Source organism: Magnolia sinica, chromosome 18 (assembly GCF_029962835.1).
Source record: "Magnolia sinica isolate HGM2019 chromosome 18, MsV1, whole genome shotgun sequence".
In the NCBI taxonomy this organism is placed as follows: Eukaryota; Viridiplantae; Streptophyta; class Magnoliopsida; order Magnoliales; family Magnoliaceae; genus Magnolia; species Magnolia sinica.
Window position 1 is genome coordinate 60,775,872 of NC_080590.1, and position 144,179 is coordinate 60,920,050.

The 144,179-nt window shown below is 40.4% G+C and overlaps 2 protein-coding genes and 1 long non-coding RNA gene across 5 annotated transcripts; 1 reads left to right on the plus strand and 2 right to left on the minus strand.

The window, feature by feature from the left end:
• The first annotated feature begins 15,699 nt into the window (after window positions 1-15,699).
• LOC131232228 (protein SUPPRESSOR OF GENE SILENCING 3) lies at window positions 15,700-61,238 on the plus strand. The gene is made up of 3 exons (XM_058228424.1): window positions 15,700-16,800; window positions 41,933-42,240; window positions 60,662-61,238. Exons 1-3 carry the CDS (start codon window positions 15,815-15,817, stop codon window positions 61,015-61,017), a joined length of 1,650 nt encoding a protein of 549 aa, XP_058084407.1. The 5' UTR covers window positions 15,700-15,814; the 3' UTR covers window positions 61,018-61,238.
• A 34,426-nt stretch (window positions 61,239-95,664) lies between these two features.
• Window positions 95,665-101,886, minus strand: LOC131232459 (uncharacterized). 3 transcript variants are annotated; one of them, XR_009164854.1, is made up of 3 exons: window positions 100,471-101,886; window positions 97,009-97,393; window positions 95,665-96,600 (listed from the first exon to the last, which is right to left on the minus strand). It is a non-coding gene; the product is annotated as an uncharacterized LOC131232459 (long non-coding RNA). The 3 variants fall into 3 exon arrangements; XR_009164855.1 differs by having other exon boundaries at window positions 95,665-96,603; XR_009164856.1 differs by having other exon boundaries at window positions 100,467-101,886.
• Window positions 101,887-139,177, minus strand: LOC131232419 (uncharacterized; the record flags this gene model as incomplete). Its single annotated transcript, XM_058228640.1, has 9 exons — window positions 139,087-139,177; window positions 136,494-138,964; window positions 135,230-135,350; window positions 135,000-135,088; window positions 110,505-110,743; window positions 108,477-108,563; window positions 106,095-106,194; window positions 102,722-102,935; window positions 101,887-102,620 (listed from the first exon to the last, which is right to left on the minus strand). Coding segments are annotated over exons 2-9 (4,047 nt in total), but the record flags the coding sequence as incomplete, so codon positions are not given.
• Between the last annotated feature and the right edge of the window lie 5,002 nt (window positions 139,178-144,179).

Here is a 144,179-nt window from a genome sequence, read left to right on the forward strand (position 1 = left end):
AAGTAACTAAACTCAATTATAAAAGTTAGAAGCTTCTTGGGATTGGCAGGATACTACCGCCGATTCATCAAAGATTTTTCAAAGATCGCCCGACCGTCATCTTAGCTTACCCAAAAGGACCTCAAGTTTGCCTGGAATGAAAAGGCGGAAGCGGACTTCGAGGAATTGAAGGAAAGGATAACCTCAGCCCTAGTCATCGTTCTGCCTGAGCAAGGGGTTAAGTACACCAATTTTATCGATGCATCTCACGTGGGTCTAGGTTGTATCCTTATGTAAAAAGACAGAGTTATTTCTTATGCTTCTCGGCAATTGAGGAAACATGAAGAAAATTACCCCACTCATGATCTCGAACTAGTCGCGGTCATATTTTCCCTGAAGATATGGAGACACTATCTGTATGGGGAAGAATTTGAACTTTTTTTTTACCATAAGATCCTCAAGTCCATCTTCACCCAAAGAGATTTCAATATGAGGCAACGATGTTGGATGGAGACCTTAAAAGACTTCAAATTCGAGGTTTCCTACCATCCTTTTAAAGCCAATCTAGTGGTAGACGCCTTGAGCCGAAAGACTACTGTCGAATTTGCAGCTCCACTAATGGTAAAAGAGTGAAATATGGTACAGTTCGTGCTAGACTTTGAGCTGAAATTAAGAATAGAAGAACCATATGAAGTCATTGTACATGTTCACGCCCAACGTTTGATCGATAGTCAGATCATTGAGGCCCAAAAGGGCGATGAATTACTATTGAAAATGAGAGAACTTATAGCCATTCAAAGCGATTCTGAATGGAGAATCAGCACTGATGGAGGATTACGCTTTCAAGGCCATCTCTGTGTCCCAGATCATCCTAAGCTGAAGGAAACACTGCTAGCTGAGGCCCATAACTCCAAGCTAGCCATGCATCCTGGAAGCACCAAGATGTACCAGGACCTCAAGCGCAATTACTGGTGGGACAACATGAAGAGAGAGATAGCTAGCTTTGTATCTCGGTGCCTTACATGTCAACTGGTCAAGGCCAAACATTGTTGACCGCTAGGTCTCCTACAGCCCATGCCACTTGTTGAATGGAAATAGGACTACATTTCATGGATTTAATTTCGGGTTTACCCAGAATGAAGAAAGGGCATGATTCAGTTTGGGTGATTGTGGACCAGTTGACTAAATCGGCTCACTTCCTCCCTATTTGAACTTCATACTCCGTGGATGACTTAGCCAGATTATATATCAAAGAGATAGTTCGACTTCATGGTGTTCCTTTGAAAATTGTATCGTACCGAGACACGATTTACTTCAGTGCTCTGGACCCGAATGCAAGACACCATGGGAGTCAAGTTGAAATTCAGCACCGCTTTTCACCCTTAGACTAATGGATAGACAGAATGGGTGAATTAAATACTAGAAGGTATGTTGAGAGCATGTACATTGGATTTCTTGGACAATTGGGATGAGTGTCTCCTTTATGCTGAGTTCGCCTACAACAATAGTTTCCAAGCTAACATCGGCATAGCACCCTATGAAGCCTTATACGGGCACCTATGCTGAGCTCCACAATGCTGGGCTGAAGTTGACGAGAAAAGTTTGTTGGGACCTGAAATAGTACAGGCAACTACTAAAAGGATTGAAATTATCAGATGACTATTATTAATAGCCCAGAGCAGGCAGAAAAGTTATGTGGATACAAGGCGAAGAGATTTGAAATTCGAAGCAGGAGACCATGTATTTCTAAAGATCTCGCCAATGAAGGGAGTTCTACATTTTGGTAAGAAAGGGAAACTTACCCCACGATATATCGGCCTTTTTCAGATCTTAGATCGGATAAGACCGGCTGCATATCGTCTGGCTTTGCCTACTCCCCTCACTGGTGTGCATAATGTATTTCATGTCTCCATGCTCAAGAAGTACGTTCCGGATCCTTCACATATTATTCAGTGGGAACATGTAGAACTCAAGAAGTACGTTCCGGTTGTTTCATCATGAACGTCAGATGTCGTCACTTAAGGGAGTGTTGGTTTCATTGTGAGGAGCATGCATCATATCATAACTATGCATTTGCATTAACAATAGTATTTAGGATTCCATGCTACTTGTTATTCATTAAATGTATCCTATGCATGATAATTCGTATAACTATTGCTAATGGTACCACTGAGTTGATCACTCACTCCCACTCTAGGACGGTGTTTTAAAACACCAACCAGAACCTGATATAGATGCAGGTACCCTGGAGCAACACGCATTAGACGATGTCGGTGTCAACAACGACGAGGAGCAGGCGTACTATCAGGAGTTTGGAGGGGCATATTAGCGAGGTGGTTGTCAGCGGGACTAGGCCAGAGCCCAGATCATTTTTGGGTATGATGAGCATATGGGATTAGATCCCTGGATGACTGTTATTCGAATCTATTAAGTTGTTATGTTAGATATGAATTTATGGTGAAACTTTACTTGGTTAGTAACAGTTGGAACTTAATTATCTGATTAGCAATTAAGCATGCTTAGTCTAATTCGTCATTGCCTACTAATACCTAATTAACTATATGCATTTGTGACTCATTATTGCACACGTAGCACTCGGGACTTCGGGAGCCGAGTAGCTACTCAGTCCTCGAATTTTGGGGCGCTACAGTAACTTTAGGAACTCATTTCATTGTAGTCCTGGGTTTAGGAGTATCATTGGTTTTTCTCAGTTCGTAAGAATTGAAATATCTCTGTTTGTCAACTCTGATAACATTCGAGTTAGATTTGAGAAGCTCTTTGAGTAAGTCTAGCCCACTATTTTTCAACTAAGGGGTTATGACTTTGATTTCTAAAGCTGATGTTATTAGGCTTGATTTTAGAAGCTTGAAAAGGTTTTGAATTTTTGAAATTGTTTTAGTTATTTTTCAAATTCTTACCTTTTGAGTTCGAGGACTCTCCTTTTACAAAAATAGGAGATGCATTCTAATTTTTTAATGGAGCATTTTTAATATAGCCCATACCAAATCTATCGCCACATTTTTTGGATGCGGTTAGTAATTTTTCCAACTTAGGGTCTCAATGGGCGTATCTCCAAGTGTCCTTAGAACTCAACAGAGAAGAGACTTCAAGTTTTAACTTCTCATTTTCTATTCTGAGTTTTTCAAATTCAGAAATCTTAAAACTTAAATCAAGTTTGGTTTTTTTATAACAATCAGAAAAATGAGACTTTTCCAAAACAACATTTTCAAGTTCTTCTTTTAGTTTAAGAAATTTTTCTTTTTGAATCTTTAACTTGACAGCTATTTTGCAACTCTCCCTATATAGGGCATTATAGGCGTCTTGAATATCATCTTCATTCTCATTTTCAGGGTCACTCCTGAGATTCTCATAATCAGATAAGTTACAACTATCTGAGGAGGTGACTCTGGCTATAGTCATTAGGGCTTTCACTTCATTTGAAGTTTCTTGTTCTGATTCATCTGACTCAGAAGTGCTTTCAGAGTCAAATGATTCATCCCAAGTTGCAATCATGCCCTTTCTTTTTGATTTATCCCTTTTGGGACATTTATTCGCCAAATGCCTATATTCATGACAGTTGAAACATTAGTTGTCTTTTGCAGATTTTCAAGTTTTTTATTTACCTTTTTTTTTATCATAAGGTTTTTGAAAATCAGATCGTTTCTTATTTTTGAAAATTCTATAAAACTTTTTAGCAAGTAAAGCCATATCATCCTCAGTATCTTCTAAATCAGAATTAGCATTATTTTCTTTTATAATAGACTTGGATGACTTAAGGGATATGAACTTACCTTTAGGAGCTTTGAAACTTAACTCGTATGTTTGGAGTGAACAGACTAACTCCTCAATCTTCATTTGATCAGTGTCTCTAAATTCCTGAATGGCAGTTACTTTGGAATTAAACCTCTTAGGAAGTGATCGCAATATTTTAGCGCAAACCTTCCTTTCTGGGATTCCATCGCCTAGACCCCACATGGAATTCACTATGTCATTTAATTTCATATAGAAGTCCATAAAAGTTTCATTTTCTTTCATACGAATGTAACACCTCATATTTTCTAGTACTCGGGTGTTACCCTGTAACCTAACTTAATATAGATACAAACCTAGTCTATTTGAACATTTACCTTCATTTTTGCCACATTAAGGGAAATTCTAGTAGAATTGACCATGGATTTGAAAAATGGGTCTTGCTTCTACATCATAACGACCAAAGAGCTCAAGACGGACCCGATCTACATCTATAAGAGATTTGACTGCTCAATTAAACCTATTATAAACATCTACCTCAAATCAATAAACGTGAAAGTAAGTTTAGACGGTTTAAACACTCTTAACCATCGAATCAAGATCAGATTATCAATTTATAGATTTGATCCTCACCATTGGGTCATATGACCCTAAAATTTATTATAAACTATCACTTAAAACAGAGCCTAAAACACTTGAACCGTCGATGTTCAAATTCAGTTCTGACCATTAGAACCACTTGTAAACGTTAATAAAACTCACAAAAGTAAGTAATGTGACCCACCTTAGCCTTAGATCCACCCCATACATGCCCGAAGGTCCTAATTAGGCCAGCAGAACTTACTGGTCAATGTGGATTTCATAGATGAAACCCATGAATCCCACCTTTTGATAAATGTGCATGTGGAATGCATGCACTCGATGTGCACCGGACCAGGGAAGTTGGTCAACAAGGTCTGACCCGACCTTCTTTCGAATTTTCTCCCACCCGCAAGTAGCTGAACAAACAACGTCCATTTGGGATGATTTGTGGGCCATCTTGAAGGATCTATCAGATGATCCAAACTATCCATCTAACACGACATCGACTTCCAACCAAAACCCGAGATTTTCACAAAAAGTTGTACCATGCGTGGGCACACATCTAGACACAGAAAGCCTGTGAATGCCGAAGGATTTTTCAAAAACGGAAAACTCCATTTCTCCTTCTGTTTGTCAGATTGGTAATCTAAACAAAGTGAAGTAATTCGTTCTTAGCCCTTCAACTCATGTGATCCCAGCCATCCAAGGCTGGCTTGCTTTTAGGTTTTCCACAGCGAAGGAAGAGGAGCGTTATGGAAGGAATCTTTTTCGTTTCGCTGCTGGCACCATCTTAACCATCCGTTAGCTCCTAGAAGCTTCCAAATGCATCTCAGGCGTCCACATTAGGGTGCCTCTTAAGCTAAACAAAACCTCTCCCGAGATCTCCTTGTGGCGCAAGTCATCTCGTGAGCAATGAGAAAATCTCATGAAACCATAGGATTTCATCATAGCCCTCTAAAGTATGGATCCCACAGTGTCCAGTGGCCCTATCAGGATCATCCATGTGCAGCAGATCACAAGATCAACTATTAAACAAAGATCCACCATTGATGGGTGGATCATCTTCCTCAAACGACGGAAAGATCCAAAACTTCAGATGGCCATCTATGATGCTGGATTATGACCATGTAAGCTTGATTTGGGTATAATAATGCAAAATGGCACATTAAACAGTTAAAGATCGTAACTAATCCCTTAAGTAGTTACGCATTTGAACCCTCTAGAAGAGGATTAGTAAAGCCTATTAAAGGCGTCCTTCTAGGGCATCCATTCCAAAAAAAGAAAGAAATCAGAAAAGAGGGAAAGGAGAGTCGTTTCCATGCCGCATCAAGTCGAGTCGACTCAGTCCGAGTCACTGCTAGCTTGGGTTGAAGTCCAGTGCTTCATCTGGTCTTTCTAAAAAGAAGGAAGAAAGAGATGTAAAAGAAGAGAGGAAATGAGGGAGAGAAGAGAGAGAGAGAGAGAGAGAGAGAGAGAGAGAGGATGGTGTGGCCACTGCTGCTGTCACACCAAGCCGGGCTAGGGAGAGTTGTTGACTGAGTTGGGTGGAGTCTGGTCGAGTCCAGACATCGTCTAGTCCAGCAAGAAGAAGATAGAAGAGGAAAGAGAGAGAAAGCACTGACTGAGAAGAAGAGAAATGAGAGGGAGAGTGTGCTCTACCGTGGGCCGCAGTCGAGTCGATTGGACTCAACTCGTCGGGTCAAGCTTCGGTTTGGTAAGCATTGCTGAAACTAAGAGGAAGGAGGAAAACAATGAGAGAAAGAAGGAGAGAGAGTGTGAGGAAGAAAGGAAGAAAGAGATTAGAAAGTGAGGAAGATGGAAGAAACTGAGTTGAACTGAGTCAGTGACTTGTCGTAGACTCGAGTTCGACTTAGGGCCAAGTTAGGGTCTGATTGAGTCCAGACGTTGCTGGCTAGGTTAAGAGAGAAGAAAGATAGGAAGGAAAAGGAGATAAGAAGAAAGAGATGATCTGTTCTCTGGGTTGACTCACTGTGTCAACACACTCATCTGTTGTGGTGCAGCGAGTTGGGTCAAGTTCGATCAACTCCGATTCCAATATGATTTAGATGCGTTTCATCCTGGCTACGTTGGAAAGACTAACCTAGAGATCGAGTTTGAAGGGAGTAACTCAATTCATCGCCGAGAGTTGAATCGAGACTACGTTTCAAGTGAGTTGATTTTATAGTTTTTGGTTTAGATTTTTAATCAACATGAATTTATTTAATTGACTTTAAAGTCTATTTGTGGGATTTGATTCACCTTGTTTAGACCTATTGTGTGAAGTTCGGGTTTGGACTAAGTTTGGAGTTGTGTCGAGTCAACTCAAGTGATGAGGTGAGTTGATCTCGCAAGCCTCTTGTTAGGTCCTAATTAAAGTTTGATTTAAATTTATTGGATCTTAAAATTGTGAATTGAATGTAGGGAATTAGTTTTCCCCAAATCACCACATTGCAATTCGCCTCATTCGAGTTCAGGTTAAGACTCCATCCTAAGGTGCTTGCAATTGTCCTATCGACATTAGACCACGGCCCAAATCAAGAGGTGAGGATCACCCTTCAAGCTTTTCTACATCTTGATAATTAGTTTGCTCATTCACCTTTGTTTATTTACTTTATTAATTACTAATGTGGTTCATTACTTCTATTGATTTTGCTTCCTTGTGATGATTGATAAATTAGATTTAAATTCAATATTTAAATATGAGTAAAATCTAAATACCTCGATTTTGATTTAAAATGAATGCTCTGGATATGCATGTGATATATCATATTATACATGATTTAATTTGTCATTCATGATCACTTGATGGAATGATGGAAGGTCGTCGAATTAGTGGTCATTTGTAAAATGGATTAAATGAAATTATACGGTGGACTTACCATTTATGGATCATTTGTTGCCTAAGTGGCTTTAAGGGCAATCCTTTTTTATTACATCCTTAAGATGGATTATTTGCCCTTTGCAGCTCGTATTTGCCCTTCATGTCTTTGATTGGCTATTTGCCCTTTGCGACTTTGATAGGCTATTTGCCCTCTGCAGCTTTAATTGGCTACTTGCCTTTGCGCCTTTAAAGAATTATTATTAAATAACCCTTTGATGGTAAGTTCCACTCGTCGAACTACGATTGGCCACTAGTTGAAGAGGTTACCCTTAAAATATTATATTTAATAGTCTCATGAGCCAGGGATGGTGGAATGGGACACTATGCCTGAGCTGTCGACCTATGCTGGGTGACAAACCCCCCGTAGTGACCTTTGAGCTTTCTTAAAATGATTGTTTGAAATTGAAATAATAATGGTTGGGCTAATCATGCATTTTCATGGCATGCGGACTTTTCCGGGTGCCTAGTCCTCTTTGGGCGCACCTTTGAGTACTTTTCCTGGAGACTAGCCCACCTTGGGCATCCTCGTTACATAGTCTTTTCCAGGTGGCTACATAGTCTTTTCCAGGTGGCTAGTTCTTCTTGGGTGTACCTTTGAGTACTTTTTCGGGTGGTTAGTTCTCCTTGAGCGACCTCATTGCATAATCTTTTCGGTGGCTAGTTTTCTTTAAGCGTACCTTTGAGTACTTTTTCAGGTAGCTAGTTCTCCTTGGGTGACCTCGTTGTATAGTCTTTTCCGGGTGACTAGTTCTCCTTGGGTGTACCTTTGAGTACTTTTCCGGGTGGCTAGTTCTCCTTGGGCAATTTTTTACCAACTGGATGTGCATCCCCAGGTCTGTGAGCATATGCATACATACATGCATTTAAATAAGATTATCTTTGTGTAATTTTTGTGTAATTTATTTAATAAATACGTATCTGATGAACCTTATCTGATTTTCATGATAATCATTGTGTAATATTTGTTATACATTATCTCTGATAACTATGCTTAATTATCTTGATGATACGATAAATCTTGGGGGTTTTACCTCACAGGATAGTCATTAACGTTATCGAACCGTATTCAGTGTACAGGAGACACAGATGATGTACATACCGGTGTTCATGTGGAATAGGAGGAGCCAGATGACCTTGTGACTCTCTTTCCTGATTTCAGTCCATTTTAATTTGTATTATCATGTTTTATAATAACTTAAGACATTGGTTTGTATAAGTTTTTGGGTAATCACTTGAAATCTGGGTTATATGTATTTAAACTCCCTCTTATACTTGAATTGTTTTTATTCCGCTTAAATTGTTAACTCTGATAAATATAAAAAATGTACATGAAATTGGCTATCTTTAAAGGTTAACACTCGGGTTCTTGGAAAATAAGTAGTGTACTCGAGTTGTGGGAACCGGGGTGTTGCAATGAATTTTCTTAAACCTTGTAGCGAGGATTTGGACTTTAGATTTTTTTTACAATAGTTGTTCCTTCATGTGTCATTTCAATGATGTCCCATGCTTGTTTAGCTGTATCACATAATACAATTCTTTTGAATTCATCAGGTGATAGAGCGCAAGTAATGACATTTAAAGCCTTTGCATTTGCACTGCTCTTATTTTTCTGAGGTATGGTCTATAAATAAAAAGGTGTTTCTTTAATGGATTTAGTTCCATCACTGCCTAGAACCTTAGACACTGGTGGTTTCCATTTGGTCACCGTGGGTTGTCACACGCTTTCATCTATAGATTTTAAGAAAATTCGCATTCTGGCTTTCCAATAGGCATAATTTGAGCCGTTTTATGGCCGTTTTCTGATTGTTGTGCATGGGTCATTAAGCTGTTGCATGCTAATTGTTGTGAGACAGCAGCTAACCGTTTTTTAGCTATTGGGCTAGCCATGCAGCAGTTACTACTGGACCCTGCACTAATGGCACAGCTGTTACAGATCTGTTGTAACAGCTTTTTTTTCAGCTCTCTATATATACTGGAGGACTCTCATCCAGTGCTCTAGCTAGTCTCCCCTTCATCCAGCCATCCGCCTTAGCCGCTTAGTCACACACGTCTCGCTCCGGTTCGCTCAAGGTCATGAAGGAGGGACCCTCTACGACACGATGCGGACGTGCGAAGTACAAAGTGCGCCACTAGTTCCTCTACAGCTACACTGCCTCAATGCTCACGCCCTCGCACCAAGCCCGTGCCCGTGATCGAGACCGAGACCGAGACCGAGACCGAGCCCGTGCCCGAGCCCTAACACGAGCGCGCGCGCCTGGGTGTTCCAGTGCGTAACGCAAGGTCTATAGTCCTTGGACTAGGTGAGTAAATATTATAATACTCCACTGTTTTCATTTAAACCACAAAAAATTATTCTCTTTTTCTAATGTGGGACTATTCCCAAAACCCACAAAAAATGTGCTTTTTCAAACACTTTTATATAGTATATATTATTTTTTATTTTATTAAAATATATTTTAAAATCAATATTTTGTAACAATCTCTCACTTGATTTTTAAAAATATTTTTTCTCGATTAAACATTTCTGCCAGAATAATCAGCTTATATGCATAAAGAAAGATATCTTTCGATTTTAATTTTTCATTAGTGTAAGTATCTCAAAACTCTGTCGAAATGACTGGTAGCCGTAACATTGAACCAGATATTCCTAGATAACAGAGTCAGAGAAACCACACACATATTTACTATGTGTTTGTTTAGAGTTCCCATAATCTTGCTCAATACAATTAATGGTCATGTACTTATCCTAATTCGTGAACGATTCCGAGAGAAAACTCCTAACTCTCATGAGAGACGGTACCATCTTCACGTTCATATAGGTGAAATCCTTCCAGTATCTCCGTTACTATAAGACACTTTTCTTATATACTGGATTTTATTAAGAGTTCTAAAACTCAACCCTCTTTTGTAACGCTCAATACTTATCTATTATGGATGATGTTTTATAATTTAGTGCTGAAAACTTTCTACATATCAGTGACTTGTTCTTACCCATTAAACCTAAAATTAGAGATTTTCTGATTTTAGGTTGGGTTACCATCATTGGTGGAACTTTGGTTAAAGAGTTTCAACCCCATCCCTCTAGATATAACCTTTACTACCTCTCTTGGTAGAGATTTAGTAAAAGGCTCTGCAAGGTTATTGCTTGATTTCACATAGGAAATAACAACGATTCCATCTTGAATCAATTGTCTAACATAATCATGTCTAAGACTGATATGTCTAGACTTACCATTATAAGTGCCGCTATAGGTTCTAGCTAATGTGACTTCACTATCACAATGTAGTGACACAGCCGATATAGGCTTTACATAGAAAAGGATTCCTAATATAAGATCCCTTAGCCACTCAGCTTCTTTGCCTATTGCAGCCATAACTATAAATTCAGACTCTATAGTCGAGTGCGTTATATAAGTCTGTTTCTTGGATTCCCAAGATACAATTGCACCTCTTAGGGTAAATACCCACTCTGTAGTAGACTTGTTGTCCTCTGCACTCGATATCCAACTCGCATCGGTATATCCTTCCAATACGGCAGGAAACTCTGAATAAAATAGTTTTAACTCTTTGGTTACTTTTAAGTAACCAATGACTCTACTGATTGCATTACATGTTTCATACTGGGGTTACTAGTAAATGTACTAAGTTTACTCACAGCATATGCGATATCAGGTCTAGTGCATTGCATAACATACATAAGACTCCCTATAGCACTCGCATATTCTAATCGTGCAACTATTCTTCCAGTATTTTCTTTTAGTTTGATACTTGGATCAAATGAGGTTTTTGCTTCCTTTATATTCAGATGGTTGAACTTGTTTAGTATCTTCTCAATATAATAAGATTGACACAAAGCATTACCCCATTTTTTAACTTTGATACCTAGGATGATATGAACTTGTCCAAGATCCTTCATTCTAAATACGGAAGATAGAAACCTCTTTGTTTTAGTCACACCTTCCATTTTATTACTTATTATTAACATGTTATCAACATATAGACAAATAATAACGATATCACTACCATCAACTTTAGAATATATGCATTTGTCAACTACATTATGCATGAAACCATGAGATAGTATTTTAGAATCAAACTTCTCATGCCATTGTTTTGGTGCTTGTTTTAATCCATACAAAGATTTGACTAATTTACATACTTTGTTTTCATTTCCTGGTAGAACGAAACCTTCAGGTTGTTCCATGTATACCTCCTCATTGAGGTCACCATTCAGGAATGCGGTCTTTACATCCATTTGTGGATGTGAAGATGATATATGGAAGCTACATACTTTGTTTTCATTTCCTGGTAGAACGAAACCTTCAGGTTGATCCATGTATACCTCCTCATTAACGTCACCATTCAGGAATGTGGTCTTTACATCCATTTGGTGGATGTGAAGATGATGTATGGAAGTTAGCAGTAATAATATTCTAATAGATGTTATCCTATCTACAGGAGAGTATGTGTCAAAATAATTTATCCATTCTTTTTATCTAAAACCCTTAGCTACTAGTCGAGCTTTAAAGATTTGGATAATCCCATTAGTGTGATATTTCTTTCCAAATACTCACTTACAACCTATGGGTCTAGAACCTGGAGGTAAGTTTACTAGTTCACATGTTTGATTTGATAGTATGGATTCCATTTCATCATTTATAGCTTCTTTCCAGAAAGCTGAGTCTCTATATGATACAACCTCTTTATATGTTTTAGAATCAAATTTTATAATTATCACTATAGGTATTTTTCTTATAAAATTTTCTCTATCTCCTTCTACAATATGGAAAATGATACATTGTGAGTCTATGTAGTCATCTCCTAAACTCTTCTCTATTCTTATCCTTTAACTCCTACGAGGTTCAACAGAAGCTTCCACTATCTGTAGAGCTGTACTATCTGGTTCTCTATTAAGAGTTTGGATCTCATTATCCTTTGACTCCAAGGATAGTGAGTTCTCAAAGAACTCAACGTCTCTTGATTCTATTATTGTATTAGACTCTGTGTTTAGAAGTCTATAAGCTTTACTATTTTGTGCATACCCTATGAAGGCGCACTTAATAGCTCTTGGTCCCAATTTAGTTCTTTTTGGATCAGGGGTTCTGCAATATGCAAAACACCCCCACACTTTTAGATATATTTAGTTAGGTTTTCTTCATCTCCATGTTTCATATGGAGATATTTTATATTTTTTAGATGAAATTTTGTTTAGTATATGGCACACTGCAAGCAGTACCTCACCCCATAGACTTAGTGACAACTTTGCTCTTATCAGCATTGAGTTGATCATTTCTACTAATATTCTATTCTTCCTTTCAGTTATTCCGTTTTGTTGAGGTGTGTATGGCGCAATACATTGATGTATTAGTCCATGCTCTTCACAGAAGTTATCGAATTCATTTGAGAAGTATTCTCCTCTTCTATTGCTACGGAGAATTTTTATTTTCTTATTTAGTTAATTCTCTACTTCTGCTTTATATATTTTAAATATGTTCAATGCTTCATCTTTGCTCTTTAATAGGTATATATACATATATCTAGAGCAATCATATATAAAGGTTATGAAGTACCGTTTATCTCCACGAGTAAGAATGCCGTTTAACTCACAAATATCACTTTGCACAAGATTCAATATTTGAAACGATCTTTCAACACTTAGAAAATGTTTCTTCGTCATTTTAGATCATATGCACACTTCATATTTATCAGTTTCATTATCTGTGTATAACATTAAACCATTCTTAACCATGAACTTCAAGGTATTATATCCTATATGGGCTAATCTATCATGCCACAGTCCAACGAATTCAACTATATGAGAAGAAGTGTTACTTTCATTCATATAAAACTTAACCATCCCGTTATAAGCATATCCCTTTTCGACAAAATTTTCATTTTTAAATAAAATCAGTTTACTTGACTCATACACTACTTTTATGCCCGGTTTACCTAGAAGATTCCCATAAACTAATTTTCACCTCATGTCTGGGATGTGCGGTACATTAGTCATAGTCACTTTCTTCCCAGAGGTGAATATCAGTTTGACAGTTCCTTTGCCGACGACCTTCGATCGGACTTCATTACCCATTTGGACTTCTTGACCATCGGTCAATTCCTCATAGGTTTTGAAGGCTGATTTGTCGTAACACACATGTATTGTAGCAGAAGTATCATACCACCAACCTGAAACTTTGCCTTGGATGGTATTTACCTCAGTGATCATAGCTACAATATCGCATTCTTCTACAGCACTTGCATCTTTTTTAGATTTGTGATATCGACATACTCGATTGTAGTGCCTAGTTTTCCCACAGACATGTCATGGGCCTTTGAACTTTTCGTTCTTCTTTTGGGCATTTTTCTTGAATTTCCCTTTAATGGGTTTCAGGGAATTATCCTTTTCGGAATTCTTGTTACTAGTATTCTCTACTGCATGTACTTTGGACGAGGCATTCCCGATATTATTATTTCTATCGCGGTTATGGGATTTTTCCTCAATTCTGAGGTGTTTCTGGATTTGTTCTAGTGTGTAGTCCTCAATTTTATGCAGCAACTTCTTTCTATAGTCTTTCCACATCGATGACAATTTAGCGATTATAGCCCCGACTTGGAATGATTCAGGAAGATCAATTTTGATTGCTTTAATTTTGTTTACTATTAGCCGTAGTTCTTGAATTTGTGGTAGCAGCGGTTTGTTATCTATCATGTTGAAGTCAAAATACCTGGCGATGAGAAATTTGTTGGTACCTTCTTCTTCGGCTTTGTATTTGAACTCCAGAGCAGCCCAGATCTCCTTTGTTGATGATGTCTGTTGGTACAGATCGTACAGTCAGTTGAAGAGCGCGTTCAGAATGTGTCGTCGACACAATAGTTCGTCTTCTGCTCGTTTAGTGCGGGCAGCCACCTGTTCAGGTGTGTCTGTGTCGGATTTTTCAGGTAGCGCTTGCAAATTTGGATATAATATGTAGTAGATTTTTAGCGCCGTAAGGAGAAATTTCAGCTTATTTTGCCATCTCATAAAATTGGTTCCATCGAACCGATCAAGACGTATCAAGTCTTGATTCATCAACTTGATGGATGAAACACTGTCAGCTTACATAAAAAATAACGCTTTAAGATTGTTGGAAATTATATAGATTAATATAATTTCTGTATAATATGGAAACCGAAAAATAAAATTAGCTTGAATAAGGACAAGCTAAAGCACGTATGAAATGTTGTCCTTAAAGCGTTATTTACCCCTACTTAATTGAATTGAGTATGCTGATAGGTTACAGGCAAGCCGCTTTTAGGATACGATGAGCCTGGTGCGGGTCTGCGTTCAGCAAACACAAAGGCCCACCTATTGGAACTCTGTCACACTCAGTTTGGCAGAAATACAATAAAAGGAAAAATTCCAGAAGAAAGAGAAGAAAAATTTATGCGATTTAGACCACTGCACTGGTCAAATCTTCAGCCACTGGTTCAGTCGACCCGTTCTAGACCACATCGTTGGTCTGTTCTTCAAGCAAAAGGGTTGAACCCTTTCTGCCTTGTTGGAATTACTAGAGTATAGGAGAGGAGTGGAGGACTGTCTCAGTTTGTATGAGTTTACTAGAGTGGGTTGAGAGATGGTTTGGAAACCCATCCAGGCCCTCTTTTTATAGGCTATGGTGGCTGGGGGCTATGGTCCAGGGAATTAAATCTCATGACCATTTTCTAGTTGTTGGAGAAAACTAGCCGTTTTATGGTCGTTTTCTGACTGTTGTGCATGGGCCATTAAGCTGCTGCATACTGACTGTTGTGAGATAACAACTAGCTGTTTTCTAGCTGTTAGGCTAACCATGCAGCAGTTACTGCTTGACCCTGCATTAGCCTTTGCGACACGATGCGAACGTGCGAAGTGCAAAATGCGCCGCCACTAGCGCCTTTATAACCACACTGCCTCACATGCCCGCGCCCACGCCCTCGCACTAAGCCCGTGATCGAGCCCAAGCGTGCGTACACGCAAGGTCCATAGTCTTTGGACTAGGTGAGTAAATATTATAACACTCCACTATTTTCATTTAAACCACAAAAAATTATACTCTTTTTCCAATGTGGGACTAGTCCAAAGACCCACAAAAAAGGTGCTTTTTCAAACACTTTTATATATTATATATATATTTTTTATTTTATTAAAATATATTTTAAAATCAATATTTTGTAAAAGTATCATATTAAGTTTTTGAATATTGCTAAAGATCCTGTGCATGCTACGTATTTATGTGCAACGAAATGCGTACTTTTCTAAATGGCTCCTTGAGGATATAAATAGGGTACGACACTTAACTTTAGAGCATCCAAGCCGCCCCTAATTTCCACACCAACATGCGGAGCTCACTCAAGAATACACCACTTTCCAAGATGACGTACATAGGGCGTGCACGTGATGAAATGGCTAGGATCTCTCACATGTGTGCCATCCCACGTGGGACCAGGTCCAAGATATATGATGAATGGATCTGGGCATCGGAGTACGAGTGTTCTATTGCCCGGCTCGTTGCGACTCAAATCTTCTGCCCTAACGAGAAGTACTTTTATATAAAGCTTATATAGATCTCAGAGTCTCTCCCGTTTTCGGCCTTCAGAATAATAAACCCGATGAGAAACGATAAAATGTCGGATAAGTCCTCGTCTCACAAGAAGCAGCAGCATCAGCATCAAACACCTCCTTCTCACAGGAAATCCCGCTGGGAAGCCAACAACCCACAGCAGCCCCCCGATTCCAAACCCTCCTCTTCATCTTCTCATCCAACCGTCCATTCCTCTCCTCTCCCTCCTCCTGCGGCTGCGGGTCCCTCCTCCGATCCACCTGTCCCCATCTCGCTCCCACCACCTGGACCCACTGCTCCCTTCCCCTTACCTGATCCTGGCCCACCTCCCCCTCCGCCTCCTTCCTATGGCTTCCACATGCTTGAGCGCCGCACCATCGTTTTAGCCGACGGCAGCGTCCGTTCTTACTTTGCCCTTCCCCCCGACGACATCGTCTTCTCTCAGTCTGCCCCTCTCCGTCCGCCTCGTCCCCTTAGTCCCGATGCTCTCCGCCGTGACCGTGATGACTTTTACGCACGCGGCGGCGGCCCACCCACAGATTACTGGAATTCCTTGGGCCTTGAAGGGCGTGGCCCACCACCCCACCCCGAAACATCCCAGAAGAGAAAGTATGGAGATGAGGGCCCCAGGGATGCGAGGGACGAGTACGCCAGGCAGCGGCAGCAGCTTTTGCAGTATGGAGGCCCTAACCCTAATGGGTACCCTTCGGGCTTGGCGGATCAGGTGGGTTATGTGGCTGGAGCGAGCAGCCCACGGCGGAGGGACCCACTGGACCCTGTCAGGGGTGGGATGGACGATCTGCGGCCTTTGAAGCATATGAAGGTTAGGGGAGATGATTACGATGATCTGGCTTTCCGAGTGGGCAACAATGATGGAGCAGGCGATGCCAATACGAAGCATTTGGATGTGGACCCCAATGCTCTCAAGAGAGCGTTCCTCCGCTTCTCCAAAATGCTCAATGAGTATGCGTCACATCGGAATAATTATTTGGAGAATGGGAAGAATGGGCCTCTGCGTTGCCTTGCATGTGACAGGTTTATGTTCTTGTTTTCCTTTCAAAACTTTCCTTTTTTCGTATTTCATTTGAATCTGATGGCTGCTCTGCTCATGAGTTAGGTAAGAATATTCAGGGTTTTAGAGCGAGGTTAGGATGTTGAATAGTCTCTCTCTTGTTTAGTCTACTTGTTGGTTCTGTTGTGTTTGACATTTTGGTCTTCCTTTCCGGAGAAGATGTATATATGGAAAATTTATAGGATAATTGTAAAGTAGGACAGCCTAAGAAAGGATTTTGCAGACCTTTAGTCCCGTCATTCCATTGGGAGGGTCTATATTTTTCTTTTTACCTCAAGTGATCAGAATTCACCAAGAAATTCACAAAAATCTATAAATTTCCCAACAGCAACTTTCGGGTAAAATGCATAGCAAATTCCAAACAAACTTAAAAAGGGTCTGTTGTGTTCTGGTCCCTGTATTTGTACTGAAAGTAGACTTTTTTTTTTTTTTTTTTGGTTGGGCAATAAGATAGATTATTAAAGAGTGAAGAGAGAATACACAACAACAGCAGGATAAAAAACAGCCCAGAACAACGTACTGAAAGGCAAAAGGATACAAAGCCCACCAGAAACTGCAAAACACCCTTAAAAGCAGCCCAATAACCAGGTCATAAACACAGCCTAACAACTCCTGTCCTCAACGATCAGAATAGCTCTACCCACCCCCACTTTCTCAAGGTGATCTAACTCATTCTCTTCTCTCAGAATGTGAGCAAAGGAGGTTTTATGGTGACCACAAAGATTCACAACTTCAATAAAATCTGCAAGCTTCCAAGGTTATGACAGGCCCTTGGATATTGCATTTGTCGGTGAATTTTGGATATTTCAGTTGAACTGAGACACAATGGTGTGTATTAGCAGGTTTACTCTTCGGTTCTTGCGATTGGTATGTACTTTTGTGTATGACCAGGCCAAGTCCATTCAATTTTCTGTTAACTTCATGAGACCAATAGGGTAGTCTATTACCTTTCTATTTTACCAGGGTAAAAATGGTTATGTGACGACCCTTATGGAAAAAAAAAGACCTGTCATGTCACAATTGTAAATACAGTGGCCATTATGGCCACCGTTACCATTATTGAATACCTTGTATTTTACATATAATCTCTTTCTAGGGGTAATTGGATTACTAGTATGTTGAATTGGTTATGATAAGCTTCTTGAAGCTTGTGAGTTTAAGCCCGTGGTTCACAGTTGACAAGGTGCATTTCAACATTGAGGTCTCAAGTTTGAGCCCAACTAACCAATAGGAAAGCTACTTGAAGCTTGCTAAATCCTCTGAATATTCTGTTGGCATGTGAAATTGAAGCTTTTGAAATCTAAACAACTTTCGTGAAAACATATCTTCTCTGGACAGTCCGCGCTACAAATTGTTTCTAAAAAGAGGTAAGGCTTGGAAGCTGACATGGATACTTCAGTTGAACGTTTGGTGGGAAGATAAGACAACCCTTTTGGTGGTGCCATATGGCATGAGATTCAGCTTCCTCATCGGCCTCTCTACCAACTAGATGAAAATATATATTTAGAAAAGACAGGATTTTCTGGATTTGATCAAAAGCAAAAGGAAGTCACCAATGCCGATTGAGAAGAGATGATGGCCTTGCTAGAGATCCCAAATGTCTACTTTACCCTCATATTTGATTTCCAGACCAATTTGGCTTCCCTTTCTAATGATTATCTTATACCAGCAATGCTTAGGGATGTAGGGGAGGCAGTTGTTGGTCCTAGAAAGGTATTAGGCCCAATTTTTGAACTGCACATATTGGGCTTGTAAGGTTGGGCCCTATTAGTATTTTGCTTTTTCTTTAGCAAAGGCCCAGTTAACGGTTGGCCTTGAGCCAGGTTATAGGGTCAGCTTGAATCTGTCTTGAAAATACTATGCCTGAGCCCAAGGCCAACTACAGCTTGAAATGGGCCGAGTTTTGGCCTTGAGCCTGACTCGGTTAAATGTTTACCAGGCCTGAGTCGAACCTGTTTCGCAATTTTCACACATCGTGGTGGAAATGATCTCATGTTCTACAATGGGTTGTAGTTGGTCTGGGGCACCAACTAGTTGTTGTGGGGTCCACAACCCCATGTGGTGTGTATTAGGCGTGCAGCTTAGGCTGGGTCAATTCGAACCCATTTGACCCAACTTGATCATTGGTTTGTGTTGGATTGAGGTTGGGTTAGGCTTGGCCTAAAAATTACTCAACCCGACCCTCAACCTGACCTAGGTTGGGTTGGAAGCCTTGGGTAACCCGACCCAACCTAAACCCAAATGCACTGCATATTTAACTATTTATGGTCAATATATGATATGAACATAAAATCATGGCCTAGTTAGAAAATAGGTTTCATGCAAGTTTGACCTGCTGATCAATGGATCACTGTTATTTTAGGTCCATACTCCATAGCATGTTCACATTGTGCATTATTTGATGAATGACATGGACCTTTGACATGTTTGCTGTCCGTCAGGATCTCTCACACTTATTCCACCACCTCACATTAAGGGCTCTTCATAGGATATTCACAAGTCCCAACTTACATGTCATGACTCTATTAGAAATGTTGGAATTGCCTACAACATGTTTTATGTAGTACTCATGACATCTAAGCTCCTTGGGTGCACCATGTCGTATATGTGATGTCCACTTAACCCTTTTTTTTTCTTTCTAAAGTTTATTTGTTTATGAGTGGTGATTGCATCATTTTATTTTGCTAATGTTATTTCAGTTGTTACCTATGTTTCTTCAATGATGTCATTAGATGGTTAGATGTTTCATTTTATTTATTACTTTACTAGTTGCAGGTGTTTACCCAACCTAACCCGAATTTTGATAGGGTTGACTCATCAATTCCTTAGGTTGGGTTGGGTAGCTTGGGCTGGGCCTTGTGCAGACTCCTTTTGAGGTTAGGTTGACCCTCAACCCAACCCGACCTGCCCAACTTCAAACCTAGTGTGTATGACATCTAACTTGCCAAATAATTTCAATCCACCTGATCTGCACACAACATGAAAATCAGGTTGGTTGAACTATCAGGTGGGTGAAACCATTAAAAAAAACAGTATACAAACCCCCAACACCTCCAAAATAAGATATAGGGCCTACGTGGTATGTGTATGGCATCCAATCCATCCAAAAGTGTTGCCCCACCATGATGATGGGATGCTAAAAAAAAAGCCAATCCAACTGTCCGGTCGGCTGTGGGCCCTAACACTTAAATTATTTTTATTGTAGGATTTTTGGGTGTTTTTACATGGTTTTGGTGTGGTCCAGTTGGTATTTAAACTACCGTGAAATTTGGGGTATACTTAACTGGTTGGATGTCGTGTACCACGGTGGGCCCACACCAACTAGAGACCATGGCTGTCTCGAGGCCATGGGAGTATTTCTTATATATGTGTGTGCGTGTATGTGTGAGTGCGCGCGCGTGTGTGGTACACAATTTAGGCTATTATTACTATCATGGCCTTGGTCTAGCCCGAACTGTCTCTATAGAGCAATGAGCTTGACTTAGGCCCAATCCCTTTACTCTTTATGCTTTGAACTTTTAGACATGAATAGACTTGACCCAATCCGACAGGCTTGGGGGTCTTGGCCCACATCGACAAGTGATGGGCTATGCCCAAAGACTTGATTGGCTAGTTTGACCCATTAGAGCATCTATTGAAATTATGTTGGAAAGATGTAGAGCAATTGACAACCTCTGATTACATAGCAAGGTGGCTTTCTGAGGGGCTTCTTTTTCCCGATTGGTTGAAATTTCTTGGATGCTTCCAAATTTAGTTGGCAATCACATTAAGGGTTGTCGGAGAGGTCCTTTGATATGATTTGAGAGGATCTATCCTTTGGGCAATGATTCCCTATGTCAATTTTTGGGCATTTGGAAGGACAAAGTATTGGGATTCCTTTGTCGTGTCGGGGAGAATTAAGATCTTGATTATGAATTGGAGTTCTTTAAGGCCTATTTGGATCAATGTAATCTATAAAGTAGTTTTGGAAAAGAAAACGTCACTCTGTGGAAATATGTGAAAATATAAATCTGTGAAAAAGAATCCAAGTAAACTTGTTTGTTTTTTAGCACACATGATTTCCATGGAAACATGAAAAGGCCAATTGTCAAAAAGTGATATTTGTCTCTAAAAAAGTGGAAATTTCCATTTCCTAGTTTCCCCCCTTTTTTTGAGGAATGGAAATTGCTCATTTTTTGAGGAAAACTGTGTAAGTGGAAATCGATTTTTAGAGATGATTTTGTTTTCGCAAAGTGGAAAATGTCGCATATGAGGAAAATGATTTCATTTCCATGGTAGAAAAAGGATTTCACCAATCCAAACATCCCTACGAGCTTTCACGTGTAACTGGAAAGCTTGTGGATTTGGATGGGAACCGGATATTGGTTATTCACCAATCCAAACATCCCTTCGAGCTACCCTTTGGGCCATTGGAAAGAGAGGAACAATCACTGCTTCTAGAACTTCTATCTATTGGGGGGTCGCCTCCATCAAAGGAGAGGTTGTGAGTGGTCATCCTGTCTCCTGATCTTTGATCCTTGCATTCTTATTCCCTCTTTGGGTTGTAGCATGCTTGGTTTGTTTTCTTTTGCCTCCGGCTTGTATTTTGTTTTCTCTTTTGGGTTGTAGCAGGCCCTGCCTATTCTCTTTTTGCCCATGGTGTTCTTCAAATAAATTTTGTTAATCTTCAAAAAAAGAAGAGAAAAAAAAAAAAAAAGAGCAATGTGAAGGGATTGTCCCCATTTGTGGCTTTTGGTTGGTTGGTGGGAAGAACAAAATTCTCACATTAGACAACTTGAGAAAAAGGCAAATGATCCTTCCCTAATGGCTGCATTTTATGTTTGTACAACGAGGAAACGTTAGATCACTTATACATGCTTTGTATGTTTATGCGAATAATGTGGGAAAAATTCTTTTGAGTTGTTGGAAATACAGTGAGTATGCCCCAAAAGGTCGGGGGGCTTTTTCCCATGTGGCATTTTGCTGGTCAGGAAGGAAGAAAAGGATAACACATGGCGTCTTGTTATCATGGCTGTCTATAGTTTCCTTGGTTAGAACACAAACAACAGGACGTTTATGTGAATAATATGGGATTTTTATTATTATTATTATTATTATTTTGTTTTTTATTTTTTTGAGTTGTTCAGTGAGTATGCCCCAAAAGGTCAGGGGGCTTTTTCCTATGTGGCATTTGGCTGGTTAGGAAGGAAGAAAAGGATAACATGGTGTCTTTTTCTCATAGCCGTTTATTGTTTACTTGGTTAGAACACAAAACAGGATGTTTAATGATAAAGCTGCTTCTCTGATTCAAGTTTTCCTCAAGGCCAAGTGGTTGGTTGCAGAGTGGGTTAGGGCTTCTAATGTATTCAAAGGTTATGTGGATGAAAATTTTCAGGTTGGCTGGGGGATTTCCTCTTCGTCATATTAATTGGTTGATTTCTCATCATCCTTTTTGTTTCTCTTCTCTCCTTTCTCTAAATAAAATTTCATTAACATTCCAAAAAGAAAGCCATGTAAAGGAGAAATTGTATTCCACCACCTCCTTGCCTGGTGGAAGTTACTATGGACAATCTGGATTATAGGCATTTGAGGGTGATTAGGTACAAGGGAACAGTTTTTGCTCTGTTTTTTTGAGCTTTTGTGGCTTGGAGACCCCCAAAATGAGAATTCATGGGGATCAAGGTGGGGCTCAGTCCTTTCTTCAGAGCTTTTTGGGATTGCCTCTTCATCAAAGGGGATCCAACTTGGCTTTGGCTTGTTTGGGAGATAGTAGTGGATCCTTTGTTTATGAAATCAATTCTAAAGTTTTCTCTTGTCCAGATTCCGATAGTAACATAAGTAGGGGCATTAACTTGATGGCCCCTATAGCCAAATAGGCGTTGACTTCCTTTGTATCTATACATCCTAGGCATTATTGAAATTGAATGAGGTTCTTTTGCCCCTTTTTCTTCTCTTCTTTTTAATAAACTTGTTGGTTGCTGTCCTTCGGTGGCATACTGTGTAAAGGGGAAGAACTGGATTCTCAACTCCCTGTGATGAGTCTGATTTAGCTTGGAATTGGTAGAACCATGTATAGCCTACCCTTTTGATAAATTAAGAAATTGGAAGTTCTCTTTTTCTAGCTTTCATAGCTGTGGCTAAGGTGGATGGCACAAATGATCTACTAGTTCTATGGTTTGGGGTGATAAATGAGTCCTACTTGTATGGTACCCTTTTTTCATAAATGTTTATATTGAGTTGGCTCTCTTTTTAGCAAGGCCTGTAGTTGGTTTTGGTTCGGATCCAATTCAAATGGGAATGCAATTATCGGTTGCGTTTAAATATTTCTATTTCTGTTTGAGATATACAAACAAGCAATAAATCGTTAGGATTGCAAAGAAACCGAGAAAGCCTTTGATTCACTGGCAGTACTTGGTACATTATGATGCTCAGTCCAAAACAACTGACTTCTTCATGTTGGGTTTCTGCCGATTGGATGATTTTCTAAAATTCGTGTATTTAGTATTACTTGGTACTTTGTTCCATGTAATTGTTTCCTTCATCTAATTATGGTTGGCTGAATTGTTGCTTGAAAAATGTTAATCTATGCTGAAGGGTCTCGTTACAGAGATTTGATGCATATGAGCTTCTGAATTTTCAGGGCAGTTGGGGTTTCTCTTGTCTATATTGATAGTGATCTAGAAATCTAAGCAAATGGAATTAGATGTTTTGCACTTACCGGTGCCGATTATACTTAGCACTGATGACCTTTTGAAGTTGTTTAGCTCAGCATCGTGGTCTCCCTCCATTCCCTCCCTCCCTTCCCCTCACCTGAAGTTTGGGAATGATTTCTTCATTCCATTGCAAGTCGATTGTGCTATATTGGCATGCTTTATGGCCTATTAGCAATCTTGACCTATGATTTATGATTTTTTTCCCCTTCATGTTTGCATGCTTAAACTTTGGTTCCACACGTTTTCTTTACATATTTAGCCTTTATTACTTTTAAGGATGACTTCATTGAGCTTATCATTGCAAATATGTTGTTTGTATCTCAAACAATCAATATTCTGCAATGTCTATCTTTGCATGGGATTCTTGTGCAAATGCTCAATGACAACACTTAATGGTGTTCTGTTTCTTGGGATTTTAGAGAAAGGTGTCACATACACGTGTGCCACACATTGTTATTAACGCCAATTTGTTGCAATCTACATTTTTTCAAGGTATTTCCAATGCTTTTTTTTTTCCTGGTGAATTGTTGCTTGGTACATTGTTGGGTACAACTTGGTATGGCAATTACACTTACAGTGCTCATTTTAAAATTGTTGCTTGGAACATTGTTAGGTACAACTTGGTGTGGCAATTACACTTACAATTGAAGTGTCAGACGTGTGTAGACTACCCATTTCATAGTGGGTGGCTCACATAGGTTGGTTGGTTGTGCTAATTTGCATACATGTTCTATTCCAGTTTGCTTTCTCTCATATGTCATATATATAATATGGATTGTCTAGGATCTGTCCCATGCATTTTTTGACACATGACGAGTTTGTTTAACCCAAGTTAGAGAGAAATGCTAGCAGGGTAAATAAGAAAGGGATCGCCCATTCGGCAATGCTACCTTGGGGAGGAGACAAAACACTTTTATTTAATGTAACAATTGAAACTCAAACTCTAGATAGGTGGCGTCGGTTAGGTTGAAAAGATTCGACTGTCCCTAATCCAACTGGCAGCGGGCACGTAGTAATAAAGGGCCAAGAAAGATAAGGTACCTTAATTTCTTGAGCGATGAATTGAGTATGGGCTGACCTCCAACATTTTTGAAAAAAATTTATCCCCAAAAAGCGCATACCCTACCTAACGTGTTCCTAACACATGCGGAGGCATAGGAGAAGGCGGTCCTTTCATCTCTCTGCCTGCTCCATGCTGTATGGCCTAACCTAAGGATCATGAGCTGGTTGAATGCTAGAATATATGAGATCTGCCCGGTCATTTCAGTAGATGTATGTTATGCCACGCACCTTCCTGTGTCCTATGCTGCTTCCAACGAGGTCCAAACCCTTGAATCCAACAGTCCAATGGCAAAAACTTCCACAGAATGATTAAGCCTGCATGAGCACCAGCTGAAAGCCCATATGGAGAAGAGCCTATTCGGGATGAGGGATCTGAACTGGTATACTTGGGGCACATATTTGGCATTGTCTATTGGTATATTACCTTGCATGGGGGTTGAATTGTATGTTAAGAGGCTGGTGGGTGATCTGTATCACATTTGGATTATAGTTTTGTAATTATTATGTTGTAAATGCACATGCAGCTTCCTTTCTTATGTTTGTTTGCTTGAATAAGTACTTTTTGCATAAATCTTTGGATGCAAGGTTGGTGGCCCATGCTTGTGTTTTCTGCGTGAATTTTCTTTTCTTCTCTCTCTTCTTGGAAAAGAGAGGTGCTTAATAGTCTTTAATGTATTATGGTGAGAACTGAATTGGTTTTCAAATCAAGTATTGGTGCCTCACTATCAAATTATTATTCCAATGCCGCATTCAAGCACCATTTACTTGTTTGAAATGGCCTCTTTTTAGTTTTAGATTATCTTTAAGTATGTTCTCTTCCATGAATCAGTCACAAGGACTTTGCTAGGCCATGGTTGGCCCGATTTTCATGAAGATGTTGCTTTTATTCTTAGTTCTACTCCTATTGTGGCTCACATCATCCGATGATGCTTGCTTGATCCCTACATTCTTTAAGGTTAAATGATAGTCCATAGAGGTAAGTTATCATCTGCAGTTTTATGTGCATTTCATGTGTTTGGGGCAGGAGATCTGATTGTTATTTGTGACTTGGTGGGTAACATGACTCCTGGAGTCCTGGGATCTTCTTAAGGGACTGGAAGGCCGGGGATGTAATACAGAATAAGGAGTTCAGATCTGGCTCACATCATCCAATGTTGCGTGCTTGATACCTACATTCAAGGTTAAATGATACTCCATAGAGGAAAAATTATCGTCTGCAGTTTTATATGCATTTCATGTGTTTGGAAGCTGATGAAGAGATGAACCATCCTTTTCTTGATTGCAAGATGTTTACAAATATTTGGAATTTTTAAGCTATTTGGTACATCCTGGGTTACAATGGGAAGTAAAATAGCAAACTATTGCATGTTGGGTTTTACAATAGAAAGTACCTGAAGTACCAAGGTATTGGCTGGTGGGTTTGTCAAGTAAGAGGAAGGATTTTGTGGTCGGTGCAACTGTTTGTGTTTGTAGGGTATTTGGACAGAGAAAGTATATGAACTTTATCAACATAAATTTGAGAATGTGGAGCCAGATTTCGTGAATGTTGATCCTATTAGAAGAGAGTGAGAATTCATGGCGGGGGCAGGAGATCTGATTGTCATTTGCGACTTGGTGGGTTTATCCTTCTAAGGCGGTGAAGATGACTCCTGGAGTCTTGGGATCTTCTTAGGGGACTGGAAGGCTGGGGATGTAATACAGAATAGGGGGGAGTTCAAATTTACATTTTGGATGAGGGGGTTTACATCAGTTTCATAAGTATTTTAGAATCACTTAATGTTCAATGATCCAAACCTTCCAATCAATGGCCATCGACATTGGTGGTCCAAATCAAATATAATATAGAAAAGGTCTAATAAGTCCTCCATCACGCATCCCACTTTTGATTGACGATCTCTCTCAACGACCACTTTGATAGGATGATTTTAACCATTTGATGAACGGTTATGAAAATGGATGGTCTGTATTGATTATAATAGCGAAAGGTCAATCGTTAATCTGAACCCTCCATGTGGGGCTTACCTTGACTTGTCATTCATCTTAATCATCTTGATTGGATGATCTAGCAGTTGAAAATGGATGGTCCACATTGATTATATCAAGAAGTTTTAATTGTGGGGCCCACCTTTATTTCTCATCTATCTTAAAAGTCCCTTGGTAACCATCTGATCAACAGCTAGGAAAATGGATGTTCCATATTGATTGTGATAGATAATTTGGTCATTGATTTGGGCCATCTATGATGTGGGGCCACCTTTAGCTGTCCATCCCTCCTAAAAATCACTTTGTTAGTCCATCCAGCCAGTAAGCTGATGTGCTTTCAGGTACTTCCTGCTGCTTTCAGGTACTTCCTGCTCTTTTTGTCAACCCAATTTAGTCATATTTCATTCTTAATAACTTCTTCAACTTGTAATTCCTATGTAAAAGATCTGATTGGTAATGTTGGAGCCACTAACTAGTTCTGAAGTAGAGTTTACTAACTCTTTAGGTTTGTCGCTTTCTGGCTTGGTTTGCATGGTTTTCTTCATGCCCTTCTTTATGAAACATGGATCAGGGCAGTATCATTTCATTTATGTGATTATCTCAATTCCCGTCTTTTTCTGGACGGTTGAATCTCTTACATGGAATCCAATACTTCTCATATGTCCCCTTGCTGGAAGCTTTCTTTATGTTATCATCATTATGGGACGAGTCTAGTTTGAAATTGACTCCTAGATTTGGCATATGATTAACATTTTCATCATATAAGATTAATCTTTTTACCAAATAGCTGGGTCAAAGCTATGAAGATTATGATGATACCATTCATCCATTCTGGATGTGTTGCCTCTGTTTCTGTAAATTGTTCTTCTACTTCCCTCAGGTCCTTTTTGGCCTTCCCCCATTTCAATCTTTTCTCAATTTATGTTATTCATAATCATCTAAGCCTTATACAACTAATTTGGTTCAGCTACAAAAAGCCTGTTTCGATATTCCATTCTATGACGGATCATGTCCTCAGTCAAACTATAGGTCTTTTCTTACTACCTCCACCAATGTTGTTTTGGGCCTTCCCCATGCCCTTCAGAGCATTTGATTTGAACCAACTCATTCCTTATTACAGGGGCTATTCTTGGTCTCCATTGCACATGGCCAAACCATCAACTTTCCTTCATTTTATTACCTATTGGTGCTACTCCTAAGTTCCATCGAATTCATTCATTTATAATTCTATCCTTGTCTTGCCACTCATCCTCCTCCTCATTCTCTTTTCAGATGCATGCTCATACTATGCTACTCTGCCCACCAAAACTTTTCTTTGAATTTTTGGATTTTACTTCTGCAAACAATTTCATATTCTTGTCTAGTCACCCACACTTCTTGAAAGTCTTTAATTATAGTGTCTGCCTAACTTTGCCTAGAAAAGTCTTCATCTACTCATATTCTGAAAATCCCTTTGTTGTCCATCCATCGAGTCTAGGACAGTGAATTCTTTTGTGGTTAGTGTCTCAAAAAAGATCGTCTGAAATTTGATAACCCTTTTGGTCTTTGCTTCTTGTTTTGGCTGATATGTCCTTTTGTTTCATAAAAGATAGGAATGAATTCCTGTTATGAAGGATAGACCTATTTATCCTTCCATCATCCAACTCATATATCAATACATTACCCTCTTTCCCATGTGGATAAATGACAATGTTTATTGAAGAAGTGATATGAACATACTGTGGATCTCTTCAAACACGAATGATAAATTCCAAGGCTTGAAACACCCTCTCCCCACCTAAGAAATGGTTAGTGGATGGTGAACTTCTCGGAAAAGATCCTCCAACCTTCTTTCCTAAGAAGCCAAACCCATGACTCAGTGGAGTTTCTCCAACTACAAGGGCCAAAAAAGTCCATTTGCTCACTGCCCTGTAATCTCTTATGATTCTTTTGATCTCATACCACCCTGGCTAGAGGTGCACACGAACCGAGCTAGCTCGGTTAGCTTGCTTGAGTCGGATCGAAGTTGAGTTCGAGCCGAGTCGAGCTGATTTTTTGAGCTCGAAAATGAGTTCGAGCCGGCCCCAGCTCGACTTGACTCGGATTGAATCCAGCTTGAATTGAACTCGGATCGAACCAGTTCGGTGACTCGGTTACTTTGCTATTGATGTTGCTCACCGAGTGTTTGATGAAATGACTCGATCAAGTGTGGCTGGTGGCAAGGAAGGTATGTACATGAAACAAATACCCTTTTTTTTTCTTGGTTTTTATGTTGCTTAGAAGGTGTTTGATTAAATACTTGTAAAATCATTGCTTCTGTTTTACATACAGTGGGATTTTGAAGATGCAGTCCAGTTGTTTGTGGAAATGCTGCACAGGAGAACTCGGCTCGATCTTGGCTCGAACTGCTGACCGAGCCGAGCCGAGCTGGCCAGTCAGGCTCAAGGACCGAGCCGAGCCGAGTTAGAGCTGAGGTCAGCTAGTGGCCGAGCCGAGTCGAGCTGAGGCCAACTCGACTCGGTTCGACTCGATGTACACCCCTAACCCTGGCTTGCCAATGCACAAACTGTCAAGTCTAATTTTCATAAAAAATGGTGGAAGGGTTAGTTGATCTCATACTATCAATGTTCTGCTCAGGTTCACTGCGGATCATGAAATGCCGGTTGACATGCAAATTTGTTGCCTTCACTCCTCCAAGCTTGGGTCTAATAGGAGCCCACTTAATGAGGCTACTCTTGATGCTTTCTGCCTCTTTGAGCAAAGATTTGTTCTTATCAGTTATTTGCTCATCCCAAATCTTGTAACAAAGAGCATCGTGGAGTATTTTCCACAAAATTTTACCTCTTCCCATGAATGGCTCCCTAACTTTTCCCCACCTCACTAAGACTTATGTGGAAAGTCCAAGAGCCCCAAATAATGAGATGAAGTAACCCAAATATCCTTTTCCACACTACAATGTGCATTCAAGGTGTACCAACGAAGAAAGCGCTAACCACAAGTGCCGTCCTTGTGGATAGGCGAATATTGAGGAGCTGAAGACCTTTCACATGTGATTGGACATATAGAAGACCCCACTTAGGGAAGACACATGTGAAGGAAGATTGGAGAAAGAAGACCGAGCGCCCAAACTTTCCCATACTTATGTTATTTGCGCGTTTTTTGACTTAGTTAGGGGCCTTTTAGTAATCTTATATCTTTATTTGCTTATCCTAGGGGTATTTTAGTAATTTTATGTCTTTATTTGCTTATTTAAGTGGGGTAAAGCCCTAAACACGAATTTCAACTATTGATTAATGAAAAGCAAACCCTTTGGTTGCCTCCTTCCTCTCTTCTCTCTAATGGTGCTTCTTCTCTCCCCTTGATCTTCTTCTTCTAATTTCTTCTTGTGCCCCTCCAACTTCCTCAAGGTAATAACTTTCTTCCTTCTATTTTCTAGTTTTGGCTAATTCTTCTTCGATCAAAATCTTGAGAACCGATCTAAACCCTAAATCCCCAAATTCTCAAATCCCTAATCCGAGAAACTTCTTGGTTCTTCGGACTAGTGATCTTCATTGATCGATTGGGTGTGACCATGCAAGATCGGGAGGTCTCATCCCTCGCCGGATCCAACCTAAGTAGTAATTGAATTCCATACTCCATGGTTGTAGTGATGGCCCGCTCCATTGCATGTTTCCTTTATGATTTTCTTAGTTATGATGATTACTGTTAGAATTTTAGATCATTTATTCCTTTTATTTCCGCTGTTTAATTATGTCCATGAGCATGCATCATAATTAGGGCTGTCCTGCGTCAAATTTGGTATCAAAGCCTAGGCTTGCATGGTTTTTGTCTAGATCGAGTTATCAAATTAGGGTTTTGATTTTTAGGTTTAACTTAGGAAAGTTCCAGGTTTAGAAAGTTTTCAATTTTAGAAACTTTCCAATTTTAGAAAGTTCCTAATCTGGAAAATTTTCAGATTTGAGTTGTTTCCTGTTTCAACTTAATTGTGTCAGTTCATAGTAGTTTTGCATTCATCGCATTCATCTTGAAAGTCATAACACCTAGTAGTCTAGTTAGGTAGAGTTTGGTTCAAGTCTTCATTGTATGCCCACGAGAAGAGGTAGAGGTTTCGGACTTCAACCTACCATGAATAACGAGCAGTTATCTGAGCAACTTGCTCAATTGATACAAAAGATAACCGCTCTAGAAGCGGGTCAAAGGCGTGAGTTTGCCCGCCTTGAGAACCAAATTACCACTACCATGACTAAGGTGGAGCAACTAGAGGCGTCCCAAAAGGAAAACCCCGTTGTAGGGGAAGATGCGCACTCCCAAGTGGAAGGAATCATGGAAGAACGTGCTGCCACACGTGGTGGTAGTGAGGATAGAGATCGTGGTAACGGTCGTGGTGTGGTGCGAGAGGCACGAGCCACATATGGTCATCAAGACCGTTATGATCCAGATGAGCGTGCGATGAAGAGTGTGAGAGTTGAGGCCCCGAGTTTTGATGGACGCTTGGATCCCAAGGCATTCCTTGACTGGGTTGCTGACATGGACCACTACTTTGAGTGGTATGGCATGTCAAAAAACTGTCAAATGCGGTTTGCTAAGATGAAGCTTGTGGGTCAAGCCAAGCTCTTTTGGACCAACACCGAGCGTAGGATAGAGAGAGTTGGTAGAGCCCCTATCACACATTGGTATGAGATGAAAGAGAAGTTGAAGGAGAAGTACCTTCCTCTCTCATACCGTCAGAAGCTCCTTGACCAATGACAATCCTTACGCCAAGGGTCAATGCCTGCCGCTGACTACATCGCTAAATTTGAAGAGTATGTGATGCGATGTGATATCCGAGAAGACCCTCTAGTAACGCTCTCGCGTTTTAAGACGGGCCTTTGTGCGGATCTTCAGCGCGAGCTTATTACTCGGCCCTTAACGGACTTAGATGAAGCATATCAAGTCGTGCAGGAGTTAGAGCAATATCTGAAGGCTCTTGTCATTCGTCGTTTTGAGTCCCGAGACTCTAGTGCTAGATCTAGTTCCCAAAGAACTAGACCTAATATTGGTAGTCAACCTAGGGCACAGGCGACCATTCCGCCTAGGCCTAGGGAGGACAAGGGCAAAGGGGTTCTTGGTGCCGGTCCTAGTAACATGAGCCAGGTGAGGTGCTATGAGTGTGACAACCTTGGCCACATGTCTAATCAGTGTCCTACGAAGAGCCGTAGGAGAGCCTTCGTTATAGGCGAGTCCCACGAGGGTGGAGATGACCAGGGTGATTATGAAGTTGAAGAGTATCACCCTGAAGGAGGACTTACTGATGAAGAAGAAGTGGATGGAGAAGCAACGCTTGCAGTAGTCAGGCGTGTGTTAGCTCAGTCTAGAAGTAGTGTTGACTGGCGTCGAAGCACTATCTTATACACTATTGCCAAGTGTGGTGAAAAGAATTGTAAGGTGATAGTGGACAGTGGAAGTTGTCAGAATGTGATTTCCACTAACACCTTAGATCGCTTAAAACTGGAATCCACACCTCATCCAGACCCGTATAAAGTTTCTTGGGTTGACAAGACATCCCTACCTATCACCCAGTAATGTCTAGTCCTCATTGAGTTTGGGTCATACAAAGAGTCCCCCTGTGGTGTGATGTTTTACCTATGGATGTGGTACGTGTTATCCTAGGTAGACCGTGGCTATTCGATAATGATGTCATGATCTTTGGCCGTTCGAATGCGTGTACTTTTATATATAATGGTAAAAAGATCAAACTTAATCCCATGCCACCTGAGAATACACTAGGGAAGAAGAATGATGAGAAGGCAAGTGAGCCTAGAGAAATGGAAAAATCCAAACCTAAGTCTTTACATATAATCAGCGCAAGAGAGTTTGAAAAAGAGGCTAAGGAAGATTCTATGGTGTATGCCCTTGTGGCTAGAGAAATTACACCTGAGGTTCCATCAGAGTTGCCCTGTGAGGTGACCTCGGTCCTGAAGGAATACTGATGTATTTCCCGAAGACTTACCGAATGAGTTGCCACCTATGAGGGACATACGAATGCCATTGATCTTGTCCCAGGTCTACTCTACCGAACCTTCCCCACTACAGGATGAACCCTGCGGCGCATGCGAGTTGAAGAAGCAAGTTGATGAGCTTCGCAAAAGGGTTTCATCCAAGAGAGTATGAGCCCGTGTGCCGTGCTGCATTGTTGACGCCAAAGAAAGACGGCACGTGGCGCATGTGTGTGGATAGCCGTGCCATAAACAAAATTATTGTCAAGTATAGGTTCCCTATACCTAGACTTGATGATATGCTTGACATGATGGCCGGTCCACTATATTCTCTAAGATAGACCTCAAGAGTGGATATCACCAAATTCGTATACGCCCAGGAGATGAGTGGAAGACGGCGTTTAAGACGAAAGATGGGCTGTATGAGTGGTTGGTCATGCCCTTCGGCTTGACTAACGCACCCAGTACTTTCATGCGGGTGATGACACAAACTTTGAGGCCGTTCATGGAAAAATTCCTAGTGGTGTACTTTGACGATATTCTTATTTATAGTACCACTAAGGAATCACACCTTGAACATTTAAAGAAAGTCTGTAGTGTCCTTAGGAAGGAAAAGTTGTACGCTAATCTTAAGAAATGTGCATTCATGTCTAACCAAGTTGTGTTCTTAGGATTTATAGTGTCATCTGAAGGGATGCGCGCAGACCCTGAAAAAGTCAGGGCCATAGTTGAGTGGCCAGAACCAAGGAACATTCATGAGGTGCGAAGTTTTCACGGCCTAGCAACTTTTTATCGTCGGTTCATTAGGGGTTTTAGCACGATCATGGCTCCCATTGCTGAGTGCATGAAAAAGGGAGAGTTCGTGTGGTCTAAAGCCGCCGTCAAGGCTTTTAAAGAAATTAAGGGCAAGATGGTGGAAGCTCCTGTCATGCGTCTACCTGACTTTTCTAAAGTCTTTGTAGTAGCGTGCGATGCGTCTGGTGTCGGTATAGGTGGAGTGTTGAGTCAAGAAGGACACCCAGTGGCCTATTTCAGTGAGAAACTGAATGAGGCAAAACAAAAATACTCCACTTACGACAAAGAATTTTATGCGGTAGTGCAATCCCCGAGACATTGGCGACACTACCTCCTACCGCAAGAATTCGTTTTGTTTTCTGACCATGAGGCTTTGAGATATTTGCATTCTCAGAAGAAACTCAACCTAAGGCATGCCAAGTGGGTAGCGTTTCTTCAGGAATATTCGTTTGTTTTGAAACACAAGGCCGGGGTTGAAAACAAACCAGCGGATGCCCTTAGTAGGAGAGTGGCGTTGCTCAACTCCTTGAGTGTAGAGGTAGTCGGATTTGAGCAATTGAAAGATGAATACCCCATATGTCCTGATTTTGGGGGTACTTACGCGTCGCTCTCTAGTGACCAGCATATTATGGGTGAATATGTTCTTAAAGATGGCTTTCTTTTCAAGGGAGACAGACTTTGTATTCCCCGTATGTCCCTTCGTGAATTCCTCATCTAGGAGCTTCATTCAGGAGGGATAGCTGGCCATTTTGGTCGTGATAAGACCATTGCCCTCGTGGAAGATCGTTTCTATTGGCCAAGCCTCAAGCGAGACGTAGCCAAAGTTTTAGGGCAGTGTCGAACATGTCAGCTGGCAAAGCAAAGAAACGCCATTGTCAGTGCCACATGCTCCGTGGCAGGACATTAGTATGAACTTCGTGCTCGGGCTTCCCAAGACTATAAAAAAGCACAATTCCGTTTTTGTCGTTGTGGACCATTTTTCTAAAATGGCGCATTTCTTCCTATGTTCGAAGACGTCAGATGCGTCTCATGTTGCTCGTCTTTTTTTTTTATGGTGTGGTGCGTCTCCATGGGTTACTTAAAACCATAGTGTTTGATCGTGATGTTCGATTTACTAGCTATTTTTGGAAGACACTGTGGCACATTATGGGAACTCGTTTGCAATTTTCTACTGCTTACCACCCACAAACAGATGGTCAAACTGAAATGGTAAACCGTAGCCTTGGAAATCTTCTACGTTGTCTAGTGGGTGAACATGTTAAGACTTGGGACCTAATTTTACCAACTGCTGAACTTGCTTATAATGGGTCAGTTAATAGATCTACAGGGTTAAGTCCTTTTGAAATTGTAAGTGGTTATAAACCTAGAATGCCCATAGATCTCTTACCTATGTCTGTTACCCAAAGGTCTTCTGAGTCAGCCGATGCATTCGCACGCCATATTCATGATTTGCATACACATATTAGACAGCGGTTAAATAAGACCAATGATGATTATAAAGTTTCAGCTGATTCTCATTGTAGAATGCAAGAATTTCAAGAAGGAGACTATGTAATGGTGCGAATAAGGCCAGAGCGATTCTCTCAAGGATCTGCAAAGAAATTACAGGCGCGTAGTACTGGACCATTCAAGATATTACAAAAGGTTGGGTCCAACGCGTATCGGGTTGACCTTCCACCTGAAATGAGCATTAATCCAACTTTTAATGTGGAAGATCTAGTCCGTGCCCATACTCCCATTGTTGATACATCATCCCTTTCATGGCCTTTTTCTGAGTTTGCTACCCAACCCCTTCCACCCCCTCCTCCACCCATTACCCATAAAGAAGCAATTCAGGAAATCTTGGATGACGAGATAGTATCCACGAGAGATGGGGGTTTCCAAAGGTATCTTGTCAGATGGAAAAACAAACCATCGTCTGAATCTACGTGGCTGTCGGGCGACGCATTGCAAGGTATTGATCCAGATCTACTCGAGCGCTACAAAAGTTTCAACTCGTCGGAGTCGAGTTTTTCTCACCCGAGGGGAATTGATGCGGACACAGGTGCATTCAAGGTGTACCAACGAAGAAAGCGCCAACCACAAGTGCCGTCCTTGTGGATAGGCGAATATTGAGGAGCTGAAGACCTTTCACATGTGATTGGACATATAGAAGACCCCACTTAGGGAAGACACATGTGAAGGAAGATTGGAGAAAGAAGACCGAGCGCCCAAACTTTCCCATACTTATGTTATTTGCGCGTTTTTTGACTTAGTTAGGGGCCTTTTAGTAATCTTATATCGTTATTTGCTTATCCTAGGGGTATTTTAGTAATTTTATGTCTTTATTTGCTTATTTAAGTGGGGTAAAGCCCTAAACTTGAATTCAACTATTGATTAATGAAAAGCAAACCCTTTGGTTGCCTCCTTCTTCTCTTCTCTCTAATGGTGCTTTTTCTCTCCCCTTGATCTTCTTCTTCTAATTTCTTCTTGTGCCCCTCCAACTTCCTCAAGGTAATAACTTTCTTCCTTCTATTTTTTAGTTTTGGCTAATTCTTCTTCGATCAAAATCTTGAGAACCGATCTAAACCCTAAATCCCCAAATTTTCAAGTCCCTAATCCGAGAAACTTCTTGGTTCTTCGGACTAGTGATCTTCATTGATCGATTGGGTGTGACCATGCAAGATCGGGAGGTCTCATCCCTCGCCGGATCCAACCTAAGTAGTAATTGAATTCCATACTCCATGGTTGTAGTGATGGCCCGCTCCATAGCATGTTTCCTTTATAATTTTCTCAGTTATGATGATTATTGTTAGAATTTTATATCATTTATTCCTTTTATTTTCGCTGTTTAATTATCTCCATGAGCATGCATCATAATTAGGGCTGTCCTAAATATCCTTTTCCACACTACAATGAATATCTTGAGAATGTTGAGTTGCAATTTCGCCTGGGCTGATATTTGATCTTTAGAAGGGTGATACCTCATGTTTTCAAATTTTGGAAAATGAGAGGTGTATTTGTTACTCTATCTACCAACCATTTTGCTGCCCTTTCTTGGGTAGTCTGCGACTCCACACTTGTTTTGACGGATTGTCTAGCATACCTTTGCATCCACCTAAAACTTTGTATGTATCGTTTTTTGGCTTTTTGAGATCGTGTCTCTTTTCATCGACACCTTACTTTCCCCTCCTAGTGTCGCCCTATCTATCCCTCCCTCGTTGAGGAGTCATACTAGTGAATCTAATCTCTATAAGCCTTTGAGCTGATCTTCAATTGAACGAGCTCCATCTCTTCTCATGATCTCTTTAGGATCGATTATCATGTCTCTGAAGTTCAGTGCTCTAGAAGAATGGTTTCGAAGTTGCACGCAATTAACAGAATGCTGGCAAAGCCCATTGCACACTTCCAATTCCCACCCATCAGTTCCAAGGAGATTGTGATTTTAGAGACATCCCTATTTGTCATTCTTCTGCCTTCCCTAAATGCTCTCCTTCTGTCTTTAGTCAGGGAGCATTACAGAGTTGAGAAATCATTTGTTTTTCTCACTCCCTCTTTTTTGGTTTGATGACCTGCATCGCATGTGTAGTTCATAGTCTATATTAGTTTTTCTTTTCAGCATGGTTGATCCATATGATCTAGATGGCCACCTGCCTTCAATTACTTTTCTGACTCTTGCATCTTATCTCTAACCTATCAATTGCACCATCCTTTTTCTTGTTCGGAAATCCAACTTTTTGGTATTTTTATTTTAATTTTATTTTGGTGGATGTTCTGAAGTATTTCTCTGGCCTTGTGTTCACCTAAATATCTGTATCTATTGTGTTTCCATCTTTTGATGCCTCGGCCTTTTCTATTCCTATCCCTCTCTCTCTGACTTTCATCTTGTGTATCTTACAAATGTTGGGTCTGGAAACCTCGAACCATGATCTTATATCACATGAGAAATCCACCTCTTGCTTGAAAGTTCATTGACATAGGAGAATTTTGTTATATATATTGTTATTTTTTTTTTACATTCCATGTATGTAGACAATGCCAACAAGCTAGTTGGTACATACCCTCCGGTTCCCACCTGTGGAGTCTAATGAGATGGAAATTTTCAAGTCCTTCACATTCTTCCTCCTCCCACCAAGGAAATAGGAATATTTGAGGCTAACCTTTCATTCTTCCTGTTTGGAGCTCCCTTAAGCCTCTGCCTCTGATGGGAGAAGAAAACAGGATTGAGAAGTTATTTATTTGTTTATCTGAGGTTGGTCTGTCTCGATAGCTCACTTGATGAAGCTTTCACAAGTTTTACATAGTTGACCAGCTTTCTCCAGTTGCCACGACCAATGTTTTTCCTCATCTGTTTCATTTCATACCCTATCTCTAGTTGGTCAGTTTTTAATTATTCTGCATCCTTGTATGATTTACCCCATTTCCCTTTTTATTGTATTGAATGTCAAGGTTTGGGACAGAGGTGAGTTGTTCTTTACACATCTCAAAACTCCTTGCAACTGCACATCTTGGATATGCCCCTTTGGTTCGGATCTCGTCTGGATCATCTTGTGTGAACTCGGCTTTCTGTACTTCTCACACCTATTAGTATTCGGTGTTTCATTGTCACACTAAATTTGACAAAGGCATAGATTTCTGCTACGGCGATCTCTGGGAATGAATATATCTTTCCAAAAAAAATAATCTCGGGGAATGAATGCATCAACTTTCCGTATTTCTTGCATATCGTATAAAGATGTCAGCCGAACATCGTGTGTCAACTTTCTTATCTCTTCCAATTTGATGGTCTTGTATGAACCTTAGTTGAGGATCCTTCTAACTAGGTGCTCCTCCCACTTTGTATCCCCGCTTCAGATCTACGCTCCCATTCGTGCTTCCCAACTATTTATACTTGTTTTTGTTTACATTTTGAAAGAGATGCTTCCCTGCTCCTGCACCCGAACCTGTTGCTGCTTCTCTTTACTGTGAACTGACATTCAATACTTTTCCATACACCTATTGACACCCATTTGGCATTTCATGCTTCATCCTCTACCAAATTTGACAAAAACAAATGCTTAGATTTCCATAGCCTGAGTCTCCGAGGATGAATACATCCATCAACTTTTGATATTTCATGAACATTGTGCAAAGATTTCAATCGAACATCTTGAAGGGATCTGAGGATGGATGACTGTTAGGCACTGGTTTGTTTCTACACACATGTTCAATCTCCCATCCCGACAGTTTTCTCTTCCAACAAACAATTATTGGTCCGCAGTATCCCTAACCTCCCGTACCTTAGCTACTCTTAAGAGTAGGCCTTCATGTCTGACACTTTAGCAGGATATAGATGGTTTTAAAAATGCTAATTTCCTTTATGGTTTTCTCAAACACTTCAGTATTAGAGTTTTTGTGTTTTGGAGATAACCATATGCAGGTTCAGTTGTTTGGAACTATCAGAAATTGAGACATGGCCTCTGATGTGTGCATTTAGCTTTAACTGACATATTGTGCGTGTGTTTATAATCTGCACTAAGTGCATACCTGGCTATATGGATTGCCTTTATAGCACGAGGCCCCATCCTCTTGTTGAGTAATTGGATGGACAGATTATCTAGTTGCAAATCATTTTATTTTGCATGTTCAGTTCATGCCTGATGTTGGATGACTTTGTACCACTGTAGTGTCAAGGACTGAAGGGTGAGCCTCAAAAGCTACTTGATTGAAGCTCGTATCACCATAGTCCTTTCTGTTATAGCATAACAGGCCTCATAATCCGAGTAGTGTGATTAATGGATCTGATCAGTTGACTTATCACTTGTTGGCTGCGCTAGTTTGTGTGAATGGTCCTAATATGGGTGTCTAATCTTTGGGACCCACATCTGTATATTGAATTGAATAGCAAACCAGTATAGACCACACTATGCTATGCTACACTCCAGTAAGCTAGGTCTTTCCTTGGTTTCCTAATCAAAGATATTACTAACTGGTTTACTAGTTAGAAGAGGTAGTTTGGGGCGTAAAGGTCCATATGCATGTGTGTTTCAATCCAAAAAGCATATATATGATTGAAAAAAGGGTCTTTTTTTTTTTTTTTTGTTCCCATTATTGGAGTTCTCTTCTATAAGCCTAATTCTTATAGACTAGGGTTGAAGACTCCAGATTTGGCAGTGAGACTCAACTGGTATGTTCTTGCTGTTTTTTCTCTCTCGCTCCACTTCTATTCTACTATATATTTGGGCTGGAACTGTTGTTCTCGGAGATCATTTGCTGAAAGCAGGTGATTCAGCACTGTTACATCTGCTGGAAATTTACAGAAATTGTTGACTGAATGTGCTGAAATTCTGCTGATATTTTTCAAACCTCAAATAAGAGTAACAGGTGCATTTCCTTATTCTCAATCTGAAATGGAATTAACTTCGGTTCAGATATCTGTCAGTGTCCATGTTGGACAGGGAGGGTTCGTTTCCAGTGTCATTTGACTGTAAGCTGAAATTGTTGATCAGAAAACATTGGTATCTGACTATAATTTTCTTCTAGTGTCCTACGAAAGTATGTCATACCCGTCTGATGGTTCAATCATATGGGAAGAACTCGGATCTTTATGGATCTTATGTATGGAGTATTTCATGGTTTATTTATCTTTGAATATCTAGGTCTCTTGGCTTTGACATTTTGGCATGTGCATGTCACTTTGTTGCTACCTTTTAGCTGCTTGACTGTTGGCATTGTTGAATCTGCTGTTGTCAACTCTGTATTTCCATGGGGAAAGCCATTTTGTTAGTTTTCTCAATAAATTGAGAGCTATATATTCAGGGCAGGTTGGGTTGGCATCCAGTGTATCCACATGGCAATCTTACTCTCATACATGCTTGTACATGGAAGCTATTAGACATTCAGTTATGTATGGTTCCTTAATTCCTAAGATGTTTTCTGTTGACCTCCACTGGGGAACACTATCACACAACCATTTTGGTAGTGTCCAATTGTTGGCTAATGTTGTGTGCAACTGTTTTCTAATGCATTATGGTGGCAGGCTTTCAGCCTTCTTTTTTTTTTTTTTTTTTCTGACCAAGTGCATATCTCATTGTTCTGACGTGATATTCATTCTTCCAGGCTCATTGCCTTGCTCTAAGCCTGTATTGAATTGAAAACTTGAAATTTAGTAGCTGCTAGACATCACTTAGAATTTTTGTGGTGTTACTTCCCCAAGAATTGATGGGGGGATATCTTTTTCTAGATAAAAAAAGGTCTGGTGGAGCTCTTAGGGTCTGTTTGGTCTTGAAGTTAATAAATATTTTGTTCTGCTGAGTAGCAGTTTTCTGCTGAATCTATGGTTCTTTTTTTTCCCCTTCTATGAGTCATTTGGGGGAGATAATGATGGTCATCTGCTACTTTATGCTTCAATGTTGTCATCATATGCCGCTGTGATAGCACTATGCCACCTGCCCCTGCAGGAGCAATCTTTTGAAGATGGGATTTTTGGATGTTTCTTTTTTATAACCTGCATTTTGCTTTTCTTTTGTTGTCATTTTTGCTATAGGTGGAGTATGTTGCTGCTGGATTTTGTGTTAGGTTGCTACTTATCTTTGTGATTTACCTATCACAGGGATCATTCATTCTTATGCTTTGTTGTTAATGTGAGGACTGTTTGGTCATTGGGCACATGATCCTTTTGCTTGCTTTTCTTTCCTCTAGCAGTTTTATTTAATAGAAAAATAGGGGTTCTTATGCATATCTTTATGATTGCTTTCGGTTCCTTTCACGGTGACAAATACCAATTTGGTGAGCATACTTGCTGTGCGATCTGCATACAATAAGCTTATGTCTCTGAAGCAATTTGGCCATCTTGTTTATCAACCCATGTTAAACAGGTAGGGCAGGGTACGGATAACTTGTGGCTATGGCTATTGCACTTACCTGACCCATATTGAAGGCTGGATATTGTCATAGGAAAGATGGATTCTGGTTACTTTTGTGATTTTTTTTCCTTATTTTTTGGGGATTTTTCTTCTGGTGTCTATCATTTCTTGATTATTCTGTGTTGCTGTGTATGTTTGTTTAAGTGGGAGGATTAGGCATTTTATGACTGGTTGAACGAAACATTGAAGTTTCATACGAACATGAGTTATTCAGTGTCTTTTGTTAACTGGTGGCATGAAACATTAAAAATTTAAGAGAATGCGATTTGATTGGCCTATTTTCTGCAGTGTGCTTGTATCCATGATCATGATATCGTGACAAATTCACTGGTTTATCTTTCAACCCTGATTCTATATTATTATTCTGTTGGTTAAGGGCTTCTGAAACACCTTTATAATAAACTTGCAAAAATAAGTTTGCATAGTACTTAAATGTGATGCACACGGGAATAGGCAAGTCATGTTTTCAATAATATGCTCCAAATATGGCCCTGTTCTAAGCTTTAATCAGCTTCACAGGGAGCTGCTAGTTCTGAAGGAAATAGTTAAGCTGTAAATTAACTCAGAGGTGTACTTTTCATTATTGTTTTCCTTCTGCAAGGTTCCGTTTATGCCAGCACTGTGGCAGCACGTTCAGTTCTTCTTTCTAGTTTAGTGACTAGTGTAGTCAGAGGGTGGAAGCTGATTTTTTCTGTTATTCAATGCTCTGGGCATGCAAAATTACAGGGATTCAAAAGATTATGCGGATGTACATGGCCTTATCATGCATGCCTACAACTCACAGAATGCAGCCTTGCGTGTTGATCACCTTGGCTTACATAAGGCTCTGTGTGTCCTAATGGGGTGGAACTATGCGAAAGGACCAGATAGCTCTAAGGCATACGAGTCGTTCTCTGCTAGTGAAGCTGAAGCAAATAAGGAGGATCTGATTATATGGCCACCAATAGTGATAATTCATAACACAAAGACAGGACGCAAAAAAGATGGCCGCGTGGAGGGCCTGGGTAACAAAGAGATGGATAATAAACTCAAAGGTATAATTATGTTCCTACCTTCATGTAATTATGTTTTATGGTTCAGCTAGTATGTTTCTTAGTGCTGCAACCTTTGAACTAGGTATGCATCTGAAGGCAGATTATGGATCTGTTCATTTGGATGCCTTTATACCTATTTATAATGCTAGAATTTTGATAGAAGTGGTTGTTTGAGTAGTCCTTTAATCTGTTTAATCTCTTGCATCTGCCATTCTTCTCATGGCAATGGATGGAAGCTCAGGGTTAGGAAATGTTCTTATTCTGGAATTTCACTATTTCTTTAATTGACTACTTTATTGCATTCTAACTTCTGGTTCTAATTACATATGGTTGAACTTTTCCTCCATTCAATGCTGTCTTCATGTATGTTTGTTTTTTATTTTTATTTTGCAAATTGAGTAGTATTTTGAGATTATCTGCAGCGTATGTTAATTGTAACTTTGTCAGCTTAGAGTCGACTATACAAGGTATAATTATCTCAGAATGTGTTCTTTCTTTCAATTAAATGTACGAGTGGTCTTATGTATACTTGATTCATTGATACGTAAATGGTTTCAGATTCTGATTCTGATTTGGAAAATGTAACAAGGATGCAACAGTGTTATGAAATTGTTCTGTATCAACATGTGTCCATGTCTGCATTGTTCAACGATCCTAGACAGATCGTGTAAAAGCAAATCTTTTATGTTTACTAGTTATCTTTATTAGGATACCTTTCCCTTTAAAGATAAATAAATAATTACTGTACAATATTAAATATATTTCTTATTCTATGTATTTGTGTGGATGTTGGTGTCTGAGAGTCATATCCATGCCTGACACACATAGATAACTAGAATAACCAACTTGAATGCTTGCACAAGAGATCTATTGGCTTTTCAACCAAGGGTGTTAAACGATTTGGACTTGATTTAGACTACTTCACAGTATTGACTTGCGCTAGTTGATTCAGTGACTTGGGCAAGTTGGACTTCTTTATATTTGATAATAAGAAATATAAGCAGATGAGTAAAATTCATAAAAGAGAAGATTTTGAAGAAAGAAGGGAGATACTGATTACCCCCCTCCCCCCTCTTTTCATTTCGTAGAAAAAGCGAAAATCCTATTCAATTTCCATGTATTTCCCCTACCTGTCCACTGCCGATAGAAGCCCTAAATCAGAAGTGGACAAAATAAAAAAAAATCTAGATTTCTTTCAGTCGAGATACCCATGCATTTGGGTTCTCTCTCTCTCTCTCTCTCTCTCTCTCTCTCCCCTGCTTAAGGACCTTAAGGTAATCCCAACAGGAATCTAGAACCCTAGAAAGACATGCCGGTGGGTTGTTCACCACTTTTTTGAAGATCTGTGTCGTCCATCATCACTAGTCATTGAGATTGTTCCATATTTGTTGATCATCATTGGCGCTGTCCCATTCTTATGTTGTTTAAAGAACTCTAACCTATGGATCGATAATTGAATATGAAAAGAAACTCCTAAAGAAGGGCTCGAACCTTGAAATTACCTGAACTCTTAGATGAAGTGAAGAGGTCAAATCACGAGCTTAGCATGGTTGGCTCAATTAAGTTGCATATATATGTGTGTGTGCGTGCGCGCGCGCGCGTCTATATATATAATCATCATGTCTTGGGCCAATCTATATTGGGTCATGAAAAACTTGGCTAAATTGAGTTGAGTAGTGAAACTTTTCCCCCCTTTACTCGATATTTGCTTAAAAAGTGGGTTGATTTGGGTGAGTCATGAGTCAACACAGTTTTTGGACCTTGTTTTGAACTCTTGATCTGCCTGTAATCCAGAATTTAAAGCAAACAAGTCCAATTAGGCTATAATGTCAACTTATGTTGGGTAAAATATTTTAACATGGTTGTACTCTCGACTCTTGAGTTGTAACAAATCCTTATTGTACCCTTATGTTAAGAATTTGGGTTTCTGAGAATATGCTACATCCAATCCTTACTGTACGCATTACCTGTAACTGCATTAATGTAATGTAGGCTTGTGAAGCTGTGTGCCTTTATCCCACAGCTTGGGAGATGTGTAGCTGTTTTTCTTAGGATTTTATGTGTTTGGATGGTACTCTATAGTGGAGTATTTTCTTGTCACATTTGTCATTCCTTGCATTGATTATAATGGTGAATCACCTCGGTTTGTGAGTTAGGGGGCAGTTATCTAAGTGTTAAGGACAAATAGGTCTTTTGACTTCTGGTTGCTCAGTTTCTGAGATAGGAAGGTAAATGAGAGGGCTTTTCTTTTTGGAGCCTTTGGGGTATTCTCCCTTGTGCTAACAATGTGGAGAGGAAAGGTGAGGGTTTTTACTCAGGTTGGCTCTTCTCAGTTTTTCCGTTGTGCTTCATGCCTGAGCTTGACTCTTGTGTATGGCTTCTTTTTTAAATAGTTTGTTTAATCTATTTGAACTTTGAATTGTGTTCCTGAGCTATTTCAGGGCTTGTAGTGTTGCTGTTTTTTCTGGGTTTTGTTTAGGGCTGTTTGTATATAGCTTTGGGCTTTTCGGTTCATTTCTGTTTCAATAAAGCTCTTGTTGCTGGCTAAAAAGAAAAAGAAAAGTTAAAGAGGTGGGATTGTTTATCTCTAAGGTTCTTGTGATTGAAAGATGGAAAGAAAAAGGTACATGATTTTATCATGAGGTTCTCTTGGTTATAAGGTTGTGAGAAGACACCAGAAGTGGCTCTCCTCATTTGTGCTGGTGGATTCATATGTGGACATCTTCCTTTTTGAATGTAGCCATAGTGGTGCCATGCAGAATTTGTCTATTTTTTGTTTGCTTGTATGCTCAAAGCTATGGCAGTGTGTTTCACATTATCTTGGAATGATCAAATTACATGCACGATTGTAGAGTTTAGTTCATTTCAATATATGTGTAATGCAAGCGTGCAGATCCAAACACCTTTCATTACTGCCAAGGTGTCGGGCTCCATCTGATTTCTTTCCTTTGACTTGTCTGTTTACTTTCCATTTCTACTGGGATTAGGCGATGTCTTAGGCATGCTGGTGTGAATCTCTTTGTTCTGTTTCTTTTTTGTCTATGTTTACAAACACCATGTGTACATTCTTCTCCTTTTTATTTCTATCTATTTGCACTGCTTATGCATTCTTCTTAGCTATCTTATCATTTGCATCTCATGGGATGTGAGCTGTCGGAACCGCAACACTCTATGCATTCCTTTTCGTTGGTCTTGTTTCTTTCGTTACTGATGGGGCATGGCATCATGCCCCATATGTTTTGTTTCCTTTTGACTTGTCTGTATTTTTGCCACCTATGATAGGATCATGCGACATCTTTGTTACGAGGTTATACATCTCAATTTTTCTTTTTTCTTTTTTCTTTTTTATTTTATTTTATTTTATTTTATTTTTTGCTATTTTTTCCCAGGTTATCACATTTGGTCAGCTTTGTAGATCTTGATAGTGGCTTTCCACTTGAGTATCTGTGTTTGAAGTCGTGCTTGATATTTGTAAAATTTTATGGATAACTGATGCCATCTGTACTAGGCTGTGCAGCTCTTACTAGTTGATCGTCTATGCTATAGGTATGGATGTCTTATGGTCTGTTCTTACTTGATGCTGCCCATGCTAGTTGTGTGCTTTGTAAAACTGATATTGGAGTTGTTTGGTTCCTTTCCTCCTGCTTTGGTAGTCGGGGTTTTTATCTTGTTCTCATCTTTAATTGATGCAAGATCAATAATCTAGACAAAACCATGTGCCATAAATCCCTTCTGTAGATAAAAAGGGTCTTCAATACAATGCTTTCTCCTTTTGTCCTTGCTTTTGTGTTGAGTTGACAGCGTTCTAAGCGCTTTTGACTTCCTTGAACCACCTGGCCAGTGCTTTCTACTCCTATCGAATGAAATGAAGCGTAAAGATGTTTGAAGAGTTATCTCATCTTTCTTCTTATGTTAGTTGAGCCAGATCATAGTCTTGACTCTTGAATCTCCCTAGATTTACACTCGTAAGACAATGTATTTTTGAGAGGCTTGCAAATACAAAATCCATTCATCTTAGGAACCTGTTAAAACATGGAGAAGAAACAAACTTTAAAATAGTCATGATGTCTTGCACGGTTGAGTTGAATGATAAGAGTTGGAAAGTGTAGTCCTGAGTATATTCCTACTTTTGAATGTCTAGAAAGTTTTCCTCCATTTGGTCAATGAAGCTTCATGCCCGCCTCCCTCTAGTTGGTGAAACTTTATGCAGTTTTTACTTCTCGTTGTTGAGAACCTAGGGCTGAAACTTGGGTTCAGGTAAATTCAAACTCGTTTGCCCTAACCCGAGTTTGGGTCAAGTTGTTAAAGTCCTCTAGTCGGGTTCGGGTTGGAAAATGCCAACTCAATTTGAAATCCTATTGGGTTCGGGTTGGATTAGTGTTCAACTTGTTTGTGAAAAATCGATAATATCCCCGATAATATCGGTGTCGCCAAGCTTGCGACACCAAAACTCCTTATTTTTGTTTCTCTTCCAATTGTTGGGGATTTTTTTGGCGATATTCTGGTTTTTGCTGATAAAAAATAGTTATCGATGATAAATTCGCATAAGGAGTTCTGGAGTGTGTTAATACGAAAAAAAATTGAAAAAATAAAAAAGGAAAAATCTTTCAAATCTATGTAAGAGAGTGGTTTTTGGTACCTATAAAAGAGGATTCGGAATTTGGAAGTGGGTCAATTGATTGATCGACGCATCATTGTTTTGTAGGTAGAGCTGTATACGAGTTGAGTTAACTCGGTCAACTTGCTTGACTCAACTCGGAAAAGCTCTCCTCCACTCGAAACTAGATTAGGACCGAGTCGAGCTGGTTTTTGGAGCTCGAATTTTTTAGCAAAGTTTGAGCTTGCCCGAGCCCGACTTGACTCATTTCGAACCCCGACTCGAATAAACTCAGATTGAGTTGGCTCAGTGACTCATTCATTTTGATCTTGATGCTGCTCGTCGAATGTTTGATGAAATGCGTCAACGAAATGTTATTTCTTGGACTGCCCTCATATCAGGGTATTCTCGAAATGAGTTTTCGAGGGAAGATTGAAGAAACAAATCCCACATTTTTTTTTTACATTGTAGGAATGCCCTCATATCTTGATTTTGATGCTGCTCATCGAGTGTTTGATGAAATGCCTGCAAAGCGCTCTTACTGATTTGTATTCGAAGTGTGGGAGATTGAAGATGCAATCTATGTGTTTGAGAAAATGTTGCATAGGCTCAAACTTGGCTCAAGCTGGCCTGAGTTGCTGACTGAACTGAGCCGAGCTGGCCAGTCAGGCTCGAGGACTGAGCCGAGCCGAGTTCGAGCTAAGCTGTGCCAAGCTCGAATCGGTTCAACTCGTGTATAGCTCTATCTGTAGGTACGAAAAAACCTCCATTTTCAATATTTTTTTTTTTTTTTTTTTTTTTTTTTTCTGAATAGATGATAGATTTGAAAAAGAATGACGATTTCGTCGAAGAATTTGTGTAGATTTTCGAGAGGATTTGAAGATTCGGAACTCTCTTTTAGGTTTCCCCAAAATAGCTTCCGAAGCCCCTTTTAGGGGGGATGATGAATGTGCGATGTGCGAGTCGCAGTCGACTCGACTATTCCTTGCTGCTCTGTGGGCCCACTATGATGTCATGTGTTTTATCCATGGCATCCCTATATTTTGGAAGATCATTTTAGGCCATTAGTCGAAAAATGAGTCAGATCCACATTTCAAGTCGACCACACCAAAGGAAATAGTGGTGATTGAACGCTTACCATTAATTACTTATTAGGGCCCACCGTAATGTTTATTTGCCTTCCGATTACTTGATTAGGTCACACATCTCTGGATGAAGGGAAACATAAATATAAGCTTAATTAAAAGTTTTGTGGCCCCCAAGTAGTTTTAATGGTGGCCATTCAATGACTATAGTTTCTTGTGGTGTGGTCCACCTCAGATTTGGATTTGCCTCATGTTTTGGCCCATGCCTTAAATGATAAGCCAAAATGAATGGACAGTATATGTATACAACTTCTTTGATCTTTCATCTAGGTGGCCTTATGGTCAGGGTCCCACCAACTCGTTGATCCCGTCCTCACGCGGATTGTGCGGGGAAGCCTTTGGGAGGAACCTCCTGCCACGAGAAGATAGGTAGGGCCCACCATGATGTTTGTAAGAAATCCACCCTATCCATTCATTTTTCTAAATCATGTTAGGACGTTGGCCCAAAAATGAGGTAGATCCAATACTCAAGTGGGCCGCACGATAGGAAACAGTGGGTAAGGAAATGCTTACCATTGAAACCCTCCCTAGGGTCCATTGTGATGTTTATACACTATCCATACCGTTCATAAGGTCATTCCTAGTGGGATAAACTAAAAACACCAAAAAAAAAAAAAAAAAAAAAGCATGATCCAAAACTTCCGTGGCCCTGCAAATCTTTCAACGATGGAGGTTCAATTCTCTCAGTTTCCTATAATGCAACCCACTTCAGTTTTGGATCTACCTTATTTTGGGCCCATTTCTTAACCTGATCTGGCAAAACGGATAGGCAAAATAGATTTCTCACGAACATCACCGTGGCCCACCTAGCTTCCCTAGGAAGTTCCTGTGAAGGTTTTGGCAGGCAATTCGCGTCCGGTTTTTGGGGCGCAGATTGGGTACTACCGCCACTGGGACCCTAGCTAAAGATGAATAATCCTGTCAGGGGCTCTGTGGGGCCCATTGTGATATTTGTGTTTTATCCAAGCCGTCAATCCATTTTGAAAAATCATTTTAGGGGATGAGCCCAAAAAGAGGTGGATCGAAGGCTCGAGTGGACCACACCACAGGAAGCAGTTGTGACATGACCCTCACCGTTGGAACTTTTCTAGGGCTCACCACGATGCCATCCAACCTGTTCATAAGGTCACATAGACCTGTATGAAACGAAAACATAAATATCAGCTTGATACAAAACTTTCTGGCCCCCAAGAGGTTTTCAACAATTGGCATTTAATTCTCATTGTTTCATGTAGTGTGGTCCACTTTGGCATTCGATCTACCTCATTTTTGGTCTCATCACCTAAAATGATTTGTCAAAATGGATGGACGGCGTGGATAAACCACATACATCATGGTGGGCCCTACGGAGCCCCTGACACGACCGTCTGTCTTTAGCTAGGTCTTGGTGAGGGTAATACCCAATCCCTGCCATTGATTTTGTGGGTGCAGCTTCAGTTGATCCACCGAGGTCGGTGGATCCTAACTGTGGGGCCCACCTTGATCTATATTACTTACATCCATGCCATCAATCATCATTATTTCCTATTGGTCCATTTGATAATCCCAATGTGTATTGGTCATGGACCAAAAGCCACCTTGATCGAACATTGTACTTCATAATTTTTAATTTTTTTTCCAATTGAACGTGGGCTATTGGACATTGATGAAGAAAAAAGAAAACCAGGACTGCTGCTTTCATTTCATTCGTCTATTTTAGTGCTTCTAATGTGATGTTCGAGATCATTAACCAGGTTGCTCTCTTGAATTGTATGATGACGTTAGAAGAAATGGATTCTCAATATAGAGCCACATTTGTTGCACTAAATACCTATCCAACTTATCTAGTAAATCTCATTTTATGAATGTTTGTTTAATTGCATCAAATTTCATAAGATACCTTGAAACTCTGCACAAAATTAGATTGATAAACCATGGCAATTCAGGATATTCGGCTACTATTGGAGTGATTTCTTACGGCAATGCATGCTTTTTGGGCTCCATTAAATGAAAACTTATTATGTTATGCATTCTTTTTGCAATTTTTTATTCCTAATAGCGCAAATACCTGTATTTAGGTATGTCATGAAGTTTCACTGAAAAATTTCACTGTTTTCCCCATGTTTCCCCCTTTTCCCCCGTATTTCTGGTTATTGGCGATAACAATATAATATCTTTATCTCTGGCCAACAATACTTTTAGTGATACTCATTGTTCAAAATATCGGTATCGTGTAATGTATCGCACCCTAGGGATATAGATACGTATTGGTTATCGCATGGGATATATCGTTTGTAGCGCGTAATTTATCTCACTTTTTGGGAAACATTGGGAAAATGATTGAGTTTTTCAATGAAACTTTAGGGATTATTAAAAACAAAACCTTAATATACACTTTTAAATCATAAAATCTCAAAAAAGAAGTGCATATAATATGTTTCCTTTGTATAGGGTCCCAAGCTATGCGCTGTCCAATTGAAATAAAACAACTATATTAAAAAATGATGCATAACATTTATAAATGTATCAAGACATGTATGAAAACAGATATAGTAGAATATATACATCATGGTGGGGCCATAGACCACCATCCAATAGTTAGTAAGCAATTCAAGACAAAAACACATATAATATATAATAAGACACCAAAATTGGATAGTCTCGTGCAAGTAGCCATTTTCTTGGGAGTTATTTGATAGTCTCATACATCATGGTGGGCCCCACAAATTTTTTAGATCAAGCTGATCTTTGTATATTACCCGCATTTGGGTATGTTTGACCTTATTAACGGGTTGGATGGAAAATAAACATTATTTGGCGAGCGTTCGCCCCGAGCTAACCCCACGCAACATGAAGCGGATTGACTGTGTACCACACACCACCAATGTGGTTGGTGTGTTGACATCACCAAGTTTTGTGGGTCCCATCATGAGGTATGTGTTATATCCAAACCATCCATCCATTTGGCGAGCTCGTCATAAGGCTTGAGACGAAAAATAAGACAGAGCCAAAGATCAAGTGGACCACACTGTAAAAAGTAGTAGGGGATTGAACGTTTACCATTGAAACCCTTTTAGGGGTCACGAAGGTCTGGATCAATATGATATTTTTTTTCCTCGTCATCCAGTTCAGTGTGACCTTATGAACAGATTAGATGGAAAATAAATGTTATGGTGGGCCATATGAATGTTTTAACGGTGAGAATCATTGTCCCCACTTCTATTTGTGGTGTGGTCCACTTGAGCTTTGGATATGACTAATTTTTGGGCTCCTGCTCTAAAATGATCTTGGAAAATGGATGAACGGTGTGGATATAATAAATACATTATTTCGGGGGCCATTTCGATGTCATTTGGACCGTTCGTACAGAGGAGTGTCAGTGCTCGTCTTCACGACACGTACCCACATGCGTCCGTAACGGATGCAAATTTCCTGTTGGTGCACAAGATGCTGGGTGGGGCCCACATCCATGTATTTGAGAAATCAACCCCATCCATTCTATTTGAGAGAACATTTTAGAACATTTTATAAAAAAATATAGTGGATCCAAAACTCAAGTGGGCCACACGAGAGGAAACAATTAGGATTTAGTGAGCACCGTTGAAATATTCTTCTGGCCATAAAAGTTTTGTATCATGCTTTTTTTTTTTTTTTGTGTGTGTGTGTGTGTGTGTGTGTGTGTGTGTGTGTGTTTACTTCATTCGAGTGGGAATGACCTTATAAACGGTTTGGATGACATATAAACATCAAGGTGGAGCCCAAGAAGGTTTCAACGGTAGAAATTTCTTTCCCAATTTTTCCCTCTCATGTGACCCACTTGAGTTTTGGATCCGCCTAATTTTTGGTCGTATGTTCTAAAATTACCTCGAAAAACAGATGGATGGAGTTGCTTTCTCCAAAACATGGTGGTTGGCCACACCTAACATCCTTGCGCAGGAACTTCCCGCTAAACGCTTTAGCACAAAATCCGCGTCCGTCCATCACAGTTGTGGGCCCCACCATAATGTATGTGTTGTATCCACATCATCATTTTGTAGAGATTAATTTAGGGCATGAGCCAAGGAATGAGGCAAATCCAAAGCTCTAGTGGACCCACCACAAAAAATAGTGGGGATTGAATGCCCACCATTAAAAACAAAAGGGGGCCACAGAAGTTTCCAATCAAGCTGATATTTATGTTTTCCCATCGTTCATGTTTGTGTTAACTTATTAATAGGTTAGATCTCAAATAAACCTCATGATGGGCCCTAGGAAGGTTTCAACGATGGGCATCACCGTCTCCACTGTTTTCTGTGGTGGGATCCACTCGAGCTTTGGATATGCCTCATTCTTTGTATCATGCACTAAAATGATCTCTCCAAAATTATGGACGGTGTGGATACAACACATACATCAGGTGGGGCCCACAAAACTTGGTGACATCACTTCAGTAGTGAATCTCGCTGCTTTTGATTCAGCCATTTTCGAAAGAGGAAAGGGTTCCGGAAGGACCGGAACCCTAAAATCTCTCCAAAAATCTTGTTTCTTCCCATTTAAAGCCAAATCTTTAGGTTTTTTTTTTTTTTTTTCTTGCCGAAATCTCCTGGCCAATTTGAATCTAGCTTCGATGTGGATCGATCGATCGAGTGGTCCATGCACCAATTTCTACTTCCGACAGGTACCGAAATCCCCTATAAATTGAAAGCTTTTCTCCCTTTTTTTTTTTTTTATTTTTAAAAAAAAAAAAATTTTAATTCTGATTGTTTTGGTAATTATGCAAGCCCAAGGATAAATCTGCAGATAATATCTGTGATATCGCCAAAAATTGTGTGCGATATCGTGTGATATATCGCACAATACTTCAAAATCTGTATATATATATATATATATATATATATATATATATATATATATATATATATAAAATTTCTGACGGTTTCAGATGGTTATTGTGTCGCTGGCCAGCGATAACGATATTATCAGCCGATATTATCGATATTACGAACACTAGTGATACCAACAACTCGAACACTAGGTTGGATTAGGTTGGGTTGAGAGTAATCACGTGTGTTTGGGGTTGGTCAGGTTGAGCCCAATATAGAGGAATTTGTATTATGTTCGGATTTGATACTTTGGGTTGAAATTTGGATCAAATTAGGTAGGGTTGGGTTCTCTTGAGGTTGGGTCGAGCTTGTGTTGACCCTTGACCCAACCCAACCTTCCCAAGTTGCACCCCTCCTATTGACACATCTCATCACCGTGGATCGAGGGGATGTTTTAGATGCCTTCCAATTTCTAAGTGTTGGTTGGTGTCTGATGTTTAGGTTTCCTACCATCCCTTCGATGAGTACATAGACACTCTTTGCACGACAGATTGAGTGGATGTGCTAGATGCCTACTTGTTCACCCGTTCGGGTGAATGGTAATGAGAACTACGATTGGGTGTGGCTTTTTCGTAGCTTCAAGTCCATTATGGTGGTTGGCAATGAATCTTACATCTCTCACTCATATAGAAAAAGGAACAAAAATATGCATAGAGGGAAAACGCAGTAGCATTTGAGATTTTTGTACTTGGGTGAAACAACAATAGTCATTAAAGTGTTTCCTAGAGACTGAAATCAAGCCTAACCATTAACACTTCATAATTTCTGGGAAGGTTCATCGTTGTTTACCATAAGATAGGAATGATTTACATTTTTTTTCCTTTAATTTTTAAATGATGTCTTTGAGGTGAAAGATGCCGTATCTTATTTAAATGGTTGTCTCATCATCGAAAAAACATTGAAGGTTAGCTTCACGAAATATGGCCCTGATGTATCACTAGACTTGAGATGGCCATAACAGATCCTTCTAAAGCCAGTGGTGAAGGGCAAAATTGTATCAACCTATTCCAATGTCAAGATTCTATTCCAATATCTAGAATGGGCATGTCCTTTGCTGCCGCTGTGTAGAAACCAGTGTTTTAAATAGCAAATACTGTGTGGCATAGTGTTCGCCCTTCTAAAGCATGAGGTGTAAGCTACATAGTGTGCATCATAAGCTACACACTACTACTAGATTTCTAATCATGGTTGGGCTTGGGTACACCAATTTCATGATATTTTGTGCCAAATTGGACTGATTAATAATGAAATTTCATTATATTTGGTGCAACTAAATGCAACTTAAATAATAAGAAAAGGCAATAAAGGTAAAGAAAGAGCAATGAAATTGATTTCTTACTAGTACTTATATTATTTTACGAAAGGCATTCAAAAGATTAACTAACTTCTATTGTATATAGCAAAATTTAACAAATCATTGAAAACATTGATTTTAATGTTGGATTGAAAAATAACTTCTATTGTGAGCTATGAAGCGTGTAGCTTGTAGCATATGCAAATAATCATGTAGTGTAGGTTCCACATGACTTTAGCTATTTTCATGACTTATGCTGCTTAAGGTTCAAGCTACGTTACACAGTGTAAGCTATTTAAAACATTGGCAGAAACATCCAACCCAACAAGAAGTATTTCTCCTGCACTTGTCGTAGACAAAATTGAATGCGTTCGATTACTGAAAAGGTATTTGTAGAGGATTCTATGGTCCAATATAGAGTTCTTATTGGTTCTATAGACCTCTTAAAAGTTTTGAAGTCCAATTTGGATCAATGGGCATGGTTGAGATGAGGGCTGAATGTGAGTGGGTAAAAGAAGGGTAAAAATTAAGGGCCTTCAGCTCTGCTGTATTGTAGGTATTGAGACCTATATGAACTTACCCTTCTGCTAATCGTTCTGTTAGAATGCAATTCCCCTTCAAATGCTAAGGTTGCTTGGTGTAAGAGCCCTACTTTGCTGGAGACTTTGAACTTTGGATACATGAATGGAAGACATAAAGATGATAGACATCTTCAACAAAGAGATCACCTGAGAACAGGGGGTCAAGACTTGTACAGGTAGGTGAAATGAGTTGACCGCCTAACTTTGAAAGCCTGCCATTGGAAGGTCCTTCCATTCCAAATTCTTGAGGGAACTGAATCTATAAAGGAGTTTGTGCCCCTAGGTGTTAAAGAGATATTTTCTAATGCTTCTGTGAAAATGTCTAATGTGCACACTACATGAGCCCTAGTACGTGAGGAATGGATGTCTCTTGGAAAAACTGCTTGGACTATTAGAGTCTGATTTAGAAGATGAGAGCGAGTCGCATGTTATCTAAGATGTCAAAGAAATCTACGAGGAAGATCAGGATGCCTCCCAAATCTCCAAAATCTAGGACATGCAGATGTAGTAGCCATGGTATTGAAAAATGGTTACGTTATGGGCATAATGACTGTTTACATAACGGTAAAGGTGGTGCTCATTATGCGATATGGGGATGTAACACCTGATTTGAAAAAAAGAAAGAAAAGAAAATGGCCCACAACGAGCTGATACAATTTTATTTTATTTTTCCTTCCAAAGATAAATTTCGATTGTTATGGTCTGTATCGTAATGGCCAGCCATATAGCCGTCATGGCCATTGTTACTGTTATTGCATACCTTGGTAGTAGCTAAAATTTTTAGTGCAGAGAAGCTGGGGAGAGGGCACACTTGAAATTGAAGCTATTGAAGGCTTTACATGTGTAGTCATGGGCATTGAGAGGACTCTAATACAATTAAATTCGTAACTGAGTTGTCTTATTATATCGAATATAGCAATTATGTCATTCCTATTAGATCTATGTCATGGTACTTGACAAAAGTAAAACTAAGATTTGGTAGCTTTGGGATTATTGAAATTGTTATGTAGTAAGTAGATTATTCTCCTTTGAAAGATAATCAAGTGGAGGTTGTGTTTTGTACGGGTCCAATTTTTGGGGCTTCTGTAAGAAGGAAACCCTTTTGTGGTTAGAAAGATTGTTTGGATCTTTAGAATGTTGAGATGGAGAGTTAGAAGATATTGAGCAATATGGAAATGTCAAAAAAATTGCTAAGAAAGCAGCAGTGAGGCTAAAACATAAGGCTTACGGTGATCTTTACAATATATCGGGAGCAAGTGAAGGTGAGAAAGACGCCTTCCAACTTGCAAATATAAGAGAGGGGAAGAGTAGGGACCTAGATCATATTAGATGCATTATGAGCGATAGCCAGAGCTTACTAGTAAAAGATAATGAGATCAGTGAATGGTGGAGAAGTTATTTTCAAAGCTTGTTAAATAACAACCAACTTGAGAGCATAGGGATAGAAGGAACCATAAACTCAAATGGAGACCATTAGATACTTCCATATGATTGGGATATCTGAAGTGAAAGAACCTTTGAGGAGGAGGAAAATAAGAAAGGCTCTCGGGTTAGATGGTATACCAATAGAGATTTAGAAGTGCATGGGAGATAATGGGCTATTTTTGTTGACAAAGTTGTTCAACAAGATTGTAAGATGAGAAAATACTAGACAAATTGAGGAAAAGTACTATGATACCTATTTATAAGAATAAACAAGACATATAGAGCTGCAATACTATTGTGGGATTAAACTTTTGAGCCATACTATGAAACTTTGGGAGAGTGATTGAGCAAAGACTAAGGCGTGAGATGAATATATCAGAAAAGTAGGTTGCTTTCATGCCTAGTAAGTCTATTATTGAAGCTATTTTCCTACTTAGACAATTGATGGAGAAGTATAGGGAGAGGAGGAAGGATCTTCACATGGTTTTATGACTTGGAGAAAGCATATGATAGGGTCCATAGAGAGTTAATCTGGTGGCTGTTGGGATAGAAAGGATTTTTAAGAGGATATGCGTGAGGGAGCGCTAATCAATGCAAGGATCACTAGTGGAAAAGACAAGTAAGATCCCAATTATTTTAGGCTTGCACCAAGGGTTGACATTGAGCCTGCATCTTTCGTCTTCTTCTTCTTCTTCTTCTTCTTCCTTTTTTTTTTTTTTTTTTTTTTTGCATTGGTTATGGATGAGTTAATGAGGCATTCGCGAGAAGAGATCCCATGGTATGTTGTTTGTAGATGACAATTTTGATTGACAAGACGAGGGAAATGTTACAACTATCAAAGGATTCAATACATGAAGCTTAACCCCCAACGCATAACATCTATCTTGGCCCTCCTACCTCCAAATCCACTACAGTTTTGGAACATCTATTATTCCTTCTCCCCTAAATAGCCCAAAAACTCGCCAACAAAGAAAGATCCTAAACCACCCACGAGACTCTGAAAATAACAAAGAACCTATCCCAAACCTCTCTGGCAAAGGGTAGAGGATGAATAGATGATCAATGTCTCTGCATTCCTTATGCACATCACATAGATATTGGAAAGCACCATATCCCTCTTTTGAAGGTTATCTATAGTTAACACTTTGTTTGTGCCTATCAACTAGGCGAAAGTCACCACTTTAGGACTAGCCATGCTTCATTGGATAGAATCATAGAATGTTGGCCAATTAAAGAACAACATGCTCATGGGATGAGCATAGCTGATACTTGAAGATGTTGAGATTGGCAAGATGAGGAAGAATAGAATTAGAAATGAATGCGTTTGAGGGAACTAAGTAGCACCACCAGTAGGTAATAAGGTAAGGGAAAGTTGATTTAGATGGTTTGGCTATGTGCAACAGAGACCGAGAACTGCACCAGTTAGGATTGAGTTGGTTCAAGTTGTAGTCTCTAAAAGGGCAAGGGGAAGGCCCAAAAAGGACATGGGTGGAGGTAGTAAGCAAAGACTTGAAGATTAATTGTTTAACTGAGGATATGGTCCATGGTAGAGTAGAATGGTGTAACATTCATGCAGCTGACCCCAATTAGTTGGGATGGGGCTCATATTACTACTGTTATTTTTGAAGCTTCCCTAGAAGAAGTAGCTGCTATAAGACCATTATGAGATGCTTTGAATTAGTCTGAAGATCAAGGGTGGAGATGCCAATACCCCACATGGGTTATTGAGTAGCATCAATTCCTATGAAATACTTGGGCCATCCACTTGGGGCCAACCCAAGATGCATATTAATGTGGGACCTGGTGATTGAAAGATTCGAGAAAAAACTTGCCTTGTGGAAGAGATCTTATCTATCTTTTGGAGGCCACTCTAATAAAGTCTACTCTTTCAGATCTTGTGACTTTTAATTTGTTGATCTTCAAATCCTAGTGAAAGAGATGGACAAACTATAAAAAAATACGAAGGGATTTCATTAGGGAAGGAAGTGGTGATAGTCATAAATTCTACCTCATTAACAGGAACGAGGTTCAAAGGCCTAATGATGGAGTTGGGCTAGGAATCGATAGAATCAAGCAAAAAATTGGCCTCCAGCAGCAGAATGGTAGTGAGATTTATTGTTGAGCAAGAATCGCTTTGAGCATGTAATGTAAAGGTGATTGATCATAGGTGTGGTTACAGGGGGTCGTGGACCCATTTCAAAATTCAATGACATGGACAATTGGATCATCCGAACCTTCTTGAAAGGAGTTAGATACAAGGTGAGAGAAAGGAAAAGAATTTGATTTTGGGCAAGATCTTTGAGTAGATGAAATGCCTCTCACTTCAAAATGACTGCATTTACTCCATATCCATGCGTAACACACAGTCAAAGGCTCCGATGAGGCTGTGGGAGACAAGATAGTATTGTTGCTTAGTTCCGAAGAAACCTATGGGAATCCGAAATTGAGATGCTAACATAGCTTCCAGAACTATTGAATCAATCGGTTCTTATCCCTACAAAGATGTGTGTGGTCAGGTGCCTTGCTCTAGAGTTCAGTTCTCCAAGAATTTCCTATAAGTATTGTCTGACTATAAACCCCAAGACGCCCTGGGCAAATGTATGGGGACACTTGGCTCCGCTCGGGAGGCATTCATGTGGATCACAATGTCCAATAAAATTTTCACATTACACAATTTCCAAAAGTTCCACTGGACCTCCCCAAATATGTGCATTATGGAATCTGTGAACCACCCTTCGTTCATTATGAGGTGGCATGGCGGTATATGTGGTTTATCGTTTTTAGTTTCTTTGATGTTATTTGGGTCCTCCAAGGTTTGGTAGAGGAGCTAGTGGAAGGGTGGAACAGAGCCTTTCAGACCTAGAGGTATATGCTATCCTGTTCTTTCACATGCAGCTTATGGGGTAATCTGGATGGAAAGGAATGAAAGGATTTTCAGAGATACATATTTGTGGCTGGGGTGGCAAGGATAAGAAAGTTTTGGCTCTGGCAAATTGGGAAGCTTTCAAGGTGCAATCCCTATTCTAGACCTTTGTGAGTGGAAATCACTAATCGGTTATAATTGGCAGCCTCCCATTGAGATTTGTTGGTCGCAAAGCCCCTGTCGGGCTTTTGGAAGCTGAGTGTTGATGGGAGCTCTATTATGGGCAATCCAGGGAATTCAGGAATAGGTGGCATTCTAAAAGATGAGCATGGGGATATCAAACTCACCTTCTCAGGGCCTGCTGGGTTTAAAAGTTCAAATAGAGTGGAGTGGTTGGCAATAAAAAGAACAAGAGTGGAAACTGTTGTCCTGACTCTGCCTCAACAATTGAAATCAAGGTATTCTGTAACGGCTGTTACAGTCTCTCTCTCTCTCATTGAAAAAAACTTACATTGGCCCCGTAATAGGCTGTAATGGCTTTTATGGGTCTCTCTCTCTTTTTTTTTTTTTTTGGCCTTTACGACCCCATAATGTGTAATGGTTGCCACCGTTACCTTTACGTAACGGCCTTTACAACACACCATGATTGAAATGGCTGCTGGGGGATGAGCCCTCATCCGAATTAAATTAAAATGCTGTCCCAGTCGATCTATGGCTGTTAAATTTAATTGTGGTCCTGGAGAAGTGAAAAGTATTAGGGTCCTTTAGTCTCGTCTACTTTTGTACAGATAGGGGAGGACTCTTATCCATTATCCCTTAGGGCCTGTTTTTGTAGTTATAATCTTAATAATGTATTAGAGATCATTTCTCTTTTTGTTAAGAACTAGAAATAATTTTGGCAAGCAACAATCATGATATCTAATGCATAATTATGATTAACTAAAATGCGATGAAACTCATTTTTAGGCGTCTACGGAATACCCTTAATGAGAGATGATGAACTAAAATGAGATGAAACTCATATTGGTATTTTTTTTTTTCTTGTTTTTTGTTTTTTGTTTTGTTTTTGTTTTTTTAAAACTTCCCTGCTTAAATTGTGCTTCGTTCATTCTTTGTGGTTTGTCAGGGGATATAGCTCTTTGTTTTGCTTGTTATAATATGAATAGTGCATATTTGTGGATGGAGAAAAAGGTCATGATGTGTTGCCTCTACCCTGTTTAGCCATACGGGAAGAGTAAATAATCAACTTGGGTAACATTGGGCTCACTCCCTAATTGGCGTTGGTGGTGCTTGCTGACCATACTTGAAAACCATGTTAGGATGGTGCAGTCAAGAAGAAAATGGAGGTTCTGTTTTTCCTGATTTTTCCCATTCAAATAATGGTTGAGCTTCATGCTTGTCTCAATTATGAATTGTAGCATACTTAACCGTTTGTGAAGACCCTACCTCACCATACCCTAAAAACTCACTATTGGGAACTTTGCATTGGAAAGCTCGAAAGATTTTGTTTTTATTTTAGATCATTTGACGTTGGGGGCAGCTAGTCCCCTCTCTCAAAAGGGCTTGCAAACTTCTGGACATGGTCCGTATCCTGTTGGCTTGTGGCTGTGCTTAAATAAGCTGAATTTTGTCTCTTACCAAAATTGCTTGTTTGTGCCTCTCCCATGGATTCCAGAACTTGGTTTCAGTGGGGGTAAGTCAAAATCGATGTACGGAAGGGACGGCCATATGGGCATCACGGTGGTGAAATTCACGAGTAGTCAATCCGGCCTGAAGGAGGCAGAGCGCCTAGCGGAGTTCTTTGAGAAGGACAAGCATGGACGCAGAGGATGGGCACATGCACAGGCTTCACAGTTGGGAGAAGACGATGAGCAGAATCCAAACCTGGTGAAGGTGGATGAGAAGACAGGAGAGAAGAAAAGGATCTTTTATGGGTATTTGGGGACGTCATCAGATCTGGACAAGGTGGACTTTGATATGAAGAAGAAGGCTGTGATCAAGAGCAGACGTGAGTTTGATCTTTCAGACTAACAAGAGATGCTCTATATCACTTCAGATAAAAAAGGAAGAAGAAAAGAGAACAGAGGATGATGGACTTTGGCTATTATAGTTTGAACTTGGTTTGCCTTCTGTCTTTGTGCTCTGATTAATAGGTTTTTTGTTATTATAAAACCAATTTGTCAATCCTACTGAACCTGCATTATTTCCACTGATGGAGGGATTGGATTGTTTGGTGAGGGATTTGAACGTCATTTTCTTCATTTTCTTCGTTTTAAGTTTCTTATTAGCGCACTCTCACTTCCATAGTCATGGGTCTACCATTCTGAAATGGTGGTGATGCATCATCAGTAGGATAACCATCCCAACTTCATGGTCTGTTGGATGGGAGCAGAGAATTCGATGATCTTTACTAATGATGGCCCCAAAATGGGTGGCTAGGATCATCTATCCAGTACGACAGCGGGCTATTCTGCATCCACTATGGGCCGCATATCTCTCAATTTGGATGGGTCTGGGTGTGCGTAGGAAGGAAAAGTTCTCGTATCATGTCATCAAAGGTGGGGATCATCACTTGTACAGCATACGGACATGAAGAACTCGTCTCAATGCTTGTAAGACGTGTGGCTACCCTCCCTCTTTTCATTTCATTTATTTTATTTTGGTGATAAGCCCGTGTACCTTGAAAAGTGGTCCGACTCCCTCTTTGTGTGTGTGTAATGCTTCTTACGTGTGGATGGAGTATGTATCTCTAAAATCACATTATACCATTCAATTAATGGCTACCGTATGGATGGCCAAAGAATTCAATGTTTACTGTCAAGTGGGCAGTTAGGATTGTAGAGTACTGGTTCCTTACGGTTCTTTATGACTTGAACGCCTTAGATTGATTGGCATGCATGCTATTTCTACTACATCCAACACCAGTAGATGTGGACATTTTTGCCCTCGCAATCAGTCTTCACAACATTACTTATCTAGGGTGTGAATTCATCCTAAAAATGTAGCTGTTTGGCAAGGAACGGTTGAGGTGGTACCTCACAATGAACGGTTTGGATTCAAGTCATAGCTGTTTGGCAAATGAACGGTTTGGATTCAAGTCATAGCTGTTTGGCAAATGAATGGTTGAGAGATGTTACAGCTTGGATTCAACCTGCTTCTTTTCTCTAAATGTTGGTAGCCCTGGTTGACTTCTCTTGGCGTGTAGCCTACACTAAAAGAAGCTTCGTGGTACAACTGAAATCGACTTCGTCCACTAACTACTAGGTGAGAACCATTATTTGAACCGTTCATACAAGATTAGCATATGTAAAAACCTCACATGGACCATGCCAATGGGAAAAAAAAAGAAAATTTGTAAAATTGCTCTCAAAACTGACAAGTTCAATTTGGTATTTGGCTTATTATTATTATTATTTATCAGGCTGATTTATCAGGCTGATTTTCGTATCTTTTCAGCATCCCGGTGAGTTAAAATCGATTCAAAGTTTTGATGAAACCAAAAACTGGTGGCCCACACCTAAACCTCTGGGATCACAAACCTATGAATCAGCATCCCATTTCCACCGTTCCATTTGGTGTGGCCAATCTACATTGTGGATCTAGCCGGTTGCTGACCTCAAGACCTAATGTTACGAGTATGGAACCTTGTGAGAGTCAGCATCCCATTCCCATTGTTACATTAGGTGTGGCCCATCAAAGTTGTGGATTTAGCCGATTGCTGAACCTCAAGGCAACCTTGTGAACTGAGTGGGTTTTACACTTCGGCCTGTCTGTAATGCTGTATTTTCTTGTAATTTTACTGCATTGCATTGAGCATTTATGTATGGCTGTGGGCCCAACCGTGATGTATTTTATCCACATTGTCCATTTATTTTGTCAGATCATTTTAAGGTTGAGCCAAAAAAATGAGGCAAATCTAAATCTCAAGTGGACCACACCACAGGAAGCAGGGGGAGTAATGATACCACTGTTGAACCCATTGTTTTTTGTGGTGCCTGTGGGAATAATGATACCACCGTTGAACCCATTGTTTTTCTGTGGTGTAGTCCACGTGAGCTTTGGATCTGTCCCATTTATGGGCTCATGCTGTAAAATTATCTTTAAAAAAAAATGAATGGATGGTGTGGATATAATGCATATGGGGTGCCCACCGACTTTTGACGACGGAACAAGGTTGGGTTTTAACTCATTTGGAGCAATTTCACTGTTTCCAAATAGATTGCATAAGCAATTATTATGATTTTATCACATGTTTATTTATATTTACATCAAAACAAACAGGCCCTTAAAACATGGTGGGCTCTACAAACTTGGGTCAGTTGTCCTCTCCTTTTTTATTATTTATTTTCTCTCAACTTGGAATTTTTTAAAATCTCGCTCTCTGTTCCCTCACTCTCGTGCTATACACCCTGCATGCATAGTGGTAATTTTTTTATTTTATTTTATTTTATTTTTATTTTTAAAATGTATAGTGGTGGCTGTTGGCTAATGATGAGGGTTATACACTGCCTGTGCTAAGAGTTTGTACAATACTTTCCAACTCTTAATTCGTAGAAGTAGGGCCTATGGTTTAGTAATCCTAACCACCGATGATGAATTTGGCACCTATTGATGGGTTATGATGAATATGATTATTCATCTAAGAGATTTTTAGCACATGAGGCTGTTTGCTCGTGTTTCAATTGATTTTGACATTAGCATGATTTTCATTATCGAAATAAGTTTAAAAGAAAGAGACGACACTATGCTGAAAGGTGTTAATTACCATATCTTATTAGTCTGGGTATAAGTTATATTCGGGGGCCATGGTTTGGCTTGGGTCTTTTAATTACATTTCATAGGAATTAATCCTTGATTCTAAGTAAACAAATTAAGGAGAGCTACATTATCAAGGATTGTTGGCCATATCATCATGTCCCCACACAGCTGAATAATGGGTACGCACAAACTACCGTAAGAATCCAAGAGCCAAGTGATCACTCAAGTATACAATGGGGAGCTCACGTCTCTCCCCTTCATATTTCACCAGTACAAGGTATCCAGTATAGAGATGGGATGAAATTGGCGCAGGGCCATGTCACAATAGTAATGGAGAGAGCAGTGCATGGGAAGACATGGAGAGCAGAGCTGTCTCAATGAACAATACTAAGCTGTCTTAACATAAAATGAAGACTTTTGTACTGGATCAAGTGAAGGTGAGCATGAGTGTGACCCCAATTAACTAAAGAATGATGGACATTATTCAATGAATATAGGCACCAGGATTGTATTTTAAGTAACATGCACAACCCTGTTGGTAAGTGATGAACGCTGATCAGTTAACAAACAGATACCATGTTCATATCCCTCATCCTAAGCCTCTTTACCATTGAGTTCTAAGCAATTTTCCTTGAGATTAACACTCTAATGAGGATTCCAACCTCCGCCTTAAAGATGTGCTTAAACTCTTACATTTTCTAGAGATTAGACTTATCCCTTAAAAGCATACCTCTGTCTAAATCCTTTAGAAGACCTATCTAGGTGAATCTCTTGGGAAATACAACTTCCCATTATTTTTAGGAGATTCAACCAACCTCCCATCACCTTTATTATTTCAAAAGAGCACTACATGTAAAGTGTTTGATTTTGGAGTTGGAGCCTTGGCAAAATATCAACATCATGATTGGGGGAGCATTGAGGAGCTTATTGAAGCACGGGAGAGCGACGATCAATCTACCTAAGAAGACACTATAAAAGGGGCTCAATCTAGTAAGTAACTTATCAATTGTAGGAGTCCATCTACTCTTTTTCCTTATGTATGATTGAGGGTAAGAGTTTGTGATCTAAACTCAACTGAGTTCTTGTGTAGGACCTTGGCTCTTGTGTAGGGCCTAAATCATAGATTCTTGTATAGGACCTTGGCTCTTTTGTAGGGCTTAAATTAAGTCCTTGTGTAGACCACCTGACATGAGTGTTTGCATGTTAGTGTCCGTGGGAGCCTTTGGTGGGAGTAAACGTAGGGTTTCGTGTAGGACCGAGGTTGTTGGTTAGCTTATAGAAAACTAATGAAAGTCTCTTGTGGGAGTTTCTGATAGGCGTGTACGTACTAAGTTCTTGTATAAGACCTTAGTTCTTATATAGGGCCTAAATCCAGGTTCTTGTGTAGGATCTTGGTTCTTGTGTAGGGCCTAAATCGTAGAGTCCTTGTATAGAGCTGTAAAGGTTAGAGATTCACCTAATTTAAAACATTCGATAGTAAAATTCGGTACACTTATGGTTTGAAAACTCGAAAAGGCACCACAGGTAAAAATAGTAATAAAAAGAGGAAAATAAAGAAGAAGGGAAATCATATATCTAAGCAAGTGCAACCAAGTAAGACAAATATGACAATCACAATGTTTTAAGATCCTTCAACCCTGCTCAGATTTAGGGAAGAGTCCCCCCTAAATATTTTCCCAAAAAATTTTCAAGTCACACATGGTTGAGTCAAAATGTTTGATCTCTCCCATCCGAAGCATCAAACACAAACCATGCTCACAAGATAAGTCTAGCACGATAATTTTTTATATTTTTTATTATATTCTTTTCAGTCCACTTCTTATTTACATGGTTAAAAAAATTTTGAAAAAGGAATACACCTACATATAAATAAACATATGCCCAGGAAAAAAAATAACCATCCTTGTAGATTGCATCATTTAAGCCATGTATGCTTCTCCAGAACACCCGACTCAACAACACCACACTCTCTCTCTCTCTCTCTCTCTCTCTCTCTCCTCGTGGTAACTAAAGCTCCCTCAACAATAGAGAAATCTCTCATGGCCTATAAGATCGCAGTGTTAAATGAAAGTGTACTTAAAGTAGGACATCTAGTGATAAATGCACTTAAATAAAAATAGACTCCAATCATGACCACTGAAATTCCCAGTGGAATTGAAAACTAGTCGGAATTATTCGAAAAAAAAGTGGCTAGATAAAAACCACTTGATGACACCTCTCCACGAGATTGGGTAATGCCTTTGAAAAAATAAACGGCCTAAAAAAATCTTAAAAAAAAACACTCTACAATAAAACCCCCATGAAACGATGTTCTATAGGTGTGAATCTTTTCTAAAAAAATCCAAAAAATAAAAGATAAAGCTTTTTCAAAAATTTAAAAAATGCGACGCACACAATATCCAAGGAACGGGACAGTCCTACATACTTTCCAGTGGGTACCAACGTAACATCAATACTTAGTTTTGATTTTCTCTGTTCTCGGTTTCCTCTGAAATCATAAGTGGAACCTAGGATGGCCAACTTGAACTCTCACTGTTCGCCCAATCATCTTGGAATGTGAATTGAGTGTATCTAGGTTAATGAAACTGCATTTCAAATCGTGGAAAAGCCTATTAGAACCGTAGTATTAGAATAAAAAAATCGAATTGCAAAAAAAAAAAAACATAGGGCGACTCTAGTCCAACACCTGTCAGCTTAACGCATTGTAATATGAGAGATCCGTAATGTTGCAAAAAGTGCGGGCAACTACCCATTACAAAGACTTGTCTTATAGGCAATCCTAGGGGATCGTCCAACATCAAGAACTACTCTAGATCAAAGTGTACTAGGCGGATCCCCATAAGACCGCAAAAGGGGCAAGAGTACTAACCACCCAAAATCCATAATTACAGACACACTCGATACATATTGCTGATCGCGACATGAAAGGGTTGCGATTTGATGCCCCTTAAGGCTACAAAAATGCAAGAACACATCTTAAAATTTTCCTCAACCCTCATGAAATACCCTTGTCATTCTCTCACCAAGCGAGTTCTTCGACAAAGATAACCCTAGTTAGAATAGACCTAACTACATCTATGGCAGACCTAGAGGGCTGAGTGTCCACTCGCTTTGACATTTGGTTGCCCACAACCTCTGCCAAAGGAGGGCATCTATAGACACCCAACCTAAAATGAGAAGAAACAACTCTTGGTACTATAACAACTTTGACAAAATGCACTTGGTCGACCCAATGAAACATTGAAAATCCAAACAGGTCAAACAAGCAAGGGTCTTGGTGCGTTCTAAAAATAATCAACGGTCTCGATGGGAAAAATCTGGAAACTGATTAATAAAATCCCGGCATATCATCCAGACTCTCTAGAATTTTGTTTATGCCTTATTTCGATAAAACACATTGGCCGATCCACAAAGTATCAAAAATCTAAACAAGCCGAGTAAAAAGTGTCCTCGATATCTCCAAGAAACAACGAAAGGACCTGATTGATAAATTCTAAATTTAGCAGAACATAACCCAATCAAACTACCAAACTTAGTAGGGGTCTATACACTTGTTAAACGAGAGGGATTGTGCATAGAAAATGTTAAAACAAAACCCCAGGCTCGCCACAAGCTGATGGTGATGTCATCACCCCTACTTTTGTTTTTCGTTCCAACAGGTGTGTCAATGAACAATCCATTAAAGGAAAAGGTGCCAAGTGGACCATCGGCCCACCAGAAGCCAATGGCCGACTAACATACTTTGCATTGAATCAAGATCCTACCTAACTTCGTGGATGCCAAAATCTTAAAGCAAAGATGCGTGGCACCACCGTCAGTTCACCATGAGCCGATAGTTGGAGCCTATAAATTTTACACAACGATTACCATCTAGAGACAACTTGAAATGTCCAAAGGGGCAGGAGACCATTTGACTGCTCTAAGGTTTCCTCAGGGTTTGAAAATTCCCTAATAAGCCGACATGCTACCCTAGCCTAGGAGAGCATCCCTAGTTAGCAAAAGAGGCTATTGAAGCCTAGAGTAGGGTTGGAATTAAGGATATTCGATTATCCCTTTTGCAAATAAAGGGTGTTTAGTCTCCCATTTTTCTTCTCATATCTCAATAAACTCATATCGCATTCCACTCCACACATCCCACTCACAGTAGCAATAATTATTTTTTATTTTATTTTCAATATTATTCTTTTCTACTTTTTTACTTTATTTGCATACCCGGAGCCTTTGGTTATGTGAAGTAAGGTTAAGATTGCATTTTCATTTTCTTTGCCTAAGCAGAGCCTTTGACCCTATGAAGGTTCGAATTACATTGCATATTTTTTCCATGCAGTTTTCTTTACTTTGTCTGTTTGGACTCTCTAATCCTACAAAGTAAGCTTTTTTTTTTTTTTTTCGTTTTATTTTATTTTCGTCTATCTAACTCTTATGAGTTATATGAATCACGGCTAAATATAGAAATGTTGAAACTCTACCAAATGTCAAAAAATCCTAAAATCTTGTAAATGAGAGACTGCATAGTGTGTGGGCAAAAAAGGTACCTAATCTCTTCATTTTTCGTCAGTGAAACCCTTGGAATCTAAAAACTGCATGCCAACTTTAGAAGTCACTTAAGTTGGGGAATTCATGATTCCTTAAACCTTAAACGCTTATACAATTTCTAGCTGACCGTAGATTCTAAGGTTCATTTGACTACTGGCAACTTCAAGTTAATGCATGTTGATGCAAAAAACTGTTGTGTCCTCTTCCCATGTCCTACCACCTGCATAAGAAGGAGACAAGGGAGATCCTGGCTCAAGCCGGGGAACCTCCGATGCTAAAGTCAGCGCTAGGACTGTGCAAGAGAAGGGTTTTAGAGAGAGTTTTTTGCATAACTTTTACCGTAGAGATTTCCTGTTCTTATAGGAGTGGGAGGGTCCCGTCGTGTAGGGATTCTTTTCCGAGTATCTCGGAGATTTGATTTAATTATAATCTGTTTATAGATTCTTCCCGATCCCGGGATCTTTGGAGTCAGAAATCCTTTCACAAGATTTTCTGGACGGTATTTATATTTACACCGTCTCTTCCTTCCTTGCTTGGCCCGGCTTTAACCGTCCCTGGTAATAAATGAGTCTCGGCTGGCTGCAAGGATAAGGCTTTTTGCCTTTTGTCAGATAAAATAGAGTTGGTTTATAATCGATATCTTTTCTTAATCTGATAGCCGACACTGTAGCTGACCTAATATGGGACGGTTTTATGGTGGTCAGGAGACTTTTAGCATTTGGGCCTTAATCGGTCCCTTTATACATTGCTGCCTCATTATCCGGGTCAACTTTATGTATCTTATATATTTTGCCTATAGCTCATGACTCTGTAGACCTCGGTCGGAGTTCGTTCCTCATCATCCAAGCTGAGTCTCTCCTTGAGGCATTCTTTTTCCTCAGTTGGGCTTATTGCCTCAGAATCCCGGGCAGTGCAAATAGAGTTGGTCCATTCCATAACTGGGTCTCCGGACTTGCCATATTTTTCCCCAATAGTAAGCGCCATTACTCCTTATGTCAACCGTGTTGATGCTAAGGAGTAAAAAGTTTCTGAGTCGGCTTGAATTGGAGACCGACGTTATGATGGAATATTTAATGCTCCTTGCATCATTCATAATATGCGTCGATTCGTTACCCGAGGCCGCACGCATGGACAACTGTCGGAGAGCCTTTCTGGCTTATAAGCGATGAACGCATGGCGAGTACAGTTCTTTCGTCAGTCGGCGTGCGCCACGTGTCAAGCGGGGGAGTTGAAATGGCCTTTGATTCGACTCCTCCTTAAATGCCTCTGCGACATGGCACGACTATAAAAGGAGGAGCGGGAAACCCTTTCCCCATTTTCGCGCACCTGTTCTTCTCTCTCCCAATCCCGTTTTCACTGTCCTCGTTTCCTCCGCCATTTCTATCTTCATTTTCATTTTTGCATCCAGGTTCGTGTACTTCTCGCCTCTTTGGTGAGTTCTAGCTCTCTCTCCCTCCCCTTCGTTTTTAATTTTTACAGCAATGCGAGGTTCTTTGAGCCCCTGAGAGAGAGCCTCCGGTGATGACGGCGAAGCGGGACATTTTTGGAATATCTCGGAATCGCCCTCGCTGCTGGCCAAGATGGCGACCGGTGCCGATGAAGCTTTCCGGTTCTCTGAGAGAGTATCGGGGACTTCAACGGAGCGTCCTGCTTCGGCAGGTCCCTCTCATGGAGGTATGTCGCTAGTGACTGCCTCTAAGAGACATAATCCTCCTAGAGATGACATGGAGGAGGAAGATGAGGAGATTGAGGGAACCACTGGGTCGGTTCCCACTAGGAGGTCGGCACAGGCTGTTGACTCGACTGCCGAGGAAGGGGAGGCTGGAGACGAGCAAAGGGGTCTGGTCCCTTTGGTCTTAACTGAGGTGGACTTGGACAGGATTAGAGTCGGGATCATGTCCCAGACTCGGTCATCCTTCGTCTTCCTCTGCCGAGTGAATTACCCGACCATCCTCCTACTGGGATGGTCGTGATTTTTCAAGTCGCTCTGCAGTGCGGCTTGCGTCTACCCCTTCAACCCATTGCTCGGGATTTTCTTTCCCGACTCCAAATTGCTCCGAACGGGTGGAGGAACTTGTTCGGGTGCTCAGTGTTGTGGGCTGAGACAGAGCAGCCCCTACTGACCATTGACGAGTTTCTCTTCCTGTATAAAGTATGGCCAAACCCTTAACAGCCTAGCTGGTACTTTTTATGCGCTTGGCGGAACAAGGGCGGTCCTTTAATAACCGACCCTCCTACCTCCAACAAGCGTTGGAGAGAGAGATGGCTCTGGGCATGTGGTCGCTGGGAGACTACTGAGCCAGGGCTCTTTGAGCCTCGTATTCCTCGGGCGTTCTCCGAAGCAGGTGTCTCGGCGTGTCCTTTCTCTGTCATTCTTTACTATGATACTCTTGAGTCTGCCCGAATGCATTTTGCAGATATCCCTAAGAAAAGGCCGAAGCTAGAAGCCGACGCTCTAGCTGGGATCAAGGATCTGAGGGCGCTAAGTCTGGGGGATCGGTCTTGGAAGGTTCTTTTTCAACCGGAGCGCCTTCTTCTCTCGGGTTTGGACTCAGCCGTGACAGGTACTCTTTGTAGTCTTAATGCATTTCCTTGGACTTTGTCTAACTCTATGCTTCTACTACTTCTACTGGTGCAGTGATGGTGAGGCTCAGCCCCTACTAAAACCTGCTTCCAAAATGAAGGCCCCTCCGAGGTCGGCGCTTCTGTCGGAGACTCGGCCTTCGAAGAAGCTGAAGGCGGCTCCAAAGGCCAAGGGGCCAGTCGCCCTAGTCATCCCGACCGTGGTCGTACTCTTCGATCCGGAAGAAAGGGCGGAGGAGGCGGACGCGGTAATTGCTGAAGCCTAGTTGGCTCCTGAGCTAGGACCCTTTGTAGAGCAGGTCTTGGAATAGAGAGAGGAGCAGAGAGGAGAGACCTTTGGAGGGGAGATGACTCAATAGGAGTTTTTGCCCTTTCAGCGGGCCGTGACGGACATGGTCCCTTGGGCCATCTCTCATGGGGGTGAGAAAGACCTTGCTGGCCTCTACAACTCCCCCTCGAGGCGGACTCTCGCTCATGTGGCGAAGGTACTGCTCGAGGTAACGTCTTTGATCTCGTGCTTTTCTTGAACCTTACCTTTGTCTCGGTGACTTAGTTCTGACCTTAAGTTTTCCTTTTGCAGTTCGCCCCTTGTGTGCTTAGGGGTAGCTCGGATCTTGCCGACGCTGAGAAGCGGGTTACGGAATTGGAGGCATAGCTCGAAGCTACCATGGCTCAGGTTGGCTTGCTATCAAGCAACTTGGGGCTTGCCAGGAAGGCTGCCGATGATGCTAAGGCCGAGTGCGCCCATGTAGCCTCGCTGTTGAAAGAGGCTCAGGAGGAGAGTCGGCGACTCCGTCAGGCTCATGCTTCTTGCGATGAGAGGTTGACTTGGGTCAAAGCTGAGGCCGGGGCAGCCATTGAGCAGGCCAAAGACCAAGCCAAGGATCAAGCCATAAAAGGCTTTTCTTGAGTCTCGAGAGTTTTCGGACGAGAGGGATTGCTTGTATCAGGAAGGGTATGCCGAATGTATCCAAGTGATGAAGCAATCCTTTCCCGACCTTGATCTCTTGGGATTCGATGACGATGCCACTGGATCTAAGGGTCCAGAGGGTGATGTTGCCGGGTCTGCCGATGCCACGGCTGGTATCGAGGTCAAGCTTGAAGCTGCTTCTGAGGCGGCATCAGAGGTCGCTCCGAGTGGCGGCAGCAGTTGAATCTGAGCCACCTCCTGTGTTAGCTCCTGATGAACCTTGGGGCTAGTATGGTATCAAGCACTTCAAGCATTCCAAGCTTCAAGCATTTTAAGCACACCCAACTTCAAGCACTTCAAGCATACCAAGCTTCAAGGCGGGCTTGAGAGCATCTGCAACCGAGAGAGGATTTTGCATGTCGTGGCCAACTGTTTTTGCCTTTATTCCTATTATTCCTTCTATGTAATGCCGAGGTATGGTCAAATATAATCCGATGCAAGACTTACACTGATGAATGAATATATTTGATTTTTTTTATTCACTCGACTCAGTTTACATGTTTTTCATTCTTCACTTTTTTGAGTCTTCCCAAACGCTGCAATCGGCCGACATAAGGGTAGTAGATTTTCAGATGCTCGGCATTCCAAGGATGAGATAGCAATTGCCCCGCTAGGTCTTTCAATCAATACGTCCGAAGTCGGATGGTGCTTGAGACGACATAGGGCCCTTCCCAATTGGGTCCCAGTGTACCCGCGCCAATTTCCTTGGTGTTTAGGAACATTTTTCGGAGGACCATGTCCCCGACTCGAAAACGTCTGACCTTGACTCGGGCATTATAGAACCGAGCTACTTGCCGTTGCCGAGCCATCATTCGCAGACGAGCTCTTTCCCTCTGTTTCTCCACGAGGTCGAGTTCGAGAGCTAGGAGTTCTTCATTATCTCTTTCATTAAACGAGCTGATTTGAGCTGAAGGTAATCCTATCTCGACCGGGGTGACAGCTTCTGATCCGTACGCAAGGAAAAAAGGAGTTTCTCCCGTGGCGGTTCGAGTAGTGGTTCGATATGCCCATAGTATCTTAGGGAGTTCTTCAGCCCATCCTCCTTTGGCTCAGTCGAGCTTGGTTCGAAGATGTTGTTTAATGATTTTTTTGATTGCCTCAACTTGTCCGTTTGTCTAAGGGTGATGGGGCGATGAGTAAACATTTCTGATCCCGAGATTATCGCACATTTCTCAGTACTGCCTATTATCAAACTGCTTTCCGTTGTCCGATATAATCCTCCAAGGTATTCCGAATCAGCAGATATGTTTTTCCAGACAAAGTTTGTGATCTTTTGTTCGGTTATCGTAGCCAATGGCTCGGCTTCGGCCCATTTTGTGAAGTAGTCTACCGCAATGACGACAAACTTGATTTGTCCTTTCCCTAAAGGGAGCAGTCCGATGATGTCGATTCTCCACTGTGTGAATGGCCAAGGACCGGCTATGGGAGTCAGTTCTTAGGGAGGTTGTTTCGGAACGGCCGCGAATCGTTGGCATCTATCTCAACTTTGGACAAGTTTGCGCACGTCGTGCTGAATGGTCGACCACTAATATCCTTGACGTAGGACCTTGTGCGCGAGTGATCGTCCTTCTGAGTGGTTTTCGCAAATACCCTCGTGGATCTCCCGCAATGCATAACCAGCCTCATTGGGATTTAGGCATCGTAGCAAGGGAGTGAAAAATCTTTTTTTTTTACAATACTCCATTGAGTATGGTATAACGAGAGGCTCGGATCTTTAGTCGTCGGGTCTCGGCATGATCCTCGGGCAACTCTCCATTGCCGAGATATCGGACGATCGGGTCAAGCCAGGTAAGTTTCGGATCGATTGTATTTACGGTCGAGCTAACAAGATCATCGATACTCGGTTTAGCAACATACTCGATCGAGACAGACCTGGGTATGTTGTCCTCGTCGGCAGAGGCAAGTTTTGCTAAAAGGTCAACTTTAGCAGTTTTTGTTCGAGGTATCTGAGTGACAATACATAGCTGAAAGCCTTCGATCAAGTCTTTGGCTTTCTTCATATATGCTTTCAGCTGCTCTTTTCATGTCTGATACACACTAGTGACATGATTGATGACCAATTATGGATCGTTAAAGACGCTGAGATGAGTCACGCCCAGATTGGCTGCGAGCAACAAGGCTTCGTATTCTACTGTATTGTTCGATGCTTGAAATCCAAGTCTTAAGGCATACTGCATGTAGGCTTAATCAAGAGTTTCTAAGACGACTCCTGCCTCGCTTGCCTTAGCGTTGGAAGAGCTATCGACATACAGCTTCCAGGGTTTTGGGTCGGGCGAGGATTCGGGAGAAGCTGTCGTGGATTGATTAATTGATTCATCTCCAAGCTTGGTAGCTAGATTGACCAGTGGTGTCACTTCGGCTATGAAGTCTGCAATAGCCTGTCCCTTAATAGTTACTCTTGGCTTGTATTGAATGTCGAATTCGCTGAGCTCGATCGCCCACTGTGTTAATTGGCCGGACGCTTCTGGTTTCTGAAGGATTTGACGCAGTGGGAGGTCGATCATAATGGTGATCGTGTGAGCTTGAAAGTATGGCCGAAGTCGTCGCGAGGAGACGACTAAAACTAAGGCCACCTTCTCCAAAGGCGGGTATCTTGTCTCTGCCGGTAACAATGCTTTGCTGACGTAATAGACCGGCAGTTGCTTTCCTTCGTGTTCACGTATCAAAGCCAAATTAACAGTTGCGTCGGATACGGCCAAGTATAGTAGCAGAGTTTCTCCTGGCTCGAGTTTTGACAAGAGAGGCGGGGATCCGAGATAAAACTTCAATTGTTAGAACTCTGCTTCGCACTCTTCCGTCCAATCTACCGTTTGCCGACCTTTTAACTGTTTGAAGAATGTGAGGCATTTGTCGGTAGCTTGGGAGAGGAAACGGTTGAGTGTGGCTACTCGTCCGGTCAGCCTTTGTACATCTTTGATCATTCTCGGGGACTCATGTCAAGCAGTGCTTTGATTTTCTCTGGGTTCGCCTCGATCCCTCGTTGACTGACAAGGAATCCGAGAAATTTTTTCGAGCTTACACCAAATGCACACTTGCTCGGATTTAACTTCATTTGGAACTCATGAAGGATTAAGAACATCTCTTCTAGGTCGGCTATATGATCGGCCGCGTGTATACTTTTGACAAGCATGTCATCAATATATACTTCCATGGTTCAGCCGATCTGCCGAGCAAACATTTTGTTCACCAATCGTTGATAGGTCACTCCAGCGTTCTTTAAACCAAATGACATCACACGGTAACAATAAAGTCCTTTGTCGGTGACAAAGGTAGTTTTAGATTTATCAGATTGATGCATTACAATTTGATTGTATCCAGAATAAGCATCCATAAAGCTAAGGAGTTCATGCCCTACCGTGCTATCTACCAGTTGATCGATTCTCGGAAGAGGTAGACTATCCTTTGGGCAAGCTTTGTTTAGGTCGGTATAGTCAATACAGACCTGCCACTTTTCGTTGACCTTTTTCACAAGTACAACATTAGCTACCCATTCCGGATAGTATATTGTAAGTGTTATAGTTTATAGCCCTGTTTGTTGTCAAATTTGTGGTGCCAAAGACACTGTTATGAACCTTCCATCTGTGAAGAACAATGCTCTACTCAAGATCAACTTAGTTTGACAAGCACTGTTCACAAGTCAAGAATCTCAAGAAGCTTTCAAGTTCAACCTCAAGATCTCAAGAACCTTTCAAGTTCAATCTCAAGATCTCAAAAAGCTCTCAAGTTTAAACGACATCAAGACTGCAAGCTCCATTACTTCCAAAGGTCACTCGTCTCTAAAAGTTTCAATGTCCTTACTTCACTATCGAGGTATGACTGACCTTAGGTTGACCTTTAAAGTAGGCCATTTTGGATACATAATTCATATGTTTTATATAAGTGAGTTTGGTCTATTCTAAGACTAGTCCTGGACTTTATTCGACTAGTCCTAGAACTGCTTCGACCTGTCTAAACATTTCCTGGATTAGTCGTAAGTTTGTTACAAAAATCAAAAATTTTCTGTTAGGCTTCGACTAGTCCTGGGGACTGTTCGACCAGTCGTAGGAACAGTGTCGACTGCATCTTTGACCAGTCGTAGACCTACGACTCAAAGAACAACGTTGAAATTCGGCCACCTACGACCAGTCGAAGGGATCCTACGACCAGTTGAAGGAGACCTGTAACCAGTCGAAGGTAACCTACGAGCAGTCGTGAAACTACCAAATCTTATCGCGCCCGAATTTTCAAATACCTGTTGGTTCTACAATTAGTCGTAGAGGTCCTTAGACCAGTCGAAGGCGTAATTTTCTCACCTATAAATAGAGCACGAATCTTAGAATAAAATAAGAACTTCAAGCTAAATTAATTCGTCCTTCTGAGAGATAAGTCGGTGCTCCATATAAGCTAAGTGTGCATATTTAATATTCTCTTTCTTTAGCTTTCTTAATTGATTTTGTTTCTTGTATTCCAATCTAATCTGAAAAGAGGAATTGTTGTTTTCCTTTTTCTGGAATCAAAATCAATTAGAGCTAGCCCTTTTGTTTTAATTTAAAATCTATTAGAACCTAGAACCATTATAAAGTGAGTATTGGACATTGAACTTTGATATTCAAATCTCTATTCCGACTTGGTTCTTCTGGGCTGCTACAACGAAGGAGAAAATTAGGTATTTTATAATTTGTGTAATTTACATTGTTTGATTTTATTTAAGGTTAAGCCAGAAAAATCTCAAAGTTGTTGGTTATCTGAGGAGAGCCAGAAAACTCAGAAGTGAAGGTTTTTTGAATTGTGTAAGCCCTTTGAAAAAGAGACAATTGTAAAGATTTTGGGTGAACCTGTGAAAACCTATTTGATAGTGAACGCTAAGATCCCCTGTGTGAGGATATTAGGAGTGGAGTAGCATTCTGTGTGGCTGTTGTTTAACAGTTGGTGAACACATAGGCGAACCATTATAATTCTTTGTGTTGTGGATGTGTGATTTATATTACCTACCTTTTATCATTCAGAATTGTGAACGTATGTGTGGATGTGAATGTTGTAAATTTTACATTTCAAGCACAGTGGGGAATGTTGTAATAATTTAGATTTACATTTCAGCATTATATTTTTGCTATCTCTTTATTACTTTGAGCTTCAGTTTCTCTATTTGTTCTAGTAAGTTTGCCCTGCCATTTTTATGGTACATGGTTGTCCTTAAAACAATCAATATTTTGAGCTAGCATCCATCAGTGTGAATTGATTTATTTATTCAGTTCTATCTTTCTATATTTCTGCTGTATTTATCTTAAAATTTGGCATAGTCCTATTCACCCCCTCTCTAGGACATATAGCTTGGCCATTTCAAGTGGTATCAGAGCCTAATAGCTCGCCCTTATTGCTTTTTATTTGGATTTAATTCCTAAGCTAACGATCTCAGCTATATAAAAGATGTCAAATTTTGATAGCCTATCAGTCACTAGGCCTCCACCCTTTGATGGCTCCACCTATGCCTATTGGAAAGCTAGGATGAGGATCTTCCTCAAATCCATGGATGAAAGTGTGTGGCTATCTACAGTGAATGAATGGACCCCTCCTGCTACTGAAGTAACCGGGATTGATGGTTCAAAATCTATGAAAATTACACTGTATTTCTCTTGGACCACACTTCAGAAAACTGAGAGTAGTGCAAATGCTAAAGCACTAAATGCAATTACTTGTGCACTATCACCAGATAATTCAAAAGAATTATATCTTATGATTCTGCAAAACATGCTTGGGATATATTGGAAATGACACACGAGGGTACTTCAATTGTAAAGAAATCTAAGATACAAATCCTCACAACTAAATTTGAGGAAATACGTATGGAAGAAAATGAAATGTTCATGGACTTCTATACCAGATTAAATGACATTGTACTCTATGTGGGGTCTAGGCGATAAAATTCCTGAAAGCAAGATATGTGCTAAAATACTACGCTCACTTCCTGAACGGTTCAATTCTAAAGTAACCGCAATCCAGGAACTTCGTGATACGGACAATATGAGGGTTGAGGAATTAGTTGGCTCATTACAGACTTATGAGTTAACCTTTAAAGCTCTAAAAGGTAAATCTATTGCTTTAAAAACTTCTAAAAATGGTTTTCATGAAAATGATTTAAACTCTGATTTAGAAAACTCTGAGGATGATATGGCTCTTTTGGCAAAGAGATTTTACAAAAATTTTTAAAAGTAAAAAGAGGGTTGATTTTCAAAAAGCATTTGATAAAAAGAAACCTAAACTTAAAACTAGAAAATCATTAAAAGACAGTCAATGTTACAACTGCCATGAGTATGGGCATTTGGCTAACAAATGTCCTAATAAGGGCAAGTCAAAAAAGAAAAGTATGATGGCTACTTGGGATGAGTCCTTTAATTTTGAAGTCTCTTCTGAATCAGAAGATTCTGAAACTAAGTCAGGGTGTGATGTTAAGGCCCTTATGACTCTAGCCAAATTCACTTTTTCAGATAATGATGACTCGACTAATGAAGAAAATCTGAATAGTGAATATGAAAATGAAGATGATCTTTAAGATGCTTACAATGTCCTATATAAGGAAAGTTGTAAAATTGCTGTGAAATTGAAACTTCAAAAAGAGAAAATTTCTAAACTCAAAGAAATTTATGAATCTCTTGTTTTAGAAAAGTCCCATATTTTAGACTGTTTTGAAAAGACAAAATGTGATTTAGATTTTAAAACCTCTCAGTTTGAAAATCTTAAATCTAAAAACGATCAACTAAAACATGAAGTCTCTTCTCTCTTGAGTTTAAAGGAAACCTGGAAATATGCCCAAGGTGATCCTAAATTAGAAAAACTCTTATCTGGATCGAGAAAATGTAGCGATCGATTCGGTCTGGGCTATGACAAGAGTGTTCCTCCTAAATCGAAGAATACTTCTCTCACGTTTGTAAAGGGAGAGATCTTAAACTCAAAAGGGAAAGATCAAATGTTTTCTAAAAACTTTAAATCTAAATTCAAAAACCTAAAAGACATATCAACTATAAAAAATAAAACCAAAGTCCTTTGGCAGAAAAGATAGTTAATTTACTTAAGGAGCTTCTAAAGTCTAACTCACTAGGTCATACTTATAACTCGTACAATCGAAAGAAGACCTGCTATCCTCTTAAACCCAAAATGGTTACGAAATGGATTCCAAAGATCACTTACTTGATTGCCCACACCGCTTTCAAAGCAACAAGCCATTCTAAGTGGTACCTAGATAGTGGATGCTCCAGGCATATGACAAGTGACAAGGCTTTATGCACCGATCTCAAAGACATGACTGACAGTTCAGTCACATTTGGAGATGGCAGCAACTGCAAGATTATGGGCCAAGGTATGGTTCAACTCTATAACCTTCCTTTGATTAAAAATGTGTTGTATGTTGACGGACTGAAACATAATCTTCTAAGCATATCTCAGATTTGTGATAATAACCATAATGTACGGTTTTCTAATCAAAGCTGTGAGATTCTAAACAACAAGGGTTCAGTAATACTAACTGGACGTAGAACGTCTGAAAACTGCTATATTGTTAGCGAATCCAGCTCATCTAATCAATCATGTTACATGGTCCAAATAGACGAGACTGATTTGTGGCACAAACGTCTTGGACATGTACACTACCGAAATTTACATAGATTGATCAAATGGGAACTTATAAGAGGTCTACCCAAACTATAAAAATTAGATAAAATATGTGGTGAATGCCAGATTGGCAAACAAACAAGGAACTCACACAAAAAGGTGAATTCCAATACCACATCAAGGCCACTCGAGCTTCTCCATATGGATCTAGTACGACCTACCAGGATGGAAAGTCGAGGTGGCAAAAGATATATTTTGATAATAGTAGATGACTTTATCAGATATACATGGGTTGTCTTCTTAAGGGACAAATCAGAAACCCTTGAAGAAGTAAAAAACATTTTCAAAAGGATTCAAACTGAAAAAGGTTCTCAAGTCAGTAAGATTCGTAGTGATCATGGATCTGAATTTGAGAATAGCGGTTTTGAGAAGTTCTGTAGCGACCAGGGAATATTACATGAATTCTCAGCGCTCTAAACTTCACAACAAAATGGTATAGTTGAAAGAAAAAATAGAGTGCTTCAAGAAATGGCTAATGTCATGATGAATAGTATGAAGCTCTCTAAGAATCTTTGGACTGAAGCAGTCAATACAACTTGCTATATTATTAACCGGGTTTACACTAGTAAAGGTAATAATAAAACGGCTTACGAAATGTGGTTCGATAAAAAGCATACTGTCAAATACTTTCGAGTTTTTGGCAGTAAGTGCTATATTTTACGAGATCGTGAACATCTGGAAAAGTTTGATACGAAGAGTGATGAAGGGATCTTTTTAGGATACTCTTTAAACAGTCGAGCTTATAGGGTTCTGAACAAAAGGACCGGTGTGATTCAAGAATCCATCAATGTGGTCATTGATGTCACTTAAACTCATCGGTCTCAAATTCAGATAATGATGAAGTACTAGTAATTGATAAATCTGATATTTCATCTAATCAGACTGATTCTGAACTGAGGACTGTTAAAGATCATCCAACCACACAGATTCTTGGAAACCCTCTCACTGGTGTTCGTACCCGTAGACAACTTGAGGATATATGCAATTACGTATGTTTTAAATCCCAGATAGAACCATCTAACGTAAAAGAAGCTCTTGCTGATGAAAACTAGATTGTTGCGATGCAAGAAGAACTTAACCAATTTGTGAGAAATGATGTTTGGTATCTCGTACCTAGACCTAAAGATAAACACATCATTGGAACCAAATGAATTTTCAAAAATAAGTCTGACGAACTTGGCAATATAATTAGAAACAAGGCTAGACTAGTGGTACAAGGTTACACTCAAATTGAAGGTATTGACTATGATGAAACCTTTACACCAGTAGCACATCTTGAATCAATCAAACTCTTTATATCCATTGCGTGTTTTAGAAAGTTTAAGATAATGGATGTGAAAAGTGCATTTTTAAATGGCGATCTGCATGAGGAAGTTTATGTTGAACAACCAATGGGTTTTGAAGACCCCAAAAATGCTGATCATGTGTATCGTCTTAAAAAGGCACTTTACGGTTTAAAACAAGCTCCTAGGGCATGGTACGAGAAACTAACAAAGTTTTTATTAAGCCATAATTTTCAAATGGGATGTGTTGATAAAACTCTGTTTATTAAAAAACATAAGGATCACATCTTATTAGTACAAATCTATGTTGATGATATCATTTATGGATCTACCTGTACTGACATGACTATTGAGTTTGCAGATTTGATGAAATCTCAGTTTGAAATGAGCTTGGTTGGGGAATTGAATTATTTCCTCGGGTTGCAAGTAAAACAAAAACCTGATGAAATGTTCATTTCTCAATATAAATATGCTATGAACTTGATTAAGAGATTTGGATTTGAGAATGGTAAGAACTTTGATACTCTTATGAGTACAACCTTGAAACTCTCAAAAGATTCTGTAGGTAAAAATGTGGATTCGAAATTATATCGGAGTATGATTGGTAGTCTATTGTATTTAACTGCCAGTAGACCCGATATCGCTCTAAGTGTTGGTATTTGCGCTAGATATCAGTCTGAACCTAAAGAGTCGCACTTGACTGCTGTCAAGCGAATTATACAATATGTCGCAAGTACTGTTAATCTCGGTCTCTGGTATCCTCATGAGACTAGTGTTCAATTAGCTGGGTACTCGAATGCTGACTGGGCTGGTAATCTTGATGATCAAAAATCAACCAGTGGTGGTTGTTTTTATACCGAAAACTGTTTAGTTTCTTAGTTTAGCAAGAAACAAAGTTCTATATCACTTTCAACAGCTGAAGCTGAATATATCGCAGCTGGTAATGCGTGTACACAGCTTATTTGGATGAAACGTATGCTAAGTGATTATGGAATTAAACAGGATTCTATATTATTCTATTGTGATAATTCCAGTGCCATAAATATTTTGAAAAATTCAATTCAGCATTCTCGTACTAAGCACATTGATATTAGGTTTCATTATATTCGAGAATTAGTTGAAGAAAAGGTTATATCTTTGGAATATATCCCTACCGAGAATCAACGTGCTGATATTTTCACTAAACCGCTCGACAAAAGCAGGTTTAACAAAATGAAATTTGATCTCGGCATATGCATTTTAAAATGATTAACTATGCCTATTTGTATCATATTGTATATATTTGCTAGTTTAGTTTTCAAATCTTGAAAAATATGCAAAAATTAGATTTTTTTGGCCTGTACTCGACCAGTCGTGAGTATCCACAACCAGTCGTGCTACGACTGATCGTGTATATCCACGACCAGTCGTGAATCGCGTGGATTTACTTAAAATTTGGAGGAAATCATCTTCTTCTTCATTTCAACTTCACTCTCCAACGAGCCGACACACGACTAGTTGAACCCATCTTCCAAAATCTTCAAGGTTAGTGCTCCATTTGCATTTTGCTTATAGATTTGTGTCTAGATTGCTTTTATTTCTCTCTTGGAGTTGTCTATTTCGAATTTAGTTGAGATTTGGGGTTTTTTTTTTCTTTTAAAAAATCTGATTTGAGAAAACCCTTTTCTCAATCCTTTGCAACTCTTTATATTCTTGAAATCCTTGTTCAATATAGCTTCTAGAGGAAGAAAATCAACGTCCCGTGGTCCGTCTTCTTCTTCCAGATCGGCCCCTATCACTAAGCGTCATCGTAGGGCTCTTGAGGACGATCCATCTTATGTTCGGGACATCAGATTGCGTAATGTTATTGTTGAGCATCCAGTTGATATTAATCATGTTGTTCTTTTTGATATTTTTCCTATGCTCCAATCTGTAGGTTGGAATAACTTATTGCTTTGGGGTGGGCTAGCATACTGGTCCATTGACCAATCCATGTTTGCATGCATATGTACTTTCTCACTAGAAAATTTAACTTTTTCTATCTCCACATGAGAAGGGCCATTTGAAGTTGATCGTCATTTGATTTCAGCCCTTATGGATATTTCAGTGAATGATGAGGATATTCCTTTCCATACTTTACTGATAAACCCTCTGTCGCTGAAAAACATATGCTGATTAAGGACTTATGTAATTTGGATATACAATGGACGCATAAAGGGAATGCACTTCCCTCAAGGTATTTATTACCCAAATACAGAGTTCTTCACAAAATCTTTGTGTCTATTTTGTATCCTCGGTCGGGTAATAAATTTGAATTGACGTCCTTCATGGTTCGTATTCTTCATTCTGTTGTCAGAGGTTTAACATTTGTTTACCATCTTTGATTTGTCACTTCATCATTCAGTTTCGACTCCATCTTGGTCACAGTGACATTCCTTTTGGATATTTGATGACTGTGTTGGCTACACATATGTTAGTCGACATGCCGGTTGGAGAGGCTCCTATCCATCATCTGATATTTAACAATTCTAGTATCAATAAGATGAAGCTGGATTTCCTTCCTGGCCAAGGTGATGGTGTTGGAAGTGCTGAAGCTGATCATGAGGAAGAAGCTGGTGATCTTCCTCCTGATGATATTAACATGGATGATATTTTTGAAGAACTTGAGTCCGATTCTGGAAATGATCCAGATTATGAGCCTTCTCCATTTGATGCACGTCTGAGTGCATTGGAAGATAAAGTTGAGAATCTAAATGTTAAGATGGAAAACATGTCTATTGCCCATGATTTACAGTTCAAATATATGCGCAAATATCTTAGGCACTTAAACAAAGGCATGCATCAACTTGATCCTTTCATTCCTGCTCCTTCATCTGGGTCAGATTAGTATTTTTAAGATTACTGGTTTGTAATAACTTTATTACTCCTAACTAGTTTTGAGTTTGTCACTCTCTTTAACTTAGCTCAGTCTATAAATTATGTGTGTTGCTTATGCTATGTTCTCATATCTTGACTAGTTACCTCTCATATTTCTCATTGATTATTTCTCCTCAACCATTTGTTCTGTGCTTCCTTTGTCCTATTGTGACAAAAAGGGGGAGTATGGATATGTTATGGATATGTATATGGATATGAATGTTGTCATGAGGAGGGAGTAGCATTGTATTGTATGGTGTTTTATGAGTATTTTACTCAGGGGGAGTATGTGCAGAGGTGTACAGAGGTGGACTGAATAATTTTACAAGTCTGCAAGATGCCGGTTGATAACAACTGGTGCATGATTCTTTAATCAAATATTCTGTGTTATGTAACATATCTTGAAAGTGTGTTTTGTCACTAATTTGACAAAGGGGGAGATTGTAAGTGCTATAGTTTATAGACCTGTTTGTTGTCAAATTTGTGGTGCCAAAGACACTGTTGTGAACCTTGCATCTGTGAAGAACAATGCTCTACTCAAGATCAACTTATTTTGACAAGCACTGTCCACAAGTCAAGAATCTCAAGAAACTTTCAAGTTCAACCTTAAAATCTCAAGAAGCTTTCAAGTTCAATCTCAAGATCTCAAAAAGCTTTCAAGTTTAAACGACATCAAGACTTCAAGCTCCATTACTTCCAAAGGTCACTCGTCTCTTAAAGTTTCAATGTCCTTACTTCACTATCGAGGTATGACTGACCTTAGGTTGACCTTTAGAGTAAGCCATTTTGGATACATAATTCATATGTTTTATATAAGTGAGTTTGGTCTGTTCTAAGACTAGTCCTGGACTTTATTCGACTAGTCCTAGCACTGCGTCGACTTGTCTAAACATTTCCTAGATCAGTTGTAAGTTTGTTACAAAAATCAAAAATTTTCTGTTAGGCTTTGACTAGTCTTGGGGACTGTTCGACCAGTCGTAGGAACAGTGTCGACTGCATCTTCGACTAGTCGTAGACCTACGACTCAAAGAATAGCGTTGAAATTTGGCCATCTATGACTAGTCGAAGGAAACCTACGACCAGTCGAAGGAAACCTACGACCAGTCGTGAAACTGCCAAATCTTATCACGCCCGAATTTTTAAATATCTGTTGGTTTTACGACCAGTCGTAGAGGTCCTTAGACCAGTCGAAGGCGTGATTTGCTCACCTATAAATAGAGCCCGAATCTTAAAATAAAATAAGAACTTCAAGCTAAATTAATTCGGCCTTTTGAGAGATAAGTCGGTGCTCCATATAAGCTAAGTGTGCATATTTAATATTCTCTTTCTTTAGCTTTCTTAATTGATTTTGCTTCTTGTATTCTAATCTAATCTAAAAAGAGGAATTATTGTTTTCCTTTTTCTGGAATCAAAATCAATTAGAGCTAGCCCTTTTGTTTTAATTTAAAATCTATTAGAACTTAGAACCATTATAAAGTGAGTATTGGATATTGAACTTTGACATTCAAATCTTTACTCCGACTTGGTTCTTTTGGGCTGCTACAACGAAGGAGAAAATTAGGTATTTTACAATTTGTGTAATTTACATTGTTTGGTTTTATTTGAAGTTAAGCCAGAAAAATCTCAAAGTTGTTGATTATCTGAGGAGAGCCAGAAAACTCAGAAGTGAGGGTTTTTTGAATTGTGTAAGCCCTTTGAAAAAGACACAATTGTGAAGGTTTCGGGTGAACCTGTGAAAACCTATTTGATAGTGATGCTAATATCCCATGTGTGAGGATATTAGGAGTGGAGTAGCATTTTGTGTGGCTGTTGTTTAACAGTTAGTGAACACATAGGCGAACCACTATAATTCTTTGTGTTGTGGATATGTGATTTATATTACCTATCTTTTATCATTCAAAATTGTGGAATGTATGTGTGGATGTGAATATTGTAAATTTTACATTTCAAGCACAGTGGGGAATGTTGTAATAATTTAGATTTACATTTCAACATTATATTTTTGCTATCTCTTTATTACTTTGAGCTTCAGTTTCTCTATTTGTTCTAGTAAGGTTACCATGCCATTTTTATGGTGCATGGTTGTCCTTAGAACAATTAATATTTTGAGCTAGCATTTAGCAGTGTGAATTGATTTATTTATTCAGTTCTATCTTTCTATATTTTCGCTGTATTTATCTTAAAATTTGGCATAGTCCTATTCACCCCCCTCTAGGACATAGCTTGGCCATTTCATATATCTCCTCTATGAATTTGGCCTTGAGGAGCTTGCTGACCTCTTCTTTAATGATAGCATACCTTTCAGGGCCAAGGGGACGTCGCTTTTGTTAGATCGGCCGGTAAGTCGGATCAATGTTGAGTCGGTGAGTCATCACCGAAGGATTAATTCCTGGCATGCCCTCATGGCTCTATGCAAATACATCGGCATATCGTCGGAGTAGAGCTATCAGCTTGTCTTTCAGGGGAGATGCAGAGTCGAGCCAATTTATCCTGTTTTGGACTCATCTGTCTCGACCAAAGGCACCAAGATAAGGTTCTCTATCGGTTGTCCTCACTCGTGGGTCTCGATACGAGGATCCAATGATTCAATCATGGATACTTCGGTTGGAGCTTTCAAGGCGGTGGCATAACAGCATCTTACATCCTGTTGGTCGCCTTTAACGATTCCTACTCCCGACTCGGTCGGAAATTTCATGGAAAGGTGGTAAGTTGATACCACAACTTGGAGAAGACACAGAGAGGGTCGACCAAGTATCACATTGTAAATTGATGATTGATCGACTATCAGAAAGTCGACCATTACTGTTGCTTGATGGGGAGGGCTCCCAGCAGTGAGAGGCAACGAAATGACTCCTTCAGGGAGTGTTCGTCCTCCCGAGAAGCCGATTAATGGGGTGTGAACCGGCCGCAAAGATGATCGTTCGATTCTCATTTTGTCGAATGCTTGAGTGAGCAATACATCTGCAGACGACCCTGTATCGACGAGAATGCGGAATACCTTTCGGTTTGCTATAGTCAGCGTGATGACCAATGCATCATCGTACGGATGATAGATGCCTCGAGCGTCTTTGTCGGTGAAGGATATGCAATATCTTTTCCTTTTCTTCTCCTTTGGGGGCCGAGACAGGATGAGGATTTCGGACTCGAGTCGACTAATGTTCCTGGCATGATTTTTTCGAGCATGGTTTGAGTCGCCCCCGCCTCGGGGACCACCTACAATTGTTCGGATTTCCTTAGTGGGTCGGTTATTATCCTGACGTTCGTCTATTGTCTCGGTCCTCTCGACATGCTCTCTGAGTCGGCCTTCTCGGATGAGCCTCTCAATTTCGTCTTTTAAGTGATAACAATCACTTGTATTGTGGCCATGATCGTGATGGTAATGGCAATATTTGTCCTTATTCTGTCAGTTGGAATTGCCTCAGAGTTTATTCGGCCAATTGACGAATCATTCACTCTTAATTTCCAACAACACCTGCTCTTGTGGTTTATTGAGTGGAGTATATGTCAAAAACTTGTGATCGGGCCACTTACTCGACCTATGCTCATCATGTGCCCGATCTTCCTTACGCTTCTTTCCACCAGCCGAGTTAACTTCTTTTTTTGCTGACTTTTTGGTCTGAATTTTTGCGTTCTAGGCAGCTTCGCGCATGATCCGGGTTTCCTTGGCATCCGCATACTTATCTGATCGGGCCATGAAATCAGCTACAGTCAGGGGTGAATTTTTGTCCAGGGACACTAGGAACGGCTTGTCCCTAACGCCTTGCGTGATCGAGTTAAGGGATGTTTCGTCTTAATGCTTCCGGACTTGGAGCAACCCAAAGTTGAAACGCTTGATATAATCTTTTAGTTATTCTCCCTCCTTCTGAATTATGTTGTTTAGATGCGCGTGCGACTTCAGTTTTTTTTTCCCACCAATGAAATTAGTGAGGAAGGTGTTGTTGAGTTCCGTGAATGAGCTGATGGACTTCGGTTTTAACTGTTTGAACCAAAGTCGAGCTACGTCGGCCAGAGTAAGAGAGAAGGCTCGACACATCACGGCATCCGAGGCATCATGCAGTTCCACATATGTTCTGAAGGATTCAATGTGCTCAGTCAGATCAGTCTTACCGGTGAAGGGTGTAATCTGTGGGAGACGGAATAGTTCGGGCAGCCGAACTTGCATTATTTCTTCTGTGAATGGGGACGCTTTTGCCTCGGGCCTCGTCTGGTAATCATCGTGACCTTGTTTCATGTCTGCAATTTCTTCTCGTACTTTCCTCATGAAGTCCTAGAGGTAGGTTTTCTAGGGCTCGTAGCTTTTTGCAGTCCTCTCAACCGGAACCCTGCTGCGCCTTCTCCGATCTATTTCATGTCGAAGATCGTTGTCAGGCAGCGGGGCGATCACGGAATGAGCAGGCATTGGCTCAGACGGGCCATGATGCCGACTTTACTGAGGGGCGGATTGTGGAGCAACAGGTTGGGGGTCGGTGAATTGTTATGGAGCGTTCATTGCCTGACCTTCTGTACGTGGGAGTTGCTGGCGATGAATTTGTTCTAACATTTGCTTCATGACGTTTATATCAGATCTGAGTTCCTGAACCTCCCTGTCCAAACGTCCGTTGCCTCGGTTTCACAAGGTATTCCTAGTTGCGACAGAGGTTGCCGGACGAGCAGCGGAACCCTGTCAATTGCCGGGTTGATTCTGAGCTCCTTGGGCTCTGTTCGTACCCAGTGGTCCTTCGGTTGTAGGTGGTCCAGTGACAGCTACCTCATTTGGTTCATCTTAAACAGTCATTCTAGTTCTCGCCATTAAAACTTGTTTAAAGCTTCTGGATAGAGCCTGGAAAATAACTTTTCGTATTGTTTCCCACAGACGGCGTCAATCTGTTGATGCAAAAAACTGTTGTGTCCTCTTCCCACGTCCTACCACCTACATAAGAAGGAGACAAGGGAGATCCTGGCTCAAGCCGGGGAACCTCCGATGCTAAAGTCAGCGCTAGGACTGTGCAAGAGAAGGGTTTTAGAGAGAGTTTTCTGCGTACCTTTTACTGTAAAAATTTCCTGTTCTTATAGGAATGAGATGGTCCCGTCGTGTAGGGATTCTCTTCCTAGTATCTCGGGGATTTGATTTAATTATAATCTGTTTATGAATTTTTTCCAATCTCGAGATCTTCGAAGTCGGGAATCCTTTCACAAGATTTTCGGGACGATATTTGTGTTTACACCGTCTCTTCGTTGCTCGGCTCGGCCTTAACCGACTCTGGTAATAACCGAGTCTTAGCTGGCTGCAAGGATGAGGTTTTTTGCCTTCTGTCGGATGAGACAGGGTCAGTCTATAACTGATATCTTTTCTTAATCTGATAGTCGACACTGTCACTGACCTAATATGGGACGGTTTTATGGTCGGTCAGGAGACTTCTATCATTTGGGCCTTAATCGATCCCTTTAGACATTGCTGCCTCATTATCCGAGTCAACTTTATGTGTCTTATATATTTTGCCTATAACTCATAACTTTGTAGACCTTGGTCGGAGTTCGTTCCTCATCATCCGAGCTGAGTCTCTCCTTGAGGCATTCTTTTTCCTCGGTCGGGCTTACTGCCTCGGAATCCCGGACAGTGTAAATAGAGTTGGTCCATTCCATAACTGGGTCTCCAGACTTGCCATATTTTTCCCCAACAATGCATTTTCACATTTAAGTCAATGCCACACCCCCATTTGTGCAACACAAAGAAAGAAGAAGCAAGGGAACTGCTCACACGGATGCGTTCACAAGGTCGCTCACACGAATGTGTTCACGAGGTCCTGAGGTCTAGTGCCCTCGCCTTAGTTGCATTAACCATGACCATACTCCTATTGGCCATGATCCTTTTCTACGGAGCCCCAATCACCTCTCATCTCCCTGACTGACTCCCTTGGCATGCTGAAACTCTCCATCACAATGGTCTAGAATGCCTTCCTTTCACGGCGCTTAGTGTTAACTAATGCGCTCAAGGCATATCTCTTCTTTGACTCCCTCGAACGTATTCTCCGGCTCCACCATGCCCACCACATCCATCTTCTCTTGCATATCATCTACGGCAAAGTCCACTTTTGCAAGACTGCATCCAACGAAGCCAAATAACGAGACCTCTCCTTGACTTGTTAGTACCTATTTTTTTTTTTTTTTTTTATTATTTTTTTTTACACACGCACACACACCCCACACACTCACGCTAGTGGAATTTCACCACCCATGGGTACTCGAACCCTTGACCAGGCGTTGAAACTCCTTAAGAGTCTACCACCAGAGCAAGAGCAAGGACCCTACTTATTAGTACCTCATTGCCATCTACTTGATTCTTATTAGTCATTTCCAACGCTATAGTGTCTCTCCTCTCCCATCCCACATGCTTTAAGTTCTCCTTCGTAACCTTGCTCTAATACCACTTGTCACGACATAAGTGCTTCCACGAACATAGACAGCACTACACTCGTCTCACAATCCTGTTGTGAACGAGTCCATCTCCCCCAAGTGCACACCCCCACATGCTAAGCGCAAAAGCTCACGAGAATTGGCACAATGGCAAGGAAGATCACCCTATGTTTCAATAAAATTCTCAGAACTACTTTTTTTTTTTAAAATAAAAAAATTTATACTTTCTAAATGAGGACCCCTCATGCATAGTTAAGAAGACTAATGAATAAATGTGTAACTAAGATTGTAACACATAACACTCATCCAATGGTCAAGAATTCTTTAGAGCATTTTAAAGATATCTTACACTTCTTAGACAAGACCCTACTAAGACTTCTCTAGAAACTTTCAGAGATCTCTACATCATTTACCATTCTTTACAGCTTCCCACACAGTAGTACTCTGTTCTAAAATTCACTTGTGTATAAATTGAGTGTAAATTTAGATCAGACCATTACTTAGGCAGATGAGGGGATCTGTCCATTACAAGCTAACAATGAGAAAGGGAGTTGCCTCTCATTATCAAGCCCTTAAAAAAATTTTAAAAAAAAAATCAAGGAAAGAAAGGTACCTATTTCAATTGACATTGTGCCTTGAAGATAGCCAGGGGACTCGGGGTTTTTTTTTTGTTATTTGCTTTCCTCAGTACAATATTATAAGGGTATAGTTGTTAAGAGCAGAGAGAATCCTGCACAAGGGCCTACAACAGATGGTACATGCACCAATGAAAGATCTCTAAATAACCAACAATTGTGGGATACCACAAAATTCATAGTATCGTGGAAAGATCCTAACCCTCAACAGGTCTTTGCTACTCTTAACCTGGTGTGATAGATGATATGCATCCATACAAAAACCCTACAAATTGCAATCCATGACACAGTTTCTAACAATTAGGTAATGGCACCCACATTAGATGGCTTAAAAAACAGCAGTACCGTTCAATTGATATTTAATGGGTAGTCATGCTTGTTCCCATCCACGGTAGGGACCATCATAAGATCTCAAGTCTCGAGACCAGACCATGGCCCAATTCATACATACATAATGATTCATCAGGACACTATTCACGTTGACCTTGTGATTCGTAAAAAAATCCAAACAAAACATGGAGTAAGCATCGGAAAAACCACGCCCCAAGCCACAGGCACATGGCCAATCAAAAGCTCTTATTCCCACACCGATCTTGATCACTAAAACTGCATCATAATGGCAAAAGCCCTACTCAGCTGGGCCTAGCATGCTCTCCTCTGCTGCCCAATGGCAAGAGCAACAACCCGAAATCTCCAACTGTTGGAATCGACGGGATTTAGCTGAATCCCATGGTATCCACGCCAGCAGCATAGCTGCAATACTACAAACATGCAAGGGACTAAAGCTGCCTCCATTGCTTTCCCATGAATATCATCAAAAAATTCAAATGCATAGAAGGCGCCATCCAGCCATCTGAAATGCCCAAAACTCAAACCTCCCAACATTTTATTGAGAGATTCTTTCTCAAGTAATCCACATCATAGAAATTATAGATCCAAAACCTACAAATTCTTGTCCTGCATTCGAGTAGACAGAGACAAAAGCATTGATTAAAATCATGAAAAAGACAGAAGCATATATTTTTCAACTCCACAGTGGCAAGTAATTTATAGGGTCTCTCTTCATATAATCAGCCAGAGCAGTTTCAAGAGCACAGGAGTCCATAGGGTGGTCCATTTTTTGGTTATACAAACTCTCTTCCTGTATCATCAGTTATAAATACTTGTTAAGAGGGTAAAAACAATTAACCAAAAAAAAAAAAGGAAAAGAAAAAAAGGAAGGTAGCAAGTCCTCATACAAAAAAAAAAGAAAAAAAAAAAGCCCAATGTTGATAGGTTTAGGGCCTCCCAATCTTGGAGATTTCTGTATCATCCCCCAGCCACAGTAGGACTCATCATATCCACCATTTGTATGACGCCCCACGTTTACAAAATCCTGTGCTTCTGCCACAAATGATACATTTCTTATAATGGTATAACTAAAAACAAACAGCGAAGTTTGAATTAGGTTTTCTAATCCCATGTGCTCCTCCCCACTACACACCAACCTACGCGTGAGAAGACAAATGAGTTCTGAGCCACTCATCATATGGGCCCAATGTCGATGTGATCTGGTCTAAAAATCAAGAAACTAGACAATCTATCCTGCTGTATTAGAGGACAAAAAAAAATGAAGGTCTGGGAAAACAGACCAGGTCCACCTGAAGAAATGTCTCAGAACTCATTACATGCATCACCTACTAGTAGGGCTGAAAGTCGGGCAGGTTGGGTCGGGTTGGTGCTCAACCCTAGCCCAACCCAAGGTTCCTACACCATAACCCTAACCCAACCCAACCCAATCCAACTTCGGGTTGAAAATTCTCAACCCAAGCCCAACCCAAGCGGGCTCAGTCGGGTTGATCAGGTTGGTCGGGTGAATACATGCTAATATTTTCATTATTACATTAGTTTACTATATTTCAATACACATCTTATTTTTTATACCTATGATTTTATTAATTATATATGTAGTTATTTATTATAATGAACTTCATTTTTTTCTAAACAAACAAGTTAAAATACAAGACAACTACTCCTTTAAAAGTCGTGTTGTGTAGCACGCAATCTATTTAGGAGAGAGAAATCTGGCATATCTTGGTAGCTTGAGTCGTCGTAAATGGCATGGACCAATGAGACCCGACGGCACTGGAATTTCATGTGCCTTCAACACAAACAATCCACACTCAATTATAATTTATAAGTAATTTAGATATATCGATCGGGTTCAGGTTGGGTCGGGCAACCCGAGACCTCAACCCGAGCCCAACCCAAGTTTTATCGGGTTGGTGTTTATATAGCCCAAGCTTGAGACCAAACCTGATACATCCTGCTCGAGCCGAACCCAATGTCGGGTTGGTCGCGGGTTGGTCGGGTTGAACCCGCCCGACTTTCAGCCCTCTACCTACTAGTGCATCTTCATGTGTCGGAATGGGGGGGCCCACCTAAAGAATGTCTCAGAACCCATCCATACAGGTATCACTTAGTTGTGCATCTTCGTGTGTTGGTTGGTATAAAGGTGCCTTTTAAACTTGTATTTAATAGAACCAAATGTGATTGTGTTGACACTTAATCCTTTGCCTGTCTTCATGGGTCCCAGGGACTACTGCACTTAATAATTCAGTTTTTCGGTCCAGAGATGCCACAACAACATGGAAGCAATCACAGCATATATGGAAAAGACAGGTACGTTTGGACTCTCCACAGAAAATGATGTGAGCATGTTGGACGGAATGAATTATGTACCGAATTCCATGTTACTCTATATCATTTGGAATCATTTTTACATGTAAAATCTTAAAATGCTTATATATATATATATATATATATATATATATATATATATATATATATATATATATATATATATATATATATATATATATAGTGAAATGCTCACCTACGCACCAGTTCTCATGATAACTCGTGAGTACTTTTTGAGAACTCATCTCACGTTATATGAGCAAAAAATCTGAACCATTCAGATGATGCACCACCCCATGAAACCCCCAAAGCCCAATTTTCACCCTGATCCAAAACTCTGGTCGGCAATGGCAAAAGGAAATAGTTTCCTCTTTCCTCCCTTGATTTCTCCTCTTGGCTATGGCCCATTAGAGTTTTGAAAGTTCTCACGAGTTTTCATAAGAGCTGGTGTGCACGTGTGTGTGTGTGTGTGTGTCTATACACACACACACGCCGACCATCCAAACTGTTTCCCTCCTTCCTTGGACATCCACACCATAAAATTAGATGACCTTTCCATATTGCACCATGGGCCTAAAATCAGGCCAATCCATGACTTAGTTGGGCCACACCATGGGCAACAATTGAGAGTAGATGCCCATCCATTGAAACCTTCTTTATTGTTTATAAGGTCCACTGAGATGTGGTATAGGCGTACATCCAACCTATCCACTGTGTGTGCCATTTGGATAACAGGTCACACTAAATTTCAAGGCCCCAACAAATGCGTTTAGGCATGATTTCACATGGGATTGTGGAGCCCACCTAAGTTCCAGATGCAGCTAATTTTTTGCGACATCCCATAACCTAGAGGGGAGCCACCAAATGCTGTGTGGATGTCCAGCACACATCACAGTGGGGCCTACAAAGATCGACCTCATGGGAGCTCCCATGAGGTCGACCTCATAAAACCATTTCTTATGTGTGTCGTCCCCACCTTCATGAGGACATTAGCAATGTCTCCGGATTTGAACCATCCATTCTTTCATACAACTAGGGCCTAGCCATGGTGCAAAAATACACCAACTAGAGGATTCGTAAGCGTTCGATCAATAGCATGGTAAATGAACAATCAAGATTGAGTGGATAAATGAAATAGGTTTAATCATCACCTTGAACCATCCATCATATAGATCCCACTTTCTGGTTTGATGATCCAAACTATGCAATCTATGGCTTGAAAAAATAGATGGTTGTGACAAATGGTACTCATCCATATGGTTAGAATCATCCTATCAGCTCACAAATACACCAACTAGAGGATCGTAAGCGTTCGATCAATAGCATGGAAAATGAACAATCAAGATTGAGTGGATAAATGAAATAGGTTCAATCACCACCTTGAACCATCCATCCTATAGATCCCACTTTCTGGTTTGATGATCCAAACTATGCAATCTATGGCTTTAAGAAATAGATGGTTGTGACAAATGGTCCTCATCCATATGGTTAGAATCATCCTGTCAGCTTGATTCTTGCACCATGGCTAGCTCCCAATGGTAATGTTGAATGGTCCCAATTGATGATTGGGGTCCCACATGTCAGACCTTCATGGGGACATTGACAATGTCCCCAAACCTTTTAAATGGCACAGGGCTTGACGTATCTCAATCTGAACCATTCATTCATTCAAACAACTAGGAGCAAGCCACGGTGCAAGAATCACGCCGATCAAATGATCCAAACCCCTTAAATGGGACCAATTTGTTACAAGCAAGAAATACATCCCTCTCCCTCTGGCTTGACTTATCTCAATCTGAACCACTCATTCAAACCAGGATCAAGCTATGGTGCAAGAATCACGCTGATCACACGATCCAAACCCATTAAATGGGACCAATTTGTTACAATCTCTCTCTCTCTCTCTCTAACACGCATGCAAAAACAAAGGGTACCAACTCCATCCCATCAGATAACTTCCAACTTGACTAAATGCGACATTCAAACCTTCTAAGGTTTGCTTCACCATGCCGATCAACTAGTGCAAAAATCAACCCCATCCACTCATTAGGTGGACCACACCATAGAAAACAATTTATAGCCAATGATAAATGGTAAAATACAATTTTGGTCCACTCAATGGGTGGATGTGGCTGATTTTTGCTCAAGGTGATCCTCATGATGGGGCCAGCCTATTGGGTGGGTTGGACTCGCATAGACAAGTTCCCTCCCCAACTTTCAAATAGCACATAGAGTGACCTATTGTCGATCCAAAGCATTCACTCATTCATACAACTAGGAGCAAGCCATTTTGCAAAAATCATGCCAATCAGGTGAGCTTAAGCTTCCGATTACTGAGATGAAAATGAACAGTCACGATTGTCCAGAGAAACAAAATATGTCCAATCATCATCTTGAAATATCTAGTAGATAGATCCCACTTGGTATTGCTTATGATTCTATGTAACGTAACTTTGCATTTCTTATGATTCAATGGAATGTATGTACCTCGGTATGGTAGCATCACCATCACGGAACCCACACATTTTAAACACATCCAACAGCTGCTATGCTGTGGCTCCATTTCAAGACGCCCAAAAATTTTGTCGAATTCCTTCAACTTGATGGATTTGGAACAGGAAAATGACTTAACTGTGCAAACTGTTTGTCAGGCTAGTAAACCTCTTCATAACTGATAAAAAATCTTTTATCAATCTGTTTCAAGATAACCCATATGCTCAATGCTCAAATCATTTGCCTCATGCCAAGAATTTACTTGAGCACCTGCATCACTGAGATATTAACATGAGCATCTTTAAATCTCCAAAGCTTCAACCCAGGTGTGTTGGCATTATCCTTTACAAGATGCACTCTTTTCACCATTCCACTTCCTACATAACCAGCTCCTTGCACCATTCAAGGCAGTCAACTTTTTAAGCAAATGGCACATGTTTCACTAGTAGATCAGGGCCATGAACACCCAATTCCACAGAACAGTTATCCGGCTGGCTAATAATGTTAAATTTCACTGCCATAGCTAGTAAGTTGACTCAGAATCACAGATCACATGTAGAAGAAGGAAGCAAGTTCATGCACATGCCTATTCCCAGCCTCCCTGTGAAGTTCAGGCACACGCCTATTCCCAGCTTCCCTGGTTAGTTGCTTAAGTCTGTATGGTTGGAGAAGATTTGGTAAATGATGAAACTTTATTAACTTCCACACTGCATGATAGCTAATCCAAGCAATAACCTCTCCCTGCCTGCTGAAAACATCATTTAAAGCAAATATGATTGAAGAATATAGTTGATCAAAACCAAAAATAAAAAATAAAATCAAACGCACGCAAGGTGTGATAATGTGTATATATATCATGGTATTCCAAATCGGTTAAGTAACGACCGTTACGTAACAGTAACGGTCATAACCGTTACGCATTACCGGGTCAAAACGGCCGTTACAGAAAAACGTGCCGTAATAGACCCGTAACGGTCCCGTAACGGTCCAGGAAGTACATTTTTCAAAAACTAAAAAATGGCCATAACGGCCAATACGGGGGCTGTAACGGCCGTTATGGCCCGTATCATAACAGTAAAGGTGGTGGCCGTTACGGCCACCGTTACTGTTACGGAACACCTTGATATATATATATATACACACACACACACACCTTGGAATGTTGTTTCCCTTCTTCACCTTCGCCATTAATTATTCCTATTCAACATTAATGAGGAGATTAAGCAACCTAAGCCGCTTAGATCATAGGAAATGACACGTGCGCAAGCATCGCCACTGTAATGCTTAAGAAAACTGGATTCAAAAGGCATCGTGTTCTTTTGTACCCTGGATTCTCTGAGAGGTGCCATCGACCTTCTGGTTTCTACTTGTGCATGTGCCTGCACAGAGATGCACTCCACAAAATCAGAGTAAGAAGCATGACAAAGCTTCCAACTCCAGATCCTCATCTTCTTCTCAAAACACATGCATAACCCACTTGTTGCAGTATGTTGCTTTTCGCCAATCAATCCAAGATGCACTAGGCAGGATAAATTTTGCTGTATTAACAACAGTGAGCAGTAGAAGTCAGTCAACAAGACAGATTCTAACCTAGAGAAACAGAACAGGAAAATGGTAGAAGCACTAGCTTGCAGGAAAAAAAGGGGTTTATCTATGTATGCAATTAGTACAAGGTGGTAACATATTCAGTAAACATTAAATGTTTGCCTAAAACAACATGTAAAGTTTAACTATACACCCACCTACCAGTAGTAGATTGCAAATCATAAGCAATGTTCACATTATCAGTGCGGTAAGATTTGTTTAAAGAGTCTCCCACTTGTTAGATGAGCTGGTGGAGACTGGAAACAGTGTAGTGTGTGAATGATCCAGGGTTCAAACCCTGGTAGTGTTACCTTTCAAAAAAAGAAGAAGATATGTTAAAGAGTTAAACGCCTCTAAGCAAGATTTTTTAATACTTGTTTAAAGAGTGAAACGCCTCTAAGCAAGATTTTTTTATACTTGTTTGACATGGATGAATGAATCCATTAGTCATAATGGTTGGAAATAGGGCTGTTCATGAGTCAAGTAGCTCGAAAAGCTCGCTCGACTCGGCTTGAATGGCTGATTCGAGCCAAGCCAAGCTAATTATTTGAAGCTCGAGTTGAGTTCAAGCCAAGTTCGACTAGGGGGCATTTCAACTCGACTCGACTCGAAGCTCGAACTCGAGCTTGACTCGGCTCGATTAATAAATATATTAAATATTTTAAATATATGTATATATATATATATATATATATATATATATATATATATATATATATATATATATATATATATTAATATCAGTTTTAAGTTTAAACTTAAAAATAAAAAAAATAAAAAAAAACCCTACAGTCTCTACTCGACCGCACGCACCCCCTTCCCTTTCCCTTTTTTCTCTTTCTTTGCCCATTGCCAGCCGCACGCCCACCCCGACCACCACCACTAGTTTTCATTTCGGCTCCACAGTAGTATGATTTCAATCTCTTGAGATCTACTTCTTAGGCGAGAAACTCAAGAAATTCGAGATGGGTTCTTCTCAGATTTGTTAAAGCTTCAAGGAAATCCAATGATCTAATTGGCTAGAGCTCTTTACTTGGATTTCTGATCTGTGTTCTGCTCTGTTTCTTTTCTAGTACTTGGATTTCTGCTAGTGGAAGAAGATCAAGAATAGATCGATTCTTATAGGTTTCCTCATCCAATTCAAAGCTTTGTTTGGTTTTTTCATCGGGTTTTGCTTTGATTCTCTTAAGATTTTTGAATTTTTCATCAATGGAGGAGGATCAAGAATAGAATCATTATTCTCTCACCCAACAAGCTCGAGCTCGACTCGAGGTAAACTAGACTCGACTCGAACTCGACTCGACAGCTTTGGCAAACAAGCCAAGCTTCAATGTTGAGTTCGAGTACATCATGGACAAGCCAAGCCAAGCTTGGCCCACCTCGACTCGACTTGGCTCGATGCCCACCTCTAGTTGGAAAACTAAACATGGTTCCAACCAAAGCTTAGGCCAAACAAATCTAATTCAACCTGGATGAGTGTGTGTGTACGTGCGCGCGTGCGTGTGTGATTAGGAGGGTAGCTAATGCTCACGTGGGAAAATACACTGAGATAGACCCTAACCCTTACATTTTACATTAAGGGGCTGTTTGATTTTCTAATTCCAACTGTAATTCAGCATGAATAAGTAATAAATTAATAATTATGTACTTTTGTAATTCTGGCTAGCTTCCCAAGGTGACGTTGACAGCACCTCTTTAATAGCATTCTATCACGTAACCCAAGGAAAAACGTTAAAACTGTGGGGCCCACCGTGATGTATGTGTCTTATCTACACTGCTCAACCCTTTTGCCAGCTCATTTTAGGGCATGAGTTGAAAAATGAGGCAAATCCAAAGCTCAAGTGAACCACACCACAGGAAACAGTGGGAATTGAATGCCTACCGTTGAAAACTTCTTGGGGGCCCTAGAAGTTTTGGATCAAGCTGATATTTTTGTTTTCCCTTTATCCATGACTGTGTGACCTTATGAACAGGTTGGATGACAAATAAACATCAATGTGGGCCCTAGGAAGGAGACAACTTTCAACGGTGGACGTCTTTAGGACCACTATTTCTTGAGGTGTGGTCCACTTAAGATTTGGATGTACCTCAATTTTGGGCTCATGCCCTAAAATGTGCTGGTAAAACAGATAGACGGTGCAGATAAGTCACATACATCATGGTGGGGCCCACATTTAAATCAGTGCTACCAAGGTCCTTTCTAGACCCATTTCGAGGTGAAAAGCATTGCCCATTTCCATCTCTTGCAAACGGATGGAGGAAGTATTTTATTTTATTTGGAGCAAATGGGTGGAGGAAGTCATTATTACATATTTACCTTTATTTACCAAGGTAAATTGAAAATCAAACAGCCCCTAAAGAAAGTGCAATTACTGCCATTAAGGATGGTAACAGCAAATTAGAGTATAAACCAAATCACTGTTAAATAGGTTGTACAAAGGTCCTAAAATTTTATGGAAGCCAAGTGCTTGCTTTGTTTCTGATTCTCTGAATGAATTCAGAGGAAGAACATCGGTAAATTTGAATTATATGATCAATCACATGGTCAAGTACATACACAATATACCTAAGAGCTCACACACAACGGCACATGAGAACAGGCATGCTTAACTTATCTGTGTACGAAAAATAAATTAAAAAATAAAAAAAAGGTAGTATAATTGTATGGAGACATAGGCCTCACTGGTTGTTCCAACTGTAATGCATCATTCACAATCACAAGCTCTACTAACAGATGGTTCAGCAGATTGAAATGACAGAGAATGTTATATCAGGAAAGTTGATTATTACATGAAGTTTGTCATGGGAGTGGTGTCTTCCCTATTTAGTTTTCAACTGAAATACATTTTCAGAGGAACCATGTAAACGCTAGATTGACCTTTCCAATGGATAATATGCTCAATCACATGGTTATGAACACACACACACACAAACACACACACACACACACACACACACACACACACACACACACACACACAAAAAACAGGCATACTACGCGTGTTAGGATAAAACAAGGCAGTAGACTTACATGGATATTAGGCACACTGGTGGTTCCCTCCTGTAATTGTACTGCATCACCCACAAGCAAAAGCTCAAGCAACAGATGTTCAGCAGATTGAAATAACAGAATTGCATATGCCCATGAAGTCCATTATGGGAGCGATGTCTTCAATATTGAGTTTTCAACTGAAAATGTGTTTGCAGTAACTGACTATTGGTAATGCTACACCGACCTTTCCAACGGCATGAATGTGTTTGCAGTAGCTGACTATTGGTAATGCTATACTGACCTTTCCAATGGCATGAATGTGTTTGCAGCAACTGACTATTGGTAACGCTACACTGACCTTTCCAACGGCATGAATGTGTTTGCAGTAACTGACTATTGGTAACGCTACACTGACCTTTCCAATGGCATGAATGGTGGAGCAACTAAGTCATTATCAAAAATAATATGCTCTGCAGAAGCATGGACGGGAACAACACATGGCCTGTCCTGATCTAGTTATCATCTCAGAAATATCACATGCATGGCCCCCTCCAGATGAGACAATCCACACTAGAAACAAACCTTGGCAAGTTCTATAGATACTCAGAATTACACTGAACTGCATCCATACCTGCAGCTTGCAAGTTAGACACTAAGGCACAACATCTGGAGATTTAGTGATCACCACAGCTATGTGGCATAAGGAATTGTCAGCAAAAGCAGAGAAATCCAGTTCAACAGCAGCAACTTCACCTTTTATTTTATGAAGTGTACCCTCATTCGAAGTATGAAGAAGATCCTACTCAATCGAAGTCACGGCAGATTTATTTGTCACAGGTGAACCATGCTGAACAACTGAAGCCACATGCACTGGATTTCAGTGACTCATAGTTACAATGAACATTACCACTCCCACCAGAAATCTGTTGCTGAGCCCCCAGGGGATCAGTAGTAATCTCAGCAATAGCAGTGTACAGAAACCTTGCCAAAAGCATGGTCATTCAGCTCAACTCATCTACTCCCAACACCTATCTCATACATATCTGGAACAGTTCCTCTCTTGTGAGGGTTACATTCAGCAGGGAAAAGCACAAGAGATTCTTTTAGCACCTCATTCGCGTTGTGAGAAACCGCACTAGAATCAGAGAGGAGACATATCAGAAGAAGAGCCAAGAGACTTGACCAGCAACTCAAAACTCGACTCAGAAGCTGCTTTTAAAGATTCACCAACCACTGCCTCGAAAGTACAGCATACCGAATCACTGCCCAAATCACGAGAATTATGTTTGACAGCAGGAAAATCATTGTTTACTTAAACAGTAGCATGCACTGCTCCACTAAAACTCAAGTTGTTCCATCAGAAGAACAAATGAGAGATTTGTGGGCCACATCCAGCATATCAGGATGAGTTGTATCATCAGTAGGAAGGGAAAGGGCTGAAGCAGAAGCAGAAGCAGAAGCAGAAGCAGCCTCAGAGACCTTTTGCACCAACTCGAGCTGATCTTGCAAAATCTCACCAGAAGCTTGAAATTTATATGCAGAAGCAGCATCGAGGAATTGAGTAGTATCTGGACTAATTTTATGATGCACGGCTCTCTCACCAGAAGCTTGAAATTTATATGCAGGAGCAGCATCCTGGAATTGAGTAGTATGTGGACTAATTTTATGATGCAAGGCTCTCTCACCAGAAGCTTGAAAGTTCTCAGAAGCATCATCCAGGGAGCAAGTGACAATTTCAGCAGTGGTGTGCCAAGATCCTTCACCTAAACCATAGCCATTAGGCAAGGCAGCATCTTCAACTTTTCCCTCATCAGTATCATGTACCATGCTCTTACCAGAGACGAGAGATTGATTTTCCCCATCAGGGCTACCATGATAAACATCATCAGTCTGAAGGAGAAAAGCCACATCAGGAGCAGACTCTGGAGACTTTTCCTGTGGCTTGGATGTAGAGCATACAGTTCCATCAGCTTGAAGATTAGATTCAGGAGCTTCATGAGTATTAACTGGGGAATCATGACAAGCACGAAGACTAGGTGCGTCAACAGCAGCAGCTCTGTCTTCTAGATCATTCAACTGATTGGGAATATCACCATCACAAGCATGAACGTCAAGCCCTGTAAAAGAAGCCACACTTGCCACCTCAGGTGCATCACGATTATTGTTTTTTAGTTGAATGGTCTCCACAGCTAACAGACACAGCCACACCAAAAAATTAAAAATAAAAATAAAGACAGGTAGTAATGATGAGAATTGATGAAATTATAATAAATATAATATGGGATATTACCTGCACTAGCAGTCGTATTTCCTTTGGTGAAATCATGCTTTAGCAAAGCTTTCTGTAACATATCCGTACTTGGGAATACCACCAGATTCATAGACCTCAATTCTTGCCTGTGTGATTCCTTGAGAGGCTTAAAGTCAAAAACTGTAGTCCATGTATGCATGAGTTCTGAAATAGCTGGTATGATCAGTTTCTCAACATTGAGGGAGCAGAGTGCCTGCAAATAGGATCAATGCAACAATTATTGTCAAAAGGAGAAAAAAAACAAATCTAGAAAGATGAAGAAGAAAGTGCAAATGTATCTCTACCATTCAGCAAACTATAACATGAATGGAAGAAACAGAAGCATAAATTGACCAAACAAGGACAATCATCACATCTCAAGCATTCATTAAATCATTAATTGTAGACTGCATATCAGACCCATGAAATCATCATCATCATAATCTAAGCATTATCCCATCTAATTGTTGTCTACTTCATGATTCCGATTCTGGCATTCCACTCTATCAAGGGCCATAACTTCGATTAGACCATAGGTCATCAATTTCTTTCTTACTACCTCCACCCACGTCAGGCCTTCCCCTTGCCCTTTTAGAGCCTTCAACTTGTACCAACTCCAAGTAGCAGAATTCTTGGTCTCCATTTAACATGACCAAACAATCTGCCCAACTCATTGAAGGAATGCCTTTGGAGAGAAAAACCAACATAGATCACTCCTGTATATCAAAATAGATTTGTTTTTTGTTTGTTTGTCTTTTTTTTTTTTTTTTTTAGGGGGGTGGGGGTTGGGGGGGATCCCAAATGTGTTCTGATCTTGGAATCTAGCAAACCAAACACATCTCCATTCCATCGATCAGTTTGATAGGATGGCCGTGGTGTTCTGATCTCAGAGCTATTCAACAAGATCATCTGCAGGACGGGGCCTGACTCCATGACCCCAGACGTGAAAGAATCGCTGACGAAGAATCTCCCAAACAGTAAGATCGTCATGGGAAGGGCTAAACACGGAATCTATGATGGAAAACACATCAAAACAGGATAGAGCAACAGAATCAGAATCAGAAAATGTATATAGAAGAGAATCCGAGAGAAAAGATCAGATTGAAATGTACTGACCTGGAAATCTAGGGTTGATGGGCTCAAGCCGAGCACAGGCCTATGTTGAACAATGCAGGCCAGGCTTGGACAGAGCTTGGCCTAGCCCTAACCCTGCTGTTGACACCCTAGTAATGGGCTCTAATTTATCAAATCATGTTTGATTTATAATTATAGCCCATTTGAAAGAAAGGTCCGATACATCATCATATACATGTTCCAAATACAAAGAAATGATAGATTCTTGAGTATCTCATTGTTTCCCTTCTTTTGATACATTTACTTAATTCCTTGGCTTTAAAAAATCAATTGATACAAGCCGACATTGTTTGATACAGGCCAATACCAATACGTGATGCCCGTATCGTATTGTTTTTTCAACCAGGCTGATATGCCCCCAATACCGCTATCCAAAACCATGTCCTTAAACCTCCTACGAAGTGCACTAAAGCACAACTCTACAAGGATGTTCTTCTTCTTCTACTTTCTTTTTTTTCAGTCCCAGTAAAGGGGAGGGGAGGAGGTGGAGTTCAGCAGACCCTTTCTTTCTTTTTCTTTTTCTTTTTGAATGGTAGCAGACTATCAATTCATTCTTGCAATCTTACAGCATCGTTTCAACTTCAACAGAATCACCACCTTCTAGCCCTAATGCTATCCAAAAAAAATCCCGCCTCTGGCAGCTCACACATATCCACTTGCAAGGAACTATAAGATATGGGTAGAGAAGCGACGAGAGATGCAAACCATTCAAGCCATCAATGAAATATAAGATATGGGTAAAGAAATATAACATATTCAAACTTTTTTTTTTATATAGTTCACAAAAGTACTTTTAAATCATATTGGCTGTCATATATTTGGTTCTTGAGCCAAACTTTGGACAATATGTATTCATTTCACAGTTGTATTAAACCAGATCTCCTGACCAAGCAAACAAATTTTTTTTTTTTTTTGAAGGGTGACCAAGCAAACTTTGTTGAATTTAGGAGTAGGGAATTTTGCACAATCCAAACCAATGAACTCATAACCAGTGAAGAGAGATCAATATAATCAGCACACAGGATGATCCAGTGAATCTGATAGCTATGTGTGAGATGCCCCTATCGATTGTTGAATGCTCTGGCCAGATGCAGTTCCAAAAGCTGGTTTCAATAGGTAGATTGAAGCAGCGTCTGACCACAGTGACCATACCCTTCAAGCAACCAGATGTAGTGAAAGGCTGCAGAGTCCCTTTCCTCAATCCAGGTAAGGGACATAATTTACTAACAATGGATAACTGAAAGTTATAGTAGATTAGTAAAACAAATACATAGACCAATAACTTTTGAATTTACTTGGGGACATGAAGCTATCAAGCTTGAAAATAATAAAATGGAGGTCCAGGATAGGTGAATAGCTGAAATTAGAAGAGCAACAAACAGGTGGAGAGCAGACTGAATATACTTTACTGTTAAGCCAGGCAGAGAATCTGGAGATAGGCAAATGGAAGGATGTAAAACCAATAAGAACCAGCCAAGAAAACCAGTGTTTTAAATAGCTACGCTATGTAGCGTGTAGCTTATGCTATGTAGCGTAGCTTAGCCTTAACGTTACATAGCTCATGAAAATAGCTTAAGTCGCATAATTTGTCTACGCTATATGGTAATTTGCATACGCTTCACGCTTCATAGACTATGCTATATGCTACATAGCTCACATTACAAGTTATTTTTCACTACAACCTTAATTAAAATCAAGTAATGTTTTCAATGATTTTGTTACGTTTCTCAATTTTCAATAAAAATTAGTTAATCTTTTCAATGCTTTTAGTAAAATAATATAAGTAACAATATCAAATCAGTTTTGTTGCTCTTTCTTTACCTTTATACTTAATCATTGCCCTTTCCTATTAATTTATGTTGCGTTGAATTGCACCACATATCATGATTTTTTTTTGTTGAAATTCACTATTAATCAGCCTAATTTGGTGCACAACATCATGAATTCGGTGCAACCAAGGACAACCTTGATTAAAAGTATGGTAGTGTGTAGCTTACGCTACAAGCTTCAGAGGGGTGAATGCTACGCTACACGCTATTCACTATTTAAAACACGGAAGAAAATAACTACACAATCTTAAATCTGCTCACAGTGAGTTTATTAAGATAAATTGGAAGTTCAGCAGAAGTTTTAAACATACTTAAACAGCGATAGGACCTTGACATGAAAAAAAAAAAAACACTTATTCAAAGTAATCATCAATAAATAATAATAATAATAATAACTCTATACAATTTACCGATTCTATTGCATTGAGAAGTCGACGGCACATCCCTTGACGCCTATACATATGACGCGTCCCAATGAACGGCATCTCTGCAAGCCTGGTTCCATGGATCCTATTTACAAAGGGTAACCATCAAAAAGTCATGGAAGTGTTAAATTTGGTTAAGATAAAAGGAGCAGATTGTACATTTCCAGATCTGACAGCACGGCATAGAAGAGGATCTGGAGTAACAGTAATAAACAGAACTATTGTCTCAAAGGAGGCATAATGCAAGGTATCGAGCACTGCATGATATATATATATATATATATATATATATAGTAGCGCTCGTAGCATACCAAATAGCGTAACTACGCTGCGTTTTTTTTTTTTTTTTTAAAGCACTGTTTATAACAAAGAAAAAAAAAAAAAAAAAAACAATCGAACAGGGTATTCGAAACCCCTTGGAAACCTAAGCCAAACGCAACTTCCTCTCCCCCTCTTCAATTTTGCGATCCAAAAGCCCATCAAAGGGGCTTCTTTGGCTGATTGTTGGAGACTACAAGGAGGTCCATTTGGTGCAGTTTCATGATCATTGGAGAAGAAGTGACGGAGAAATCAGATTTCCCCAATTCCGGTTCCGGTCGGCTGTGGAGCTTCAAATTTTAGAGTTTTCATTAATTGAATCTCATATTGAGACAACAATAGGTACGCTCGTTCTTCTTCTTTTTTCTTTTTCTTTTTTTGAATTTTTTTCGATGTACAATGAAAATAACTTGTTATTTTGAGTTTTTTTTTTCTCATTTTTTCCTTTTTAAAATGCCGGTTACTATGTGTTTTTTCGTTCTTTATCATTTTTTTCATATCTTTTTCAATCTCTCTATGGATATGGATTGTTTTTTGTGGTATGGCCCACATGGGGCCCATTGAGGTGTGTGAAGGGGTGGATTTGCATTGTTTTCCCATGTGCATTTCTGAGGAATGTGACATTTGTAATGTACTTGATGCTCTTAACTGTGGGATTTTTATTTTGAAGAATGTGACATATATATTTGCTTTTTTCTTACTATTTATCATATATATTTTTTTAAAATAAAAAAATAAAAAATAGAAGTATCGTGTAGCTTACGCTACACGCTACTGCTATTTAAAACACTGGTATATATATATATATATATATGGGAAAAGGTACCATGCGCTCGACCTCACGAGTCCGTCCCGTGAGGTCGAGCTGTGTGGGCCCCACCGTGATGCAGTTCGAACATCTACCCCATCAGTTAGATGCACCATTCCATCGTGGGCCTAGGTCTCAAAAATCAAGTCAATCCGTGACTTGTGTGGGCCACACCACATACAGAAGTGGGGAGGGGCCATGCACCATTAAAACATTCATAATCATTTTTTGGGCCCACCGAGATGTGGTTTGCAAATCCAGCCCATCCATTATGTGTGTCCCACTTGGATAAGGGTTTAGATCAAGTTTCAGCAGCATTCAAAACTCAAGTGGGCCCCACCAAGTGCTTTTATATGTTTTAACGGTGTCTTCACATGATTTTAGATGGTATGGCCCACCTGAGTTCCGTATACGGCTGATTTTTGGCATATCCCATAATTTAGAGGGGACCCATCAAATGCACGGTGTTGATGGTTGACACGCATCACGGTGGGGCCCACACGCTCGACCTCACGGGAGCTTATCGTGAGGTCGAGCGCATAGTACCTTTTCCCTATATATATATATATATATATAAAAGACAAACAGAACTTAAGGAGAAAGAAAAAAGTAGGGATTCATCAGGTAACATAATAATTTCTCAACTAAAATAAGACAGTTGGGGAAAAGGAAAGCATATGGGAAACATGATTGCTAAACACAAGAACTATTGACTGAAGGGAAACATCATGCAAGACCACTGCATCGAAAAAAAGAAGACAAATAGCGACTAAGGAGAAAAAGAGTAAGTAGGCATTCATTAGGTAAAAAGACAGTTGGAGAAAGGAAAGCGTATGGGAAACATGATACTGAGGGAAGAATTCATAAATAACCAGTTCCACAGATGATAAACACAAATAACGAACTAATTCCAAATAAGAAAGTTTCCTGGATTTCAAAGAACATTTGTTTGTCTCTATTGTAACAAACAGCATTTTCTCTTCTAAAACCCACTCACAAATGTAAATTGTGGTTTCTTCAGCATGAAGCGATTACAATACTTGCAGTAGGATATAAAACAAGCCAATTTGTTTCCATAGCCAACAATGATTTATTCTCATTCTAACATTTCTTTCAAACAACCAATTCCAATTCCAATTCCAGTATTTTGAGCTGCAATTAGTAGACACTTTTCAGCAATGATGCAGACCCTAAGCCACAAGCACAAATACACAGATCACCGTGTTAATGAGGATCGCTACCTGATGGAAGCTGCCGAAATAATTTCATCGCCCTTCTCCAAAATGGCAGTATAGAAACCACTATAACTCAGCCGATTAAAGTTTGATCTACAAATGAAAGGAAATAATCAATTGCAAAATCCACAGAAATTTTTATCTATTCAATGATCCCTCATGCCTGCAAGCTAGACAAAGCAAAGGTTCACTAATCACTGGCAAACAAAATACTATCAGAATGAATGTATTAATGAGAAAAACCACTGCATTAATTAAAAAAAACCACTGGCATCAAATGTAGGCATTAATGAGAAACACGACAAATATAGTCTAATATATCAAGAGTTAGTAGAACAAAATAAACACATACTGAATTGAATTCAGCTATTCCTTTAATATAATAAGAAGTACAATAAATAAATAATAACTTCCACACATTCCAACCGTGATGTGTTATGGACATCCATCCCATTAATCAGATGCACTCTTCCATGGTAAGCCATGGGCCTAAAAATCAAGCCAATCCATGACTTAGGTGGGCGACACCGCAGACAACAGTTGAGAGTGGATGCCCGCCCATTGAAACCTTCCTGATTGTATATAGGGCCCAACGAGATATGGCTGAGACATCCAACACATCCATTGAGTGTCCCACTTCGATGAGGGGTCACACCAAATTTTAGGCCATCCCAAAACTCAGGTGGGCCTCACCAAGTGCTTTTAGATGTTTTAGGCATCATTTCCAATGGTCTCAGATGGTGCGGCCCACCTGAGTTCTAGATACGGCTGATTTTTAGCACATCCCATAACCTACAGAGGACCTACCAAATGCACGGATGTCCATCACACATCATGGTGAGACCCACAGAGCTTGACCTCATACTTACCCCACACACGTGCACGCGCATGCACACGTGCACACACACATCTATTGCTGATCTATAGACGAAGTGCCAAATTCAAACAATAAAACAGCATTCTCACTGTTTTGACCTGGAATCTCACCCGATTGCAATTTCTCCACCAACTCCGTATTTTGATGCACAAAAGAAGAAAAAACAAACAATAAAAGTGGAATCCACAAAAAGAGGGGATTTTGAGTGACTGGATTAGCTTTTGGTCTACTATATCCTCAAGGCATATATACATCCACGAGAGTTTGGATGAACCAATTTTAGCAACATCATTGATCAAGACAATTATAAAAGCCATATTTCATGAAATGTAATTGTATGCATAATGTGCATATAAACCTCGCATCGACAAGTAGGTGTAAGCTTATTTGTTAAGCTCATTTAATCATTGATTCTTCATCATTACCATTCATTGGTGAAAAGTACTTAAAAATAAAATTTTAAAAAAAGAAGAAGAAGAAGAAGAAGAAGAAGAAGCAACAGCTGGCGAAAATATATTCCTCTCAGAAATAGGATACTTTCATACAGTTCTTGACCTTGCCCAGAATAAAATGAGATCATTTCTATGTCAGAAGCTGTCCAAGAAAAACTGAGATATTTATATCAAGACATCACAGGTAACTCCAAGCAATGCTAGAAACAAACTATACAATGAAGTGAGCTGATCAGGTTCCCCAATAGAAGTATCACAATATTGTTTACAAACCCAAAAAAAAGAAAAAAGAAAAAAGGTGAGATCATCTCCTAGTATCTTCTATGCAAATCCTAAATGTATGCCTGTCCATGAGTTGTGCCATCAATTTCTAGATCAGCATTTTGAAACAGTTGCTGCCCGCCAAGACATCAACAAAACAAAACATGAACTGCAAGAAACCTGAGAGTAGTCCTTAAACCAACAACTTCAAATTTTCAAAACAAAAAGACAGGAGCATAAAAGCATATCTTCGTGAGGCGAATCATTGCATATGCAGCTATTTCTAACACCCATGCATCTAGATAGCACTGATGCAAATATTTACAAAGGATCACTGCAAGCAGCTAATCCTGATGTCTCATCAGCCCCAGTTTAGTCATACTGCTGCAACACCCAACAAAATATGTAGTGTTGATAATAGAACATATGTTTATGACTGCTTACCCACAATTGTAAAGAACATTTCGTATCATATTGAAACCACTCCTCTGGTCAATAATAGGGAAAAAACACTCATCCATAACAGCCAAGGCAACAGCAAGCTTGGAATTGCACTCAACCCTTTGAGCTAGTCTACAGGGAGATGCATCTGAGCCTTCATCAAAACGGCGAAGAAGAGTCCATGAAAATCCTGCTTCCAATTCATTTTTCACCCCAAGAAGTTTCTGCAGATGCTTGAAGAGCTGAAGATAACAACAAAAATTAAAGCACCATTCTAGGGGCAAAAGATAGAAGACATTTTTCTACTGGAACAATTTAGTTACACTTAAATCATCACATGGTGAAGATTTCAGCCTTCTACAAAATTAAGATGCTTACTAAGAAGAGAGAGCATAATATTTAGCAGGATTAATCCTTTATTTTATTTTACTTTTGTAATTGATAAAAAGCAAAATACACTTTATTATTATTATTTTTTTAAAACAACCACCCTATAAATTGCCATTCAAGTGGCAACAGCTACAAGGTAGCAGCAACTTACTGAAATTTCAACAATCACAAGTCTAATCTTCCATCTTTTAGATGTCTATCGAAAAGACAAACAGCTTAAAATTAAGAAGTTGCAGTTAAAAAGATGCAAACTGCACACTACCAACACGACCTAGTTGCAGATCGCCTTTTTTTTTGGGGGGGTACATTAAAGAGATGTACCTGCTATGTCTGCTAATTGGTCCAGAATAGTGATGGTGCAGATCATGTATCAAGTTTCAGGCCCATTTGGGAACACGTTGATAAGCTACTTACTTGGCTAACACCAGCAAATCAGTAGCTTATGTGGTAAAAGTTAGGTGGTGTTTGGTAAACTGAAAAATATGGTCTGAAAACTTAAAAAGTGCTGAATTTTAGTATTTCCAAGTACTGAAAAATCTGTTTGGTAATTTATCTAAAAGCAGTCCTGATATCTAAAAATAATCTTCTTCTTTTTTTCACAAAAACTTGTTTGGTAAACACACACCCCAAATGTCTAAAAATTAGCACTTGTAATATTTGTCCCCGTTATCTCAGTTAATATCTTTTGTAGAGTATGAGATGAAACCTGGTATTGCCATGCTACCAAATTTATTATACCCATACCCAATTTACTGAATATTATTTTCCTTTTTGCAACCCCATGCAAGTCAGGTTCAGGTTCGGGTTAAGGTGGAGTCACTGACTCAATTGGAATGTGCAGTACTCGAGCCCATATGACAGCCCTGATTCTAATCTGGTTTCGGGTCACTAGTGATTGGACGATTATAATCATCCAGTTAGTGCCATGTAAATATGGACATTCAAAATTGTAGATGATGGAAGGTAGGTTCAGACATAAAAGTCTATGACCTTCGGATTGTTGCGTACCATAGACTAAGAGGGATCTTAATGAGTTTGTCGCACCTTGTAAATGATATGCATGGACCTCAATCGTAGCCGTCCAGATTGTAGACCTCGACAATCCTTATGATGACATCCACAGTAATAGGCGGTTGAAAGGTAGCGCATAATCCAATGATAGTTAATGTGATCAGTGTGTGGCAAACTTCGATGGTCTAGATCACTGAACGTGGCCCACTTTAAAAACTCAAAGGCGTAATGCCTCCAACAGACAACAAAACAGGAGAAGCTACATGACAAACATGGGACCAGAATCCTCTACAACACATGTTTTCAGTTTTGTGGCCCACCATGTCGTCGGTGTGACATCTGCACCGTCTGATGCATTGATGCATCAGGAGCGCTTTTTAATTCTAGCATCTGGGCAAAAAATTAGTCAGAGAATTGGGATGAGCCACACTACATGGAACACCAGGGATAGAATCCATTTCAATTCTCTGATTTTTGCTGTTGAAAATTTGGATTTTTATTTTTTATTTAAAATATTTGTTTGGAGGAGAAAATAAAAATCCATTTCTCTTCTTTCGGTTTTTGATGTGAAAAGCTTTGGCTTTTTTTTTTCTTTGGAAGGAAGAAAAAAGACCTGTCTTCTTTTCATTAAAAAGTTTTGAGTTTTTTTTTTTAAGGAAATGGATAATCTGTTTCAATAAAAGAAGAACTTTTTTCTGGTTTTTGCTGTTAAAAAACTCTGAATTTTTTCCTCTGCAGGCTTTGTTTTAGCTGTTTGAAGCAAAAGAAAAAGACCCATATCTTTTCTTGGGTTTTCGATACTGAAAGCTCTGAATTTTCTGCTTTATGGAACATTTGATTATTAGTCTGAATGAGAAAAAAGGACCAAATTCTCCTCTGATCTGTAATGCTAAAATATTTGAAAATTTGCTTTGATGGGGATCAAATAATCTGGTGGGAAGAGGTGGGTACATAGAGGTTTACAGAGGAGTCCTGATCGACGGTAAGGTAATTGCGGTGAAGTGGCTTACAGGAGGGGGGGTGGACAAAATCATCATTTTCAAAAACAAGGGATGTGTATACCCCTTTTGAAGCCAAGGGAGGGTAGCTGAAAAAAACACCCATATTTTCAGTCAAAATTAATTTAAGGACTTAACATTTTAGGTTTACCCAACAGTCTGAACAATTTAAAATCACTGAAAATACCCATATTCAGTGATAAGCGCCAATATTAAGTTTTACCAAACAGACCCTTTGCTTGGTAAAATGCCATTTAAAAGTTGTTGGACACCTAAAAGTGACTTATAGCCTTGAGCAAAAAAGAATTGCTTTTTAACTTCTGCTGAAGAGGGCGAAGGTGGGCTCAACATGATGGACAACCAACATCAAGGTGGGCCCCACGTGATGGTCCATATCGATGGTGGCCTTGCATGATGGACAACCCAAAACATTGAAGGTGGGGCCTGCACGATAGATGGTCCACATTAAAGGTAGGCCCTAGATGATGGACAAATAACATCGATGCTGGGCCCCACATAATGAACAGTCCACATCAAAGGTAGGCCCCTAATAATGAATGGCCTACATCCAACGCAAGTGTATGATGGATGGCCTACTTCAAAGTTGGGCCCCGCACGATGGACGGTCCACATTAAAGGCGGGCCCTGCATGATGACGATCCATATGCAAAGTCCGACATCATGGACAACCCACATCCAGAGTGGGTCCCGCAAGATAGCCCACATCAATGGCGGGCCTCGCAAGGTGGATGGTCCACATTGAAGGTAGCCCCACAAGATGGACAGTTTACATTGAAGATAGGGTCAAGGTGGGCCCAATATAATGAACAGTCCACAGCAAAGGTTGGTCCTGCATGATGGACGGTAGATATTAAAAGGTGGACCCCACATGATGGATGGCCCCACATCAAAGGCAGGTCTAGATGATGGACAATCCACATCAAAGGTGTTGTTGCAATAGTAATTTTGTATTTATGGATTTTTTTCAGAATTATAAATGTTGCTTACCAAACATACTTATGCACTGAACAAGTAGAAACCGCAATCAACTACTTGAGGCATTAGTTGCTGAAGCAAAACAACTTACAATCCAAACGCACTGATTCAGTCAAATTGGGAAGACCCAATCAGATACATGACAGGTAAAAAAAGTCTTTTTTCACCTCTGTTGACACCTCCATTCTATACCCTCTCGTGTAACTCATTGATGGCTCCTCTCTTGTTATTGGTAAAGGTAGTATTTCACCTAGTACCGATATAGTCCTATCTTCAACAAGGTGTCCCGTATCGGTATCGGTTGGCGTAACGGTGACCTCCAAAACCGATACGGATACGGGGGCGTAACGGCCCGTAACGGTGCAAATTTTATTTTTTTTATCAAAAAAATATGAAAAATATGGATTAAATCCGGAATATTCTAAGCATTCCAAATATGCATTCATTTATAAATTGGAACATGTTTATGGTGGTGTAACGGTCCACTCTTTGGTGAGAAGTTGTATCGGACTGTCTGATGAATTTATGAACCAGATAACCTGAATTTGACTACAAAATTCATATATTTAATTTTCTAACTATCTACTATCAATGATAGATATATTAGAATGAATGTAATATGAAAATATCTTACATTTAGGTGTTTGCAATTATTTTTGAGGGCCAAAATTCATGTGTAAATAGAAAAAAATATATAAAAAAAATATAAAATGGCACCCCAAATATGTAAAATGCACATTAACATGTTCTACTATGATTAACACATCATATGACATCATTAAAACAGCAAAAGAATCATTAAAAAATGATTTTTCGAATTTTCAAAAAAAGGGCCGAAATAAATGCGTAAATAGAAAAAAATATAAAAAAAATATAAAATGGCACCCCAAATATGTAAAATGCACATTAACATGTTCTACTATGATCAACACATCATATGACATCATTAAAACAGCAAAAGAATCATTAAAAAATGATTTTGTGAATTTTCAAAAAAAGGGCCGAAATAAATGCGTAAATAGAAAAAAATATAAAAAAAATATAAAATGGCACCCCAAATCTGTAAAATGCATATTAACATGTTCTAATATGATTAACACATCATATGGCATCATTAAAACAGCAAAAGAATCATTAAAAAATGATTTTTCGAATTTTCGAAAAAAGGGCAAAAATAAATGCGTAAATAGAAAAAAATATAAAAAATATATAAAATGGCACCCCAAATCTATAAAATGCACATTAACATGTTCTACTATGATTAACACATCATATGATGTCATTAAAACAGCAAAAGAATCATTAAAAAATGATTTTTCGAATTTTCAAAAAAAGGGCCAAAATAAGTGCGTAAATAGAAAAAAATATTAAAAAAATATAAAATGGCACCCCAAATCTGTAAAATGCACATTAACATGTTCTACTATGATTAACACATCAAATGGCATGATTAAAACAGCAAAACAACCATTAAAATTTGATTTTTCGAATTTTAAAAAAAGGGGCCAAAATTCATGCGTAAATAGAAAAAAATATTAAAAAATTATTAAATGGCACCCCAAATCTGTAAAATGTACATTAACATGTTCTACTATGATTAACACATCATATGACATGATTAAAACAGCAAAACATATTAAAAAAAGTATAAATACCTATTTTTGACGAATTTCTGAAAAATGGCCCACCGAGCTTTGATTCAAAAAAATCTGTGATATAATGTGTTTTTATTTCAAATACCTAGCTAAGGTTGGTCGAAATTAGTAGTAGAAGGAGTGAAAAATAGTTTGGAAGCAAGAGGTTTAAAAAAAAACAGCAAAAAATGAGCTAAAAATGAAAAAAAAAAAAAAGCCGATACGGGTACAAAAAATCGTACGCACCGTTACCGTTACGTATCGGCCGATACAGCCGATACGTAACCGATTTGGCACACCCTGATCTTCAATTCTTTATGCACCCAAATTTTCCCTCAATCTAAATAATTGTGAGTCAATTAACTAAATCATTGAATTGTTCCATCACCTTCTATCCTACATACTATCCTTTTCAGGATCTGAAGACAGAGGCTACAATTAGAGGAGGACACGAACTACATGGTCTCTACTACTTTGAACCAAGAGATGTTGGACAAGCTCTCACTACTCCGAACAAGAGAAATATCTCACCCATACAATGGCATGCCAAGTTCGGTCATCCCTCACTTGATTCCCTTAAAAAACTTGTCCCCTCATTATCCAAAGTCATTTCCATCAACTGTGAGGCATGTCACTTTTTTTTTTTTTGAAAGATCACTGATTTGTATTAGAAAGAAAGGGTACAAAAACAAGAAAAGGATCAGGGCCACTGAGAAAGTGAGCTGTCTAAGCACCAATAAAAAGAAAATTACAACCCTTGAGATTATCTACATTAGAAGCCCATTCTATCATCATTCTTTTAACCTTTCGCACTACGGTTTCCACCGAATTAGAGACATCATTGAAGCATCTCCCGTTCCTTTCTTCCTAGACAGACCACCAAATAGCTAAGAGGGCTATTCTCCAAACCGTTTTCCTTTGCTTACCTAAGCTGACTCCATGCCAGGCCTTTAAGAGTCGGCTTGCCATATCAGGGAAAGACCACTTGATTCTGAAGAGACTTAACATCACTGACCAGATTTGGTTGATGTAGGGACAGTGGACAAAAAGGTTATCGACCGTCTCTTCGTTCGCCATGCAGCATACGCACACATTAACTAGATTCATCCACCTTTTTCTCAAGTTGTCAACTGTACGGACCTTATTTTTTCCCACTAACCAACTGAAAGAAATAACCTTAGGAGGAGCCAGATAGCTCCAAATGTGATTAGTCATAGGCTCTTGTTTGGGAATGGAGTTACAACCCAAGAATTTATATAAAGACTTAACCAAGAAGGAGCCTGATTTATCAAACTTCCAAATCAAAGAGTCGTTGCTGATGAGATCCAGCTTGCTACTGGAGATCTGATCAAGAAGAGCTACATAATTTGAAATCTCTCAATCATGTAAAAACCTTCTGCATTACTGATGGGGACATCATGCGCACACACGCACGCACACCACTACCCCTACGCACCATCGATCTGGCTTGATTACGACGTCCAGGAAGGGCCTCCTAGCTAGAAGACAAGTTTTGGTTCAAAAAAAGTGGGCCCGATAGTCAAGAAAAGCACATCATGGGATCTCATGATCGTTGCCCACTCGTCGGATTGATTTCATATTTTAGGTTTTGCTTATTGTTATTATTTAGAATATCGTGAACACTCTAGATTTCTTTGTTTGGTTTTTATTTTAGTTTACTTCATCGCCAAGTAATAGGTTGCGCACATGGTGCGAGTTTTTGGGGTATAGGGTTTTCCCTATAAATAGGCACACATTGTAGTTCTTTTCATTCATTCAAGTTTAATAAAAATTTCTGCTTTATTTTTCTGCTCTCTTTGTGAGTTGTGGAAGAATTCAAAAGTGGGTGCGAAGCCCTCCCTTCCTCGAAGAGCTAACTCCCGTGGTGCGAAGCCACATCTATCCCCATCCGCCCCTACTCTCTTCCATCCATATCTCTCATCTTCTATCATCATTATTGCTTTAAATTTCCCAGCTTTTGCAGCTATTCATCCCTATACAACCAGTTTTCAAAATCTGGACCTGTAGGAGGGCTGAAACTTCGGCGGAGCACTACGCCTCGACCTTACGTCGGATCGTCGTCAAACTTGGAGAGATTGGAGGTCTCCCCTGGCCTACCAAGGCCCAGGTGTCACATTGGGGAGGCGGGTTTCCATCATACGTGCGGCCAGCCCACCCGCGCACGTGCGTCAGCCCCGGGCCACCATCTGCACGCAGGAGCTTTCTTCAGGTCAGGTTTTTCTCTGGTTTTCCTCTTTTCATTCCTATTTCCTAAACCCTAGCCTTAGTTTGCATTAGCCCTAATTTATTTGTCCCTTTTTTTTTCACCCTAGGGTTCCTTGAATTGAAATTGGGGAATCCCTTGGATTAGGGACTAATTTTTATGCATGTGTGGTTGATTTCTATTTCCCTTTGACATCGTTTGGTTTATAATTTTTATTGGTCCAATTCTAGCCTGTGTCGGCCTGGACCCGCATAGATTCCCCTTTTTAATTGAATGATTTGGATTGTCATGTGGGATGTGGAATTTGTGTGACTGTTTCTAAATTGGTATGATCTAAGCCTAAATTCTTGCATCTCATACTTAAATTTCATGTCCTGCATCAAATTTGGTATCAGAGCTTAGGGTTCTTATAGGGGAATACATTACATGTTTAGGATTAGTTTGTTTGAGTCCATCATGCATTCAGTTCATCAAATGTAGCTTTTAGGAGTCCATAGTCCCTGATATTAGTTGCTGGAATTTCTGTTAGCAGGAAGTTACCAATTTACATTGCGGTAAAAAGCTATTATTCCTTTATTTTGATAACTATATTGTTGGATTTTAGTAGCATTGCGTAGTTTCCCTCATATAGAGTCTCATAGGATCATTTAGTCCCATATAGTCGGCATAGAAAGTCCTTAGGTGGAGTTGTAAGTTGTACGTCCAACGCGTACGAGTCATGGTTTTGGCTAGCACCCTACACTAAATATGGAACAACTGCTAGAGTCACTAAACAAGCTGTCCTAGCAATCGAGTCTTGGGGTAAGCGTTTGGAACAAGACATAAATCAACGCCTTGACCAAATAGAGGCCTCCGTCAGGACAAATCCCACCATCAGGAAAGATGGCCAATCTCAGGTAGGTGGCCAGGAGGATAGACCAATGAATGAAGGTGGCCAAGGAATCAGTCATGGGCGTGCACCCGTACCCCCACCCCATGAGGGACATCAAGACCATAATTTTGAGGGGTACAACATGTGCAGCCTCGTAGCTAGAGAGAGTGCACCAGAGGCTAGTGCAGAGTTACCTACTAAGGCCATTCTGGTAGTGGATGAGTTTCATGATGTCTTTCCTGATGATCTACCGGATGAGTTTCCCCCTAAGAAGGATATAGAGCATACCAGAACATGAGACACCGTAATACCTACAGCCGAGTTTGCGTTTAATAGTTCTGTCGATAGGTCCACAGGTTTCAGTCCTTATGAAGTCGTTACTGGTTATAAACCTGAGAAACCTATTGATCTTGTCCCTATGTCACTGTCCCATAGGCCGTTAGAGCCTGCAGAGTCTTTTGTGCATCACATTCATTCATGGCATCAAGAAATCAGGCAGAAGATCACTACTAGTAATGAACATTACAAATTTTCTGCAGACCAGTATAAATGTTTCAAGGAATTCAATGTAAGGGACTCTGTGATGGTCCGCATCAGGCCCGAGCGGTATCCTCCGGGGTCTGTTTGTAAGTTACACGGGCGTAGCATTGGACCTATCAAAATTATAAAACGGAACGGTCTCAATGCGTATGTGGCAAATCTTCCACCCTCCATGGGAATTAGTTCCACATTCAATGTGGAAGATCTAATTGCATTTTAAGGAGTCATTGATGCATTGTCCAGCCTTTCGCCTAACCATCCTGATTCATTAGACCTTTCACTTGATTTATGGCCCCCTCCTGACCCATTTTCTCAGCCTCTACCTCCCATACTTATCCGTCCCGACCCATCTTTCCAGTTACTACGTCTCATACCTACCCCTCCCGACCCATTTTTCCAACCTCTACCTACCCGTCCCGACCCATTTTCTCAGCCTCTACCTCCCATACCTACCTGTTCTGACCCATCTTCCCAGCTACTATGTCCCATACCTACCCTTCCCGACCCATTTTCTCAGCCTCTACCTCACATACCTACCCTTCCCACACCTAGAGAGGAAATAGAGGGTATTTTGGACCATCAGATAATATCCACGTCAGACGGTGGGTTTCAGAAGTACCTGGTTAAATGGAAACCACACCCAGCTTTAGACAGCACGTGGCTCACTCGGGAGGAGCTTCAGATACTTGATCCTGACATCCTGGATCAGTTCAGGAGTTTTATTTCGCCAGTGGCGAAATCTTCGCAGCCGGGGAGAATTGATGGGGACATCATGCGCACACGCGCACGCACACCACCACCCCTACGCACGTACATACGCAGGAGGACCCTACCATCGATCTAACTCGATGACGACGTCCAGGGAGGGCCTCCTAGCTAGAAGACAAGTTTTGGGTCAAAAAAAGTGGGCTTGATAGTCAATAAAAGCCCATCATGGGATCTCATGATCGTGGCCCACTCGTCGGATTGATTTCATATTTTAGGTTTTGCTTATTGTTATTATTTAGAACATCGTGAACGCTTTAGATTTCTTTGTTTGGTTTTTATTTTAGTTTACTTCATCGCCAAGTAATAGGTTGCGCACATTGTGCGAGTTTTTGGGGTATAGGATTTTCCCTATAAATAGGCACCTTGTATTTCTTTTCATTCATTCAAGTTTAATAAAAATTCCTGCTTTATTTTTCTGCTCTCTTTATGAGTTGTGGAATAATTCAAAAGTGGGTGCGAAGCCTCCCTTCTTCGAAAGGCTAACTACCGTGGTGCGAAGCCATATATATCCCCATCCGCCCGTACCCTCTTCCATCCATATCTCTCATCTTCTATCATCATTATTGTTTTGAATTTCCCAGCTTTTGCAGCTATTCGTCCCCCTATAGTCAGTTTCCAAAATCTGGACTTGTAGGACGGCTGAAACTTCGGCGGAGCACTACGCCTCGACCTTACGTCAGATCGTCGTCAAACTTGGAGGGATTGGAGGTCTCATCTAGTCGACCAAGGCCTAGGTGCCACTTTGGGGAGGTGGGCTTCCATCATACGTGCGGCCAACCCACTCGCGCACGTGCGTCAACCCCGGGCCACCATCTGCACGCAGGAGCTTTCTCCGGGTCAGGTTTTCCTCTGATTTTCCTCTTTTCATTCCTATTTTCTAAACCCTAGCCTTAGTTTGCATTAGCCCTAATTTATTTGCCCTTTTTTCTTCACCCTAGGGTTCCTTGAATTGAAATTGGGGAATCCCTTGGATTAGGGAGTGATTTTATGCATTTGTGGTTGATTTCTATTTCCCTTTGACATCGTTTGGTTTATAATTTTTATTGGTCCAATTCTAGCCTGTGTCGGCCTGGACCCACATAGATTCCCCTTTTTAATTAAATGAATTGGATTGTCATGTGGGATGTGGAATTTGTGTAACTGTTTCTGAATTGGTATGATCTAAGCCTGAATTCTTGCATCTCATACTTAAATTTCATGTGTTGCATTAATTACAAGTCCCAAACCAACGCTCCACTAAGAAGGGAATAGCAACTAAGAATTGATGAGGTCCGGTTTCGAATTACGTGAAAAATGCTTGAGAAATCTTCTTTTAAAGTTGTGTCGCCCACCCATATATCTTCCCAGAATCGAAGTTTATCTCCTTTACCGATATCAAAGTCAATGCCTTTGAGAACCTCCTTTTTCAAGGAAAGAACTCCCCTCCAGAAGGCTGAAGCTCCATATGAAGAAGAGTTATTTGTCCACTAACCTCCCTCAGAAATTCCATACTTGCCTTTAAGTAACACATCCTAAAGACTCCCGCTTTCTGTCCCTAATCTCCCGATCCACTTTCCTAAAAGAGCCCGATTCATTCTCTTGAGATCTTTTATCCCTGCACCTCCCTCTTGAATATGTTTGCACACCTCCTTCCATTCTATCAAATGGAATTTCTTTTTCTCCTCATTACCGTACCATAAGAAATTACGTCTTAATTTCTCTAAGGTAGCCAAAACAGATGGTGGGCACTTGAATAGAGACATGAAGTACAAAGGGAGGTTCGATGGAGCCACTTTTATGAGGATTAACCGTCCCCCCTAGAGATAGGTACCTACATTTCCATCTAGCAAGGTACCTCTCGAATCTCTCTATAACCTTATCCTATAGAGATAGCGGAGGCTTGTGATGCGGACATTAATGGCGCGCCCTTTAGAGTGTACCAGAGGAGGAGGCGTCGCCGACAGAGTACCAAAGCAGAGGAGTTGATGTGGATGGATGACGAGTCCATCGGACCTACTTTCTGACGCGCTACGAGTGCAAGAGCGGCATGACCGCACCCCGACCATAGATCCATAGGTCGGATTTCACACCCTACCCACATGGGTGTTCACCCCAACCATAGATCCGTGGGTTGGATTTTACACCCTACCATATGGGTGTTTTAGTTTTTGACTTTTTTGTTATTTTTCTTGTTTCAGGGGCTGTGAGAATGTAGTTTCCCCAGTTACTTTGAGTCGCCTGGGGTTGAAGCCAGTCCCTCACCCCAACCCATATAGAGTTTCTTGGGTAGATGCGACATCCCTCCCTGCGACCCAGTGATGCCTATTTCCGATTAAGTTTGGACCATACAAGGACAAGTTGTGGTGTGATGTGGTCACGATGGATGTTGGCCATATCATCTTGGGAAGGCCATGGCTCTATGACAAAGATGTCACAATATTTAAGCGTACAAATAATTGTGTATTTAAGCATGAAGGAAAGAAGCTTGTCTTGAGCCCGCTCCCTTCTAAATCGTCAACGGGAGCGAAAGATGTTGCGCACCCAGGCAGTCCTAAGAGTCAAAGGGTGCCTCAGTTGAAGTCTCTCCACATCATAGATGCTAAGGAGTTTGAAAGAGAGCTTAAGGCAGGGACTATGGTGTACGGCCTACTGGCTAGGGAGAGTACACCTGAGGTTGCTATAGGGATACCCCAGGAGGCTCGTCCGGTCCTAGAGGAGTTTCCGAATGTCTTCCCTGAGGACCTCCTAGATGAGCTTCCACCGATGCGAGACATGCAACATGCGATAGATCTCATCCCAGGGCAACCCTACCAAACCTTCCTCACTACAGAATGAACCCCACCGAGCATGCCGAGTTGAAAAGGCGGGTGGATGAATTTCTTAAAAAGGGATTCATTTGTGAGAGTCTGAGCCCATGCGCTATGCCCGCGCTTCTTACGCCCAAGAAAGACGACATGTGGTGCATGTGTGTTGATAGTAGAGCCATAAACAAGATCACTGTCAAGTATCGGTTTCTCATCCCGAGGCTTGATGACATGCTTGACATGATGGCCACCTCTACTATCTTTTCGAAAATTGACCTCGAGAGTGGTTATCACTAAATTCGTGTTCGCCCGGGAGATGAATGGAAAATTGCCTTCAAGACAAAGGACGGGTTGTACGAGTGGTTGGTTATGCCCTTTGGGTTAACCAATGCCCCAAGTACATTTATGAGGGTGATGACTCAGGTACTGCGACCCTTTATGAGCAAGTTTTTAGTTGTGTACTTTGATAATATCCCCATCTATAGTACGTCCCCTAGCCAGCACATTGAGCACTTGAGGCAGGTCTGCAACGCCTTGCACGCGGAAAAGCTCTATGCGAACCTCAAGAAGTGTTCCCTTTTGACCTCTCATGTTATCTTCCTGGGGTTCGTTGTATCGTCAGAGGGTATGTCTGTAGACCTTAAGAAACTCAAGGCCATTGTCAATTGGCCTGAGCCACGTACGATACACGACGTGCGAAGCTTTCACGGCCTAGTTACATTTTATTGGCGGTTCATCCATGGATTTAGCTCGATTATGGCTCCCATCACAGATTGCTTACGAAAAGGGGAGTTTCAACGGACTAAAGCCGCGGCACGAGCTTTCTCGGAATTTTAAAAGAAGATGACGGAAGCACTAGTCATGCGTCTACCTGACTTTACCAAAGCCTTTGAGGTAGCGTGTAACGCGTCAGGAATTGTCATAGGCGGAGTATTAAGCCAAGAGGGACATCCTGTGGCCTTTTTCAGTGAGAAGCTGAACGAGGCTAAACAATGCTACTCCACTTATGACAAGGAGTTCTATGCGGTTGTGCAATCATTGCGCCATTGACGGCATTATTTATTACTGCAAGAATTCGTCTTGTTCTTTAATCATAAGGCCTTGAAATATTTGAGCTCTCAAAAGAAGTTGAGCCCTAGGCATGCCAAGTGGGCACAATTTCTTCAAGAGGACACGTTTGTACTTAAGCACAAGGTTGGAAAAGAGAATAAGGTTGCCGATGCGCTTAGCCGTCGTATCATGACGCTACGGTCCATGAGCATTGAAGTTACAAGCTTTGACCAACTCAAGGGTGAATACTCAAACTGTCATATTTTGGGATCATTTATGCGTCATTGTCTAGTGACCCGCCCTTGAGGAGTGCGAAGTTCGTCCTTACAGATGGATATCTTTTTAGAGGGGACAAGCTTTGTATCCCACGAACATCCTTCCGCGATTTTCTAGTTTGGAAGCTGCATGCTGGAGAGATGGCAGGTCATTTTGGTCAAGATAAAACAATTGCCCTTGTGTCTGATCGTTTCTATTGGCCTAATCTCCAGCGAGATGTGGCTAAGATTGTAGGCAGTGTCAGACATGTCAACTGGCAAAGCAGAGGAAGCAAAATACAGGTTTATATACTCCTTTGTCAGTTCCACATGCCCTGTGGCAGGATGTTAGTATGGACTTCGTGCTTGGGCTTCCCAAGACTATTCGTAAGCACGACTTCATACTCGTGGTTGTTGATCGATTTTCTAAGATGACCCATTTCCTACCCTATTATAAGACCTCAGATGCCTCCCACGACATTATGTTATTCTTTCAGGAGGTTGTGCGACTCCATGGAGTACCTAGATCCATCGTGTCTAACAGAGATACTAGGTTCACTAGTTATTTTTGGAAGACTCTCTGGCATCTTTTGGGTACGAAGCTCCAGTTTTCTTCAGCATATCATCCTCAGTCAGATGGTCAAACAGAGGTAGTAAACCGTAGCCTAAGGAATTTGTTAAGATGTCTGGTTGGAGACCACCACAAGACTTGGGACACTGTTCTTTCCATAGCAGAGTTCGCGTATAATTCTTCAGTGAACAGGTCCACAGGAATGAGCCCATTTGAAATTGTTTCAGGTCTTAGACCCTGAGCCCCCATAGATTTGATCCCTATGGCTACCCCACAACGTCCGTCAGAGTTAGGAGAGTCCTTCGCCCAACATATACATGCATTGCATAGTGAGACAAGGTGGAAGACTAATTCAAGTAATGAACATTACAAACTTTCTGTTGACACTCACAAGAGATTTAGGGAATTTCAACCTAGAGATGACATCATAGTTCATATTAGGTCTAATCGGTTTCCACCCGGATCTGTGAAAAAGCTTCATGCCCGTAGCATAGGCCCACATAAAATTGTGAAAAGGTTGGAGTCTAATGCTTATGTTGTTAATATCCCTGCTACCATGGGCATCAGTTCCACATTTAATGTGGAAGATCTAGTTCCCTTTCATGAGCCATTACTTCTATCCACTGGTTCCCCTGTTTCTTCCCAGACCCCCTATATATGGACCTTGGCCATAGCCTGATCTTCCTGTACCCATCTTATCTTCTCTTCCACCTGCACCGAGAAGAGACGAGATCGAGGAAATTTTGGACTCCAAGGCGGTTTCCACTCGCTCCGGGGGTTTCTCGAAATTCCTAGTCAAATGGCGGAACAAGCCCATTACAAATAACTCTTGGATCACAGAGGCAGAGCTGCATCGCATCGACCCCGATTTGCTCGAGAGATACAGGAGTTCACGTTCGCCAATGGCGAATTCTTCCTACTTGGGGAGAATTGATGCGGACATTACTGTGCGCCCTTTAGAGTGTACCAGAGGAGGCGTCGCCGACAGAGTACCAGAGTGGAGGAGTTGATGTGGATGGACGACGGGTCCATCGGACCCACTTTCTGACGCGCTATGAATGCAGGAGTAGAATGACCGCACCCCGACCATAGATCTATGGGTTGGATTTCACACCCTATCACACAGGTGTTCACCTCAACCATAGATCCGTGGGTTGGATTTCACACCCTACCACATGGGTATTTTAGTTTTGGACTTTTTTGTTATTTTTCTTGTTTCAAGGGCTTTATTGCAACTTTCTTTATTTTTCATTTTTTTTGTTATTTTTCTTGTTTCCAGGGGCTTGTAAAATTTTATTTATTTATTTATTTATTTATTTATTTTTAAATAGAAGAATTTCATTTCATCTGTGGAAATCAAGAACAAGAGACACCTCCAAGCCTGCCCTCTGGATGAAAAGCCAAGCAGGGGGACTGAGGGACAAAAAACAACAAAAAGCTACACAATTTGTATGCTATCTACACTCTCTCAGGGACCCCAGCCCCACTTTGTCCAAGAAAATCAGGCCACGAGTAACCGGAGGGAGGTCTCTGACGGCCGAGTACACAACGTTGGCCTGGCTAGAGCTGCCCAATCGTGCCAAGCTATCCACCGGCGCATTTCCAGGGGCTTTAGTGCACTTTTACTTTTTCCATAACTTATATATACATTATGAGGAACCCTATTTTCATTATTATTGAATAAGAATTCGTCTACTTTCTTCCTCTTTATTTAAGAGATTAGGATTTCAGGATTAGCCCTTAGGTGTTGAGGATTCCACACCGATTTCGGGTTTCCCCCTTTCTAAGATCTTCGAGGTGCAGGAAAAGGTAAGAATCATCCTCCTCCTTTTCCTTTTGACGACAAAGGACCTATACCTTCTTCATCTCGAACCCCTCATCCTTCACCCCTTTCGTTTCTACCCCTTTCTAGTTCGAACAGAAAAGAGGGATGGTTAGTCAGTAGAATCAGATCCAAGCTTACTCGTGAACTAACTTATGCTAGATCTGGGATATCCTCATATCCTAAGGTCCATCCTTTTTACTGTTTACGTGATCTTATGCTAAGGGGCATAATCCTGATGGAATAACCTCATCTTTGTGTTAAGATTTACCAAATCCCTTTGTTTGGAAACAGTTAGTTAATTGGTGTATTTATTTGAATATTCTTTAACCTGATTATATATGCATCTAGGGTTAGGTTATCACGTCCTTGCATCAGCTTGCCGATACACAACGGGAGACCAACAAAAAAGGTCAAAAAACGACCAATAGAGCAATCAAACATATCGGCGTATTTCTTGATTTCTTCTTCATCTAGATTTACCCCATGCATCTTGGATTTAGACATATTAACTCTCAGACCGAAGACTGCCTCATAGCACTAGATCGTAGTACGTAAATTGCTCACCTTCTCCTGACATGCATCACTGAAAAACAGGGTATCATCCGCAAACTAAATATGAGAGATCGGATTATCAACGCCCTTAATACGAATACCGTTTAAAATACCTTTGTCTTGTCCTTTGGATAGCATTCTGGATAAAGCCTCCCCTACAATAAGGAAGAGAAAAGGAGACAGCGGGTCTCCTTGACGTAAGCCCCTAGAACTCTTGAAAAACCCTTTTGGGGATCCGTTCAACAAAACCGAGAAGTGAGCGGAACTGATGAACTCTCCTATCCACCCTTTTCATTTGTCACCGAACCCCATGCGCGATAACATATATTGAAGAAATCCCCAATCCGCATGATTATATGCCTTTTCGATGTCGAGCTTGCATAGAATTCCCTTTGATTTGGATCTATGATTAGGGTCTAGACATTCATAAGCTATCAAACCACTGTCAATGATCTGTCTACCCGGAATGAACGCATTTTGGTTTCTAAAGATGACCTTTCCTATCACCTTCTTTTAACGGGCCAAAACTTTGGCAAAAATCTTATATGACCCTCCAATTAAGCTTATCGGTCTATAATCTTTGAAACATACTGCCTTGGAAATCTTTGGAATTAACACTATAAAAGACGCTCCTAGGCCTTTTGACAAGGGTCCTCTTTCATGGAATTCTTTAAAAAAATCCATAACATCACCCCGAATCACTTCCCAGAACGTTTGGAAGAATATGATAGGAAACCCGTCCGGCCCAGGGGCCTTGTCTCCTCCCAAATCATCTATAGCTTGCTTCACTTCTTCCTTCGTGAAGGGGGCCTCTAAAGCTGTAGCGTCAACTTCCGTCAGGCTGTTTATATGAAGAAAATCCAATCTGGGTCTACTCCAATGTTCTCCTTGTAACAAATTGCTGAAGTAAGAGATTGCTTCTGCCGCGATTTGGTCTTTATCTTCGATTTGGATATCATTCACCACAATGCTACTAATTTTGTTATGCCTAGCATGCGCGCTCGCTATCGTATGGAAGAATCGAGTGTTTTTATCGCCTTCTCTAATCCACTTTGACCGAGATCGTTGTCTCTAATATATTTCATCTTCGGCGACCCTAGCTGAGAGGTCTTGAATGAGCTAAATTCTTCTAGACAATTGTTCCATAGACGTTAATCCCTCTTCCACTCTTGCATCAATCAATTGAAGCTCATTAAGAATCATTTCCGTTTGCATCTCCCTTTTAAACAAATCCTTTGCTTTCCACTACTTTATCTTGTCCTTCAAAGATCTCAATTTGCAACCCAACCTATAGCCTGCATAACCTTTCGCCCCAAGTCCGATCCACCAATCTTTTATTAGTTGCGAAAATCCATCTATCTTCAACCAAGAGATTTCGAATCTGAAAGGTTTTGGTCCCCAATTCTGATCAACTGCTTGCAGAAAGAACGGCCAATGATCAGACGTAGTTCTAGGAAGGATCGACTGGGACACGAAAGGGAAGGCCTCGGTCCACTCTGGGGAGATGAGGAATCTGTCCAACCTGGAAAGAGTAGGTTACGCCACGCCCTCCCATTGGTCCATGTAAATCTGGAACCTAGCAAGGGGAGATCCACTAGCTCCTGACCTTCGATCCAGGAGGAAAAGCTTCGCATTGCTGAGGTAACCTTATTGTTATTGGATTTTTCTTCGACATATCTGGTTATGTTGAAATCTCCAACTATATACCAGGGGCCCTTAAATTTGAGTCTAGTGTCCTCCAGTTCGGCCCAGAAATCCTTTCTGTTGTCTTCAAGGTTGGGGCCATAAACTGTCGTAATGAGACATCGAAAATCTGTCGCAATTTCTTTCAGGGTGATCGAAATTGAGAAGACTCCTATCCAGCTGTTCTCGAGAGACCAGAGGGACAATTTCCAATCCACGAGAATACCGCCTGCATTGCCCTTAGCATCTAACGCAATCCACTTAGCGTCTTTAGCCTTCCATAGGGATCCCATCAGACTGTGGGTGAAGTCTTGAACCTTTGTTTCCTGTAAACAGATCATGTCTGGGTTGTTTCTCCCACAGGAGTCTTTAAGAAGACTTCTTTTCTACTTAGACCCCACGCCCCTAACGTTTCATGATAAAATCTTCATAGAGAAACTGAACTGCCCCAGTCTTCCTGCTTTCCCTGTTCCCGCCTTAACCCTGAAAACTAAACTGAGACCAGAAGAGAGGCTGTGGAGTTCCCTGTTACTGTTTGATCTGGAGGAGCGGATTCTGGGCTATCTTTATCCTGACAATGGTCGACCCCAAGTCTCCACAGACTGGAAGAGGGCTATGTAGTCTTCCAAGCAGTCTCCAAAGGATAATCCTAAGGATCTTCCTACATGACCGATGGCATCTCTGATCCACTTCTTTTTCTGTATTGTGTCGATCAATCTGGCCCTCTGAAATTTTGTTTCCATCATCGTCGACTGGAATTCAACCTCGTCTTCTGTTAATGTACCCATTTAAGCCTACGGCGGCTCAGCTTCGATTATGTCTACTCCAATATCTTCATTAAACAGGGTAATTAAGGCATGCTCCAATATGACACTTCTGGAAGAGAATGGGGAAGACAGCGGGTCGCTGTGAGTGTCCTGGTAATCGGAGTTCCAGGAACGACTGTCAGCCTCTAAAGGTTCTCCCACCCTCGAATGAGAAAACGAGTCGAAATATGCCCCTCAATCATCTCCGAATACATTGGGAGAGGCCATTCGCGTGGATGGGCTTGTTTTCCATAACACCCAAGGTAAAGCCGAGGATAAGGGATCTCCTTTGATCGCTACACCATCCGTAATAGACAGAATCGGTTCCTAATTGGTAGGCAGGAGGGAAGGTTCGGATAAAGGGTCGTTGCTTAAGGGATGGTTTAGATTGAGGGGTACTAGGTTTGGTTGGACTGAAGCACACTCGACCGAACGAAGACTTAAATCCGAACCGACTAAGAATGCCCGAACATCTCCCGAAACCCCTGCAGAGTCTCCGAACCTTCCACGCATCCCACTGTGTCTAATCTGTAACTGGCGCTCGGCCTCTCTCGAGATCTCCCTCTGACGCTGACGATGTGTCTGCATCTCATCCACCCGCGTGGATATAAATTCATTGTCCAAATCTCGCCTGCTGCCACGCATCCCACTTCCTCGAAACTGGAGATGAGAGTTGGACTCCCTTGGGAGTCGGCACCTCCACTTGGCTCTGCTGATGTGTCCGGATCTCGTCTGAGCGCGTGTCGATGAGAACGCTCTGCGGCTGAAGTGGCGAACACGTGTTTTGATCGCTGGATGTAGGACCCCAAGGCTCACGATAGTTGGGATGCGCAATCACGTATCCCGAGACCACACGTCTCGCTAACCGGAACGTTTCTAACTTCATAGCAGCTTTGAACAACTATTGCGATGGGATTAGGGTACGAAACTTTGAGTATTCGAGTTTGGGCTTCGTGCTCCTGCACGGTCTTCCATGGCTACCGTAGACGTATTCGGACGAGGAGGGAGCACCCTGGTCCTCCAGAGATCTCCCCATCTAGGGATGGGTTCATCTTTCTTCTCTCTTTGGACTAGCAAGAATAAGATTCTGTCATCAATGCACACCTGAATATGGGGTGGAAGCATATCTCCCTTCTTCCGCCTAATCCTCGCTCTGATCACCCCCATTTCCTCACCTAGCTTCGTTTTCAAATCCAGTTCAATGAACTGCCCTAACATGGATGATGCTGACAGGAAAAAGTCATCATACCAGAGTTCAAGAGGGACAGACCATATGAGAACCCAAACATCTTCCATTCCTATCAGAGAAAAATCTTCCCAATTCTGAATCGTAGTAACCGGTCCTTCCTTGTGTAATGCTCCTGCCCAGATTAGAATATCCGGGTTGACTCCCGGGCTCACCTTGATCAGAGCTCATTGTATCCGATGGGTTTGATGGAAAATTGTTCTGGCAGTAGCTTACAGCATTCGTCAATCCATCTCCTAACTTGGGGTATCGAGGCTCCTTCCCTAGTGGTTACCACAACTGAATCCTGCAACTCCCTTTTTTATTGTTCCAAACGAGATTGGTTTATGGTTAACACCGAGTTCAAAACCACCTTTTCCTCTTCCATTTCTCTGACCTGACTCGTCCCCTTCGCATTGCCGTCATCGCGATAGAGGAGCTGGTAGAATCCCTCTGCCTCCCCTTAGTTTGAATCAATGCCTCTTTGAACGAGACACCTATCTTCTGATAGGTCCAGCTCCGTTGGCTGACCGGTTCCGAGAACGTATTTGGGTTTTGACTTCTTTGGATCCGTTTGAGTTCTGGTCCAAATCTCGCCCTCTGGACCAGCAGCTTGATTCCCCCGAAGCTTTCTCCATGCAACATCCCAACTGCCCTACTTAGTTCTTCCTCTGAGCTCATCCTGACTAGAGCAAAGCCTCAAAAAGTTCTGTTTTGCCTGTCCCTTTGCCTTACCACATCCATCACTGCACCCGCTCGGCCAAAAACTCTAACGAAGTTAATAGGTAGCCACCCATCTGGAAAACCTTTCACATATAGAGTTGGGTAGCTTGCTACATCTCTCACATTTCTATCGTTTTCTATAGTTTTCCAATTTTTTGTGGAAACTGGTTGCCATATTCCTTCGGTAGATCGCTGCTGAGAGGATTCCGTGTTCGTATGATTATCTCCAACCGGTTCCTTTAGTATCTCCTTCCCCTTCTGTCTATCGGCCACGGCTCTGCCCGTTCCTCCACTAGAACATACGCTTTGCATGCTGTTGTCTTTCACTGCCGCTCTATTCGCATCACCGCTCTGTTCGCATCACCGCTCTGTTTTCTATTTCCACCGCCTTGATCTAAGGAAACCAAATAATTGTTTTTAACCCAGATGCTTCAAAATGCATGACATGTCCATATTGTATTGTGTTCAATATGGACATGTCACTTAGTAAAACACTTTTATCTATTCACTAATACCTTTTAATCGTAGCCACTCTCCATTCTCCTTAGCTCACTTTAATGTATAGGGGCATATTCGAATACCAAATCTGCGCAAATTCCAATACTTTGTTATGTTTATCGACGACTTCTCTCGCATGACTTGGGTCTTCTTAATGCATAATCGTTCCGAGGTCTTTGACATGTTTAAAGTCTTTCATAATGAGCTCAAAAATCAATTCCATGCTAAAATAAAGTTCTTTCATACTAATAATGTCTTGGTATGTGTCACATAACTTCAAATCTTACCTCTTAGCCGCCGGCATAACCCATCAAACTTCATGTGCCTATACACCCCAACAAAACGAGGTGGCGGAAAGAAAGAACAAAGACATTGACATTGCAAGATCTCTCATCAGTCACATGAATGTACCCATGCGTTTTTAGAGTTACGCTATTCTTACAGCATGTTATTTGATAAAACGACAGTCATCCTCCATTCTTCATGAACAAACACCCTTTTTTATTCTGTTTCACAATGTGGTTCCCTTTTCCTTGTCGCCCCGTATCTTTGGCTGCATCACATTTGTCCAAAAGCACCACCCATGGTCTAATAAGTTTGATATGTGTGCCACCAAATGCGTGTTCCTTGGATACTCTCACACTCAAAAGGGATATACATGTTTTAATCTACAAACTAATCACATATATACGAGCGTTGATGTCATGCTTTTTTTAAGGATATTCCATATTTTTCTCGTGAAGGGGAGGATCATTTTGAGCTTCACCATGTTTTATCTAGCCCTCTGGATATAACTCTTTCGTCTACTCTAACCCCACCATCCCACGATACTTAAGAAGAGCCATGTACTTCACGTTCGCTTTCACCACCTTTGATTGTGGCACCAACTCATGTGCCACCCCCATCCAACCTTGATGTTCCCATTGCTCTCCAGAAAGGTACACACTCCTATACTTTACACCCCATTTCTAATTTTGTCTCACGCCACTGTCTTACTCCTCATTCCTATGCTTTTATATTGGCCTTATATCGGGTGATAGTTCCTAACAAGGTGTTCTGTAACGGTAACGGTGGCCATAACGGCCACCACCGTTACCTTTACGATACGGGCCGTAATGGCTATTACGGCTCCCGTAACGGTCGTGTTACGATCTCTATTTTTATTGAAAAAAAAGAATTATGAATAACTTGTATTTGCCCCGTAATGTTGATTAAAAAGTATGGAAAACTTATATTTGCCCCATAACAGACAATTACGGGGCAGTTATGGCCTTTATAGGGGACGTAACGTGCTGTTAACGGCAATTACATGTCATTTTTTTTCCATAACCGCTGTTACGGCCGTTACGACCTCGTAACGTGTAACAGTTGCCACCGTTACCTTTACGTAACGGCCTTTACGGCCCCGTAACAGCCTTAACGACACACCATGATGCGTTAGCTCATCAGGGTGATGCGGAGCCATGGAAGAAGAACTTGCCGCTATGCATCGCACCAGCACATGGTCTCGTCTCTCTCCCTCCGAAAAAGCGGACAATTGGCAGTTCGTGGATATTCACTATGAAATACCAACCCGATGGATCAATTGAGCATTTAAAGGCCAGATTTGAGGTAAAAGGCTATACTCAAACTGCAATGCTGGATTATGAAGAAACTCTCTCTTGTTGCAAAATTGAACTCGGTGCGAGTTTTAATTTTTATTACAACATGCAAATCATAGCTAGCCCCTATACCAATTGGATGTTAAGAATGCCTTCCTAAATGGAGACCTAGTTGAAGAAATCTACATGGAGCAACCATCAGGGGTTTGTTGCTCATGGTGAGAAGCAGAAAGTCTGCAAGCTACAAACTTGAAAGCCCCAAAAGTTACTCGATATTATTTATATTATAAAAAAAGAAAAAGAAAAAAAAAAAAAAAAAAAAAAACCACATAGAAACCTATAAATAAGGCCATCATCTCTTGGAAAAAAGCCTTTGAATTTTGCCACTAGACTTTACTTGTCCCTTCTCCCCCCACGCCAAAAATAAAATAATAAAAAAATCATTTTTTACGGCGTGTTTCTTCATATGGAATCCAAGGGAAAAGAAAGGAGACATCAATAATTATCAAATGATGATTTCCATGAGAACCATTTAAACATGAATTCCAATTTTGAGTTCTTGTTTGGATAGAAAATGGAAATCTCATATTCCTCTTACATTAATCACCTAGTTTCTTGTGCCAAGGATTCAAATTGGGAAAGTGTAATGATTACCTGGTGAAATCCACCCTTTTCAATACCATCCCAATGTATACAATAACGGAAATGGTGGCCGTTGATTATTGTTACGATATAGACCATAAAGATGGTTATAACCATTGTTTGAAGTATCCCCGATATTATATGCATCTCCAGCTAGGCGATACCGATAACACTAGTAATCGTAGAAATTCCAAGTATCGACGATGTATCGCTAAGCATCGCCAATGTATCGATGTCACCAATTTTTTTTACTATGTAAATTCCAGGTGTCACTTGTATTGCCAATATTTTCAACTGTGTAAATTCTAGGTGTCTCTTGTATCGCCAATGTATTGGAGATATTTAGATAATATTGTCAATGTGTCGATTTTGCAAAAAAGCTGTTTACTAAAAAAATTCCATTTCAAATTTTTTAATGGGTGCATGGTTGTATGTAGTGTTTAAAACATTGGCTGCAAACAGCCCAAATTTTAGCACATGGTGGGCTCTATTGTAGGCCTGCATTGGTTTGTCTCTTCTTTTTGTTTATTTTTTAGCAAGGGTGGCCTTGGCTCTCTACCTGTTGTAGTCCTGTTTTCCCTTTCCAATATGTCTTCCTTTTATTGCTCTTTGGGCACACAGGTACACACACACACACGTGTATACATGTGCGCGCTATTACATAATCCATCTGCCACCATTTGATCATTGTATGGGATTTGGGTAGGAAAAACCAGAAGATATTTTACTTATTAATTGACAGCAAAGATTTTTCAGCTAACTTGCAAAGAGAACAGGACTAGACAATGACCGTAAGCTTGGATAACATGAACAAAAACAATAGTGTCAAAAAGCTCAAGATGAGCAGTGATACCTTTTCGCAACTCAGCTCACAGAAAGGCAGACACGGACTATTGGGCTCAACAGGTATAACATCTGTTTCCCGAATGCACCCTTGGTGATCTATAAAAAGAAAAATTAGCGATGGCTTGTCAGCTTTCATGCTAAAATGAATTATTTATATCCAAGAGCGTCGAGAACAAATAACACATGAAGCTACTTAGAAATTAGGAAATGAGGATATGAATAGAGAACAGTACATACATTTTTCCTCACACTGACTGCATGAGAACAGCCGGGAGCTATCACCTTGAGAACTGCTGCAGACAGCCCCACAAAATCTACATGAACATTTTGGACAATGCCAATCACCTGGAGGAAGCATCTGTAACAAGGGAAATAAATGCTAAATGAGTAAACCATTCATGAAAGGCTTCTACATGCAACAGCCTATATATAAGGTATTAGATTGATACCACTAATGGTAAATTTGACATGAAGGAATGATCAACAGGTTTAACTTCTCAGGGTATTTTTGGTTGAGAAGTATTTAATCTTAAGAACACCACAAGATGGCTCCACCAGAATCCACAAGTAATTAGTCATATTGCGTCTGGACTAGCAGGCTTAAAAAGGTTTTGTCATTGTTTTGTTTCTTTGCTTTGTCGGCAAAACACCCTCCCCGCTCTACCAACCACAGAAAGAAACATAGAACATGCTATTGTTTGTTTGAACCCTTTCCAAATTCCCAAAAAGATTAAAGAAAGGGAGAAACAAAGAAACTGGCAATTCGCTTTCATTGGTTAATATGCCCAATATGACATACACTTACTTCCCCCTCTACCACAGAAAGACATCACAATATCTCAGATAACATGGTTTCTTTATATATATATATGGGAAATGGTACTATGAGGTCGAGCTGTGTGGGCCCCACCGTGATGTGTGTTGAACATCTACCCCATCAGTCAGATGCACTGTTCCATGGTGGGCCATGGGCTTAAAAATCAAGTCAATCCATCACTTGGGTGGGCCACACCACATACAACAGTTGAGAGGGGTTACCCTCCCATGAAAACATTCATAATCATTTATTGGGCCACCAAGATGTGGTTCACAAATCCAGCCCATCCATTGTGCGTCCCACTTCGATGAGGGGTCAGACCAAGTTTCAGCCGCATCCAAACTCAGGTGGGCCCCACCAAGTGCTTTTTTATGTTTTAGGCATGTCTTCACATGGTTTTAGATGGTATGGCCCACCTGAGTTCTGCATACGGCTGATTTTTGGGATATCCGATAACCTAAAGGGGGCCCATCAAATGCACGGTGTTGATGTTCGACACACATCACAGTGGGGCCCACACAGCTTGACCTCTGGGAAGTTCCCATGAGGTCGACCTTATAGTACCATATAGCTCTGCCAAAAAAAGGAAAAAAAGTAAGGGAGATAGGAAGAATATGGCAATTCCCTTTCATTGTTTACTGTGACCAATATGGCATACAGATCAGCGTGAGAATTTCTACATACCTGTATATTTAAGCAGCGTAGATGGAATGTCGAAGGACAGCCATCACAGCAAATCAAGTCCCCACCATCTCCACAAATGCCACAAGTGTCATCATTTGGATCGTCACCGCTAAGGTCAATGAAATGGAACCCACGTCGTTCAGATTCTTCCTGTTTATTCCACGCATCTAACTGGCACTGGAGAAGAGAAATCCCTGACTCAACATATATGTTTTGGAACGGCTGACAAAGTTTGCTCCCAGCATGAATCTCAAACTTTGAAACTGTGAGGATTTTACTACAACAACTGCAATGAATGCCGTCGCTCGTGATGAATCCCTTTAGCATTGCCCTAGTGCGTCTCTTGTTCATATACTGCACCTTCACATTCTCGGGCACGGTTCCTGAATCTATCAGCCAGGAGAGAACAGTCCGTTTTCCAGCATATGCAACAAAATTGCCATTGTCTGCACTCGCTCCTTCACTAGAGCTGCGAACCAACAAAGTACATCCTCTCTGCCTTTCATGCTTTGATTCTTGCAGCGAATGAGTATCATTGGATTTACAGGAAGGCTTCCGAGTCCTAACTGACTCTAGTGTTTCCTTGAGTCTGGAGCCTGCTGAATTACCTTGTTTGTTAAGCAAAGTTTCCCCATTTCTACGACCAATAACATTTCTGACAAAGCCCTTCTTTTCTAAACCATTTTCCTTGATTCTTCCCTTGAGTGACTTGCCCTCTTGTGCAACACGAGAATTGGGTTTATCTTTCTTCATACGGCCACCGATGGTGGTCTCTTTAATGCATTTATCTTTCTTGGTGGCTTCCTTTGTGCTCACACTTGCTTTGTCACCTTTGAGCTGCTGCTTCTTCTTCTTCTTCTTCTTCTTCTTTTGCTGCTGCTGTTTTTCAGCCTTCTTGACTGTATTCCGCTGCAGTATGCTGAGGACCTCCACTGGTATCACAGGAAGCAGAGATTTCGTCCCATTGAGTTTCTTCTGACCACCAGCTCCATCCTTGCCACCTTCGCAGTTTAATTGCTTTTGAAGTGCATAATATGCATTGAGAATTGACCAGTATTCCCTTCCTGCAGGAGCAATGTAGACCAAATCCTTATAATCTCTGTTGCTCCTCTGCCTAGAATCAATTGTCCAACCAGCACTGACGAGCATACTCTTTATCCTCTCGCGCAGTAATTGCTTTTCTTCTGCACGACCTCTCTTCTGTCCTCTTTCCTTCCGCTCCACTACCACCCATCTTTTCTCTTCTTTACTCACGTCCTCTGCCTTCTTCTTCAACCCCATCCTCAGTATTCTATCACTGCCCTTGTTTTTGGCACCATCTACTCTATTCTTCAGTAATTGCTGCTTCGCACAATTCTTCTTCTCTGTTACAACAGAGGAACCTGTTTCTTCATGGATCTTATCCTCTCCAGAAAACGATGCTTCCTGGCAAGGAGGAGCATTGGCAGACCCACAGTCCTTTCTACAATCTTCAGCTATCCTCCTCTGACCATCTCTTTTTTCAAACCCATCTACCTTCATCTTATTATTACTCGGCAGCGACTTCAAAACGCCACTCTTGCCGTCCTTGTCTCTTGAGACACCAACTGACCGAAAATTTTCATCCTTTTCCAGCCTAAATCTCTTCCTGTCAAAACCAATGCTTCTCCTCTTCCTTTCAACTGCCAAGACACTACCATCCCTGGGCAAATTAGAGGGTGGTGTTCTCTTATCAACCATGCTGCTTCTGCTGCAATCCATTTTACCATCCCTCCGCCTACAAGTGGGGCCCAGAAGCTTGGAACCCAGATCCCAAGACCCTCTAGAAATATCAGATGACTTTTCTTCTTTTATCTTCAGCTTTTTCCTGTTGGTCTCGGCATCTCCCTTGAATCCAAAGGTAGATTTTATCCTTTTCTCAGTTTGAACACCCAAAACTCTCTTTCTATCTACAAACTGGGTGGCGGCGTCGTCATCATCCCTATATGCAAACGGGTCAGAAACATTATTTTTTTCTTCGCTACACTTAAACAACAACTCCTTGTTTAACCTCATCCTCCTATTGATGTTGGCATCTTCCCCCCGACTTGTGTTCATCTCCGTTATTTTTGTGTCTATTTCATCATCTTCCCTATAAACATGGGGATCAGAAACATCACTAGGCTTCTTCTTGTTCAAGCGTAGGGTTTCTGTTTTGAGGATTACAGAATCTTTCGTCTTATTCTTCTTCTTCTTGACTTGAAAAGGAGGATCCGTCATCCTTCTTCTCTTGTGGTCGACTGCAGCAATTTCCTCACAATTGCCATTTTGATTGGCAACCTTGCCGTGGTTTGATGAAGAATCATCATCATCATCATCACTGCTGCTGAGTATCAACCTTCTCTTCTTCTCCTTTTTCGTTTCTATAACTTTTGGTTTCCTTGAAGAAAAGCCCGAATCCCTACCTTTCTCGTCGGATTGCACGCCCTCCTTCATCTCTCTCATGCAAAAACCTCAAAAGAAAAAGAAAAAGAATTCAATGGAATTCCAAATAATAGGACAGAAAAGAGAAACGAAACCTTAGATCTGAATCTCAACGCTACAAGAATCAAACCATAAATAGGATTAGGATTACCTCGCCCCGAGGGTTGACGTTTTGGGGAATTACCAGGCGAGCGTATTGGCGTTTAGAGGGGGGCGTGATTTTGGTATATGCCGGGGGGGGGTAGGATTCGGGAGATTTGGTTTCCCTCCGGAGACTCCTTCCTCTCCTCGGAAGAAGGGAAGTGAGGAATTGATTGCACCCTCCTCTCCTCTGCCAGGAACTTGGTTTTTCGTCCTCTTTCTTTCATTCAAGGCCCCACCACACCCCTCATGTACGATGCCCATGCGCCATCTTCCCAACCATCCCATATTTTACACCGTTGATTGCTTGACCATTGAGATCCATTGGCACATGGGCCATCCGATATACGGTCTCGATCAAAGAATGATAGCCGCTGAGAACCGGGTATTATGTGATTCCTCCCGTCGACTGTGAAGCGGGTATCGCTGAGGGACGAACCTCACGCTCAGCAAGTATACCTAAGCAGTATCCGCCTCGGATTAGGATACTATTCCCAATCTACTGGTGTTTGTCGCGCTCAAGCTCAACTCATGCTAGAAACAGTCCCACGCTTGTTCTCCCTCAGCTCATGCTAGAAACATGAAATTTGATGATTCTTGATTCCATTGTGTCGCACTCTCAAAGTTCTACACGCGCGTGGTAAGATCCCTACCATCAGATCTATACATTTTGCACTGTGAACCCCATAATTGTATTGCATCTCACAGTTCAACTAAATTCTAATTTGATTTTAGTATGATTTGGTGGATGTTTTATTTTAATCTTTGGTACCATCATGTTGCGTTTGAATAAGCTTTTCAACGTGCTAAGATCTCTTGATTTGGACGTGTGTGAGAAATGCTATGGTCCACAAGATGGATATAGCCTAAAACGGTTCACCAGACCCTGTTTCTATAAGAACGACATTCTGAATTTTAATTGAATGGATCCGATTTACCCTCCAGGTTGTGGACTCACCGGTGTCAATTGAGTTCATTAATGAATGTTTGGGCATATTTTGATGAAAGATTTATTGATTGTAAATTTACTAAAATAACCTCGTTACTTTTTAAATCTAAAAATTTGGAAAGAATCACCACAACTGATTTTCCCTCCAGATTTGTACAATTACCATTCTATCCTTGTGAGCAAGTATGAGGATTTTGTCGTCTCATTATGTCAATGACCTTTCTAATGCTCTTTTGTTTGTATGAATTCGTATGATTACCATCAGAGGAATTTATAAATAGGCTTTTCTTTGATGAAAAAAGGGTTTTTAACTTATTTGCCTTTTGATCATTTGTCCTTGATACTTGGATCTCCAACCTCAACCTCAAAGAGAAAAAAGAGTAAAAGGGAGTAAGGAATTCGATGAATATTTTAGGGTTTAATACAGCTTAAGCTCATGAGTTGTTAGAGCAAATCATAGTTTAGGCTTGTGAGTTATCGAAACAAATCACATTTCAAGCTATTGAGTTGTTAGAGCGATATTGACGCTGTTGGAATATTTGGTTGAATTAAATAGACCATTAAAATCTAGAACCAAAAAATAAAATAAAATTTTTGAGAAAGAGGACTTATTGAATTGAGTCAAGGCATGACTGAGTCACTTGACTTGAAATCGAATTTGCTCCCCTTGGACATCGTCCCAAGTGCAACAGGTTTCCAGAGTAATCGACCTCCAGGATACAATGACTATAACCCGGTCCCAGCGGTGCACTCACTGTATGCGAGCTCAAACCACTTGCAGTCTAACCCGAAAGTGCTGAGTTGACTCAGCGATGAACTCAGTAAAATTCTTAAACCAGAATATCAGAGAGAGTTTTATAAAAGAGAAGGATTTTTCGTATTTACAAACATAAATTGGAAGTCTTTATATAGACTCTGAAGGGGTGCATAAGCACTCTTTATAAAGGGTTAGGTCCGTTGGGTTTAAACCCAACAGATGCGACCAATTGGAACAGACACACCTCTCTGATTTAAAACGAAAAGGCGCAAGTGTGAGTACACTCTCACAAATTAAGTCCCGCGAGTACCCATACACACACACCCACGCGAGTACACTCACACCGCACCCGCACCGGCACCCTCGCCCACGCCCACACCCAGCCCAGCCCGTCCCGTTTGGTCTCATCCCGTCCCGTCGTGTCACATCGTGCATGCGCACGCGCACATGGACACGGACTCGGACTCGAACTCAGACTCTGCTCGGCATGGCATGGCACGACTCGACTCCGCGCGCGCGTGTGTGGTAAATAGTATAGATTAGAGCTATTGGCATAGCCCCCCCACAGGACCAAATTCACATGCCTCCTGAATGGGGCTCAAGCCCAAGGTAAAAGCATATCTTATATACAAGAGGATTTACTTTATCAAATTCGATGTGGGACAAAACTCACAATCCAAAAACACCAAAAATTTCAAATGTGGAGGGAAACCGAAAATTTGAAAAATCAAATTTTTAATAATTATTTTAAAACAAATTACAACAATCCCCTACATGTTTCAAAATAAAACTCTTTTGGGTTAAAGCGTAATAGTTGTGCAATGGTGCTGGTGTCACCATAGACTTAAACCAACATTAGAGTAAGCAAGACAGATCTACAGGAATCAGGTGACACCATAGTCTTGAACCTGAATCTTTTTAATGTAGATCGCAAGTATATGTCACTCACACAACTCTTCCTCTGCATGTGATTCTGCGGTTCCATGTGTTTCGGCCATATACCGTTACTTGGATTTCATGAGTGCTCTAGAGAATTTGCCTAAATTCTCATAGGAAGCGGCTTCCGCCTCTACACCTATATAGGTGAATTCCACAAGTGTATGCAATAATTGTATACACCACCAAATATATGGCTATGGATCCATTAAAAGTTCTAAAAAACTCATTCTTCTTCGTTGCTGCTCGCACTGTACACCATAGAAGGGGCTCATATAACTTAGTGTAATCGTCTACCTCGTGTCTTGTTGTTTACCCATTAAACTTATCTCATGGGATCTCCACTTGTATAGGTTGGGTTACCGACATTGGCAGCTCATATATTAGGTTTAGCCCCATTCCTTTCGATATATCATTGACTAACCTTTTAGATAGTCCTTTAGTTAGATGATCTGCCAGATTCTTTTCTGACCTCACAAAGTCAATAAATATGACTCCATCATGCAACATATATTTTACTATGTTGTGTCTGAGTCTAATATGTTTGCTCTTTCTATTATATATTTTACTCTTTGCTTTTGCTATAGCTGCTTGACAGTCACAATGAATAAACACGGCCGATACAGGCTTTGACCACAATGGTATATTAGCTAAGAGATTTCTAAGCCACTCGGCTTCTATTCCAACCTTTTCTAAGGCAATAACTCGGATTTCATAGTCGACCGAGCGATACATGTCTGCTTGGTAGACTTCCAAGAGACTGCTCCTCCACCGAAAGTGAAGACATATCCACTAATGGATTTTGTCTCATCTGAATCACTGATCCAGTTAGCATCACTATATCAAGGATAACCATTATAATGTAAACCATAAGCCATACTGCCTTTTAGGTATCTCAAAATCCTAGACAAGGCATTCCAATATTTTTTCTTGGGTTATATGTATATTTACTTAGCCTTCATACTGCAAAAGCTATGTTTAGTCTAGTGCAGTTTGTTAAATACATGAGGCTACCAATTATTCTGGAATACTCTAATTGAGACACTATTTTCTGTATTCTTCATGAGAGTCACACTATAATCATAAGGAGTACCGACAGGGAAACAGTTAAAATGGTTAAACTTTCTCAATATCTTCTCAATATAATGAGATGTTATAATATAATAACATCATCTTTCCTAGTTACTTCAATACCCAAGATTATACTAGTCTCTCCTAAGTCTTTCATGTCAAATTTAGATGACAAGAATTTCTTAGTCGCAATAGCTAATTTAATATTAGTTCCAAAAATAAGCATGTTATCAACATAAAGGCATATAATAACATAATCATTTCTAAAAATTTTACTATATACACATCTATCTACATCATTTATATAATAACCATTTGATTTTAAAACACCATCAAATTTTTCATGCCATTGTTTAAGAGTTTGTTTTAGACCATATAGTGATTTAATTAGTCTACATACTTTATGTTCTTTGCCTGATATCTTATAACCCGTAAGTTGCTTCATATATATTTCTTGTTTTAAGTCTCCATTTAGGAAAGCCGTCTTAACGTCCATCTGGTGTACCACCAGTTTATATATGGAGGCTATCGCAATTAAGACCCTAATAGTTGTAATCTTAGTTACAGGGGAATATGTATCAAAGTAACCTATTCATTCCTTTTGTTTAAAGCCTTTTGTTACTAACCTAGCCTTAAATTTATCAATAGTCCCATCTGGTTTTAGTTTCTTTCTAAACACCCATTTACAGCCTATTGGTTTGTTTCTAGGTGGTAGGTCTACAAGTTCCCAAGTGTTATTAGATATTATAGATTCCAATTCATCATTTATTGCTTCCTTCCAAAAGGTTGCATCGGCAGAGTCAATCGCTTCTTTATAAGTTGCAGGATCATCTTCTACTAAGAAGATGAAAAAACTATCTCCTAGGTTAGTTTCTCTTCTAACCATAGTACTTTTTTTTGGTTGTATCTCTTCTACTACTTACTTGCAAGCACTTTTACTTTTAAATGCGATATCTGATTCATTAACTTCATTTATTCCTATAGATTTAGATTTCATAGGGAATACGTTTTCAAAAAACTATGCATCCCTAGCTTTTATAATTGTAATAGAATTTAGAATATTATTCTTAGTTTTTAAAACTAGAAACCTGTAGGTTGCACTATTTTGTGCGTTCCCTATAAATACACAGTCGGTTGTTTTATGGCTTAACTTTTTTTCTTAGTTTCAGGTAATCCTACTTTAACAAGACACCCCCACGCTTTAATATATTTATAACTAGAAATATGATTCTTCCGAAGTCCATAAGGTGTTTGGTCAGAAGATTTAGAAGGAATTCTATTTAGAATATAACAAGTAGATAGAATTGTTTCTCCCCATATATTTGAGGGTAAGCCTGAACTATTTAATATATCATTCATCATCTCTTTTTGAGTTCTATTCATACGTTCT

Coding starts and splice junctions, on each gene's coding strand:
- LOC131232228 (XM_058228424.1), top strand. CDS start 15,815: ATGAGAAACGATAAAATGTCGGATAAGTCCTCGTCTCACAAGAAGCAG. Junction 16,801..41,932: donor CGTTGCCTTGCATGTGACAG/GTTTATGTTCTT, acceptor GCAAAATTACAG/GGATTCAAAAGATTATGCGG. Junction 42,241..60,661: donor GATGGATAATAAACTCAAAG/GTATAATTATGT, acceptor CATGGATTCCAG/AACTTGGTTTCAGTGGGGGT.